The 144,179-nt window shown below is 38.8% G+C and overlaps 3 protein-coding genes and 1 pseudogene across 4 annotated transcripts; 3 read left to right on the forward strand and 1 right to left on the reverse strand.

Moving 5' to 3' along the window:
- Positions 1-254: 254 nt before the first annotated feature.
- zc4h2 (zinc finger, C4H2 domain containing) lies at positions 255-31,195 on the reverse strand. Its single transcript, XM_088344435.1, has 5 exons — positions 31,041-31,195; positions 28,749-28,920; positions 26,412-26,584; positions 16,564-16,726; positions 255-4,912 (listed from the first exon to the last, which is right to left on the reverse strand). The coding sequence occupies exons 1-5, from the start codon at positions 31,091-31,093 to the stop codon at positions 4,799-4,801; spliced, it is 675 nt and encodes a 224-aa protein (XP_088200561.1). The 5' UTR covers positions 31,094-31,195; the 3' UTR covers positions 255-4,798.
- A 5,580-nt stretch (positions 31,196-36,775) lies between these two features.
- On the forward strand, positions 36,776-69,164 carry LOC148359230 (moesin a-like). Of its 2 annotated transcripts, XM_088343966.1 has the most exons (15): positions 36,793-36,890; positions 38,517-38,564; positions 38,745-38,828; positions 39,697-39,792; positions 39,963-40,085; positions 41,352-41,503; positions 41,590-41,673; positions 41,744-41,890; positions 47,173-47,269; positions 47,364-47,527; positions 49,257-49,387; positions 49,544-49,704; positions 51,619-51,711; positions 65,824-66,057; positions 68,625-69,164. In XM_088343966.1, exons 1-15 carry the CDS (start codon positions 36,882-36,884, stop codon positions 68,787-68,789), a joined length of 1,788 nt encoding a protein of 595 aa, XP_088200092.1. In that variant the 5' UTR covers positions 36,793-36,881; the 3' UTR covers positions 68,790-69,164. The 2 variants fall into 2 exon arrangements, with proteins under 2 accessions (XP_088200093.1, XP_088200092.1); XM_088343967.1 differs by lacking the exon at positions 38,517-38,564 and having other exon boundaries at positions 36,776-36,890.
- A 43,510-nt stretch (positions 69,165-112,674) lies between these two features.
- Positions 112,675-112,791, forward strand: LOC148359231 (U2 spliceosomal RNA; annotated as a pseudogene).
- Positions 112,792-115,182: 2,391 nt separating this feature from the next.
- Positions 115,183-139,448, forward strand: LOC148359232 (progesterone receptor-like). Its single transcript, XM_088344436.1, has 9 exons — positions 115,183-116,359; positions 122,134-122,270; positions 124,008-124,124; positions 126,214-126,318; positions 126,386-126,592; positions 129,386-129,530; positions 131,973-132,103; positions 132,215-132,366; positions 138,128-139,448. The coding sequence occupies exons 1-9, from the start codon at positions 115,596-115,598 to the stop codon at positions 138,290-138,292; spliced, it is 1,923 nt and encodes a 640-aa protein (XP_088200562.1). The 5' UTR covers positions 115,183-115,595; the 3' UTR covers positions 138,293-139,448.
- Positions 139,449-144,179: the final 4,731 nt, after the last annotated feature.

A 144,179-nucleotide genomic window follows, 5' to 3' on the forward strand; every position in this document is an offset into this window, starting at 1 on the left:
CAGGTTCCTTACCAAAACAGTTAAAAAAAAAAAAAAATTCACTGCAAATTCTGCTGGAACTAACAAAATGCAATTTAGGAAAGCAAACATTTTGGTTTGAGAGAAAATGTTCTTGATTGTGTCTTTAGCGCTTTCAGCTCATCTGGAAGGAAATTTGGACATTGTTTGCATCCAGGGTGTACCTTTTCCAACCCATGTCTGCTAAAACTAGCTTAGGGACATGAAATGCAACTCAGGAAAGCAACAATTCTGGTTGTAAGTTTAATGGTTCAGGAGAAAAACATTTTCTTTTGTGAATACATTTTCGGCTTGTGTATTATTTTTTTCTCATTACAGGAAGATGAGACGTGGGGAGTCTCCAATTGTATCACAGTAGTCGTCCATTTTGGAAAGTTTCACAGATCCCTTTTTCTTTTTTACCGGTCTGGTTTTGTGGCTTCGTTTGTCGCCTCCTTGCACACATTTGAAGCCTCTCGGCTTTTGATTCTCACTCCACGGGGCGTCTGACTTAAAGGAACACTTCTCGAAAAAGACCGTTGGACGTGTGGTATTGCTACACGATTAACAAAAGGACTACATCCTGTGCCAAAAGTCTGGATTCATTTCTGAGGTTTTGCGGATATAAATAACACGTTTGAGTACAAAAGGGACATTTATTTTCATATCACTGTATTAAAACTTATAACACAATTAGTTTTTCCCAATATGGTTGGCATTCACTTTACCACTGTCAACATAAAACATGATTTAATTTAATGTAGAAATAACGCCTTTTTTGGGCACATATCACAACGGACATCACAGAAGCACGCATTAAAAAAATAAAGAATCTACAGTACATCATTAAAGGAAGAGGTGTCCAAACTTTCCACTGAGGGTCACGTGCAAAAAAAAAAAATAAGAGTAGCGGGGGGAAAAAAAAAGCCAATCTGATTTTCTTTTTGGTGTTACTACACAAAAAAGCAGCCGTTTATACATTTTTAACTTTGGGTTGAAAAAAGTTATTACGCGTGCTTAGTCCATTTACTGATTGGGGTCAGTTTTAAAGGGACAGTGTGTATAATTTAGTGCTTTGTATCCGTAAAAAAAACATACAAAAAAAACAACAATACTGATTCAAACAAGCAACAATACAGCACATGAACTATCATTTAAACCTGCATTTTCTTAAATACTAATGTGTCAATGAATTAACATTTATTTTACATGATATGAGCCTCTGAAATAATTATCCTCCACCTTGCTGCTATGGGTACCCAAAAACCTCAAAAAAGCTGGGTTAAAAAAAGAGGACGAAATAGTTTGTTTTGGTCACTTTGAGTCTCCCGAGTTTGTATTCTCCCTTCTTCTTTTCGGCACTCGTTTTCAGCTGCACCGCACCATACAGGGACATATAGTGGTCAAATAATACACACATTTGCTTTGAGAACACACAAATAGTATATTTGCCTTGTTCATTTTTAGAACTAAATTTTCTTTGTGCGAACGGTAGATAATGGGGGGGGGGGGGAATGGTACTGTATTTACAGTCGTCCCCCGATATAACACGGTTCACTTTCGTGGTTTTTGCTACAACACATATTTTCATCAAGCATTGTGTTCTGATTGGCTAGACAGAGAGTAGGTATAGTGTACAGTACGTTTTTAGTTTTTTCTTTTTATTTAAATGTATACAAAAGTATTCTATTGTATAATAATCGGAACAAAAATAGTAAATGTTTCTACTCCACCCATTCACTGATTCACTGCCAGCTACTTTCAGAAGAAAAGACCAAAAGTCAGTTTCAAAGAGTTTATATTTTTAACAAGACTTGAAGAATTGTGCCTCTACGTGAAATCCAAAGATTAAAAAAAAAAACCTTTCCCCACAAAATAAAGGAAGAGAAAGAATATCATCTTTTCAAACGACAACAAAAAAGGACATGTGTTAACGGACTTTGTCCGTCACGGCTTTATTTTGGAACGTATCCGTGCAATAAACGAGGGCTCACTGACATTTTTAGGATCAATTAGAAAATTGAAGTGGGACTCAGATATACTGGACTGTCTCAGAAAATTAGAATATTGTGATAAAGTTCTTTATTTTCTGTAATGCAATTAAAAAAAACAAAATGTCATACATTCTGGATTCATTACACATCAACTGAACTATTTCAAGCCTTTTATTATTTTAATATTGCTGAATTTGGCTTACAGCTTAAGAAAACTTAAAAATCCTATCTCAAAATATTAGAATATCATGAAAAAGTATACAAGTAGGCTATTCAACTAATCACCTGAATAATCTTATTAACTCGAAACACCTTGCGAGGTTTCCTGAGACTTAAAAACACTCAGCTTGGTTCAGTAAACTAAATCACAAGTATGGGGAAGACTGCTGATCTGACTGCTGTCCAGAGGACCATCATTGATACCCTCCATCAGGAGGGTAAGACACAAAAAGAAATTTCTCAAAGAGCAGGCTGTTCACAGAGTGCAGTTTCAAAGCATATCCACAAAAAGTCTGTTGGAAGGGAAAAATGTGGCCGGAAACGCTGCACAACCAAGAGAGATGACCGCAGCCTTAACAAAATTGTGAAGAAGAGCCGTTTCCAGAATTTGGGGGAGCTTCAAAGACAGTGGGCTGAAGCTGGAGTCCAGGTATCAAAAGCCACAGTTCACAGACGTGTCTGGGAAATGGGCTACAATAGCCGTATTCCCATGGTCAAGCCACTTCTGAACTCAAGACAACGGAAGAAGCGTCTGACTTGGGCTATGGAGAAGAAGCACTGGACAGTTGCAGAGTGGTCCAAAGTCCTCTTTTCAGACGAAAGCAAGTTTTGCATTTCATTTGGAAGTCAAGGCGCCAGAGTCTGGAGAAAGGCTGGAGAGGAGCAAAATCCAAGTTGCTTGAAATCCAGTGTGAAGTTCCCACAGTCAGCAATGGTTTGGGGAGCCATGTCAGCTGCTGGTGTTGGTCCACTGTGTTCATCAAGTCCAGAGTAAATGCAACTGTGTACCAAGAGATTTTAGAGCACCACATGCTTCCATCTGCTGAAAAGCTCTATGGAGATGAGGATTTCATTTTCCAGCATGATCTGGCACCTGCCCACAGTGCCAAAACCACCAGTAACTGGTGCACTGACCATGGCGTCACTGTCCTTGATTGGCCTGCTAATTCCCCTGACCTGAACCCCATCGAGAATTTGTGGGGTATAGTTAAGAAGAAGATGAAAGACACCAGACCTACAAATGCAAATGAGCTGAAGGCCGCTATCGAAGCATCCTGGGCATCAATAACACCTCAGCAATGCCACAGGCTGATTGCCTCCATGCCACGCCGATTGATGCAGTAATCCGTGCAAAAGGATTCCCAACCAAGTACTGAGTGCATCAATGGACATTTTCAAATGTTTGATTTAGTTTTGCTGTTATAAAATTATTTTTTTACTTGGTCTGAGGAAGTATTCTAATATTTTGAGATAGGATTTTTGAGTTTTTTCAGCTGTAAGCCAAAATCAGCAATATTCAAATAATAAAAGGCTTGATATAGTTCAGTTGATGTGTAATGAATCCAGAATGTATGACATTTTTGTTTTTTTAATTGCATTACAGAAAATAAAGAACTTCATCACAATATTCTAATTTTCTGAGATAGTCCAGTATATACGTGTCTCCTAATAAGATAGTAAATATACTGTACTACCTCATGAGCAGATAATTAGTGTATAGAATGTCATAATTGCCGATTGGAATCACCTGTGCCTGATCATTTGGCGCCAAACACTGCAGGCTCTGATTGGCTCCCTGTCCCTACTTAAACCCAGTCCTGTCAATCCCCAGTTGTCAGTCCGTCAACGAACCTCTGCCCCACAAGACGTGGGTTTTGACGCGGTCCTGTTTCCTGTTGGTATTCCCTGTCCGGTATCGTTCCCGTCTATTTTTGTCCCGTTTATTATTCCCTCCAGTTTTCGTTCCCGTCTGGTTTGTCCTGTTTATTTTTGATATCCTGTTTCGTCATCTATCATGTCTGTGCCGTCCTGTCCCGTACCAACCCTAACTGTCCGATATCAATTCGGGCAATTGGTATCGATCTTGTCGGCCTCTTCCTATCATTTCACGCCAGACTGGTGCCTAACGTGCATGACTCCCCATTTCCCGTAAAATAAAAGGTGTGCGTAACGTCACGCGTTTGGGTCCTGATCCTGTTCTGGTACATGACATAGAAGAAACCAAATGGTGATCTATTGCTACCTACTGATATGGATGAGTGTTAAACATACCCGTCAATTAATATATTTTGATCATTTCAAATTGAGTAGAAAAAATTTTGTACAGGTATTTACTAGACCGATTTTGTCCTGCCCCTCTCAGCTCGAATCCGGATCGTCTAAGTCACCGGTAGCAGACGACAACGTCCTCCTAGATTGCTAATATTGTCGAGGTATTTTTCACAGTGTGTATTGCTGTGAGTGAATAGGTGCCGCGTCTTGTTTGTTCATCATCACTTAAAAAGGGGAACTGCTATCATAAGTAAGAGGAGCAATTGGCAGAGGTTGACAGGTAAGCATATTGACCCCAAGGCACAGTTTGGACACCCCATTTCTAAGGCAATAAACACGACAAATACAAATGACAGTTGTGTTCCCTTATTTTAGGACTGAAGGATAATAAAGCAAGTTAGGAAACCATACAGTTGCATATAACACACAAGTAACACAGGGGGAAAAACACACACAATGTAGTTAAGCCCCGATCCTCATATCGATTAAGGTACAGTACCGATATTACATTTAGCCAAATGCTAATCCTGGGCCAGCTACTCGTCCGGCTTCCTTTTGGGCTTTTTGGGATTGCGTGAGCGGCTTTTGGCCTTGCAAAGTGGGCAGATGGGAGCGTTGCGGTGAATCTGCTGGTGGCACGATAGGCAAGCCTGTGAAAAGAGAGAAACGTGTTATGTCTGAAAACACAGAACGGAAAATGCAAAACACCGCCGTTGCCGTCCGATCTGACGTGTTTCATGTTCACTACGCCGGTGCAAGAGTATGTGATGATCAAAACAATGGCGGGCTACTTTGTTTGGACTTACAATACGTCATTAAGTAAGGTCAGTAAAGCCACGTAGACGTTTACAATTGCAAGTCTTTACGATTGAAAATATACATCTTGCCTGTTGCATTGAAAAATGTGGACTTCTTTGCTTTTTATCCACCGTTTTTTCGAATGTTTGTTGCTGATAAATGTTATTAATCTACTTTTCATTGCACTATTATTACAAATGAGGCCGGTTGCCAAGCACTAGCTCGGATCTATTTTGGGCTATTTAGCCTGACACTCTTTCTCTTCTAAGTGTTTATTACTCGTTTGTCCAATTGCAAACAATGTTTACTACGTTGGTATCAATGACAACAAAGACCATTAACATTATGAACTTTTTTTAGCCGAGAAACACCGGTATGCACCATCCATCCATTATCTGCATTGCTTATCCTCAGTAGGGTCACGGGGGTGCTGGAGCCCATCCCATCTATCTTCAGGCAGTGGGCAGGAGACACCCTGAACTGGTTGCCAGCCAGTCGCAGGGCAAACAGGGACAGACAACTCACTCGCTCATCCACACTGAGGGACCATTTTGACCGGTTAATTAACCTGACGTGCATGTTTTTGGAATGTGGGAGGAAACCGGAGTGGTTGGAAGAAACCCACGCAAGCACAGGGAGAACATGCAACCTCTGCACAGGAAGGATGGTAACTGGATTTGATCCCGTGACCTCAGAACTGTGCCGTGGATGGGCTAATCACTCATCTGTCGTGCGGCCCTCCAGTTTGCACTGTTCTACATATTTTGTACTCTTTCATTAAAAGGATAATAACTGACCGCTCGATATCACTGTATTATGTAGTGGAACCAAGAACCAGTGGAACAGAGCACAAGGAAGAATACAGACTACGGAGATACAAAGGGACCAAACTGCACAGATTTCCTTCTCAATATTTATGCTCAGCTGTGAAGTGACAGCTCAGCGCCACTACACAGCAGTGTTTGCATAAGTATGCCAAAGCGTGGATTTGAGAAATAAATGATCCCAAAAATGTTTAAGATTTGTTTTTTTTTAAATACAGTGGCTTGCGAAACTATTTGGCCCCCTTAAACTTTGTGACCTTTTGCCACATTTCAGACTTCAAACATAAACATATAAAACTGTAATTCCTTGTGAAGAATCAACATTAAGTGGCACACAATCATTAAGTGGAACACACTTTATTGGATATTTTAAACTTTTTTAACAAATAAATAACGAAAACATGGGTGTGCAAAATGATTCAGCCCCTTTACTTTCAGTGCAGCAAACTCTGTCCAGAAGTTCAGTGAGGATCTCTGAATGATTCAATGTTGACCTAAATGACTAACAATGATAAATGGAATCCACATGTGTGTAATCAGTACTATGTATAAATGCACCTGCAATGTCATAGTCTAAGAGGTCTGTTTAAAGTGCAGAGAGCATCATGAAGAACGAGGAACACACAAGGCAGGTCCAAGATACTGTTGTGGAGAAGTTTAAAGCTGGATTTGGATACAAAAATATTTACATAGCTTTAAACATCCCAAGGAGCACTGTGCAAGCAATAATATTGAAATGGCAGGAGTATCACACCACTGCAAATCTACCGAGATCGGGCAGTCCCCCTAAACTTTCAGCTCATACAAGGAAAAAACTGATCAGAGATGCAGCCAAGAGGCCCATAATCACCCTGGATGAACTGCAGAGTTCTACAGCTGAGGTGGGAGAATCTGTCCGTAGGACAACAGTCAGTCGTATACTGCACAAATTTGGCCTTTATGGAAGAGTGGCAAGAAGGAAGCCATTTCTTAAAGATATACATAAAAAGTGTGGTTTAAAGTTTGCCACAAGCCACTTGGGGGGGGGACCAAACATTTGAAGCAAGGTGCTCTGGTCAGATGAGATCAAAATCGAACTTTTTGGCAACAATACAAGACGTTATGTTTGGCATAAAAGCAGTACAGCTCATCACCCTCAACACACCATCCCTACAGTCAAACATGGTGGTGGCAGCATCATGGTTTGGGCCTGCTTTTCTTCAGCAGGGACAGGGAAGAGGGTTAAAATTGATGGGAAGATGGATGGAGCCAAATTCTGAAAGAAAATCTGATGGAGTCTGCAAAAGCCCTGAGACTGGGGCGGAGATTTGTCTTCCAACAGGACAATGATCCAAAACATAAAGCAAAAGCTACAATGGAATGGCTCACTAAATAACATATCAAGGTGTTAGAATGGCCAAGTCAAAGTCCAGACCTCAATCCAATTGAGAATCTGTGGAAAGAACTGAAAACTGAACACGCTTTCCATCCATCCTCACTGAGCTCGAGCTGTTTTGCAAAGAGGAATGGGCAAAATTATCGGTTTCTCGATGTGCAAAACGGATAGAGACATACCCCAAGCGACTTGCAGCTGTAATCGCAGCAAAAGGTGGCGCTACAAAGTAATAAGTCAATGGGGCTGAATCATTTTGCACACCCACTTTTTCGTTTGTATTTGCTAAAAAAAGTTTAAAATATCTAATAGAGTGTATTCCGCTTCAAGATTGTGTCCCACTTATTGTTGATTCTTCACAAGAAATTACATTTTTATGTCTTGAGATGTTTGAAGTCTGAAATGTGGCAAAAGGTCACAAAGTTCAAGGGGGCCCACATAGTTTCGCAAGCACCTGTGTGTTATTTGGTTTTTCAATAAAAATAATAAATCTTAGCCTATTTCAGGAGAAGGATAACAATCATCAAAATCAGAATCTTAGAATATTACCATATTTTTGGACTACAAAAAGGGGCCTTGGACTGTGAGGCACACCTTTAAAAACTGCCTTTTTGCACAAAAAATATCAGATATAAGGTGCACTTGATTATGGGGTGCAGATTTAGAACTATTTTAAGAGCTAGGGTGTAAAAACCAAGTTAAAAAATGGTTTTACCACCAAAATGAAATGATTCATTTATACATGGGTACTCTAAGTCAGGGGTCTCAAACTTGTGGCCGGGGGATGATGCAGTCCGTGAGTTGACATTTTGAGGCCCCCGCCTTAATACGAAAATTAAAAGGGACTGTGTATCAAGAGCCTGCCAGTGGTAAAATAAATAAATATATTGATTTTTTAAAAAAGCAAAATATGATAATACCTTTTATATTTGAAATTACTTGTAGTTTAAGACATTTGCATTTATTTTACACAACATGGACTAATAGTCCGCCATCTTACTGCTAAAAGAACCACACACAAAAAAATAACCTTTTTTGTTCTTCTCTTCCCCTTTTTCTTTCCTTCTCTCATTTTTCCACCTTTTTGTTATGTTTCCCTTTTATCTAGGAAATAAATAAGTAGCTATGGTCCTTTTTGGTCACTTTAGGTCTCTGTAGTTGATGTCCTTCCTTGTGCTTTGTAGCACTTTTTTGGTTGCATTATTTAATACTGCGACATCTAGTGGTCAGATAATACACTGTCCTTTTCACGTAAGTGCAGCCCATGCAAATTATGGATTGATTTATTAATGGTTGATTGACTTTCATATTATTTTTTTAATGTTTTGTGTTTTAATTGTATGTTGTGAATCAAACTTGGTTAAAAGTGCAATGGTGAAACATTTTAGATCAGAGGTGTTCTGGTGGAAAACCCGATCCGACTCGAGCTTTGACGGCCCCCAAGTAAGTCGAGTTTGAGATCCCTACTCTAAGTAGTAGCATTTCATTGGAATGATGCGTTTCCAGTTTGATTAGGGGACGATTTTTATTTTTATAATACTACCCTTGATTTTTTTTAACTCAGGTATTTAGCTTGTACATTTTCTAGCACCATCAGAATAACACTTTTTGAAGTTGTGCATTCGACAGTAACTTCTATTCAATGTACCCTACCTTCTGGAATATAAGGTGCCTTTGAATTTCTTGCAAACTATTTTTCATTCAGTGAGCCTTATAGTCCTAAAAATATTGTAATTCTCACTAGTGTTCTGTTTTACCATTAAGGTAAAAACATTTTTAGTTGCCAATTAATCGACAAATACTTGACAGATTAATCAAACATCCTCTCTTTTTTGTAGAAGTACTTCCTTCCAAGTATGCATTATTAGCAGAGGAGTAGCTAGCTTAGCCAGCAGCTGATAGCCCTCAGGTTTGACAGCAAACTGCAGCGTAATTCCAGAACTATTTCAACAGGCAGACGAGAAGCACACTGAATGTCGCCGTATAGCTGAAAATGAGATCTACAAAGCACAAGTAAGAATACAAACTACAGAGACTCAAGTGACCAAACCACACAATTTTACTTCTCATTTTTTTACTCAGCATTTTTGAGGTTTTTGAGTATCCGTAGCAGTAAGATGACAATTACAGTATGTCATAGGTGAAGCTCAAGGTTACGGAAGATAGATGCTAATTTGTTGACCTAATAGTACTTTCTTTTTATATTCTTTAACCTGCTATTTATATCAGTATTGCTCTTTGAAGGGATTACAAAAGACCCCCTTTTCCCCAAAAAAGTACAGAATGTGTAATGTTCCTTCCAACAAATCATGCAGATAATGTTTCAAAATATTCCACGCCCGTGGATCTCGAGGAATTAATTTTCAATGTAGACATTTTGATCTCCTATCACCAGATGACCACAACAACCAGAACAATGGCGTTCCCAGTTGAACAATAAATGGCAATTGCAGTATACAGCGAATGCATAAAGCTCATCGTCGCTTAAAGTAATTGGAACTTAGCTGACCGTGTCACTGGGGGACTTCTGACCATTTGCCCGAGGCATGTGCTTTGATCGTCTTAAGCTGCGCGCGGGAAGTTTACCTGCCGTATTGTATAGCGTGCATACCTTTTTTGTCTTTTGCTTCATTTTAGGTATGTGATTGTGACTTCCCCTTTTTGTTTTCTTGTTTTTTGACATGTGTCTTGAAATCAACATAATATAGTCCAGATAATTCCCCATTAGCATGGGGACTCCCAAAGGCTTCCAGGATTGTTTGGTCTAGGTTAGCCCTGTTAGCAGTTGCCTAGCTGGCTTGCCTGCCGTTCTCATTGTTTTTCTCCTGGCTGGGTTAGTGTTTGTTGCCATTTCCCCCCCTCCCTGTTATCCTGGCTGCTTACTGCATGCTTTTATCCGACCAGCCTCCAGTTTTCAACGATTTGCCATTTTTAGCAGCCGGCTAGCCTGCCGTATCCTGGCTGTTAGTGCTCTATACGTTACTTTTGCCGGTTCACCCCATTTTGGCTGCTCGCCATTTGTTGTACCATTGCTGTAATCGTCTGTGACACAAGGCCTAGGCATTCTCCATAAGAACTACCAAAACCTGGCTAAAACACTCAAAACCTTTTTGACTAGTTTACATGTAAACCAATATGGTGACTGGCTTGCTAGGGTACTGGTGTGCTTCACATGTAATCAGAGCTCAGGAAGTCGAAGACGAAACAAACCCTCTTAAAATGCATTATCTCTGAAAATAATTACAATAGACCCATTAACACATACATACACACAAACAAATGATTATATTATACTGGACTGTCTCAGAAAATTAGAATATTGGCATAAAGTTCTTTATTTTCTGTAATGCAATTAAAAAAACAAAAATGTCATACATTCTGGATTCATTACACATCAACTGAACTATTTCAAGCCTTTTATTATTTGAATATTGCTGATTTTGGCTTACAGCTGAAAAAACCTCAAAAATCCTATCTCAAAATATTAGAATACTTCCTCAGACCAAGTAAAAAAATAATTTTATAACAGCAAAACTAAATCAAACATTTGAAAATGTCCATTGATGCACTCAGTACTTGGTTGGGAATCCTTTTGCACGGATTACTGCATCAATCTGGCGTGGCATGGAGGCAATCAGCCTGTGGCATTGCTGAGGTGTTATTGATGCCCAGGATGCTTCGATAGCGGCCTTCAGCTCATTTGCATTTGCAGGTCTGGTGTCTTTCATCTTCTTCTTAACTATACCCCACAAATTCTCGATGGGGTTCAGGTCAGGGGAATTAGCAGGCCAATCAAGGACAGTGATTCCATGGTCAGTGCACCAGTTACTGGTGGTTTTGGCACTGTGGGCAGGTGCCAGATCATGCTGGAAAATGAAATCCTCATCTCCATAGAGCTTTTCAGCAGATGGAAGCATGTGGTGCTCTAAAATCTCTTGGTACACAGTGGCATTTACTCTGGACTTGATGAAACACAGTGGACCAACACCAGCAGCTGACATGGCTCCCCAAACCATTGCTGACTGTGGGAACTTCACACTGGATTTCAAGCAACTTGGATTTTGCTCCTCTCCAGCCTTTCTCCAGACTCTGGCGCCTTGACTTCCAAATGAAATGCAAAACTTGCTTTCGTCTGAAAAGAGGACTTTGGACCACTCTGCAACTGTCCAGTGCTTCTTCTCCATAGCCCAAGTCAGACGCTTCTTCCGTTGTCTTGAGTTCAGAAGTGGCTCGACCATGGGAATACGGCTATTGTAGCCCATTTCCCGGACACGTCTGTGAACTGTGGCTTTTGATACCTGGACTCCAGCTTCAGCCCACTGTCTTTGAAGCTCCCCCAAATTCTGGAAGCGGCTCTTCTTCACAATTTTGTCAAGGCTGCGGTCATCTCTCTTGGTTGTGCAGCGTTTCCGGCCACATTTTTCCCTTCCAGCAGACTTTTTGTGGATATGCTTTGAAACTGCACTCTGTGAACAGCCTGCTCTTTGAGAAATTTCTTTTTGTGTCCTACCCTCCTGATGGAGGGTATCAATGATGGTCCTCTGGACAGCAGAGAGATCAGCAGTCTTCCCCATACTTGTGATTTAGTTTACTGAACCAAGCTGAGTGTTTTTAAGGCTCAGGAAACCCTCGCAAGGTGTTTCGAGTTAATTAGATGATTCAGGTGATTAGTTGAATAGCCTACTTGTATACTTTTTCATGATATTCTAATATTTTGAGATAGGATTTTTGAGTTTTCTTAAGCTGTAAGCCAAATTCAGCAATATTCAAATAATAAAAGGCTTGAAATAGTTCAGTTGATGTGTAATGAATCCAGAATGTATGACATTTTTGTTTTTTTAATTGCATTACAGCAAATAAAGAACTTTATCACAATATTCTAATTTTCTGAGACAGTCCAATATATATTTGTGAAAAAAATATGTTTTAGTATTTGGGTATCCCTTTAAATGAATGAGGTTTTTTTACCACTAGGATGAGGCAAATAATACACACAGTCCTTTAGAGATAATGAAGAGTACATGGAAGCTTCAGAGGATGAAAGTGTCGATAGCAAATTGCTAAAGCTGGAAAGCACCTAAAAGCTATTCGTAAAAGCTATTCGTAATACTATCATGAGGGCAAAGAAAGGTTGTCAATATTAATAGCAAGAAGTAAAAATTTAGACCTTCATTTTGACAAAGGAAGTATAGTAATTGGTTGACATCTTGTCATATTAACAGGTAATTATGAAATTCAGAGGTGTATCCATCAATGATTTTGTGTCGGTTATTAGCAGTTTCCTAATACTTGTAGTTAGCAGAACAAGCCGGAGTTGTTGCGAAAACACTAATTAAGTCGCCTGCTGGGCTGACATGAATGATTCATTTTTCAAGTCATTTTTGCTTTGTGTTGGCCCATTTTTGCAAGGACATTTGATTATAGATCTGTTTTGTTGCTTTTCATATTTAAAGCTTTCCAAAGACATATCAATATTGTATAAATGTGCCTGTCATTTTTAATATTCATTCACTTCTGTTTTAATTAAGTAACTAAAACGGATCAACCCCGCGACCCTAATGAGGATAAGCGGTGCGGCTAATGAGATGAGATGAAAACGGATCAAATCACTTCATTAACAACAATTATAACAGGAGATGAACTGTAACTGCGAATCAAAACTGCGTTCACGAGTCAAAACTTTAAATAATTCATAAATCTTACCAGATTTTTAAAAAAAATCTACTTTCACGAATTATTCTGAGCAATTATTCTTGGTGAAAAACTGGAAGAGATGATGGTAATGGACCAAATATATTTACCAAAGCCAAAAGAAAATTACAAGATATGGTGAAGGAAATAAGATTCATTGTCACGGCAACAATTGTGTGAAGTAACATGTAGCATAAGTCATTTTATACCCAAAGAAGGATTCACCGCATTAAAAACTGTAATAACAGTCAGTGGTTTTACGACATAATGCTGTGCATGTTTGATCTTCCTGTTTTTCAGTATAAATTGTAGTTAAATTATCCCACAAAAGTAAAAAAGTCTCAGCAGACATATTCAAAGTGTAATTGCACAACCACTGCAGTAGGGGGGCAGTGACCAAAGATACAAACAGCACTAGCAGCTCTACAAAGAGTCTCTTAAACTATTTGCCCCAAAATGATCATATTTGTAGCCGGGGACGTGAGTCAGGGGGAACAAAGTATTTTCTACTTTCTGGGGAGAGTCAAAATGTCTTGAGAGGGGATAATGTCAATCTGATGCATTGTACTAATGATCATTATACACATGCAAGTATTACAGAGTGCGGACAGGTTTGCTCTGATCTTTTAAAATCGTGTTCGTTTTAGTTCAAAAATACACACGAAATAAGTAAATGCGCAGAGCATCAAAATTAATTTCCCTGTTTTTTTGTATAACATATTTTCACAACGACATATGCTTGTCTGCGTGCTTAGTTAGTGTAAGCTGGGCGTAGGAGAGGACAACATGATGGCAAAGGAGACAAAGATAAAATAAGGGTAAAGGATTGGCACCTAAAGGTAAAATATTAACGTGTGGATCACATATAATGCCCACGCCTTATCGGCAAGTGTGTACTGAATACAACAATGGCACACATGATTAAGACTGCGCTTTTTAGTGCGGTGTGCTTTATGATTGTGATAATGCGATAATCACTGTCAGTATAAACTGCTTTACTCTTAACAAAGTAAACAAAACAAAGAAAAACATGTGAACTTCCAACTGAGTTCAATTAAATATTATGTCTTGTACTTTATTTACTGTACCTTGCAATGAATTACAGACGCTGCCCTACTTACAACGAGATTGCTCGTAAGTTGAATTTGTTCGTAAGTTGCTTTAGTGCTATATTTTGTATGTTTAAGGTTTATAAAAGTATGTTTAAGGCTTGTATTAGTAACCTGTATTGTTTTGTACTAAAAAATAAACTTTTCATAAAATAATATGCTTTAAAGACAAATAAAGTTAAGTGTAACTTACTTTTGGAAGATGCGCTTTAAGATCGGTGGTAAAAAGAGGCCGAAAAAAAAGCGTCCCGACCATTTTCTCAACCGCATCAGGCTTTCTTATTCCACTCTCATTTAAAAAGAAACAAGTCGCCTCTTCTTTACACGCTACACCAACCATATTGAATGAATGCACGAGATATCAAACAATAAAAACGTCCAAGTTCTTAGCGCGTTACCGATACGGTACACCTTGCCCATGTTTACACACGAACCAGGAAGTAGAAGCCGGATTTCTTCTTCGGGGTGGATGCTGGGTGACCTCTTACAGAGCTATGCAGTGGAAAGAAGCACTACAATTCTGTCCTCCACTCGGAAAAAGGTCCACACAATACAAAACCTGACATACAGCAATGACCGGATATTTTTCGACATCCTGAAAAAAAATGTTCGAATCTACCAAAATGGTCGTAAGTAGGGGAGCGCCTGTACACTTTTTTTCTGCCAGAAAAAAAATGATGAGTTGTAATTTCAAAATGCCTTGGATATTTGGTTTATAATAGCACTGTTTCATTAAACCCCCCACATTTTAATCCTAAGAACTTTTCATCGATAAATATAGCTCAATATAAAGAGTGAGTGTTATTGGCCAGCTGAACAGGAGCATACAAAAAACTACGATCAAAGATGGAAACCATCAGGTTAAATTTTATTTCCTATGGATACTTTTCTGGAAATGTTTTACTCGAAATAAATAACAGAGCAACTCAATAATGCAAAACAGGAAAACATTGTAGAAATTAATACAATTACAAATGAGGCATTAAGGCAATAAAAGTCAAACTAAGTCGAGGATTTAAATGAAATGTATTTGATGTATCAACAATAATATTTACGAGTATATAATTTTTCTCTTTTTTTTCTCCGGTTGTTTGATAGCCAGTTTGAGTGTTTGTGTGATGCACGTTTTTTTACTTTTGTTTTTTAACTTCAAAGAATACATTTGATTTTTTTAAGAGACATGTGCATTATTTGACCACTACATGTAGCTGTATTGTGTAGTGCAACCGAAAATGACCAAACCTCAACATTTTTCTTCTCGTATTTTTCCCAAGCCTTTCGCAAGGTGTTTGGTTTGTGGCTATCCGTAGCAGCAAGAGGGCAGACAATCGTCTCAGCTTCCTCTAGATAAGCCACATATTAAGTTTTTTTTTTACCACAAGGAAGCGCTATATAATACACACTGTCCCTTCAAAGATAAAATCTAAGGAAAGAAATGTAAATTTAAAAAATGGTGACAGAAAAATGTATTGTAAATTTGTTTTGCTCATTTACTGGTAAAAAACGTGAAACAAATGGATTGGTTTTAAATGGGGCGTCGACATGTTATGAACTACAAACAGCCGCAGTAACTATTAATGTTTAGAAACCTTATTGAAGTTGGGGCATTTTTACAATTTATAGTTTAGAAAGTCAAATCTTGTAATTGGTTTAAAATGTGTGAGGTATCAATTCTCAAATTGTGTCACCAACATTTTTTAGAACACCCCGTTTTTGTATCGTTAGTCCAATCAGACTATGTTGTATTATCTTGTCAATAGTTAAATTTTTCTGTGGTGCGGGAACCGGTAAATGGCATGAACTGTTTTCAATGGTTAATCTTGGTTCACAGATTCCTTTACCACCTGGCTGGTCGAGTCACAACTAAGGACGTGACTTAGTCGGTCTCTGTCCTCTCCTTCTTGCCCCATGGTCCGTAACCTGGAGAATCTTAGCCAGCCCTGATAATCTTGTGATATGACAGTGTGTCTGCGCACAGTTGACATCAGTTCCTTGTAGGGTCCAATGTGCACCCCTTCATTTGTCAAAAGGGCTTTGTAGGTGATAGCTAGAAGTTTCCTGTACCAAAACATCGCCATGACCTGGATCTTACCTTCCACCTCTGCAATAAGAGTCTAAGACTCTCAAATAAAAAATAAAAAAAATAATGAAGTAAACGGCACTTGAATTAGTTAGATATATTTTTATATTTCTCTTCAATGTTCCCGTCTATTCAGATGGATTTTAGCCTGGCAAGTGTGGCCGTGTTTTGAGCTATTCTGGCCATAATTTCTTGTTGGTATCTTATGATATGAAAGCTCCAAGCTATTTAAAATTTGTGACAAATTCAAACTCTTGGTAGATGATGGTGATGTTTGTGGAGATACCTTGGAGGTTGTTTAACATTACCTTGTTTTTTACGTGCTTACTTCCATCCCATGATGGGATGCTGAATGATGAATACTGATTTTGTTTTATGAGCTTGCCCGCAAAGCAAACGAAACGCGTTGAGTGAATTTTGCGGATACCTTCATGGGCGGCGGCTGCTGTCTAAAGGTGGCCGTCTGACGGGCGTCTTGTTTCCGGGACACCTGAAGCTGCTGAGCGGCGGCTGCGGCCGCAGCAAGGGATTCCGGGATGGCCGGCTCGTGCGGCTCTTTTTGCCACTCCGCTTTTTGCTTCTCAAAGTAACTGTGGAAGCAGTAAAACAGACATGTGAGTCTCATCGGCAGAAACTCACTAACTCCATTAACACTGAAGAGAACGAGCTCACTTATTTTATTCTTTCTTTTTTTAAAGTACTATTACGGACCAAAGTACAGCCAGTGAGAGTATTTTAAAGTCTTTGTGCATGAGCTGGAAGGAAAAATGAAAGTGATATCCTATTTCATTATGCTCTCCGATTTCATTCAGGATTTGTTCGTGATGGAGTGCAATTCACTAAAGACCATATCTAATGGCTGGCTTTCCTGAAACCAAATCCATCAACGGTAACACGTATTAACATATTGCATCAACACAATACAAGAATCTTCATTAAATATGTATTCTCCTCCAACTGTGTATTTCAAATTGATTTTGTATTTGATCTTTTTTTGTGCACCTCCTTTTGGTTCGTAACACCCAAATGGCTTAAGAGGTGTGATTTAATTTGCTCTATCACGCCTTCAAGAGGCCAATTTGAATAGAAAGTTGCCAATAGGGAGAAAATGAGTGCAGAATGACTTTTCCATCAGTAGCTGAAGCAGTCTAACTTGAGAACAGACTGAGGTTCTCAGCAACGGATCGATGATCAAAGTCTTGCCACCGGCTTCTCGATTAGAATTTGGAGTTGTTGTGTTAGTGTGTTCCCAAATGAGCCAAGCAACAACCAATATATGCAGATGCGCTGCTTGGTCCTAACCACAAAGACCACAGATGAAGCACAAGTTCTGCAATCAGCATTGATCTGCTTCATAAGTGTAAGCCACTGATTTTTGACCTTATTAATAAATTTCACTAAATGTATAATGCATAGTTGGATCCACTGTACAAAAACATTATGGGGACCAATCTTGCCATATGTAAAACAAAAAAACTGAATAAATTCATACAAATATATATAAATGAACAAGAAAATTGTATTCAAATGTGAAAGGCAACATAGTTACCTGAGCATTTCACAAATTGGTTCATCTGTGATGAATGAATTGGCAATTGATTCAACCCTGATTATTCTTTGGCACTCATTTACGGTGTCACTACACAATACAGCTACAGTACATGTAGTGGTTAAATAATACACACGGTCACTTTAAAAAAAATCAAATGTATTTATTGAAATTAAAAAACAAAAGCAAAAACCAGTTTGACCTAATGTAAAAAACATGTTGTGACACAATACATGACAAAGTAAATGTCAAAATAAGTGATGAAATGCATAATTAAGTTATTTCTTCTCTCATATATTTAGGTATTACGTGATGTATTCATGTGTTCCTTTTTTGTATGGCTTACATTTGTAGGTATTCATTGTTTAATACATTTCTATACGATTTTGCCAGGCCATATGCAGGCACTTTTTAATTGTCGTTAAAACAATATTATACATAGTAGTACAGGATTAACACAAAGACTTAAAATAGGAAAAAACATATAAAAAAATAAATAAAAAGAATATCAGAATAAATAGGCGTCTTCACTGAAATATGCCACTTATCATTGGAAAGCTTGAACTCTTGGGATTCAAGATATGATGACCATTTCAAAATGTACTCATTACAGAAACATCACGCTCAGTCTGAAACGAGGTACCCAAAAACTATAAAGCCGATACAACTCACTCAGAAAGTGCTGTAGTATTCCACTCATGAAACTATTCATAAACATGGTCTAGTTACATTCACGCGAGTCAAGTGAATCCAAGTATAGTATGGAGTATAATATTTACTCGAAAACAAACAATAATGCATATAGATGAAAAAAATTGGACTAAAAGCATTCCTGCATTGTTTGACGATCCTTGCTGAAATCGGTTCCTTTCGGTCCATAATTCCCCTTTAAAAATAAACACTCATCAGATGATTTCCAAAATGGCTGTTAGCCACTTTTGATCGACAATTGGCCAATTGCAAGCTTATTTTCACAGTCCTTAGCCTGCCAAACCCTATGAATGCCTGTATCAAGAAAATCGACATGACAACTGTGGTAAAAAGTGACCGATTTAAATGTTGATTGACACATTGGTTAGCCAATGAAATTCCCAACATCATTTTATGTACAGTGCCTTGCGAAACTATTTGGCCCCCTTGAACCTTGTGACATTTTGCCACATTTCAGACTTCAAACATGAAGATATAAAACTGTAATTTCTTGTGAAACATCAACAAAAAGTGAGACACAATCATGAAGTTGAACACATTATACTGGATATTTTAAACTTTTTTAACAAATGAAAAACGAAAAAGTGGTATTCTGCCAGCTGTTTTCGAGCTAAAAATTCCATGTTACACTCTTTTGCAGTGTCTGTTCCAACTTAGATTTACAACTAGTAGCACTTGCAGGGATTATTTCAGAGTCTTACATTTCAAAGGAGACCAAAATCGTCCATATTCTACAAACGGTTCAAGACCAGAATTCAATTTACTGTGGGTATGTTTTGGATTGGGATTGGAATAAAAAAAAAATCCGAAAATTATTTTTAAACATTCTGAAATATGATTTCCAGTGTTTGGCAGCTCTGCGTTATCTTCTAAAAAAGACCTCTTAAACTATTCATATGCAAAGGTGATTGTCCAAAATTATTTTCGACAAAAAACGATGTTCTGGGTCTAATCGTTGCACTTGTTTATTTCATTGCATTGTTTAAAAGTAACATTATACTGAATCTGTGAGCAAATATAATAGTGACAGCAACTCTTTGCAACTCTGTAAAAATACGCTTTGTTTGAAGAACAGGGTAAACTAAAAATTGTACTATGTCACTTGCAAAGGTCAAACATTAAAAATCCCAAAATTCATATTTTAACGAGACGCGCAAGTCTGAATCGACATTTTGGATCTTTTGCCATTTTAAAAAGCAAAGTCTTCCCTGAAAACACAGTCTACGTGGTCTTTGAAAGCACCGCAGTTTGCCAGCGGCTACTTCGTCTGGGAGAGGCGTGGTTTTTGGGAACAAAGTGTCCTACTTCCTGGTGAGAATCATCTCTACCAAAATAGCTATTTTATAAAAAGGCATCACTCTTGTGTCATAAGTAATATATAATAATTGAATGCCTTTACTTTAATCAGGCTTTTAATCACAGGTTGTGTGTCATTAAAATCTACAATAGACACCGGAGGTCTCCAACGTGGACAACTGAGGTGCCCGCGGACCTATTCTGAAAATCGTGCTGGGCAATTGTTATTTTTCAGGTGAAATTATTTTCTTAGTGGTTGACGGAGTCTATTTGACTGTACTTCAAATAATTTACTTCATTCTATCTATCTACCTTGGTCATATCCCTCAAGAGGGGTGACCGACAGCAAGACAAACACATACAATAACAAAGAAAATAAAAGGGAAAAAAAAAAAGCAAAAAAACACACAAGATTTTTTGGACCATGGCCAACCCAATTGCCCAAACACCCAAACAAGTTAGGCACCTCGGCACCTAAGTTGGTCATGCTTTCGTCCCTCCAGATGAAATGGGACACCATAAAGCGGCCATGTCACTCGGGTCAGGGTGACACAACACACTCTTTTGTTCAACAGCAGGGCTCGACAGCTTTCACTGGTTTACCCCTGCCGCATCATATGGGTTCCCAGCCCATCCTTAAGAACGCGTCCAAAATCCCAATATCCTTTCACAACACCTCTCCACTCCTTTCTATCACCAACAAAATTTACTTTATAATGACAGTAAAACATGATAAGTTGTTATTTTATATTTCTGGCACTAATTAGTAACAAAAAGTATCTCTGGGCTTGAAAAGGGTTGGAGACCCTTGGTATACACTCTCAGTGTTTTTCAACCAGTGTGCCGGTGCACACTAGTGTGCCGTGAGACCTTGTATAGTGTTCCCAAAAAATCAGGCCATTATTCAGTATTTTTGCTATCTTCAGGCGAGGAATTGTAATAGTCATCCATATCAGTAGGTGGCAGTAGATTTGTATATACTTTTTAAATACTAATCTGCTCATGAGGTAGCATGGTACATTTAATAACTTAATTTGTTTAACAAAGCGGTTTAAGATTGCACTGTAAAAAATAAAAACATAAATAAAGCACATCATTCTTTTTAAGTATTATTTTCTTTTTTATATACTAATTACCTTCTTATGAGGTAGTACAGTGAAATATTCGACATAATTTCATTTTCAAACATTTTCCACAAGCGGTGTGCCTCTGAACTTTTTTATAAATAAAAGTGTACATTGCTTCAAAAAGGGTTGAAAAACACTGCACGATCTACACATTTGTTTGGCTGTGGAAAATATGAACGGTCACTAATGGAAGCGTTTAGCTGGGAATCCTCAGTTAACAGGCAGCCTAAAGAATCTCAGTGTGGATTCAAACATTTTTTTGTTAGTAGATAAACTAACGATACAGTAAAATTCAGACATGCCGCCAATAACCAGGCAGGGTAAATTATTCTTGTTAATTTATGAGTCTCAAAAGTAACGATCCCATGACTTTATTGGAACAAAATTATCATTGCGAGAGCCAAAATGACCAACCTCCTGTCATTAATTTTGTTAAGCGGTGTGTCTTTGGAGGGCATAATGAGTGCTCCACTGCAGTCGATACTTCAGCTACCTTTTCACAGCTTAATCCTACCTGTTAGTTAGATCACCTCATTACTTCTTTATAGAAGGCTGTGTTAACACTAGTTGACACTGCTTTATTTGTAAATGATCAATTCCTCCTCATTCAGATTCAGATTCAGATTCAGATCTACTTTATTGTCATTCTAGTACACGTGTATACAGAACGAAATGTCGATGGATCTGACTCCCACAGTTTCCCTCAGTGTCCTTCAGTGTACAGATATAAATAAAGCTGTATTGTGTTATTTACCATAGTGCCGATAGTGCAAGAAGAGACGCTAACCAGATGTGCAGGATGGGCAGTCAGGTTAACAAGTCAGGTACACAGTACCATTATATTGTAAACAATAACACTGTAAGTAATAACACTGTAAGTAACATTGACAGGCTGTATACTACAGTTACGCGCTGGGCGTGCAACCTAATATGAAGAAGCGAGTTGAAATTTATCCCAGATGACAGAGAGCGAGACAGAGAGAGTGAAAATTTGGGCTGGAGTGGTTGCCGCTGAGGCACATATAGACAAATTATTCATCCACACCAGGGGATAGTTTTAATTGTTTCATTAGCCTAACAAACATATTTTTTAATGCACAGGGTGCATTGATGTTCAATCAGGGGAGGAAGGTAAGGCTGTGCCTAACCTGTCATAATGGAAATATAAAATATATGAAATGCTTCAATTTATTCAGTGTTAACAATGTTTCTCATTTAAATTCACCATTTTGGGATTTTATTTTCAAAATTGCTGAATTTTCGCACTGTGAATATCCATGCATCCATTATCTACACCGCTTATCCCCACTAGCCTTGCGATGGGGCACCCTGAACCACCCAGCCACATTACAAATATTATTGATCCAATTAGTACACAAGGTATTACTGTGCTTATTGTCTGCAGATATAGAGCGAGGCACACATTTATTTTGGCTCATGGCAGGAGGCAATATTGAGACCAAGAATTCTGATTTGACACACACGTCAGAACTGAATCATAGAATCAGTAATAGTACTTGCAAGTTTAAAGGAAGACTGTATTTGTTTTTCTGACTGCATCATTTCCCTGCTTATGGAATCTCTAACACCTATAAGTCTCTTATCAGCCTCTTGTTTTACATTTTCATTAGCCTTTGTATGTGTCTTTCATGTAGATTTATTTATTTTCTGGTATATTTGATTAGTTTTTCCTTGCCCTCATGTAGGTTTCAGATCAGGGGATGTTGTATTTGTGCTCAGAGCAGCCCTTTGAGAATTTTTGTGATTAAGGACTGTAAAAATAAATAAAACTAGACTTAATTGTCCCCTGCCCACTGCCCGATGATTGCTGGGATGGGCTCCAGTACCCCCGCGACCCTACTGAGGATAAGCGGTGTAGCTAATGAGATGGGAGATGAGACTTAATTGAGGACTGCCTAGCTATTGGTGCTTTTATTCCAATGGAGCAGCACATTTATAATTTACGAGTGAAAGTAAGACAATTAAAAAAAAATATGCTGGAGTTAACATGTTGCTTTCTTATTCTGTAAATCAAATAAAGAATAAGTTGAAGGTTCATCTATTTGTAAATCTGACTGCCTCACCAACATCACTGAACTTTCAAATCAAGCTATGACAGCCATTTACAGATAGGGTTAATAAATATGAGGACATCAGCACAATTCTTGTTTCTTACACCAAACACCAGAGCCATAGATTTCACATTAAACGAACGAACTAGACTAATTGTCAGGTGCTGGCTCACTGGACGGTCCAAACTTAAAAAGCTGAATTAAATGAGAAATCCTTGCGCTCATCTATAAAGCAACAAATGTTCATGCACCATTCCCAACACCTTATAGGCACGGTGATGCTTTATCAAACTTATTGGAGCGTAACGCTCCGAGCTTTATGTGGGACTTACTAAAAGTAAAATGACAGCTACAAAACTAAGTTGAACTGAGGAACCATTTTATAGACATGTGGTTACTGTAAAGATTAGAAAAAACACTCACGCAAGCACACACAGGGTTAGGCAATGTGGCAAAATATTTTTCTAAGAAAATCAATCTTTTTTTTTTATATACTTTTACCAATAAGGTCATTTCTGCCCATATTCCTCTAATGTTTAACAAAAAGAAGAAGAAAAAAACTGTATAAAGCTACTATGCTCTCTCTCAACAGATTTGAATCTGAAAAGTGTGAACGTGCAAAATTGTATCAAATGTGCATACATGCCTGATTTAAACAAATTACACTATTACCACTCACTATTACCCCAATGTGAGACACTTGACCACTAGATGGCACTGTGCTGTCTGGTACGAGTGAGGGTCAGTGATACACCGCGCAGCGTAGTGGCAGGATGTTGGACATAAATCGCGCCGATTTAAGTGTGTAAAACAAATACATGTCTCGACCCATGATTTTTTTTTTTAATATATAAAAATTAACATTGATATGATGGTTCATGAATTTTTTTGCTTAGTACTGAAATCAATGGTTTTTACTGCTTTTTTTCTGTGCCACTTGGAGGCACTTAATGTAACACACTGTCCCTTTAAGATCTTAGCACACCGGCCCTCAAAAAAAAATGTGGGGGGCTCTTGTTATATGGTAAGCCCTTCCCTCTGGGTATAACATCTCACATTTGATCATCATCATAATAATAATGATTCCTTGTATTTATAGCCACTTTTTGCACGCATTTAGTCAAGTTCAGATTCAGATTCAGATCTACTTTATTGTCATTCTAGTACACGTGTATACAGAACGAAATGTCGATACATCTGACCCGCACAGTTTCCTTGATAGATAGATAGATAGCTAGATAGCTAGATACTTTATTCATCCCCGAGGGGAAATTCACATTTCCAGCAGCATCCCTGAGCTGAGAACAATACAAAAATAAAGCAAAAAGAATACAATATAAAAATACCCAGTGTGACGTGCAAATGCCCACTGTAGCGTGTTATATAGAATATCTAAATAGTGCTACACAGAATACATATTGCAATACAATTCGGTAATATGCAATGTAGGTGGTGTGGTTTAATGTGGGCTTTTACTCTGCCGGGTAGAGTTAAAGAGCCTCATGGCATGAGGAAGAAAAGATCTCTTCAGTCTGTCCGTAGTACAAGACAGTGACAGCAGTCTGTCGCTGAAACTGCTCTTCTGTCTGGAGATAATGCTGAATGCACAGATATAAATAAAATGTTGCATTGAGTTGGAGTATTGAGTACTAATAATAGTAATAATAATAGTCAAGTTGTTTTATTTTTACAGTAAAGCAAAACCAAAAAACTGACCCGTCCTCACACAAGCAATCTGTGCCTATGTATGGACTTCGGATTTTGTGCGTACACTCACTTGCATCACACAGAGGTTCTCTGTCACAGCTATATTTAATATCATAATATGAATAGATAAATAGAATGAAAAGCCCTATGAAACGCATTACCAAAATACATTAAAATATAAGAAAACACTGATTGCTTAGAAGAATGTGGCTCATTAAAACTAACTTGTATTCTTAGGCCACATGATACTTTTTATTTTTTTCTCAAAAAGTGTGAAATAAATGTGTAATAACCACAAAATGAGTGCTGCATTTGATTCTTATAAATTCAAATTTGAAAATAAAAGCAGACATCTGAATACATTTCCAATTAATGCTGATAAAACAATTTGCTTTTTATTTTTTTTTAAATGAAAGACAAAAAATTGTTTTGTGATAAAATCATGAAATGGGCCCAAAATGCCAAATTGACTTTTGGGTTTGACACCCGAGTATTACAGGCAATGGTGTCCTAGAATGTCATCATATCAAATGGTTTTGGCATCCCATATTTTCTTTCTTTCTTTCTTTTCATAACCATCAGAACCAAATAAGTCTTATATGGCCCGACCTTTGTCTTCTATTTTCAGGGATCAGAATGGAGATTTTCATTTTCAGCTGAAATAGCCAGGGTCCAGGGCGGAGCCCGGTGGGGGGCTCAGGGGGGCGAAGCCCCCCTGAAGTCAACAGCATTTATCTTATTTGCTATGTGAAAATAAATAAATAAAAAATAATAATATATTGACATTAAAAGCATTCGTAATATTGAACATGATCATGATGATACAAAATAATCTATTTTAATCATGTTTATAACAAATTTTAAATTTTGTTTATCCTGTTCTAAATATTGTATAAACACAAAAGATAAAATCATTTCATAAATAAATAGATTTATAAATACCTCAGATTGGGATTTTCTGTCACACAGGGGAACCAGTGGTTGACTGCTGCTAGTATTTGAAGTGGAAGGATTTGAAACGGCCAATAATGTTGAACCGGTGGCTGCCGATTTTAAATGCGGATCCGAGTGCATAATTTGATCGCCGGCAAGCTATTTTTGCTTTGTGCTTGTTCATTTTAGCATGATCGATCAGTGCCACACAACCTCGCGTACCATAATTGATCAGATCGACACAGTATAGACACTTTGCTTTCCCTGGAACATCACACTTTGCGACGAACTGGCTCAAAGTTTCTGTAACTTCCTCGATCTTTGCGCCGATTTTAACGTTTACTGTGACAGTCTTCTCCAGCCATGACCACTTAAATGTATTCTTGATTCCTTTATCAGTCTCGGAGACAAAAGCCTCGTCTTCTTTTCTTAGTATTTTCATATTTACTTTTTCAAACACTCATTTCACCGTTTGAAAAGACCGGAAGGAGCGCCATGTTTGAGAAAGCCAATGCTCTGAACAAAAGCTCCGCTGATTGGTTATCAGCGAACCTATCGACCAATGGTCTAAATGCTAACTTGGGGTGATGAAACAGTCACGTATCATACCTCACCCCCCCCCCAAAATATTTTCTCATCGAATTTAGACGATTTACGGGAATGACCTTTGGGGTTCAAAAACAGCGGAAATCCGCGGATCCGCGGAAAATTCTGATCCCTGTATTTTTAAAAACACATATTGGGTGTTCCATTGATTTTTATTTTCCAAAGCGTTTAGTCTCTTTGAATTGTTTGCAGATTTTCTTAATTTGCAAGTCGGCCCCAATGATCTATAGCCTAGGATTGTGTAGGTGTGCATGTAAAAGTGTGTTTTACTGACTCGAGAGAGAGCTTCTCCTCTTCTTCGTTGAGGTGAGGGAGTCTATGCAGTCCCAAAGTCATCCTCAATGCATCCACATGCTCCTTCAGAGGTTTGTACTCATCATGCAGGCGGCGGGTTGTTTCCAGAAGCTTGTTTAAGTCGTTTTCAGACTGCTTGATTGTACTTTCCATCTTTGGAAAAAGAAAAACACACAAAATTCTGAATTTGGCTAATAATAATTTGGAAAAAGATATTGTTTTCTTGTCTCCCTATATAAAAGTTAATATACAGTGCCTTATGAAAGTGTTGCCCCACAAGAACTTTTTGAAATACAGATGCTCCCCTACTTACGACCGTTCTACTTACGTAAAACGGTAGATACGAAGATTTTTTTCGGGATGTCGAAAATATCTGGATATTGCTTAAAGTTAGAATTTGTATTATGTGCACCTTTTTTGGAGTACAAGACATTTCTGTAGTGCTTCTTTCCACCACTACCGGCGTGTGGTGGCGCTGTGAGAGGGCACCCAGCATCCACCTTTAAGAAGAATACCGGCTTCTGCTTCCTAGTTCGTGTGTAAACATACAGTTCTACATGTACTGAATCTCCAGCGTGCTCAGAAGTTTGACATTTTTATTGTATATTATCTTGTGCATCCATTCAATATGGTTGGTGTTAAGTGTAAAGGAAAGGCGAGCCGTTTCTTTCGAAATTAAAGTGGAAAAGGAAAGCTTGATGCGGTTGAGAAAATGGTCGGAACGCTTTATTTCGGCCACTTTTACCACAAAGGAGTACCTCTTGAAGCAAATGTTCCAAAAGCAAGTTAAACTCAACTTTTATATCTTTACAGAGCATATTATTTCATGAAATATTTATTTTTAGTACAAAAGAATACAGGTTACTTATACAAGCCCTAAACATACTTATTCAAACCATAAACATACAAAATATAGAACTGAATCAACTTACGAACAAATTCAACTTACGAACGATCGCCCGGAAGTAGCCATGTTTTAGGCTTCAAACTTACAGATAAAACAATACTCAAAACATTCTCCAAGTATCAGCAACATGTGAGACATAATTATTTGATATTGTGTCAACAAATTAAAAAATGAAAACCAGGCGTAGCCAAAATATTGCCCCCTTTGAGTTAATACTTCTTTGTACGACCACCTTTTTCTGCGATCACAGCCATAGTGGGTACTTCTCTTAAGTTTTGCACATCTTGAAACGAAAATATTTACCCATGCTTCCTTACAAAGCAGCTCAAGTTTCTTAAGGTTTAATGGTGATCATTTTTGTGCACTGCATTTTTTAATCTTTCCACAAATGCTTTATGCGATTGAGGCGTAGACTTTGTTGTTGCCATTCTAACACCTTTATATAGTTCGTGTTAAATCATTCCATTGTTGATTTTGCTTCATGATTAGGGTTGTTGTCCTGTTGGAAGGTGAACCTAAGCCCATTCTTAGGTTTCTCCCACACTCAAACTGATTATTTGGCGGAATGGTCCTGTATTTGGCTCCATGCATCTTCCCATCAACTCTAACAATCTTCCCTGTCCCTGCTGAAGAAAAGCAACTCTACAGCATGATGCTGGCACTGCTGGGATGGTGTTTTCAGGGTGATGTGCATTGTTCAGGGTTCACACAGCTTTAGTCAAGTTAAATTTAAGACTTTAAATTACTTTTTTATACCTTTAAAAATCAAATGTAAGACCAAGTTGACAAAAAAGACACAATTAAAACAAAAAAACAAAAACAAAAAAATGTTTGCACACAATACATCGTGCCTTGTACACATGACCTGGCACAGCTTTTAGCCACAACGAAAAACATTTGTCGGACAGCCACTTCTCATTACTTACCCATGGTCCAAAGTTGCTATGTGTATTGTGGGTAGACCTAAGACATGTGTCTGCTCTGAAATTCCCAACTGAAACTACATCACCGTTTGGATAGGTCTGTAATTGTGGTCAGGCGATGTTGCCAAGAAAGTAAATCTTAAAGCCCTTCAAGACTTGTTACTATTACACCAAACGCAAGGCTTTGCATTCCGCCCAAAAATACTAATTTTGGTCTCACCTGACCTGAGCACCCTGGTTTTTTGCAATTGCCAAACAGGCCCTTTTTGGTTTTCTTTTCTGAAATTGATTTTTTCTTGCCAATTTGCCATAAAGAGCAGTTTTATTCAGAGTATAAGTAACAATCTTATGCACAGATAGTCCCACCTCAGCTTTGTATGCCTGCTGGTCATCCAATGTGATCATGGTTGCTTCTCTGATTAGTTTACCAGGCATTGTATTATTCTAATAGAACATACTAGGTACCTGTGACTGTGCCCATACTCACCACATTAATATCTGCATGGATGAGCCGAAGCTCCTCCACATGGGCCATTTTCTCCTGCAGGAGGAGGTCCATTTCCTGCTTGTACTCTTTTAAATGCTTCTCCTCAGACTCCAAGGCCTCAAACTCAATCTTCAGGCGAGACTTGATCTTCTGCATTTGGACTGTTTTGTTCCTGTTGGCACAAGAAAGCGGCAATTTGCTTGTCTTGTTCACAGCGGGAAAAAATTGTGAAGTTGCAATCAAAGCCATTTATGATTGTGAATGCCACATGGTTAGTGTTTTTATCAATTGTCTCAATGAGTTTCTTATTCAATTTTTTTACTGCTCATTTGTTTGAGGCTAGTCACACAAGATTTATAATAATAACATTTCAATGTGGTTATGTTTCAAAAGTAACATGTTTTCGGCCACTTTTAACCGACACATTTTCTTTATAGAACGATTCACAATGACATCACACGTTATTCCAGGCAGAAAAATATAAAACACTTTATACAAAAAACAGCACCAAAACAAGGATTACATTGCTTGGTCTTTCTCATTTCATTTAATGTGATTTGTTTACGTTACCCTTTCTAAGAAAAGGGGCAGAAACAAGTAAAACATTTCCCCCTAATCAACCAAAATCATTTACAGAAACTGTCACAAGTCGTAAATTATATGATTAATTGGCAACAAGACAACGATTTTGTGCTACACACTAGCATTAAATAACAATTGTGCATTCATGCAACTTGTTAAGAAAAAAATTATCTGTGATTTTTGTCTTTTGCCAAAAAGATGATTTTAAGAAATTACATCATGGACTGCATATTTTATTCAGCCTTTGGGTCCAAAAAAAAAAAAATAATATTTTTTTGAAAAAAATCTGTCAGGGCTTTTCTTTTATTATCTTTCTTTTGAAATGTGTTTTGGGATATTTTTTCATGTTGCGCTTTTGACCTACCGGTAGTTTTAAGGGGGTTATACTCGGACAACTCCTTCAATCTTAAAAATGGCTGCTTTGTAATTATTCCATTTGTGTTTTCCCTGCATCTAAATTAGTTATTGATGTGAACAGTATACTGTGTGATTCTACCATTCTGTTGTCTATTTTATGTTGTGTAGTTCCTTAAAAATGGCTCCCATACTGCAGCAACAGTCTAGCAACACAGATCTAAAATAAAAGCAATTTTGGCCACAACCTTATCTCACAACTGTCAACATATACGATTTTATCATATATATATAATACAAACTTTTTTTTTTAATTACAGTTTAAGTGTACCTTTTTTTGCTTGATTTTTCCACATTTACTCACTTATTATTGACAGGTTTGACACATGCATGGCAGTTTGTCAAAAGAGCGGCAATATGACACCAGAAGATATCTTCAATGCATTCATTAATTGAAATTTTACCTTAATGTTCGTGCATCACTACATGTTTATTAATTTGTTGTACAATATATCGGTCCAGCACCTGAACCTGATACATGCCATCATTTAGAACCTCTAAGATTTCGGACAGGAATTTTGTCATTGCTGTCAATTGGGCTTATGGCCCAATTTCAGTTATAACTTATGTTAATTGTTCATGTTGACTGTGTATTGTGTGTTAATGCCTTTGTAACAGCGATAGCAGCTTGAACATCCTGAAAGGAGGATTCCCTCATGTGTGAACCCTTCTCAAGGTTTATTTTACTAATGCTATGGTATTTTGAGTTTTGTCCTCATATAGATTTCAGATCATAGGGACATTGTTTTAACCCTTTTGAAGCTTTTTGCTATTAGGAGCTATACAAATAAATATGACTCGACTTAAATGAGCTGCAGGTAGCTGCAGGTCTGTGTGCACGCAGTAAAGTATGCATACTGTGTAAGCAATAACATATTCTTAATTAAATAATGTGTATTAGTATGTAATAATGAGTATCGCTGTGCACCGTTCAGTTAGTGATCACTACAGCGAATTGCAAAGAGTCAAGACCGCTGCGGGCTGTTAGCTAGCTCGACCGCAACAGCCACATCTGGATTTCCCCCCACACATCTGGACTGATGACAAACATTCTCTTTACGTTAGTTTCAACTGCAGCTTATGTGCAACCATGAAAACACGTCAATGCGCGTTGAAAATAAACAAAATTAAATCTTGGTCCGTATCGGGAGCTGCTAGCTAGTGCTAGCCCTTGTTAGCAAACGGGCTAACAAAGCAGCCAACGGGGGGGCTCCTTCTCGCCAGTCTACAGATACCTTCGTCGACCTTTGCTTAACGTCGGAATTTTAATCGTTTTGACGCGTTTTCTAGACTTACCGTACTTCCAGGATGTTTTCTAACTTGCACATGATTTCTTGTTCGTCCGTCATGATGAAGAAATCCCTTTACTCCTCGCCCAAATTGGTGCCGCCGTGTTGCCCGGTGGTCTCGCTTGTTGATTTAAGAAAAAAAACAATAGGCGAAGTGGACGCGCACGTGAGCGCGCACGTCAATGTATCGGTCGCAAAGACCAGAATATTGTTTCAGCTACACACAATTAAGCATAGTTGCTCAAATACAAATAATGAACTTAATTACATTTGTTATTTAAAGTGTGGGAAACTAAGAGTGCACTCAAGTTACATGTATTTGTACGGCCCTTAAGTCTCAAAGATCTTTACAGGCCACAAAATATGGTAAATACAACATCCCCTCAAATTTACAGGATTCCAAAGAAAACCTAAAACAAAACCCATCTTCAATGCAATGCAGAAAAGTCCAAAACAGTGACAACCAAGCATATGTGAGGAATACAGTTTTTCCCACAGACAGCAGTGCTGTGAAAAAGTAGTTGCCCATTTCCGGATTTCTGTGTTGTTGGTTATTGGATGAGTGGTTGGGACGTCCGCTGCACAGTTCTGAGGTCATGGGATCAAATCCAACTACCAGCCTTCCTGTAGGGAGTTTGCATGTTTACTTCATTCTTGGGTGGGTTTCCTCCGGGCACTCCGGTTTCCTCCCACATTCCAAAAACATGCATGTCAGGTTAATTGGCCGGTTTTAATTCTCCCTAGGTGTGAATGAGCAAGTGAGTTGTCTGTCTCTGTGTGCCGTGCCGCTGACTGGCAACCAGTTCAGGGTGTCCCCTGCCCACTGCATCAAAATAGCCGGGATGGGCTGTGGCCAGTCTATCCCCTTTACCCATAACCCCTTTGGAAAAGCCTTGGTCATCTTAGAAGTGTATTCTCGGTCATTGTCAGGCTGGAACATTGCCCTGCGACCCAGTTTCTGGAGGGAGGGGATCATTCTCTGCTCCAGTTTTTGTTTATGTTTCCCTCATGAAATGCAACTCCTCTATTCCAGTTGCACTCATGCAGCTCTAAACCATGACACACCCAACACCATGCTTGACTTTAGGCATGACACAAATATGTTTGTACTCCTCACCTGTTTGCTACCACACATGCTTCACACCATTCAAGCCAAATAAACTAACCTTTGTCTCGTCAGACCAGAGAGTATATTTCCTTGAAAACCATGGCCTTTGTTTACATACTTCATTTAATTGTGTCAAAGCAATGTTTATTCAGTGATGTTCTATTAGATAGATAGATAGATAGATAGATAGATACTTTGTTCATCCCCGAAGGGAAATTCACATTTCCAGCAGCATCCCTGAGCTGAGAACAATCGTCGAAAATAACACGGGAGCTGCTGGAGTGGCTGCCATTCGTGAACATTATAATGAAATCTCTGCAGAAATGAGAGGGGTGTAGTCACTTTTGTGACATACTGTACCTAAGCCATATCCCCCTTGTGGCAGGGGGTTGGAGTCAACAACACAATCCCATTCACCAAACATTAATTCCACTTCGCTCCTCCCAACCTGACACCGAACATTAAGCCTACAGCACAATAGGGGGTGAGTTGCTGTGCCATGCAACCCCTCAATGAGCAGAGGGGCCCAGCAGCATACACTGGTTTATACCCTCTGCATCATATGCGTCAATATCAGTCATTCTCAACTATCCTTTGCCATTGACATCCATTAAATTAACTAACCTCACATCTAGAGCACGTTTAACTATGTCCCTCCAACCTTACTTAGGCCTTCCTCTAATATTTCCCACTTTTTCTGCAGTACATACTCTTTTAGTCAAACGTCCTCCATCCATTCTTTCCGCTGTCCAAACCATCTCAGAACACCAATCATGGCCTATATAATATAAGTATGTCTTAAGTCTATATCTAAACACTTCCAGTGAGGTTGCAAATCTTATCTGTTTGTTTGTTCCAGAAACATTCTACAGCACCAGAGCTCGAATGGAGGACAATCTCGAGCCTGCAGATTTTTTCTTGGCTTTCAAGTAGTCCAGCATTTCCTGAGCGGAGGATTTGAGCAGGATCATACAGCAGAACTAAATCATGAGGATAAGAAGGGGCAAGGCTAAATGTTTGCAAGTGACTAACCAAACCTTAAAATCACGTAATAAACAGGTAGGAAGCATGTGCATGTAAGCTTAACTTGGGTTAATCTGCTACAATCTTTTGATGATAGATGTAAGGAGACCAAAAATCAATACGGTACATAACAGTCATCAAGACGAGATGTAACAAACGCACAAATCGATATCTTTGCATCAGATTTGTGTCAGAAAAAGTTCCAGGTCTGTTGTCACAAAAGGTGACACAAAATGTCAAATTCAAACTACAAAAGACACTTCCCACTTCAAAGTATTCCCCCAAATCTCCCACGCTTTTTCCAAGGCTTCGCTGCCATTCTTGCACACATTCCCAGAAGGATTCTATACTCTGCCAGCCACTGTCAGATAGTGTTTTGTTGTTCTGGAGATGCGCATGTACTGTATAATAAATGTGGCCAAAGCCTAAATCTCTGTTGTACACTATATTCCTTCTGATACCGTACCTAAAAGATCTCTGATTCTAAATTGCAGGATTGACTGTAAACATTAAAAAAAAAAACAGCTTTAAAAGTATCAAATAGCTTTACACATTGTTTTTCTTCATGAATTTCGATTTCAGTCAATTTTTTTTCACATGTTTAATTAACTCATTCGCTGCCATTTATTCGGATAGCCGTCAACAAAAATGAATTAGTTACCACAGTTAACATCTATGACTGTCAATGGCAGAAAATGATTTATATTGAGATGTAAAATAGGCAAGTGTGCCTACCTCCAATATATATCTTTTAACCACTTTTATTCTCACCTTACATGGCCACTATCAAGTTAATGTACATTCCTAGTACAATTGTGTTTTTGATTTTAAGGTTGTGTGATACGATGACATAAAATCACTGATTTAAAGCATAAGATGAAGTCTTTCTGACACATCTGAACTTTAGAATTAGAATTATCTTTGTTTTTATTGAACACAATGTAGTTAACATTGTTTACAAAGAGATTGGACGTGGCACTCCAAGACATACATGTACTAAATACCTCAAGTAGAAAAATAAGAAAATGTTAGGATAAATAGTCAAAATAATATACTAGGTATTACTTTGAGAAAGGCCCAAGTCTATTGTCTTTTGAGGGCTGGGTCCATGGAGCACTGGTGGGCCATCAGGGCCTGCAAGGTATTTTCTGCTGGCCTAAAAGATAGTTGTGATTAATTACATTTTGTCCATGAGAACTCATTAAATAATTCTAAATTACTCCTGAATTGTAGAAGGCAAAGGGAAATGTTGGCGGTTTCACAAACAATGATTGGCTACGGGGTGCTAACAAAAGTGTAACAACGAAAAGGTGAAGAAAAACATTCCTGTGTCCACTGCCTTTGTTAAAACTGACATTTTCAAGCCTACAGCAACTAAAACCTTTCGCCAAAATTACGACAGGTCACGCTCGATTTTTAGCAATAGCTTTGATAGCTATGGAAAATAACTTCTTGACGGAACTGAAATGCACGGATAAAATGTACGACAGAGTGATTAGAATGTTCTTGAGTAAATAAAAGAAGGATGGATTTGGAGCAGAAATAAAAAAGGATTTATGGTGAATACAATGTGGCTATATTCCTAAATAGTATAGCAATTTTATTATTGATGCTTTTTATATGTTTGGCAGCTTTAGACACAGTAAATGTTTCATAGCCATGAAATAGTTATCGAGGGTTGGATTTATTCAGATGTAGCACTAATGAAGGCCTAGGTGTGAAATGCACGACCCGTCACTGCAATTGATTATGTCTATAGGTGATACTAAAGCTCATGCAGTTATTTTCCCTATAAAAAAGTGCCTTTTGGGAAATGTCTTATTTTCTATTGTAATATCATTTCTTTTGTGGAAACATTTGTTGGCCTGGAGAGGGTTTGGCGCCAACAGGCAAATCAGATTTACTTTACATTTGCTGATAAACTGTCTATTGCCTAAGACACACCACAGAAAGTGGTGCTCCTATGACCCTAGTTGTTAGGGGAATTCACTGACCTAAATATTGACTGACACGATCTATTGGAAAAGTTGCACCGTTAACGCTTAAGAAAAATGTTTACAATTTTTTTTGTGAAGATTTGGTTTGCATCAAAAAAGGAAACATTGAGCTGAAACTACCTTTTGTGTAAAAAGTGGCACCATACGGTCCTTCCTAAACTATGACAGCAAGTTGAAATTAATCTTTGTTAAAGGCAAAACATGGGAAACCTACAACTTCTGTAGCATATCTTCACATCTTCATTAATAATTTTTAATCCGTTGTAAACTTTACACCACTTATTAAAATGAACAACAAATAATGGAAAAAATGAAGGGAACTAGGAAATAATTAGGTAGGTACCAATGCCAGACACATTAAACGTTGTATATCATATATATCAGCACTCATGACTGCAACCGATACAAGTATCAGAAACTCTCTTGTGGCTTTTTTATATTCAGAAACAAATTATTACAATAATTTCAAATTTTCATATTTTGATTGAATGTGACACAGTGTTATGATGGGTGGGTGGGTAGGGGTGGATCCCTTACTACTAGGGTCATAGAGGCACCACCTCCTATGGTATGTTTTGGGCAAGTACAGCGCAGAGGCACGATCTCTCACCCGGCCAACTAAAGTACTCGTGACATTGGAACTTGGTATCTTAAACTACTCCAGTGTTGTGTTCCCACACTGGCATCAGTCGTAAAACAATTGTTCTTGTTAAGCATCCCTAATCACAATTATGAATAGTTGGAATACTGCCACTGTCTAAAATACTTTTTTGGGGGTTGAATTTGGCTCTGTTCATCCAATTATTGCATCACAAAATACTTACCCAGTCAAAGTAGGGTCAACACACAAAGGACACACACAGAAGTAGACGATTAAACTGATCATAAACCCGTACTGCTCGTGAAGAAAAAGACTAGAGGCAGAAAATGAAGAATTCATAGAGTTCTGTCACAAGATGATTATTTATTTGTTTATTTTGACGTTTTACAACTTTGCGATTGGAGCCTTTTCAACTGCAATAAAATGTGGTATATCTCTATCTGCGTGATTTATATCACAGTTGTTACTTTGTTTTTATTTGTTTAAACAGATACTGTGATGTTCAGACCATGAAAGCAGCCTTTCAAACCCTCACACTCAATGCACAACATCACTACGAAATGCAAATGGATCCCTTTGTTATACCGTCTTCTAAAAAAGTGACCATTGGGCTCTATTATTGTGCTTTGTCATAGACAAAGTTACCTGCTGATCAAGGGTGACGTCTTATTTTGCTACAGACGGCCCAAAAAAAACCTCAAGTGCATTTCAAATAATTGTTGTTACCATTTATTTTACCCTAGTACAAATAAAGTATCCCAACGACTTGATAAATGGATCCATGGCAACGCATCTGTTTCTCTCTGTATATTAAAAAAAACAAAAAAAACAAACTTGAATTCAAAATCAAACAATTTGCAAATGATTGAATCTCAATCCAGGGTGATGAGAAGTTCTTTGGAATGAAGTCTGCTTTTAAGTAAGGCTTGGGTTCCCGGCCTGGGATTAAACGAGGGAGAGCTACACGTTCTTGGGAACAATGCAATGGTCTTTTCTCACTCTGTCTAATCCTTGTTGGTATTGCAAGCAGTTTCATATGACTCCACAGAGAAAAAGGCGACACAGGTGCCCAAGAAGAGTTGTTTAACTACGGACTTTGCATAAGTGAAAAAAAGAGACATGTCTACTGTGAGTAGTATATTTTCATTGTTTGTGTTAGCATTGTGTTGTAAAGAGTTGGAGTAACAATGGATTGAAAGCAACTTAATTTTAGTAGAATGTTGCATGGTTTATGCAGAATTTTGTCTGTGTTCTAAGTTTGGTTCATGGAAAAGTCTTGATTTGAGCTAGTCATTTTTTAAATTATTTTTGTCTGATAAGAGGAGAAAAAGACAATGCATAAAAATCTTGTTACACGAGCAAAAAAAAAATCTTTTTTTTTTCTTTTTAGTTTATTTTATATTAACTTGATTTTCCAAGTGATAAATTTGCTCTTTTTAAGTATTATTTTTTCAAGTAAAAAGTTCTTTATTTTCCTGTCAAATATGAAAACTTATACCCCACAAGGATAGCCAAATCTATTTAGTTTTTTTCTCGTAAAGTGAGAGAATCAAATTCAAATTAAAGTATTAGTTTTAATTTAATCATTTTAAAATGAAGAAATGTACATTAATTGACAGGGAGCCGATAACCTTGCTCATATTAAGTATTATTTTTATTCAAAATAAAAGGACAAAGATATATTCAATTCAAGTATACTCTTGAAATAAAGCACATAAGAATAAAATAATATTTAAATAGTCTGCCGTTGATAGACAAAATAGTATTTAGAAAAACTATCTGTATATCCTGTATTTATTTTTATGTCTCCATTTTCTAGCTGAAGTTGAGTTTTTGCAGCTTATTATTATTATTATTATTTCGTTTTATTTATTTACTGTAGGCAGTGCACAAAAAACAGCATCAAACATAAATAAATACAAGGAAAAAAAAAAACTATTTGCAAACAGCCGTAGAATACAATAATGTAATACATAAACATGTGCCCGAAGCCAAAGCGACAGAGGTGAATGGGAAACTTTGTTTTGAGTGAAATTAGGAATCACTGTTGATAGTATACTACTATTTAGACAATGATGACAAGATTATCACTATATGGAATTTGTCTTTAAAGTTAATGTCCTGGATGAAAGCAGTCTTTCACACCTTAGGTCATTTACAAAACAGGAAAGGAAGAATCTAAGGTTTTTCCAAAAGTACATTGACATACAATATGTTAGCTTGGAGAGTGATGGGCGCCACCAGGCTGTACTTGAATAAATGAAGACTTTATTCTGAATATTAAAATAAAAACAGGACCAAACAATAACTCGGCACCAAAATAATGTTACATAACATGTTCGAAAAGGGCTACTAAGAAGCAGATCCTTATTTTACTTGCCCAAGACACACCATAGAAAATTGTGCCCCTACTACCCTAGTGGTTAAGGGAACCAACCAAGCAAGCAACCAACCAAGCAAGCAACCAACCAAGCAAGCAACCAACCAAGCAAGCAAGCAAGCAAGCAAGCAAGCAAGCAAGCAACCAACCAACCAACCAACCAACCTAACAACCAAACAGCCAACCAAACAAACAATAAGCCAACGAACAGAGACCATTTAAATGTATTGCTATTGTATTGTAAGATATCTTTGTAAGACACCACAATATTGATATTTTACCTCACACCTATAGTTATGACGAAATAATTCTAGAATTTATGACGGAATGAACCCAATCTAAAATCCACTGTGGGCTTCATTTTTTGATTGTAGCCTCCACCTACCTCTTGTGAGTGGATGCTCCTGGTTGAACAGAAAAATGTAAGAAACACTTTTTTTGGCCCCTTTCCTTTCTAAAAACCAAAACATTGACTTTCATTTAAAATATAATAGAAAATAAATAGCGTCCAGTTATACTTGTATCATTGTTTATTGTGTTCCTCTACGCTTCTGCAGTCACAGCAGCGATTTTCTCCTGTTGTGTCTTTTGTTTGCCGGCAGATAAATGTTCGTGTTACGAGCATGGACGCCGAGCTCGAATTTGCAATCCTGCCCAGCACCACTGGAAAACAACTTTTTGATCAGGTATGCTGCTTACAACACCAAATCAAATATCACAGACGTCCAGTGACGAGCTGTGCATTTCACAATTAGGCTTTCCGTTGTGCTACGTCTTATCAATCCATTACGGAATATCTATTTTATTGCTTTAAAACATTTACTGCAGCTACAGCTGCAACACATATAAAAGACCTTCAATAACAACCTCATAAAATTGCAATATTATTTAGCCACATTTTATTTTGCCAAGAAACCTTATTTGTGAAAATGTAAATCCATCCTCCTTTCTTTCCTCAAGATAATTTCAATTACTCTGTCGAACTGATCATCAGTGCATTCCTGTCCCATTTAAAAGTTATTTTCCACCGAAACCTGCCCTTTTGTTTTTGCGGCACACGTTTTTATCCGATGCAGGACTGAAAATGTCTGTTCAACAGAAGCAGTGGATCTTTTTCTTTTTTTTTTCTTTTTCATTGTCATACCTCTGTTACCGCCCACTAGCCAATTATAGTTTCCAGATGTTTTCTCAGGCCTTCTTGAAGGCCTATTTTCTGCTGACCCGAAATCTGATTGGCTAAAGTTCTAAACTACCAGTTCTACTGTGTATCGTCATGCGTTGGCGCCAGCAGAACTGGTTGTGAAGGCCTCTGGTAAGGTTCCTGACCCTGACAATGGCTGAAATATGATTGAATAAATGCTGAAATGTGAAAGCACACAACTGGAAGCAGTGCAACAAGGGGTAAAGCAATTAAATGAAGCTGATAGACAATTTTGAACCATTTAACTTGTATTCATGGACAAAATCTAATTAACATGACATAATTCAGATATTTGTAGGCCAGTTCTGATGACCTACCACTCCAGTAATCTTATGCTACGTTCTTCCATTTAGATTGTAAAAACAATCGGGCTTAGGGAAACCTGGTTCTTCGGTCTTCAATACCAGGACAGCAAAAGCTTTTCTACATGGCTGAAGCTCAATAAAAGGGTAAGAACAAAGTTCACGTTCCAGGTTGTTGGCATGTTAGTCATATGCCACTCCCACTTGCCGCCATCCACACTTAACAGATGCTCACAAACGAACGTGACTTTTTGATCCACTGAGGTTAATTAACTGCTTGCCGCGTCAATCCCTTTGCCGGTGCATGCCAACCCCAGGTGACCGCTCAGGATGTAAAGAGGGACAACCCTCTGTTGATCAAGTTCAGGGCTAAGTTTTACCCTGAGGATGTTGTGGAGGAACTCATTCAGGAGGCAACGCAACGTCTCTTCTTTCTGCAGGTTAGTGAATCAGTGAGAGCAGTGCTTATAAAGCAAAGACAATGAACATGATTCTTAACTTACCTTATTTATTTGTGAATAACACTCATTTATTTAGTTTTTACTCAAAAAAGGACTCAAAGTTTGGGTGCGTTATACACAAGGTTTTATGGTATCCTAATTGAGCAATCACTGATCAGTCGCAAAAACATCGCCAAACACAATTGCAAACCATCGATGCTATGGGATGCGAACCTGGGTCACAGCGGTGAGAGCGCCAACTCTTATGCACTAGACTATCAATGATATGAATCACTTTCAAAAAGGCATTAGACTCAATCTCATTATCACACTATTTTCACTCATGGTACCAGAGATGAATGTTAAAACATGGTAAAGCAGAAAGCTGTCCTGAAATATATAAAAAAAAAACACAAAAATAGCATGACAAGGGATCAACTCTTTGGTGTATCTGATGATGAATCAGACTTTGAAAGACATAAAATTAATACATTGTAAAATGTATGTTGGAGTTGTGTTCATAGTTTAAGTTGTAAATAAATTATCTTCACCATGGCCACACTTATTCAACGACCTTTTAACATACCCAAAAATGTGTTCAGTTTGTAAAAAAAAAGATGTCATTTATTGTTTACATAACTATTAAGAAGTTTGAATTAAATCGTAGTGAACCAATATATTTTTTCTTACCCATATGGGTTCTTTTTACACAGGTGTTTTAAAATGTATAAAGTGATGCAGAGAGATTTAAAGAAAATTGAGGCAATGAACAAATGATGAATAAAGAATAACACTGAAATGTGTAAATGACTGTAAATGCATTTCAGTGTTGCACTTGCATCCATATATTCTTCTGTATGTTTAAAGACCTCTATGTAATTGAAAAGAAATATTGGAAAATGACAAGTCTGACTTGAATACTTAGCATAGGATTTAAATTTCCAAATTGTACAGTAACCTCTAAAGATGAACACAGAAACATACAAACCCAAAAAATACTTCAAATTAATACGTTTCTAGTTGTATGTGTGTACCCTGTTGGCAAATGACACATACAAATCTCAATCAAAACAAATGCCACAAAACCACTGGGGGTTTCCCGATGCTTCGGCATAAGGTTATTCTCTCTGGTTTTTCACAGGGGATTTCATGTTCATCAAAACGGATCCATGAGCGCAATAAAAAAAACGTGAAGTGTCCTAGTTTGTTTCTGTATGTTACTACAAACACAATAAAGAAAAAAAAACATACATTTTCTTGCTTTAGGTAAAAGAGAGCATCCTAAATGATGACATATACTGCCCACCCGAGACCGCTGTGCTTCTGGCCTCGTATGCCGTTCAGGTCAAACAAGGAGACTATAGAAAGGATTATCATGTGGCAGGCTACCTAACAAGAGAGAAGCTTCTCCCCCAAAGGTAGGCAATCCATCCTCTGGATCAAAATTTACCTTTAGTCAGTCATCGGAATTCCAACCGTGTGTCATCTTCAATGATAAACCCAGGGTTTTAGAGCAACACAAACTGAATCAAAATCAGTGGGAGGAAAGAATTCAAGTCTGGCATCAAGAGCACAAGGGAATGTTAAGGTAACCCAGAGTCAATGCAACCGTCCTTCCCCCTCCCCCGACTAAGGGGTGACGTGACTCTTTGGCACAGCGAGGACGCCATGGTGGAGTACTTGAAGATAGCCCAGGATCTTGAAATGTACGGGGTCAACTACTTCAGCATCAAGAACAAGAAAGGAACTGAACTTTGGCTGGGCGTGGATGCACTGGGCCTTAACATATATGACAAAAAGGACAAGTAGGTCTTTAAGTCCCACCAGGGACAATCTTTTTTTTTTTTTTTTTTTCAAACTAAGATATTTTCATGCAGGGAATAGTTTCCAGTTTTTGGACCAATACAAAGTCTCATTTACATAAATAGAAAAAAACTGTCAACTCTTTAAGTGCGAGAAGCACGTCTTTATGCAAATAGTTGTCGTTTCAACATACATTTAAGTTATTGATAAGTTTATGGTTGAGTAAACACTCAAAATAAGGAGAGAATGCAACAATGGATTTTAAACTTACAAGGAGAACAGCGGAGAGAGCCCAGACCTCAAATAATAAATGCAAACTTGTTGTAAAACTTGTCCACTAAGCCCTTTCTTTTTATTAACTTTTTATTTTATCTCCTAGGTTACAAGAGCCCAAAAGGGTGTTGGAATCAAAGAACAGCAACATTATTGATAGTGAAAATGATATAAACAGTTCATGACAGTCAAAACATGTCAGGGACCAGGAACGGAGACGGGAACCCAATTGCGTTAGTTTCTTAGTTTTATTGAAAGAGAGTGAGAGTAATGCTTGCTTGGTAGCTTGATCCGAGGCCTGGCGGAGAGCGGGAGCAAGCAAGGCGGGAGTGACACTTCCGTGTCGGAAGAAGAAAGGCGGGAATGCCAAGTCGTTTGACAAGGGCTGGAGATCAGAGGCGATGTCAAGTTCGTAATAGAGGTCGTAGGCAGGCGGCGGGCAGAACAGGCGTAGTAAGGTTCAGAAACGGGTCGAAAAGCGGCAATCGTACGGGAGTCAAAAACAGGGAGTCAGTTTCGGAAGGCTTGCCTTAGCGGGAGCTGAAGGTTCTCAACGATCGGATGCCGGTAACAGGGAGTCGGGGTGTTTAAACAGTGGCTAGGAGCCAATCAGCGACCAGGGCTGTTGGCGCCACCGGGGCAGCCGCAGGTGTCCCGAATCAGTAATCATGACAAAACAAGGAATTACAGTACGCAATAATGGTCGAAATAACAAATGGCATCCTATTCAATCTCGTTTGCAAGTGTCCAATATTAGAAAACAGAATAAACTTCAGGTGTGGTCATACGCTGATTCTCAGAAAGCGAGATTGACACAATATATGCATGCATACAACTGTGATATTTTTGCCGTAGTGACAACAAATAAAATGAAAGTGTCGCTCAGGAATCAACCAATTAATCTGATGTTTGTTAAGCGAGTTAACCAGAGTGAGCATGTATATTATTTTTCCGTAGTCAGGACCAAAGTGTTTTGAGGCACCAACAAAGAAAAACAAATAGATTGACATTGAGCGTCTGCATAAGGCATAGGATAAACCAAGAGGGTTTACAATAATTCCACTTTTAACAGGAACAGTAACTAAACTACGTTTATCGGCCTACTAGTACTCCAAATAAAAGCATATTCAGATTTTTGTGCTAGATTACAAAGCCTTACAAAACCCACATATCGGAATTATTTTTCGTTTTATTATTATCTTAATTCAATTGTTTGCTGCATGTAAACATAGCCTGGGTTATTGATATCAAGAACTGACACTAGTTAGTTTTAACACATTTAACACATTTCTAAAATATCTTAAAAAGTAAATGTATCTCAATTTGTTTTTTTCCATTACAAATATTTAAAATAAATGAGTTTTTTTTAGTTTTTTTATATTTGTAGTTTCTGATTATAGACATGGGAGGTAGTATTTGTATCGGCTGCAGTTACATCTACAATACTTTTGGATAGCAGACCGATAACTGAAATTTCACACTCGTTAGTTTATTTTTGTGTCCGATTCCTCAATGACACATTTAAAAAAAGAAACAGAAAACAGCAGCTAAGGAAAGTTTTAAAAAATGTCCGCAAGGTATTCTACAAAGCACTTTTTAAAATACTAGCATTGTTTTGGGTGTTTTTGTGTGCACTTTGCATTTTGAATACTGTCAAATGTTAAAGATGTTATGTTTTCAATTTGAGTTCAAACTTCAAATATGCTTTAAATCAAGAGTTTAAGATACTTGCAGTTTTAACTCAAGACTTAAACTACTTTTTAAACTACTTTGTCAGAAAAGTAAAATTGTCATCTGAGTTGTTAACTCAAAAATATCTCAAAGGTTAAATAACATTGAGTTAATGTTTTACAAACTATACCCCACTAATCACACTAATCAAGACAGGAAGTAAAGTTCTTTTCTTTATTTACTGTATTCCAAAATGTGATTCGAATTAAAAAAAAATTAACCCCAAAATTTAGTAAACAAATACAGAAGATGATCTATCATCAAGAGATTTAAGATTTATCCTCACATTCATTATAAAAAAGTATCTGCAGTTCTGCTCCTGAATTTGCTACTGATTATCATTGACATCAAGGTGCACAATCTTGCACATAGAACCTTTATCTGAACTATTGTAAATAATGTTACATCAATATACGATCAGTACACCTGATACCAAATATCTACGGTTTCAAAGGAAGTGTGTGATTTATTCTGCACACTGCTAACTCAGTCACTTCATTTCAGCGTGCCTGTGTACAATGGCATTTCAGCAGGGTGCAAATGAAGTCATGCGGAGCCATTTCAGGTCAAAACAGCCCAATTGTGGTTAGTGATGTTCGAGGAAACTCAAGAAAAACCTTGTGAAACTCCTCAGGATAAACCACATTGCAGAATACATACAGACGGAAGAGAGTAGCACATTGTCGTGCCTTTTGCTGCTGCAGGCTGGATTTGATTTACTAACAAACTGACCTACCCCATGTGAAATTTGGCTTTGTTTATCCGGACAAAGAGCAGATATAGTTGTCGGATGCAGTGAGTTATTTTGTTCTATGCACGTTAACAGACCCCTCTGGCCACAACCAGGGGAAATGTAATTGTACAGATTGTCATTACACGACGAGAATCACTGTATTGATGGCAGTATTATTGCAAACAACTATAAATATTGCTTTAAACTGCTTTTCTGAACTCACTATACTTCCCTTTGTCTATTTTTTATCTGCTTTGTTTTTTTCTCTGGTTTTGCTCCTTAGTCACAGCAAATAACAGTCTATTACATTCAACTAAAATCCTAAAAATAATACTCCATCAAATTATAGTAAATTACAGGTCTAGTAATTGTGAAAAATACAGAATACACAGGTTATCGTGTGTGCGGTGCACATGCTTTTGAAATTGTTTCACTGTATTTCTTCATCATTTGATGACACTATTTTTTACACACTCTACCATCAAAAAGATGGATAAGATTACTTAAAAAATGTAATATATATTTTAAAAATCCTCTCATGGTTTTTAAAAACGTATTAATTGATATGTGTGTTATAGTAAAAGTGCCCTCACAACTGTATTCAGTATTATATTTGTGTTTCTTTGTGGCTTTATATTTAGGCACAACACAAAAAACAACACCAACCACTAATTCATGAAGGGAAACAACAAAAACAACTGTACAATACATTAATACATAAACTATACAATGAGAAAATAATAACGGTCCTAACTCAGACCCTTGAAGGATTCCACAGCTAATGCTCATAGGTCTTGAATTGCTGTCGCCAATCTGTAACTATTGTAATCGTTTTGAGATCCATGATTTCCCCCATTGATGAGCAATTCCTCGTATTCCGTATTACCGTAACCTTTGAAGGATTATATTGTCATATTTTGAGTCAAAAGCGTTCCTTAAATCTATTGAAAAAATTCCAAAGGAATATAGCTTGTTGTTTATTTCATGCGTTATATCTTCTGCAGAATCAATAAATGCCAAATCATGTTTTTTCTCTTAAGCCATACTGACTATTCAGTAATCTATCGTGCTAAATGAAGCTTTTCAAACATCTACTAAACAGATTCTTCAGAATTTTTAATAGGAGTGTTGATATTGGCTGATAATTTGTGAACTGGTAACTGTCGCCATTTTTAAATACAAGAATGATCTTGGTAACTTTCATGAGTTGAGGAATCTGTCCAGTGGCAAATTATAAATTGCAGATGCATGTTATGGGGCGGGCAGCATGGCAGCGCAGGGGTTTGCGCGTGTGCGACACAGTTCTGAGGTCATGAAATTGAACCTTCCAGCTTGGAGTTTGCATGTTCTCCCCGTGCTTGTGTGGGTTTCCTCTGGGCACTCCAGTTTCCTCCCAAATTCTAAAAACATGCATGTCATGTTAATGGGCCTGTCCAAATTGCCCCTAGGTGTGAATCAGCGAGTAAGCTGCCCATTGCCCGAAGAAAGCTGGGATGGGCTCCAGCACCCCCGGTGCAGATATTGGATGGATGGATGGATATTATGGGGCTTCCAATGGTCTTAATTACCGGTACTTGTTTGATAACAGTCATCTCCAGGACGTTGCAATCAGTTGATTTTTTTTATCTTTACTCCTTTACAATTTTTACAATTTCATTTGTTGCTTGCATAAAGACAAAGTGTTCTATATTGACAGTATTTACTTTGGCTTCCCAGTTTTATGTATCAGTGATTTCAGATGCCAGCTGTGGTCAAATGTTTACAAAGAACATATTGAATGCATTAGCCACAGCTTCATCAGCTGCAATTATTTCTTCATTTTTTATTATGTATTCGGAGAGGTTGGGGTGAAAAGGAAATTATGGAATGAAACGTCACAACCTGTTTTTAGTCAGAGTAAAAAATAAAGATATAAATTGACATCAACTTTTTACACAATTTCATAGTTTTTTTTTTTTTTTTTTAGTTAAAAGCATTCAAACTTGACCGGAAAAGTAAAGCTATAGAATTATTTAACTCAAGAGTTAGTGGACACAGGTTTAAGCTTATTTAACTCTTGAGTAAAAGTACATTTAAATCTTTAGCTCAGAGTTTAAAATCATGTCATACCTTAACTTTTGACAGTTTTTCTTAACTTATTTTTAATTGGTCTGTAACTAAATATTTTACCACAGAAGTCAGAAACTTTATTCTACCTCTCTGTGGCCAAATTCAAAATACCCGGTTCAATAAGGGTTTTTTATAAGACATAGGCTTAGTTTGAAAGAACAGTCTCTGAGTGCAAGGGAAGTTTACCAAATTGCCATATTTTCAACTAAGGGCGGGATAAAATGACTCGTCTGAACTAAAGAGTGTTCTCTCAACGGCCCAGACACGAATCATAAGTACTACAAATGCACTCAAATACATACATAATCAAGAAGTTAAACAAAAACCAAATCAAAAATGTGATTTCTTTCAAGAGTCAAATGGATATAACTGAAAAGCTCACATAATTTTGACCATTTATAGAATGACATTTCACAATATTCTAACATTACTTTGCAGGCTAACCCCAAAGATTGGCTTCCCCTGGAGTGAAATCAGGAATATTTCCTTCAATGACAAGAAGTTTGTGATCAAACCTATTGACAAGAAATCACCGGTATGGAATGTTATTTTACTAATTATCCCAATTTTGTTCAAAAGGTAATGTCTAAGACAACCACAATAGTATGACCGAACGTTTTGTGTCCAAGGATTTTGTATTTTATGTGCCCCGTCTTCGCATCAACAAACGCATTCTGGCGCTGTGTATGGGAAACCACGACTTGTACATGCGCAGGCGCAAACCCGACACCATTGAGGTGCAGCAGATGAAGGCTCAAGCCAGGGAGGAAAAGAACAAGAGGCAGAAGGAAAGGTAAAATACGTTGCTCATGTCTTGTCTTGTTTATAGTCTACAGGGGTGGGCAAACTTTTTGAGTAAAGGGCCACAGTGAGTAAAAAAAATGGCAGAGCATCCAGACCACGAAGAAAAAAAGGTTGGATATGTTTTGCACCTGTCGATCTGATACTTTGTCAATGAATGAAGGAAAAATGTATCCCATTTTCTAATATAAATTTGTGAAAAGTCATACATGCAGGCATGTATGTGCACATATTATATTTCATTTTAAATGTGTTAATTCGTGGTTATTTTCATTAAATTGGTTTTAAAAACACTCACAATGATATATCAGTCCCTTTTTATTTTTAAACCCTCACATTCAAAACCCCAAATGGATGTTCTTTTGCATGATATTTGATAAAAATCTTGATGAATACGGCAACAACATAATAACAATTCCAAACACCCAAAATGCATATCAAAAATGATATAAAATAGTGACCTTAACATAATTTCAATGTACACATTGAAGTAGAAATTAGTTTATGAATAAAATCAAACAAAATAGTATGCCCCTTAATGGACTCAATTTGAATCTATGCCTCAAAATGCTGAAAATGCAAACTGATTTCTTTTGCAAGGCGTTGATAAATGTCTCGATAAATACAACTAGAATTGCTGTGCGCCATTAGCGCATCACTCGCGTTAAGAAGCAAAACCATTTTGGGTGACATTTCCCTTTTTTGCAGGGTCATTAGCACACGAGAATGGAAAACCCAAAGAGTCCAGATGGACACTAAAATCCTGAAATGGGGGTATGAACGGCCCAGATATGTATTTGTCAACTCATATATTGTTTGGCAAAGATTAACCTTGCTCAATTTTGTTGAGCCAACAAAACCAAATGTATATATATATATATATATATATATATATATATATATATATATATATATATATATATATATATATATATATATATATATATATATATATATATATATATATATGCGTGGGTTCAAATCCAGCTCCCAGCCTTACTGTGCGGAGTTTGTATGTTCTCCCCGTCCTTGCGTGGGTTTCCTCCGGGCACTCCGGTTTCCTCCCACATTCCAAAGACATGCGTTTCAGGTGAATTGGCCGGTCCAAATTGTCCCTAGGTGTGACTGAGCGCCCCGCGATTGGCTGGCAACCAGTTGGGGGTGTCCCCTGCCCACTGCCCGATGATTGCTGGGATGGGCTCCAGCACCCCCGCGACCCTACTGAGGATAAGCGGTGCAGCTAATGAGATGAGGAGATGAGATGAGATATATATATATACATACATACATATATCTATGTGTGTGTGTGTGTACATACACATTCACATACCAATACACATACATACATGCTTAATATACATACTTAGAGCACAAACAAAAACATTATCACCATTACAAATACCCAGATATACATAATTGACAAAATTATATTAAAACATGTATGTAGACAATGTTTATGAAAAAAAATACAGTGTATAGAAGAGGGGGCTACAAAGGGACACTAGGTCAAGAGTTACATCAAATAAAATGTTTTATTATTTGTAGTGCTTTTTTTAAAAAGCGTGTTTTAATTTGATTTTTTTTTTAAAAACCCTCAGGTTGTATGTTGTTTGCTGGCCATAGTTTGCCCACCCCTGGTCTACAATGTATTCTATATACTAAAGAACTGTCAAGGGATAGAATTGTTATAGTTGTGTTCTTATGCACATTTCCACTGTCAGGGCACTTCTTGAAAGTGAGAAAAAAAAGCGTGAAAATGCAGAGAAAGAAACGGAAAAGATTGCTCGTGAGACCATGGAACTGATGGAGAGATTGCGTCAAATTGAAGAGCAGACAAAAAGAGCCCAAGATGGTGTGACAGCTTTCTTTGAATACAACTATTTTTTGTGTCTGTTTGCTAACATAAAAAAAAGACCAAAAACATCAAATATTCATGATTTGAAAATTCTTCCTAACACGGTAGTGTAAATACAATGTCGCATACGCTGCATTTTGTAACATATTTCAGAGCTGGAGGAGCAGACTCGCCGGGCGCTGGAGTTAGAAAAGGAGAAGACGCTAGCTCAAGAAGAAGCTGAGAGCTTGGACCATGACCGCAAGGCCGCCGTGCGGGCCAAAGAAGCTCTGCTGCAAAATCCGCAGTCCCAAATGAAGACTCAGGAAGAGCTGGTACATTTTCACAATTCTCTACCAGTGTTGGGCGTGTTACAGAAAAAAATAAGTAATTAGTTATCGATATAAGTAACCTCATTTAAAAAGCAATTCTCTTACCACCAATGGATTAGTGACACCCATTACCCTAACAGAAACTATCTAGTTACAAATTACCGTACATATTTGCTTTAAGCTGACCACCTAGGACTGCTTGAAAATAGACACATAATAAAATAAATGTAAGAAAATGTGCACACCACCCCGTGGAAAAGGTGAACCCTTCATATTTGTTGTTTAATCTTGAGAACTTGCAGGCGAACACTTAGCCAAGACACTTCATACCTATTTTGTCTGTGGGCTTCAAACCACTCAAAAATTTCTTCCGCCATTGCTGAGTACTGTCCTTTTTTTCCAAGCATGGTGTCTTGGAAAAATAATTTTACAAATAAAAAGACCAAAATTCAAAACATGTTTATCATACATTCTGTGCTAAAGTTTGCCCCATAGATTTAGTGTTGGTTTGTTGGTTCTGAATAAGCCTTGCTCCTACCCAGGCGCTGACTACCATTTGTGACACACATCTAAACTTGTGCTTAAAACTGATTTCAGTATTTTGTTTTATAGTTGTGAATACAGCTTGGATGTGAGTATATATATGGTAGGGAGAGTATCAGTTGGGAGAAATTCTGAGAATTGTTTTTTTCTCTGTACTTGAGATGGTACCACCCATATCTGTAACAAGTTGTACTTAGTTGTGCCATAAAAACATGCAAACCCCTCTCTGACAACGTGATAGCGGTCCTATGCTGGTAGACCATGAGTTCATTCATCTGTCCTGAACGAGGGGGGAACAAATAACGTGTTGTAACGACGTTTGAGTTACAATATTTTATTGATAACTCGTTACAGAGAAAAGTAATTTCATTCCATGAATTTGTTACTCCTGACACTAATCACCACTATACAGTCCAGCATTTGCATTTGCAGCATGTCTGCATAACTTCTATGTCAATAATTCTCAAATGGGGGTACTGGTCTGCCAGAACGGATACGTAAGTACTTATTATTTTAAATTATGTTTGGAAAAGAAGCACAGCCCTTGCTTTGATTTTATCTGCAATAAAAAAAAAAATCCATCCATGCATGCATCTGCACCGCTTATCCTCAGTAGGGTCGCAGGGGGTGTTTTTACCCATCCCAGCCATCTTGGGGCATTGGGGAGGGGACACCTTGAAGTGGTTGCCAGCTAGTCGCAGGGCACACAGCAACAGACAACTTACTCGCTATCTCATACCTAGGGACAATTTGGGCCGGCCAATTAACCTGACATGCATGATTTAACGAAAAAATTATGTGCTTTTGAAAAATAATCCGAAAATTGTAAATATAATAAAAAAAACCTTTAATATTAAATAGATATAACCATTTTCTATATTCTTAACTTATATTAACACGAGGAGTGCCTCCCTTGCCTCCAATGAGTGCATGTCACTGCTTAAAAAGCAGTGGGCTATTCCATTCCTACACATATATGCACTTGAAAGTGGAAGAACTAATATCCGTCGGGGATAACGCATCACTTTATCGTAGAAGAATCTCTTGAAAACTCATCTTCTACAAGAGCAACTCCATTCCTTTTGAAAATCTGAACAAGTCTGCACAGCCTCCACCTTTCACTGCCACCCTTTTGAGACTCGGTCCTAACTTTAAGTACAACTAATATGCTACTGTGTGAAATGATTTAAATTTTGAGTAATATATTTGATCATTGAAATGGATTAAAGTTTGCCCTCGAGACCCCACTTAACTCCATCCAAACATACACACACATAGATACACACAAACTAAACCATTGTCACGACAGAGCACAGTGACCTTAGATCAGGAGCACTCTTAATGCTTTCCCCTTTTGTGTGCACATGTGGATAGGCCTCTGAGCTGGCGGAGCTTACATGGAAAATCTCCCAGCTGGAGGATGCCAAGAAGAAAAAGGACGAGGAGGCGATGCGATGGCAGAAAAGGGTGAGAATTAATAACGGAATCCAGATAAAGCCAGATAAAGGATGAATTGGAAATTGAACGAAGACGGATGTCTGACACCCAGACGTGAACAGGATAAGCCAAGATAGATAAAAGCAAGGAATCCATCAGTGTCAAGAAAATCATAAGATTGAGTTGTTTTTGGTATTTAATATATTCCAAAGTATACTTAAAGTAATCTTGGATACCTCACTTAAACAGTTCATCTTTAATATGTCAACATATCAATTTAGTGCGATTTATCTAATTCCTGAAAAAAGCCAAACAATTTCATATCTAATTTCTACCTGTCAAACTCAGCCAACACCTTCACGTATTAATGGTGGCAATTCCCCCTATCAAGCGATAATAAACCTTACAAACACAAGACGGCACCTGTTTATTCAAAGCAAGACAGATTTTGGAGAATACCACAATTATATTCGCAATCTACGATAAAGTTGTCGTCTTCTACCAGTGACGAGAGCCAAAATGGGCGAAAATCGGCCTTTAAAAAAATATAGATTTTCTCGTATAAAAATTGTCTTAAGGTGTAAACAATTTAAAATAATTGAAATACATGGTTTTTTCAACTATAGCATATTGGGTGAGGGGTTTAAACTTCAGCTGCAGTTTTGGCATCCTCATCTGAAGATTTTCTTAAGGTAATCTAATGTTCTCATTCAGAGGATTTCACATTTGAAAAGCAAACACAAATTACAAAATTTAGATGGGTTTTTTAAATTTTTATTATTATTTTTTTTTACATTTTATCTATAAAGTATGTGTAGTAACTACTCATTTCTTAAATTTACTAGACCACACCAATTAAAATGAAAAATATTTTAAACATACAGGAAAGAAACAGATAAGCTATTTACATCATGTACACTATCCATCGTGAAATATTGTGATTATTTAACATTTGTTGAAATGTTTGTTTGTTTATCGAAGGTATTGTTGGATACATTAATCAAAACATGACACACAAAAAAAAAAAAAAACTAATTCTGAGAGTGAGCATGGCCAAATATGGTCACCTTACGCCCCCTCGCCTAAGGAAGTTTGACAGATCTGTTTCTGCCAACCTTTGCTTAAAGGTTTGCACCGTATTTGCACTAATAACCCGGTCAGGCAAAAAATTCAAAATTTTTGGTATCCTGAAAGAAATAAAGTTTCCATGCAAGTTGCTGGTAGGTCTTAGGCCCCCGTAACTTATATCTGTGACCACGTAAACCATCAACACGACAGAACTCAAAAAATTGATCAAAAGGCACATCGATCATTCCATGCAGTACTTTGAACACAAAAATTAAATCAAATTGAATTCTACGGAGCTCCAAAAAGTCCAAGTTCAGTCTTTGTAGTCTTTCCGGATATGACAAGCTGTGCATCCCAGGTATCCGCTTCGTATACCGTCGTTGAACTCCTTCCAGTAGGTTAATGTCCTTAAGTAAGTAAGGGTTCCACTCAACGCTGTTATATTCTAACCCGGGTCTAACATAAACGCAAAACATTCTAACTAAGAATGCTGGGTTCTTGTTGTAAAAGTTTCTGTAAATGTTTGATGCTATGTTATTGGCTTTGTTGGTAATTTTGGCGATATGCGTGATAAACTTTAAGTTTGAAGAAAGAGTGACACCCAGATCCTTATGTTCAGTAACAACATGCAAATCATGATCATTAATGTTATACAGCGGAACAGAACCATGTAAAAACGACTGTGCTAAGCATTTATGAGATGACAATTACAGTTGCCACTTTTCGGACCAAAGAAAAACTGATTTAATGTCATTTTGGAGAGAATCAATTGTTCCTGTCACCTGGGTTTTTGGTAAGAAAGCCGACAGTTTAGCATCATCGGCAAAAATTGAGATGTCACTACTTTGAATGGCCTCAGGTAGGTCGTTCACAAAAAAACAGAAATAATAATGGTCCTAGTACTGAGCCCTGCGGTACCCCACTACAAACCTCCGACCACGCTGAAAGAACATCATCAATTTTTACGCATTGTTTACGATTTGACAAATATGCTGTTATCCATTCAAGCAGTTTTCCACTAATACCATAGCATTTCAGTTTTTGTAAAAGCTTGTTATGAGACACTTTATCAAAAGCCTTGCAAAAGTCTAAGTAAACAACATGACCAGCCATATTGTGAACAAAAAACATACTGGTAATATTATTCAAATGAGCTATAAAGTTAGTCATGGTAGAATGTCCGGACCTAAACCCATGTTGTTTAAATGTAAAAAGATTGTGCTCCTGTATAAATTTCCATATGGCATCTGAGATAATTTTCTCAAACACTTTACAGACGCAGCTAGTCAAGCTAACTGGTCTATAGTTGGCTGCACTTGTTGTGCTCCCCCCTTTAAAAATCGGTATGACAATAGCACTAAGCCAGTCCTCAGGCAGCTGTGAATCCTCAAAAGATCTAGAGAACAGGTAAAATAATGGTTCACATAAAAAGTCAGCTAGCTTTTTAAGCAAGAAATTTGGAATTTTGTCAGGGCCGGCTGAAAATTTGCTGGGAAGTTTTATCAAGTATCTATGAATTAACTCCTTTGAAAGTTCCACAGAATTTAGAACAGCTGAAGTTCTGCTGGGAAAGTCGGGTGAAACACCATTGTCACGACCAAAAACACTGGCATACTGATCATTTAATATACGGACATTGCCAGCATTATCTGTAGCAACGGTACCGTCAGATGCCTTCAGGTTGGGAATAGATGCCCTAGAAATTAGTTTACGGTTGATGTATGAAAAGAATTTACGAGTATTATTAGCCTCTAAAACTTTATTTTCCTCAGCCACCCTTTCCCGCCTGATGGCCCTCCGCAGTTCCCTTGAAGCATCTTGATAACTTTCCAAGTATGCCAACTGATCACGTTTATAAAGCTTGTGAATAAACTGCTTTCGCCTACGCAATTCAGCTATATCACGGTTGACGTGAGGTGTAACAGCAACTGAGGGTACGTATACAGATATCAAAGTGTAAACAACAGATTTAAATATTGCCCACATTTCTTCAATATTCCCACAATTATCAAATAAGAGGTACCAGTTGACACTAGACAGAAAGTGTCTCATGCCATGTAGATCACAGTCTTTAAAATGTATGTAATTCTGAGCAGCGGTGTCTTTTTTAAGAGCCAGGTTAAGTTGGAAAGTAACAGAATCGTGATCACTGGTAGAGAAACTCGGCCCAACGTCAATGTTTTTAATCAGATATCTGTCAGTGGAAAACACAAGGTCTAATACGTTGGACCCCCTGGTTGGTTTATCGACATGCTGAAAGAAACCTGCATTTGAAACCAAGTTTTTGAACATTGAAGTTAGATTAGTATCAGAATTTTGAAGAAAACTGTGGTGAAGGTCAGGAAAATTAAAATCACCCATAAGTAGAATTTGCAATTTAGTATCAAAAATAGAATTCAGATGTTCGAACATAGCGACGTTGGCCTGAAAAGAGCTCAGACCAAAGCGATATACAAGCACTATTCTCAGCTTCACCCCAGAAATAAGAATATCACATCTCAATAACTCAATTCTATCGAATTGATAATTAGCGACAGAAAACAGTTATACCATGAGAAACCATGAGCAAAACTCCTCCATGTTGGGCATTTTTACGGTCAGTTCTAATGGACTGATATTTCTCTATAGTTGGCCCTGTGTCACCAGCGGAGTACCAAGTTTCTGTAATTGCCAAAATATCAGGGGTGTAGAAATTGATGTACGAGACCAAGTCATCTTGTTTCTTACTTTTTTGATTCCATAAGGCATATGTCTAAATTATCACATATTTCACTTATATGTCTCATGTAAGGCAACACGGCAACTGAGTGGTTAGCGCTTCTGCAGCACAGTTCTGAGGTCATGGGATCAAATCCAGCTACCAGCCTTACTGTGCGGAGTTTACATGTTTTCCTGTGCATGCGTAGGTTTACTCCGGGCACTCCGGTTTCCCCTTACATTCCAAAAACATGCATGTCAGGTTAATTGCCCGGTCTAAATTGTCCCCTAGGTGTGAATGAGCATGTGAGTTTTGTGTCATTGTGTGCCCTGCAACTGGCTGGCACCACTGCCCAGTATGGCTGGGATGGGCTCCGGCACCATCGCAACCCTATTGAGAATAAGCAGTGCAGATAATGGGTGGATGGATGTTTTGTGTCATGGTGGCGGTAAGTGAGCCCTCTCCCATTAGCTTGGTGGTAAAAGGTTTATTTAAGGCTCATAGTTTTCAAAAAAAACTAAAGTTTGGGTGGGGGCAGAGTGTTCCAAGTGTAGATTTTGTTATTATCTTACTTTTGTTTACAAACAATCACTCCCTTTTTTCATTGAACATCCTAGCAATAATAGAAAAACAAAATCAGAATAAGAATAGGCAATTATTAAAACTTCAAGCACAAAGTAAAAACATCAATCAAAATCAACAATTGTGTTCACTCGAAAACATGAAAATAACCAGGAAACAACAAAAGCTAGTTAGATTGGCGCAACAGGAGACGTATAATAAAGTAAAAACAAACCAAAAAAATAAGGACATTTTAGTAAGTCAAAACAAAATTCCTGCTAGTGACACAATCTATACCAGGGGTCAGGGACCTATGGCTCTTTTCATGAGAACATATTGCTCAAAGTTAAAATAAACTGAGTGACAATTCAATGTATAGCTACACAAAGAGCCAATTAGCGCAGACGCAAAGCTGAAACAATACTGATTTCATACAGGGTTCAGTACAGTATACAAAAGACACATATTTTACCACAGTTTACAGTCAAGATGTCACACCAACAGACCCTGTTTTGGCTGCAAATCACTAAATAATCCTGCACATGGAAGCTCACTAAGCATTCTATGTTCATTGTTATAACGAAAAGCCACTCAACAAACTATAATCAAAATCAAACGTTTTACCTTAAAGCTCTCGCAAAGCACCTAGAGCAATTTGATTGGGTGATCGGTAGGAATTGGCTATACACAGGACAGGACGCGTACTTCCTCTTCTCACCCAGCGCCCTCTGCACAGATGATTATTATGTTGATAACCTCGTTTGCAATATTTTGTGACATTTTTAACAAAAGTACTTTGCTCACACCTTGTTTCGAAACTATTATCTACGACAAAATGGCACACAAAATGAGCCTCAACTGTCCTAGGTAACTGCAGGAGGGAGTTGAATTGTAAGAAGTATATTTATATTAATATGGGGCAGAGGCTCTATTATTATTATTTTATAAATTTAATAAAATCATCAAACATCATACAGTGAAATAAAATGTGCTGGGGAATTATATTTTGTCTGGAGAGCAGGTTTGGCCATTTTGTTGTATTTTGTCTTACAGTATGTGCTCTCAAAATAATAAAAATATTTTTGCTTCTATGGCTCTTTAGGTCAAAAAGGTTCCCGACCCCTAAATTATAACAAACATATTTGTTTGTGTTTGTGGCCTTTTTTTAGGCACAGCACGAAAAAAGAAGATCAAGCACATATTACCAAAAGGAAACAAGAAAATGTTTCCACAAAAAACACTTGTATAATACATAAAACACTTGTATAATACATTAATAAAATACATATACATGTGCCTAAAGGTCGTAGGCTGTAGAAGAGCGGTGTCAAACTCATTTTCACTCGGAACAAACAAACACAGGACAAACATTCTCTCGGGGGACGGACTAGTAGATTAGAGAGAAAGAAAAAGAGAGAGAAATAAATAAGAAAAGAGAGGGAGAGGAAAAAGAGAGAGGGGTGGGACAAAGAAAGAGAGAAAGAGGGACAGAGAGAAAAGAGAGAGTGAGTGTAAGAGAGAAAGAGAGAATGTGAGAAACAAAATAGATAAAAAGAGAAATAGTGAGAGAGGGGGAAAGAAAGAGAGATAAAGTATAAGGTCCAAAAAGAAATAGAAAAAGAGAGAATGAGAGAAAAGAGGCATAAAGAGAGAAGGATAGAAAAAGAGAAGGGGAAAGCAAGAGAGAGGGAAAGAGTCAAGTCGAGTCAAGTCAGAGAGAAAAGAGAGATAAAAGGAAAAAGGAAGAGAGAGAGCAAAAGAAGGTAAAAGACACACAGAGAGAAAGAGATAATGTGGCTTAAAGAAAGAGAAAAAGAGAGACAGAGAGTGAAAAAGAGAGATAGAGAGTGAGAGAAAAGGGAGGAAGGGAGAGAGAGAGAGAAAGAGAGAGAGAGAGAGAAAGAGAGAGAGAGAGAGAGAGAGAGAGAGAGAGAGAGAGAGAGAGAGAGAGTATGAGAGAGAGTATGATATACAACAGCGTCTTTTTGAGAGGCACCTGGCTTTGGCAACATCAAGTGGACCTATTTCAACCTGCGGCTCATTTTTCTCTTGTGTTTCCCTCAGCATTGTCTAGCGGGCTGGATTCAATCCCTTAGCGGGCCTAATCTGGTTTGACACCCCTGCTGTAGAAGAAGCTTTTAACTGCCTATCCCTATCCCTATCCCTATTCCATTTTTCTCTTGCAGGAAGAACACATTCAATTCAAAACAAGCAAGCAGAAAACTAAAAAAAAGAAATTAGCTAAGATGAATGACAATTTTAGGCTTGCAATTAGGCTGCTAGAGACTCTTATTACATATAATACACAAAATATGATTGATATTAATCATATTTAGCATATTCATCAAAAATGTGTTTCGTATATATATTTTTTTTAAAATTGTTACCTGTTTTAAGTTTAGAAAGAAGAGAAAAAACATGAAAATAAACTGACTCAAAACCACGCGAGTATAACAACAATGATAAAAATACTGAAATATACATGTACAATGAAGAAGGGATGAACCACTATACTAAGAACTGCAAGATGAAGGAAACACAATTTACAAGATAGTGAACGATGAAAGAAAAAAAAATCACCCAAACAGATTTTTAGGACAATGACAACTATCCTGTTCTTTCCTGTCCTTCGCAATGCAGCTGTCGAACTAGCGTCTGTAAAATCTTTTGTGTAATATATAGAAGTTTATCAGCAGGTGTGTGGGTGCAAATTGTTGCCATTGTTTTCTGAGAAAGTATGGGAGCTGTTGGTGAACTAGGTGGTCTGTGTTCTAGCTTATTCTGCTAATAGGAACTTCTCCATCTCCTCCCCTTTGAAGGTAGAGGCCTCGATTTGTGAAGTCCATGATCAGTGTGATAATTTGTTGTCCCTGAGAAACCCATGAAATGTAACATGTTTGGCAAATTATATTTGTTGTTGATGGTAATAATTAGTGAGGGCTCGAGTATGGGTGGAGAGGGGGTATCACAGCCGTTGGTGTTACCATGTTGAGGACAAGTCCAGAGCAGCTAATAGCCAAAAATTATTGTATACAGCTAAAATACTTTCATGCTCTCATAAGGTGGTTTTTGAGATGTGTCAAAAAAGAACTTTGAGTCGAAAAGCGAGATAGAGACACTTTTGTTCACATTTTCAGCCTTCGTGTGACCCAGTCAGATGACATGTGTCATAAATCACATTTTGTTGAGTACTTAATGAAAAATCAAAGAGATAATAGCACCTGAAATATGTAAACCGAAAAAATAAATCTATATACTTATAATTAGCAATCGCTTTTTTATAATTTTGAATCGCTGCACAGTTTTGACTTATGTTCAGACAATAGATTCTTGCACCAGAACTACTTATCTGTACCTTAGTTTTCTGTATAAATTCTCAAAACAACGGCAGTAGCTGTGGAGGGTTTGAACTGATTTGTGCTCTTCATCAATCAGTGCAAGTGCAAGGTCTGTTTTTCCTGTTGTTGGCCTTCCCCTTTTTTCGTGACGTTTTATTTTTGTCTTTTTCAACTCTATCTCCTTTATTGCATCTTATATATTTTCATTTTTGTCCTTTGCTCAGCTGGTGAACCTAGCCAGATTCTTAGATGTCACCCAAGACGCTAAGGAATACTTTTTCAATGGAAACACATACAAATATTTCTTTAGGTTTTGCAAATGTTGCCTGTCTTTGTGAAAAAAAAATCATGAGAACACATTTATTGCTACCCATCAAGTTATTCTCAGTTTTTTGTTGACCCTGTTCAGTTTTCAGATCCACAATAAGCTGCGATGCTAAGGCTGCTTGTTGATTATTTTAATGCTCGATTAATCCGTGAGATATTTTGACCATTCATTGATGAAGCAAATCAAATGCAAATGCTGCAATTTAAATGCCAATATTGAAAGTAGACTATTAGTTAAAGTATTTAAAATAGAGAATATCAAAAGTGACCGGTTGTTCCCAAACGATGTCACAGGCAAACATTTGTAATCGTTATTTTCCAAAGTTGAGAAAATCGCTGGCGTGAGGAAGTGACAATTTAACTCAATTTAACCAGTTTTTGTTACTAGTACATTTATTGTAAAATGTTAACAAAGAAGCAAACATCCAACATCAGCTCAATGTTAGGCTTCTATACAAAAAGAGTCTTCGATCACGACAATCAATACAATTGAGAAATAGAATATATTTATAATTTTTAGCTGCTGAAGTTTTTAGGACCTGGAAAATATATCTAAACCAACAATCATATAAGATTTTTTTTTAAAACACTGGCCCAGCCCAACCTTTCAGTCACGTCAGCTGTCTTTTAAGAATGATTGCATAGTGTCAGATAAACATGAACAGAAGATTTCTGATGCACACAGCGTCTGGCACAATATTTATTATTTCAGATTTTAATTCCTCATTAAACACAATAATAGCACTGAGAAATCAAAGATTCAGTTACGTCTCTTCTTTCTGATATAGCGACCACTTATACTGTAGGAACAAGTCATTTTAATGGACGATAAATACTACAAAAATGTTTTGTTTTTCTTGCCTTCATTAAAAATCGTGTTGCGACTATAGGGGTCAATTAACCATTTGAAAAAATAATTGATCAATCTGAAGAAATGTGTTTAATGTTTGCATTAAACCATTTTGGGACACCACAGTCATTATTAAATAGCTTTGTCTATAGAGCGGATGGAAAACCTCGTAATCAGTCATTAATATTAAGATGGTTTACATGTCAATTTAGGTGAATTCTTGGTACTGTTTTCGCAGTTCATGGTATTGTACAAGTACTCAATGATGTTCGTATCAACTAACACTAAATCTACAAAATGAGATTTATGAAAACAAGAGAATAGTATCTAACTAAGGCTTATAAGTAGAAGATGAAATTTTGATAAACTAGAATTAGGCTAATCAAATAAAGATTAAGGAACACCACAGTTGCATGAATCTGTGTTTTTTCGAAGCTTCCTGACGAACCAGTGTGAGACAGGTGACATCGAACGGCCTACTCAAAAACCTATTTTGCACCAACTAATTCTATCTGGTCTGTAAAGTTGTGACTCACGACAGGTTTGACTCTAAGCATGATTCGGTCGTGATCTGGTAAGAATGGTAATGGAACTTTAGGTTGGTAAAAGACAGTACAGTAAAGATGAAAGTTCTTCAAGATAAAGCATCCATTACAGCCCTGGAATTGCAACTTAAAATCCTAAAGTCCACTGGTTTGCTGCAGAGCGGGATTCAGCCCTCTTACAGTCTTGTTTAATACTTGGAGGCAACCTGGATTTGACTTTCATTTGCAGCTTGCTGGGAGCGTTTTTAGCATTAAGGCAAGTTGCAAGTCAATTCAAGTCAAATCATGTTTATTTGTATTGCCCTTGATCACAAAAAGTTTAAAAAGGTTGCATGGACTACCATGACACCATCTGCTGATCTCAAACCAACATGAGGGCAAGGGAAAACTCAATATATTAGCATGAGGAAAATAAAGAAACCTTGAGGAGGGGCTGCGACATGAGGTAATTCCCGCTCTAAGATGACGAGGCTACAATGGGTGTTGCGAGGGCATCAATACACAACACAAATGCATCATCAACATGAAATTTAGGTAATAACAGAATGTCCAGGAGACACCGTCCTGTTCCAAAATCTTGACTGATGCTGCCTTAACCAGATCCTAAAACCCGTGTGATTGCTCAAAATGCATGCACAAAGACAAGCAGACAAGGGAATAAGGTCAACATCACTCAATGTGTTTTAAGCCTAGATTTAAACACTAACTGAGGTTGCAGATCGGATGTTAAGAGGGCCAAGCATTCCACAGCACTGCGACCCAAACGGAAAACACTCTTGAACCCGTGGATTTCTTCTTGGCTCTTGGAACAGTAATGGTAGCACGTTTGGAGGCATAAGAAGCACGCACATTTTTTTAAAAATCAGCTAAAAGATGGAGAGTTCAACTGAGCCTGACCGGATCAGACCAGAGATTAAAAGCAGACTGACATATTAAAACGGTGCCTTTTCAACTCAGGGTGGGAACTCCCTTTAGGAGCCTTTCCCCAACATTGTGCTCTCACAAAGGTATGAGGGACAGCCTTTTTAAATTATTTGACTATGTCTTAAAAAAGAGAGTGGTACAATTACTTTACTTCAGAAAATTATTGATATTTTATAGAAAATGGACATCAAATAATTTCCACTGTCAAAATTCAATTTAATTAGGGATTGCCGTTTGCAAAAAATAGGACTTTCATTTACCTTGCTATATTTGTCAACATTATTGTCGGTAATTTTCAAGTGCACAGAAATAATCACAAGCAAAATTCATAGCTTTAACACATTAAACAGAGAAGACATATAACATTTCATAATTCAGTCTTCCGTTTGGGAATATGTTATAATGAATCTTTAGCTCAGGCATGTCAAACTCAGTTTGGCTCGCGAGCTGGCTCCAGACTTTCTGTTCTCAGGTAGGCACGATTAGTAAAAAAATATGTCCAGCCTACAGACCTAGTCCCTCCAGCGTATCCTGGGTTGTCCCCTGATTTTTCTGACAGTGGGACATGTCCGGAACACCTCCCAAGAGAAGAGTCCAGAAGGCATTCTTATCAGATTCCCGAGCCACCTTGGCTGGTTCTTCCCGATGCCGAGGAGCAGCGACTCTACACTGAGTCACTCATGGGTTATTGAGCTTATCACACTATCTCTAGGGGAGCACCCAGCCACCCTGCGGAGGAAACTAATTTCAGCCGCTTGCACCCAAGATCTTGTTCTTTCCGTCATGACCCACAGTTCATGACCATAGGTGAGGGTAGGAGCGTAGTAGAGCCTTTCAGGTTAGCTCGATCCTCACCATGGTAAAAAAAATGTCAACTCCAAGTATTTTGCCTGGTTTTTCAGTACTATTCGTTTTCATTCAGCCTACATTTGTAGCTTACCCAACATATTATAATCACGAATGATAAGGTTTTTTTTAAGCACCACACATTTATTCACAAACAATGTAATCATTAGTTTCAGTTTTGGCTTTGAATATGTTTACAATTTGTTTATTTCAAAAAGTTGAGTATATGCAACTTTACATCCGAACAAACTCACCACAAACACCTAAAAAAGAAACAAATTCAACCATGAAAATTTGCTTGCCTTAATCGTTAAACTGCTCTGGAAAAAAGAAATACAAAATAATAGTTTTTGCAGTTAGCGGGCAATAACATCAGATCAAACTACTAAGCTGAACCTACTAAAGCTGAGTAAATACTGCACAATATTGTCTTTAACATGAAACCAAACTGGACGTCAGCCCTTTTATACCTTTACTGCCCTCTAGTGGCGGGACAGAGCATTTGATTCTTTTTACATAAACAGAAATTCACGGTGGGTCTGATTAAATCATCAGACGGGCCAGAGTGCAGTTCGCATGCCGTACGTTAGACATACCTGCTTAACCAACTTATCAAACTGACCAACTGGACAAAGGCCTAAAACTAAGATACGAAATAGCTTTAAAAAAAAAAAAAAACGTCTTTCACCTCCTGATCTTGAACCAGTTGGAAGCCAAGGACAAAAAAACAAGAAAAACACTTAGGGGGGAAAATTATAAATCATAAGTTTAAACCGCACAAAGGGAGAATCCGCCATCCTAGTGAAAATTCAAATTTCAATGAATTTAGAATCTTATGAGTATAATCTCCCATACGGAAAATTTTCATCATATAAAATGTAACCGCACACTACAGTTCCACAACCAACCACGGCAATGTGCAAGGACTTTGAGTGTGCACAGCGGAACAATCAAGCGGCCCGGCCAGAATTGCTTTCGACACAATAAAAACCCCGCAGCCTGAAGGCTGCAGCATGTGATTATGCTTTATCCGACCATTGATGTTTTGCATTTAGGCATAGTAAGACACCAACTAGGCCTCAACAAGTCGGAGCTTCCACCATTTTGTATTTGGAAGGACAATTATCCTTCCATTATCTGCACGGCTTATTCTCAGTAGGGTCGCGGGGGTGCTGGAGCCCATCCCCAGCTAACATCAGACAGTGAGTAGGGGACACCCTGAACTGGTTGCCCAGCCAGTTGCAGGGCACACAGAGACGGACAACTCACTCGTTCATTCACACCTAGGGACAATTTGGACCGGCCCATTAACCTGACATGCATATTTTTTGGGGAATGTGGGAGGAAACCGGAGTGCCCAGATGAAACCCATGCAAGCATAGGGAGAACATGCAAACCCACACAGAAAGGCTGGTGTCTGGTTTTGAACCCATGAACTCAGAACTGTGCTGCGAACACGTTAACCACTGCTCTGCCGTGCCGCCCGGAGGACAATTCATGATAAAATAAAAGTTGTTCTCATTTTGGCTATAATTTTTCCTTGCTTTAGATATTTTCACTTTTGTTCTCTCATAACATGTAAAAACAATCCTTCAATCAGGATAAAGGCTATTCTGGTGCTGTAACAATGAATTTTATGTAGATTAAAAAAAGTCTGAGTAAAGGTCATTTCCAATACCATTCCATCTTGATTTAGTTTTTTTTTTTTCAAACAAAGCAGAATCACTTGTTCAAAAATATAAATGAATGTGAAAAAAATAATTATCTAATTGCCCCATAGATTGCAACAATAAACAAACACTGATTAAAGGTAACTCCAAATATCATTATAACACAGATGGATTTTTTTGGGAAACAAAACAAAATTTCTTATAAAAAAATAAATACAAGTTATATCAGAAAAAGCCAGTTATCTTATAATTGCAAGACAAATAAACTACTCTAAAAAAGTCCACTCATATCTTAATTATAAACTCTTTTTTAAATTATGTTTGCTGCTAAATGTTATTGCACTATTTTTCATTGCACTATTCCATACCTATCAACCTCAGCTGATTGTCCCTCTTATTATCATTGCAATTTCCCTTACTAAGCGATAAAAAACCTTACAAACACAACATGGCACCTATTAACGAACAAGACACACTATGTGGAATAAAAGGAAAGATAATTTGTGTAAACAAGCAGATTTTATTTACTGAATAAGCAACACAGACAATTATTTCAGAATCTTTCTTAGTCCTTTCCCCACTTGCAGTGAATTCAGTTTTGCCTATTATATGTAGCATTATATTTCTTTTAAATCCTGTACAAAAATGGTTTTACAGCGAACACGTCTTGAAATGATAAATATATGCAGTGGCTTGCAAAACTATTTTGACCCCATGAATTTTGTGACCTTTTGCCAAATTTCAGACTTCAAACATAAATATATAAAACTGTAATTTCTTGTGAAGCATCAACAATAAGTGGGGCACACTCATGAAGTGGAATGCATTTTATTGGATATTTCAGACTTTTTTAACAAATCAATTTTCAAGTCTCTATTACGTGTTTATCTTGGTTATCCTGAAGTGTCATATGTGATTTTATTGCAGACAATGTTCATTACGTTGTTATCAAAGACAATAGAGACGATTCAAGAAATCCTTATTCCTACATGTATTTTTTTTTCTTTTTTTGTATTTCATATTGTTTCTTAGACGAAAAGAGTCAAAACATATTTAAAATAACTTAATGACCTAGTAAATACTTTTGGTAATTTCTTACCAAGATGAGTAAAAAATGTTTACTTAAAATAAGCAGCATTCTGTGCCTGCAAGGTATTTTTTATTTGGCAGTGTGCATTGTTGTCCCCAGTATGCAGTTCAGTGGCCATGACCCACTTGTTTAAAACAAAACTTCTCGTTATGTACATAGCATTACAACTATTACAACTTTTTCGGGAGTAGAAATGTTCTACCTATATTTTTTGTTTTTTAACAGGCGATGATGGTAGAAGCAGATTTAGAGAGGACCAAGGAGGAGTTGAAGTCGAAAATAATGGGAATCCACATCCAGGATTCAGTTCACCCTCACATGCACGATCACGATGAAACAGATGAGAGCAGTGCGGAGGCGAGCGCTGAGTTAATGTCTCCCGGCACGGTGCGTGACCGCAGTGAGGAGGAACGGGTAACGGAGGCCCAAAAGAACCAAAGACTGCAGAAAAACCTCAAGGTATGAAGAAAAAAAGATAGAACGCAACCTCCACTTGTTTGCTGCCGTACTAGGAATTCTGTCCATCACTGAAATTTGCCGTGAAACCATGAATCCTACACACAACACCGGTGTTGGGCACATTACTAAAAAAAAAGGATTTCATTACAGTTACCTCATTTAAAAAGTAACGATCAAAATGTCTCAGCATTATCTGATAGAAGATTGGGTTTGGCTGCTTGGAGTGGTTGGTGGTTGGGAGCTACAGTACTCATTTGGCCGCCAGAAGGCAGATGTTTATCAATTCTGTTGGTGTTCATTTTTGGTGACTTGACACGAAAATCGGTTCAGCTGTTTTGGAGCTACCCCCTGGATTACTGACACCAAAATGAATACATTACTTGAAAGTAACTTTCTCATCAGAAATTACCGAATATATTCGCATTGAAGCTGACCCCACTGCTTATAATAGCAACATAATAAAGTAAATCGAAAGAAATGAGTACAAAAGCCTGTGAAAGTGGTGAACACTTCACATGTCTTGGCATGTCAACCCTGAGACCTTGCAGGTGACAGAAGAAAGCTTAAGGTTTTTGAGCTTCAAACAACTTGACGATTTCCTTTTCCATTTTTCAGTACTGCCCAACATTTTTTATTTTTTCTCTCACTAGGCGTTTACAAATAAAAAGACCAAAATTTAGCACACGTATACTGTCAATCATGTGCTTGCCTTTGCCCCATTTGTTTTGTTGTTCCTGTATAAGCCATGCAACCAAAGTGCATACTGTATAAACTGACCCCCTGATTTCATTATTTTAATTTAAAGTTGTAAATATGGCTTGTATATGAGTATATATGGTAGGGAGAATATGTCCATGAGTAGAAATTCAATGCTCTCGCACTCTGTTCTGCAGATGGCATCATCGTAACTATATTCACTTGTACTTTGAAAGTAAATAAAAACATGCCAACCCTTTTTTGCTGGTGGATTGAGGCTTGTATATTGCATCGTGAGTGAAGGATGAATATTTAGCAATCAGAGGACGTTGTACTTGAGAATTCAGAATCAAAGCAATTATTGTCATTGTCAAAGACCATCAAAACTTCATTTGGAGTATCCGTTCGTCTGATAACTAAAATAAAATACAAAATCCACTAAATAAATATCCAGAATAAGTATCGATAAAACCAAATGCCTATGAATAATCCAATGTAAACATTTAAAGGGTGGATATGGTACCAGAAAAAAATTAACAGCAGCATAAGTCAATGTTACAGTGCTTTTAATAAGTAGCGGAGTAATGCACCATGTTTTAAGAATAGTTGAGTTACAAAATGGTATTTATTACATGTTATTGTACAGTACTCGTTACCGAGCAAAGTAATAATAGCGTTCCATGAATGCGTTTTAGTCCCAACACTGCCCATCAGGGGCAGCGAACAAGTTAGTTCAAAACCAGTACTTGTCACGGTTGCCATGGCGCCCAATTGGCCCCACATGTGTGGCGCCAGCTGTGGCTTGTTGACGGATTGGCTTCCCTTCTATTTAAGGTCTGTGCTCTCACTCACCCTTTGTCAGTCCGTCAACGAACCTCTGCACACGCAAGACGTGGGTTTAGACTCTGTCTGGTTTCCTGCTTGTGTTCCCATCTATTTTGCCCTGTTTAATATCAATCTCCTGTTTCCCTCCTGTCTAGTTTGCCCTGTTTGATTTCGATGTCCAGTTTTGATATCAATCCTGTCTGTCCCATCCTGTCTGGTATCAAACCCCATCCGTCCGATAACTGCTCGTGCAATTGGTATCGATCCTGTTGGCCTCTGGCTTCCTGTCATTCCACGCCAGACTGCTGCCTTACGTCTTCCGCCCAACGATCGCCGAATCACTGGCGTTTGGGTTAACGTGCCCCATTTCCCGTAAAATAAAAGCTTGTGTGAGAAATGTCACACATTTTGGTTCTCCTCCTGTTCCGGTTCTTGATACTACTAACTTTTTTGACTGTAATCTGATGCATTTACATATTTTTTTCCATTACTACTGAACAGTCGACCTCATTGACTTCAACATGTTTTCAAAAATTGCAATCAAATGATAATTTATGCCGTGGTTTACGACTTAATGGACCCATTCCCAGCTGAAGCAATAATGTCAAGTAGTTTGCGTGCAACGATGCCGCCTCCTCAGCAACTTGTGGCGTCCATTAGGTCCGCTTCATTTCTTGGGTTTTATGTTAACATGCACTGCGTATAGTTTCAATTGTGTTTTTAAGTTGACAGTTTAATTCCTCCCAAAAGCTTGTTTGTCCAGGAAGGAAGAGCACTCTACATAATTAAACATGTTGCAGGTAGTATGTCAGCTTGCTTCCCGCCGTAGATGCCATCTGCAAAGTCTATTAATAAGAAACCGGACTCTATTTCCCAAGCAAAACAAGATATCGCACGATAGTGCATTGCATCTCAGATTCCAAAATGGATTTAATAACTTTGGACAAAAGGATGTTTTCCGATTGCGACTGAGGGAAGGAGGCCTGAAGCTTATGAATAGTCGCGGCGGTGAGAATTTCATTCCGCCTGTTTGCGCTCCTTTTCAGTTTCTGAGTACCGAGTTGGCTCACGCCGTGGACGAGAGCAAAAAGACCCCGAACGACCTGATCCACGCCGAGAACGTAAAGGCTGGCCGAGACAAATACAAGACCCTGCGCCAGATACGACAGGGTAACACCAAACAGCGCATTGATGAATTTGAGTCCATGTGATGAACTGTATGATAAGATCAAGTAGAACAGAATCAAATTGATGGCAATGTAATGTCAAAGATAGAATCACTCCACTAAATATGTAGATTAAAAAAGTATGATGACACTACTTGTTTTTTTACTTGAATAGACTGTTTTGATTATTATGTTTACATGCATATTGGACACTGTTTTATGCAGGAAGGAGTCTGATTGCGATCAGAATCAGTAATCAAGTTTAAAACGGTATTGACAAGAGTTAACCCCGCATGCATGGCATTTGGGAATAAGACAAAAAAAAGTCATTACGCCAATGGCCGTTTTTCTGACATTTAAATTTTGTCGTGAAATGAACATCAATTTTTTTTGTAAATCACCAAAATCAATGAAGTACAGTAGTTGTTTCCTCCTCACTCCAAAAGTGTGCATCATTGCTTTTTTCGTATTTTTTCAATTGTGCTTATACAGTATGTCACTTTCCAGAAACATGGACTTATACTATATATGTAGTAGCAGTTGTGCCAGAAAAGCTATGGTATAGCATGTATAAATTACTGGAAGATTACCTATCTATTGATGCTTTCATTCAAAAGGAGCTACACATTGACTATATTTTTGAGTAAAAGAAACGGAAGAAAACGTTTGCCAATTTAATGATGAATAAGATGTCAGTACATTTTTTTTGTAAATCTGCCTCAGCCTCACCAGACATGCAACTCACTGCGCTGATTCAACTGATACATTTGAAAGGAAATTAGTTAATGAAATTAGAAATACATAGTCGCAAATATTTCTTTCAAAGCCCATGATAAACTCAGCATGTTAAATGGTTCCTACAGTAGCTCATGGGTCGCCTTTTTTCTCTCCACCCACCAAGTACACGTAATGGTTTTTCTCAGCTGTCACCAAATTAACCATAATAGAAGCCATCTGTCAGGCTGCCAAATAATTGTTCACACAACTATTTACAGAATAGCTGTAACTTAATCCGCCAGTTTGGGAAATGTGTTTTATTCCACTGAGGAATAGCACAGAGAAGCCGGAAGCCCTTGGTGTTAATTCCAACTGCTATTAGTCTGCTCAGCATCTTCATTCCAAGAGCATCTGTCTTCATCTGTTCAGTCTGTCCATCGGTGATGATTTCTTCAACACTTTTTTTTAGGAAATTATCCCAGCTAAAGCATATTCCCTATTACAGCAAATGTGTCACATTCCCCACAGTTTCTGTGGTTGCATCCGGCTTCAAATCGTTTTTTATTGCCTCCTTCTTATTGTTGATCCGTGGGAGATTTTCTGCTGCCATTCTAACTTTAGAGCCTCAACTTGAAGCGTTGTAAAGGTTTTATTTAACTAGGATGACGTACTAAAATGGCTGGGACTCACACAAGATATTTCGTTTCTATATCAGAAAGCTGGTAATGGTTATTTTAAAAAGGAATATATTTTTTTGTTTTAGTTCCAAAGGATTGTTCTTTCCAGATTTCTCTCCATTAGTTATTATTTTATTATGGATCACTGTTGTTTATTTCGTTCTGGCGTTATTCGATTGTTTTCAATATTTCTCTAGCACAGAGGTTTCCAAACATTTTTCCTCTGAGGGCCACTGATAGAAAAAATGAAGTACCAGTTATCATTTTTTCAGACTGATTTTGATACAATTGCTCAGCTCTTCTGTTGAGAAATACCAAGTGTCAGTAATTATTACATCTGACAACTACAACTTCCCTTAAAACAAAAAATTAAGTGTGCAACAATCGAAAAATGTTGCAAAATTAAAATTGAATTTTATTCTATTGTTTATCATTTTGGACAGCCTCACAGTTCTGAAGTCCCAGGTTTAATTCAAGGTACTGGCCTCTATGTAGGAAGTTTGCATGTTTTCCTGCGTGGTTATTCTCTAGGCACTCTGGTTTTCCTGCTACATCCCAAAAGCATGTCCAAATTGTTCTTAGGTATGAATGAGTGTGTGAAATGTTGTCTGTCTTAGTTTACCCTCTGATTGGATGGCAACCAGTTTAGGGTGTCCCCTGCCCACTGCCGATAAACACCGGGGATTGGATAAGCAGTACAGAAAATGGATGGATGTTTACCATTTGATTAATGTGTGTAATGAATTGGCAGCAACATACAACCCTCATGAAAGGAAATTTTGGTAAGAGTGCCGGTTAAACGTTTTTCCTTGAAGATGTGAGGATATTGTGCATGTGAGGTTTATTGGTATTCTGCCGAGTCAATTCCATCAATTTCAAATATTTGTCCTTTTATTCTTCCAAAATTTGTTTTAAATTTACCATTGAAGTAACATTTGATGCATCAAAGAGAAACATTGAATTCAAATAATTAAAGCTTTGCAGTGTTAAACAGGACGTTTTTTCTGTTAGAATTATTTCTGCACCCACAATGTCTGAAGATTTGTCACTATCTTGCTCTTTGATATCCCTTTCTATCTCTTCTATATCTCTCTCCTATCTCTTTTTCATCTCATCTCATCTCATTAGCTGCACCGTTTATCCTCAGTAGGGTCACGGGGGTGCTGGAGCCCATCCCAGCAATCATCGGGCAGTGGGCAGGGGACACCCTGAACTGGTTGCCAACCAATCGCAGGGCACACGGGGACAGACAACTCACTCGCTCAGTCACACCTAGGGACAATTTGGACCGGCCAATTCACCTGAAATGCATGTCTTTGGAATGTGGGAGGAAGCAAGCACGGGGAGAACATGTAAACTCTGCACAGTAAGGCCGGGAGCTGGATTTGAACCCACGCAGGAGGTTCCCACGACCTCAGAACTGTGCCGCACACGCGCTAACCACTGCGCCGCCGTGCTGCCCTATCTCTTTTTACCCTACCTTATTTGGTCACTCATTTATGGGTTTAACTTTACTCCTCAAAGCCGCAGTTACATGTGTTGATTTACCCTCCTATCACGACTCTCCCTTGCCTCTAATTAAACACTCTGTCTCCTTCGATCTGTGCTAGTGTTGTGTTCCATGTCACTTCCAAGCCCTTTTCTCTCAGACTCTTGTTATTCTAATGTACCAAATCCTTGCCTGTTCCTTTCAGATCACACCACTTGAAAAACTCTTGACCTATCATTTTAGCTGTTTAAGTTTACTGGAACACCTATTCCTTTACTGCATCTTGGACCATGCTCGTCGCCTCTGTACCAAACCCTGCCCGGATAAAAGGCCACAGTTTTATGAACTAATCAGTGTTCCTGCACTTTACATCCGCACCATCCCAATAGGTTTATGACAAACCTGTCTATCACACTAGGGGTGGGTATTACTGAGAATTTTAATATCGCGCCAGTCCAAGTAAATGATCGTTGAATAATTGAACCCTCCCTCTTTGAGTTAGTTTATCATTATTTTTACAATACAAAAGATAAACAGAAGTTAAAACAGTTTCAGAACAAAAGCTGAGAGTCACACGGAAAAAAAACAATAAAAAACAATAGCAATGTTACAAAACTACAAATACTGTGTAACAATGTCAACTAAAGAGCTAAAATACCTTCCGTTGCACACTATTTAAAAAAGAAAATCAGTAATACAAATACAATGTCAATTCTCACTTTGGCTGTGTTCGCCGAGTGACAATGGATTTACAGGTTTTTATTCAGAACCAGCATCATGTTTACATTTTTGGTTGCAGCTCGTTGCGCTCTACAGGGTGTTTTTTTTCATGTGTTTATGCACATTTGTATTGTTGTCACAGTAGCAGACCACTTTACCACACCAATTACACCTCTCATTGTCCTTGTTCGTAGATGAAAAAGGCCACACAGGGCTGCGCTTTCTTTTTCCCTCTTTCATTTTTAGCTTATGGCACATAGATTTGGCCTTCTCCTCTGCCAGGCAAGCAGGATGGAGCAGCTTACCAGGTAGAGAGATTTGTTAAAAAGATGCCCATCAAACGAGCAGGTGTAATCTTATAGAAAGCGCTGAGTGAACAAGAGAAGGGCTGTGCTATCTACATAGAGAAGCGGTGCTTTGGGTTAATTGGAGGAGGAGTAAAGTATTGATCATAGGGGAATAGTATTGATCCTGTCCAAGTAGTTGCCCAGTATCGATCTGCCCCATCCTGTCTCCCAGACATCTGGTCAAGCACACTTCAACTCCTCCCTAAAAAATAGTCACAGCCTTAATGACATGCTTTGTTGTTTTTCTGTTAAAAAAAGTAAAAATACAGATGCAATACACTATATAAATTTGTCTGAAATGGGACCTTGTATACACAGCTTGGCAACAATTTAGATTGTATTCATTGTTGGGGAAGTACTTTTGTATTACTTTACGAAAAGTTCTTTACAAATGAAATATCGTTTGCCTTAACTCAAAGGTACATCTAATGACCTTTTGCAAAAGGGATTACGGTCCCTTAAACGTTAGTGTGGTTACATAAAATTCAATAACTCCCCAAAGACCTTGAAAAAGACTAAAATGTGGTCTTGGTAGCGGTTAAGATAGCAAAAGGCATCTCGCAAAAGCATCACAAGTGATCACTAATCATTAATTTGGGACATTCCAGATCTACAACTAACAGTTAAAAGCCCATTCTTTTTTTCCCCAAAACAAATGTCAGACAACCCAACATTGCCTAAGGGCAAATGAACAAACACACAAGCACTTATTTCTTTTTTAGTCTAATGGCATTTTTGGCAAACTAGCAGTGGTTAAGAAGAAGTTCCGTACATTTTTTTAAACTAATATCCTCAGGATTCGAAAATGGGGCTATAATAAATCCAAGAACAGGGGATTTACTCTTTTATCTGTCGCCATCATTGGTTCTGACCGCACATGTGGCAGAGCTTCAAGCATGGCATGCGGCAAAAAAGGCTGGTACGTTGCACACCATGGATGAGTAGTGTCTTTGTGCTGCAGTATTTTTTTTTCCAGTAAAACAGATAAAATATCAAATAGGGAGTCGTACATACGACATGACAGTCAAAGTATCAATCAAGTAATAATTCTTACATCTTTAAACGCCTACTAACCTATTTTTCTACGTGAGGGGAGCCTGTTCGATGAGCTGGAGTCGGCTGCGTTACCTTGTAAAGAATGTCTATTTAAGGCATTTTAGCACATTGCTTTTGATTTATGCTAAAATGAAGATAGCGGTCTGAAGGTTCTAGACAAGGCTCTCGAACGTTTGTAAGCCAGAGCTACTTTTTGTTGTTAATTAGCAAAAAGGGCTACCAGTTTTATAAACATCTCTAAAATAACTTATCATGTTACTTTGTTGGTACTGCATTATTAACAGGTTAATTATTGCAACTTAGGTTAGATAACAACCCAGCACTGCTAAGCGATTTTCAGAACTGGTCCTCGGGCCATTCAGCTGTCCCTAGGGGGCTACCCGGTGCCAGCAGGCAGCATGTTGGAGACCCTTATTCTAGACCACCGTACATACTTAAGTGTTTGTTTTATATTATTACATTTGAATTGTTTGTCTTGTCAAAGTGGCACACATGCACATTAACTCTAATTTTACTTGTTTTACTCGCTGTCCAAGAAACATACATGTTAAAGGGGGCAAAATTATAAAATGATATTGTATCAGATGGCCAATTTTAGTTTTTTTTTCATGTTAGTAAAAAAAATGGCTTTAAAATTGGCTAAATTAAGTGTTATGCCTACATGTGATGATTTAAAGATTATTCTTATTTTAATAAAGAAATTATTTTAAAAAATAGGTAAAATGTAGTTAAAAAGAAAATAGTCCTTAGAATGAGAAAATATTCGACTAAATCTTTAATTTCGCAGTAAACATCGATATCCTTTTGTGCTAATTTTAAAGAGTTTTTCTTTATGCGTTTCTCAAAACAAATAAGAAAATCCCATGTTAGGTGAGCAAAATTATATAACAGATAGAAGAGCTCAGTAGCCTAGATGGTAGGGCGCCCACTCTGAGACTGGGAGGTCGCTGGTTTAAGCCTCGGCCGAGTCATACCTATGACTTACAACATTGGTACTCATTGCCTCCCTGCTTGGCGCTCAGCATTAAGGGTTGGAATTGGGGGGTTTGGTCACCTAATGACTAAAATGGCTGCGCCATTTTTCTTTGCACTACTCCAGCCCTGTTTGACTGCGGCTGCATTGGCTCGCTACAGTTAAACTGTACGGGTCAGGTGTATCGACATTTCGTTCTGTGTGCATTGTTACAAAGAATGACAATAAAAGTAAATTCTATTCTAATTCTATTCTCTTTTAAGAAATGTTTTCGGTTAGATTAGAAACACTAATCATCAAAAAGTGAAACAAGACAATTTTGTATATTTTAAGTACAGTTTTTCTTATTGAAGGGAAACTGTATGTTATTTAACTCCTCCTTGGGGTAATAAAAACTCCATTCATTAAAAAATATATTTATTCAAATAATGAGTAAAAATTCATGATCAATCTTTCAAAAGTGAATTTTTAAAAATATGTCTAGGTCGAGAAATTATCTTTTATCTTTAATGAAATAATTGTCTCACGGGTACCAGAAAACTAAAAAAAGTCTGGGCAAAGAAATGAGAAGTAAATTGACACATTTTGATTACGTCGAGTCTCTGTAGTTTGTCTTTTTCTTTGTGTTTTCCATTTTTCTTTGCACTACTCCAGAAAGCGACATCTAGTGGGCAAATAATATGCACTGTCCCTCTAGGTACAAATAGTTATATCTTAGTAAGTATGTTAAAGATCTTATAATGAAAAAAATCCCTTAAACATTTATTTTTCTTGTAATGCTATGATGCAATGTTATCTTTCTGTCCTTTCCTGAGTCTAAACTGCACAAGAAAGAAATTGGCGCTGAGTTCTGTTTACTCTGTACATTGTTGGAAATGAATTCAGAATCAAAATTCAGAATCAGAATAGTGACTGTCGTTGGCAAAAAGACCAACATAATTTCGTTCAGGGCATCCAATCAATTAAAAGAAAATACAAAATCCACAGAATAAATCCCCAGAATAATTATTCATAAACTCCAAAACCCATAAATAACCAATGTAAACAACTGAAACATTGAAAGTGTGGACATGGTACCAACAAAAACTTAACCAGCAGCATAAGTCCGTATTAAAGTGCAATCGTGTCGTGTAGATTAAGGTTTTCTACTTAAATTGTATTATTTTAAACGAAGATTAACGACTCTCAAAGGCTGCTGTAATCACCAGTGTTGACTGATATGCGAGCAGTTTTCTTCCACGCCAAGCTTTACTTCAGGGATTTTGAGCAGTCCACCTGGCCAGCATGAAGCAAACAGCATTTTGCTTTAACGACATCACCAGCTCTGCTAAAATTTCATTCAGAGGAACACATGCTGGAATGGATGGATAGGTAGCTCTTGGAAGAGTTGCCGCTTTTTTCCAACATGCAAGTCTCAAAGAATGTGAGGCAATCGTGTTTTTTACAAAGTTCTGCAAAAACAAGGCTACAATGCCTTGCTGAATGGCTTTCATGTAAACGTTAGCTTACATGAGTGAGTAGCCACTGTTACCTGTCCGTGTCCAGAGTTATGGAGGCAGTTTATTGTTTGATAGCATGCCTTTGTTTTGAATAGTTACCTCAGTTTACTTGCAACACTAATGAACTTAAACTTTTCCATACCCATTGACGGCTGATAATAAACTCATTCAATGCAATTTGAGGATGCAGACGTCAACAAACCTCTATTCTTTTTTTGCTATTTTATTTTTATTTTTATTTATTGTTAATGCAACATCCATTGCATCCTGGTCATCCTGGAAGGGGTATTACTTCATGTGCGGTCTCTTCTCAAGGTTTCTTCATTTTCCTTATGCTGAGGTTTTTGAGTTTTTCCTAACCCTCATGGAGGTTTTAGATCAGATGGTTTAATAATAGTCTGTAGTTTTCTTTAGTCTGTGGTCTGTGCAGCCCTTCAAGATTTCTTGTGATTAAGGGCTATAGAAATAAACATAACTTGACTTTACTTGATATTCGTGGCTATGGACGACAACAAACCTTAAGTCATTCACTGCCATTGACAGGTACAGGCGTCAATCAGCCTTTACTTGTTCTCTGCGATTGACTTCTATGGACGTCAAGGATTCATTTGACCTGGACTGGAAAAATGAAATTCGCTATTGATAAGAATTTTTTTGTTTTAAGTCAGGTAGGGTCGCATTTATTTGTATAGCCGTTAATCAAAAGATGTCTCTAAGGTTACAATGACACCATCCCCTGATCCTAAACTAACATGCAGGCAAGGAAAAACTCAAAACCATAGCACGAAGAAAATAAAAAACCTTAAGGGGAATCACAAGTGGTAATTCCCCTTCCAGGATGACCATGGTTAAATAGATTTAGCATTGGGTAACAGTACACAAAACATAGTAAAGATCAATAAAAGAAAACAATAGGTAATACGCTGAAATTTGTACAGAAAGTGCATGACAGCAACAATGCCTTAAGCCTGTAAACTAGTCCAAAAAGTCCATAACAGCAACGACGCAGCTTCCCATCTCTGCCTGCTGGTCAATGCAGGCGTTGACATGCTTCAGGTCCAGATGCTGGTCTACTGACTCATCTCAAATTGTGTTTCTCCCTTGTATCACCACCATCCAGGTAGTTGGAAAAAGATAAGAAAAGAAAATTATGGGTTGGGCATCAATAATAAGCTATTGAATAGAAGTGGGTCTTAAGTCTAGAGTTAAAAACTTCCTCTGAGGTTGCAGATCATATCTTTAGAGGCAGAGCATTCCACAGCACTGGGGCCCGGATGGAGAATGCTCTCGAGCCTGCAGACCTCTTCTTGGCTCTTGGAGTCACAAGTAGACCGGCATATACCGAGCAGAGGCTCTGTGCGGGAACATAGGGGGATACCAAATCTGAGAGATAAGAGGGTGCAAGTCTATACAAACATTTATATGTTAGTAAGAGAACCTCAAAGTCACATCTTAAGTGGACTGTGAGCCTTGCAAGTTAGCTCATATAGGAGAAATATGCTCAAACTTTTTTGTCTTAGTCAAAAGTCTCGCTGCCTGTTTGGGAAAGATTAAAGTTTTTATTCTCCTACAAATATACCTTAACATTCTTTGACATCTAGTCAAGTCAGTGGCAGTCAACAAATCAAGATTTGTTGTATTCTAAAGTGTCAATGGCAGTAAATGAGTAAACACGGTTTTTAGACCTGTACTAAAACTGTACTAACACAATGTGGCACCACTTTACTCACAGCTAGAATACCGCAACAATATTAGCTATTTACGATGACATTTTTGCTTGTTGCGATCCGTATTAGAGCTAAAATGGGCAAGAGGAAATCATTATAACCAAAATAACGATTTAAAAAAAAATGAAAATCCCATTAAAAAAAAATATTATACAGAGTACACAATTTGAAATGATCGAAGATGTACAAATTAAGGGAAAACATATAAATTTGACACGTATGTCTAACATTCATCCACATCAGTAGGAAGCAGTAGATTACAATTTGTTTTCGCTTATACACTACCTATATGCTAATGAGGTAGTACAGTATATACAGTGCATCCAGAAAGTATTCACAACGCTTCACTTTTTCCACATTTTGTTATGTTACAGCCTCATTCCAAATTGTATTAATTTAATCTCTTATCTCAAAATTCTACACAGTATACTCCATTATGACAATGTGAAAACGTTTTTTTTTACTTTTTTTGAATTTATTAAAAATAATAAACTAAGAAATCACATTTACATAAGTATTCACAGCCTTTGCTTAATACTTTTTGGCAGCAAATACAGCCTCAAGTCTTTTTGAATATGATCCCACAAGTTGAGGACACCTATCTTTAGGCAGTTTTGCTCATTCTTCTTCGCAATAAGTCTCAAGCTCAATCACGTTGGATGGGAGACGTTTGTGCACAGCCATTTTTAGATCTCTCCAGAGATGTTCTATCGGATTCAAGTCTGGACTCTGGCTGGGCCACTCCAGGACATTCACGGAGTGGTTCTGAAGCCAATCTTTTGATCTTGGCTGTGTGCTTTGGGTCGTTGTCCTGCTGAAAAATGAACCTTCGCCCCAGCCTGAGGTCAAGAGCGCTCTGGAGCAGGTTTTCATCCAGGATATCTCTATATATTGCTGCATTAATTTTTCCTTCTATCCTGACTAGTCTGCCAGTTCCTGCTACTGAAAAACATCCCCACAGCATGATGCCGCCACCACCATGCGTCACTGTAGGGATGGTATTGGCCTGGTGATGAACGGTGCCTCGTTTCCTCCAAACATGTTTAGACAGTTCAATCTTTGTCTCATCAGACCAGAGAATTTTGTTTCTCATGGTCTGAGAGTCATTCAGGTGCTTTTTGGCAAATTCCAGACGGGCTTCCATGTTCCTTTTACTAAGGAGTGGCTTTCGTCTGGCCACTTTACCATACAGGCCTGATTGGTGGATTGCTGCAGAGATGGTTGTCCTTCTGGAAGGCTTTCCTCTCTCCACAGAGGAACGCTGGAGCTCTGGGACCTTATATAGACAGGTGTTTGCCTTTCCAAATCATGTCCAATCAACTGAATTTACTGCAGGTGGACTCCAATTAAGCTGTAGAAAGATCTCAAGGATGATCAGAGGAAAAAAAATGCACCTCCGCTAAATTTTGAGCTTCATGGCAAAGGCTGTGAATACTTATGTAAAAGTGATTTCTTAGTTTTCCATTTTTAATAAATTCAAAAAAAGTAAAAAAAAAAAAAAAAACGTTTTCACATTGTCATAATGGAGTATTTTGTGTAGAATTTTGAGATAAAAGATTAAATTAATACAATTTGGAATGAGGCTGTAACATAACAAAATGTGGAAAAAGTGAAGCGCTGTGAATACTTTCCGGATGCACTGTATATGCACAGTATATATACAGATTTGTTTGATGAAGCTGTATAAGATTGAGATTTAATAAAATATTCAAATGAGGTAAAAATCTTGCATATGATTTTGCTGATTTTGATTGCTTTCTTATGTTAGTAAAAAAATAAATAAATTAGTTCAAACCTAGTAAAATATTTTTCCGTTTGTCTGGTAGATCTTTTTTCATATTTTAAGTATTAGTTTTTGGTAGTTTTCTAGAGAAAATAATATCAATATATATAGTAAAACTTGAAAAACACAGTTAAAATGTAGTCAAGTCACAAATAACAGCAACATTAACACAGACCTTAATTATTGCTGAGCCAAAGTGATCACAAACACTTCCTGTCAATTTAATATTATAAAGGATTTTTCCAACCCTGGACACCACCTCTTGGACCTGTTGCTCTCTGGTAGGCGCTACAGATCCTTTAAAACAAAAACTAACAGGCTCACTCTGAACAAGCACACAAAACTGTGAAAAATCTTGCGACCTATTTGGGAATTGTTGTTGCTGCTAAATCTTATTGCACTACTTTCCTTTGCACTATTGTCAAAATGCACCATTTTTCATTGCACAATTATTAAAACTTGGGCCAGACTCCAGGCATTACCTTGCAAATATTTCAGACTATTTATTCTGAAATTTTTATTACGTGTTCACGCTTGGGTGCCATGTCTAATCTCCTTGCAAACAATGCCCACTATGTTTTTAGCAATGATAAGAAAGCTAATTTCATTAAATTAGGAAACTTGATGATGTAAGCTTTTATAAAAAAGGTGAAACCGGTTTCAGGAAATATTTTTTAAATATTTTAATGGAAGGTATGCCTCGAGATTCTTTGATGAAAAAGTCTGCCTTGGCTCAAAAAAGTTAGGAACTATTGCCTCAACATTTGACTGGCAATGTAACAGATGCCTTTCCAAGTACAGCCAGTACAAGCAAATATAATGCTGCACTCTAAAAAGTTTGCTAAAGTTCAGTTTTGGATGAAACTCTCCACTCAGAGGTCTGCCACTGAGGTACACACAATGAACAGAGGTAGAGATGAAGTTCTACGGGTTTCTCCCGGTGTCTCACTAGTTTGGGATTAAACCAGGTTCATCAAGTACAACCCGAGACTGGATTGAAAAACAGATGCCCCATCCCTCAACAAGAACTTCTGTAATCTATCAAATAGTTCAAACATCTATCTTAAAGTGGATGCTGATAATAATACAGTATATGATCATAAAGCCCATCTTTTGGACGCTTCTAAAGGTCTCACATTTTATAGTAACTCATTTTCTTTTACGTTATGGCATTTTAGTACTTTTCTTCATATCCTGGTAAGTATTTATTCATTTCACCTCTTGGCTGTGTGAGCTTCTTCTAGATGTTTGCAAAAAAGAGAGAGATGATACAGGAGTTAAGAAACCTTTGTTTTCTCACATTTCAACTTATTGTTTATGTCATCACCCAATGTGCCAACGGAATAAGTAAAGAATAAATTTCAAGTTGCATCTTGCATACAAAAGTGGGGCTACGAGTAATGGGAATTCTAGCTCTTTTGAGAGAACGAGGTCTTTTGGCTAGACTCCCACACAGCTCTTTATATGTCTATATTTTTGTTTTAATTCATATACTGTCAGAAGCAGGACAGGAGGAGGACCCAGATGCGTAATGTTTTCGCACAAGCTTGATTTTACGGGAATGGGGGCAGTCATGTCCGTGAACGCAAACGCCAGTGATTTGGCGATCGCTGGGCGGAAAAAGTACGACAGAAGTCCGGCGTGGTAAAACAGGAAGTCAGAGGCCGACGAGATTGATACCAGATACACGAGCAGATACCGGACAGGACGGGACAAACATGATCGATACCAGATACACGAGCAGATACCGGACAGACAGGGTCGATACCGGACAGGACGGGACAGACAGGATCGATACCAGATGCACGAGCAGATACCGGACAGAACGGGACAGACAGGATCGATACCATATACTGACAACTGGAGTCAGATATCAGACGGGATCGATACCGGATACTGGAGACTGGAGTCAGATATCTGACAGGACGAGACGGACGGGATCGATACCAGACACTGGGGACTGGAGTCAGATATCAAACAGGACATGATAGACGGGATCAATCCCGGACAGGATTCACAAGCAGGATACCGGACAGTCACAACATATGTCTTGCGGGTGCAGAGGTTCATTGACGGACTGACAAGGGGTGAGTGAGACCACCGAGCTTAAATAGGAGGGAAGCCAATCAGTCAACGAGCCAAGTGAGGGCAATGGGCAACCGTGACATATACTACCAATAATAAGGTAACATTGAGCACAAAATGAATCAATAATTAATTTAAAAATCTATTAGTCTACATTTTCATCTCATCTCATCAGCTACACCGCTTATCCTCATTGGGGTCGCAGGGGGGCTGGAGCCCATCCCAGCCATCTCCGGGCAGTGGGCAGAGGACACCCTGAACTGGTTGCCAGCCAATCGCAGGGCACACAGGGACAGACAACTCATTCGCTCATTCACACCTAGGGACAATTTGGACCGGCCAATTCACCTGAAATGCATGTTTTTGGAACGTGCCCCGAGGAAACCCATGCAAGCACGGGGAGAACATACAAACTCCGCACAGTAAGTCTGGAGCTGGATTTGAACCCACGACAGGTTCCCATGACATGAACTGTGCCGCACAAGCGCTAACCACTGTGCCGCCGTGCTGCCCTAGTCTACATTTTAATAGCTTATATTTGTTCAACCTACAGTAAGTCTTCACCTAATTTAAACTTTTTTATACCAAGCAACTTTAAAGTCAATAAATAGAGAATCCCTGGAAAGAAAATAAAACTTTTAACTCTTCATTGCTTTAAATAAACTATAAAATAAAGATTTTTTTGAACTGTTTACAATTTAACATTTAACCAGATTCACCAAAACTACGCAGAACCCCTTAAAAAAAGGAAATTAAAATATGAAATTATCAATTGAAATATGTTTTTCTTCTGCACTGGACTCTCCGAGACAACGCCAGGCATATTAACCTTCAATAGAAAAAAAGTTACGAATCAAAAATGGGTCCGGAATTTAAAGTAATAAAGATAAATCATGTTTGCTTGGTGTCCTGTTTCCAGCAAACATTGGTAACAGATCACAGACATTTGTAGAATGATTTCGGACATAGATATATGTCATCATAAATTCAGTCACTGCAAAAGCTCAAGGAAAACAATGTAAGAAAAATACAATTAGAAAATGAAAGATAATATTTCCAAGTATTGTAAAACATTCTTTTAATGTTGTCATCTTTAATTAATTATAGTTTTTCTGGTCTGCATTTTTCAAACATCCTGAAATTAGTACAATTAAAAAAAAAAAATCCAATTGAAATTATTTTTTGTCCTTTTTTAATCAAGTATTTTTCATTCTTATTTTAATGTTTTAGGTTCTGTATTTTGACACCTTTTCCCATTTTGTCTAGTGATTCCCCCCCTTTATATTTTAGCTCACATTGCGAAAAGTCAAGATTCAAGAAAAAAATAACAAGAGCAAGAAAAATACAGTCAAATATGAAAATTATTTTCCAAACAAATGAAATGTACTGTTTTCAATTTCCCTAAAATGTGTTAAATATTAAAATGCATATTTATTGCTGACTATAGTTTTCCGTTTTCTCCATCGTAAGGATTATTTCTTATGTTTTATATATTACTAAATTTTTTAAATTAATTTTATTGATTTGTGATGTTGTTGCTCTGCAGCAAAACGATCCCCAGAAAATCCAGGTAGAGAATATCAACCAAAGAAAAATGTAGTAAAATAGGAAAAGTAATACTAAAAAATGAAACATGATTCTTTCAATAGGATCCGATAATTACTTTGACAGTCCGTGGGGTCTTTTTAAGATTAAGAAGTGTGTTAAAAAGTATTATTTTAGCCATACTAAAGGCTGGCATTAGGTTTAGATTTTGTAAATTCTTTATGATGCAACCTTATATGTAGATGTTTTGCAAAGGTTGCCACAGCTTTACTCGCAATTGCCACCTCTGTCCTAAAGCGATACTGCAGGTTTTGTGTCAAGCTCAAGTTTTATGGCGAACAGAGATTTCAGGAACGATGCCGGCATTCAATTTATTGCCTGCATCAGCCGACCCACCATTGAGAGGTTTTGAACATCATCTGGGGTCGACAGCCACGGGATCAGGATGTGGAACCCAAATTTGCAGAATCAAAGCTGGCCCGGTTTAATGGAACGCTTTTCTCCGTTGAACTTCAAGCCAAGGTTTTTTATGTGGTGCTTTACCTTCTCCAAGGGGTCGTCATGTTCCTCCACTAGCTTGTCATCTGTGAAACTCTCAAACCCTTTCAGGCCCTGGAGGATCTCCATCCACTTTCTGTGGAAGACTGGTGCACCTGTAATTCCAAACATGAGCACTTTAGTGCAGCCAAAAGGTACGATATGATGAATGGAGTGAGCTGACAGTCATCTGAGCGCACACTGAGAGTTTGTTCACTTCTGCATTGTTGATTGTACTTTTTTAGTAGTTTCCTTGAGGGTGTTTTTAAAAATTATTAAAATAAGACAAGTGCAAAATCAAATAAAACAAAAAAGACAAAATGTATTCTAGGTTTTTTTTAGAAGACCACATTCACCAAAAGAGCATCTGACAAATTACGGGCTGGTATATAATATGACATGCGCGTAGTTTTAGAGAAGAGTGAAAGTTTACGAAAATACCTTATTTTCAACTGTGGGCATTTGTGTCCTGGCAAGAGTCTAGCCTCAAATCAGATTACTTAAAAAGGTACAAGAAATACATGACTGAATGCGACATCAATCAAACACTACTAGAACTAGGACCACTTAACCGCCAGGGTCGTCAGGGCACCACTTCATCTAGTGTGTCTTGGGCAGGTACAGCCAGGTGGCACCCATTCCTCTCCAGGAAGGTTTTTGGGGAAGAGGTTTGTTCCCCCACATGATACAGATAGTACTAGTTTCCATAGTTGCCAGTAGCAGTGAAAGCCTATTGACGTGGCTCAGATACAGCACCTTCATCATCTGGTCCACATAGTTATTTTTGGTGTAAAGGGTCATCTTGCTCTTTAGAGATGAGCCAGACTTTGGCATTGACTTTGGCATGTGAATAGTTCACTAAAATACAAAGTAAATAATGAAATGTATTGACTACAACAAAATGAATACTGTGAGGGTTCAAAATGTCCTTAGGTGTGAATGAGAGGGTGAGATGTCTGTCTCTGTGTGCCCTGCGACTGTCTGGCACCCTGTTCAGGTTGTCCCCTGCCCACTGTCCAAAGGTAGCTGGGATAGGCTCAGGCACCCTCACGACCCTACTGAGGATAAGCAGTACAGATAATGGATGGATGGATGGATGGATGGATGAATTTAACCAGAAAACATACAATTCAAACAAGACAAATCACCCGATTCAAATGTTGAGTATCTTTTCAGGCTAAGGAAAAACGTACAGTTGGGAGTGACCAGAAGTGGGTAGTAACAAGTAACAATTACTCCGTTACATTTACTCCGTTTCATTTACTTGAATAAGTTGGAGACATTTTGTACATCTGGGAGTATTTCCAAATCACTATACTTTTAACTTTTACTTGAGTAGATTTGTGAAGAAGAAACGGTACTCTTATTCCGCTAAATTTGACAACATCTTTTTTGAGTAAGTACGTTTATTCCTCCTTTGCTTGTGTTTTTCCGTATCCCCTGGGTAAGAGCTGATCAATGCGGCCCAAGCCCGACCCTTTTGAATGGGCAGCGTCACATGCCAGGGAGGTGGTTTTTTTTAATTAAACCGACGAATGTGTGACTGGCCAAGGAGCCTAAAGGTAAAAAGGGAAAAATAACTGCATAGAAATCAAACAGTATTAATGTGATTTTATTTACTTTACTTTACCCTTTCCCTCGCCCAGATAAGGGGCACATTAAAAGCTTTGTTTTTCCAGTCCTCGAAGTGAAATTGATATCAGGAATTTAATTTCCTAATTGCATTTCTAAGACGAATAAGACGTTGCTACAGTTACTCAGTACTTAAGTAGGACTTTCACTGAGTACTTTTTTACTTTTATTCAAATAATTATTTTGGTGACTTTTTACTTCTACTTGAGTCATATTATTCTGAAGAAACCATACTTTTAATCAAATAAAATTTTAGGCTACTCTACCCACCTGTGGGTAGAGGTGGAGAGAGTAGTTGGGATGGCGCGATGGTTGCATACCAGTCAGTTGGCTGCCCGACCCCCTGTACCTCCATTATGTCACTTTACTGCGTCCCGTGTAACTGCCTTTTCAGTCTTTGCAGCACGGGGCAAGGAACACGTTGTTCGTGTCTGGATGATCATTTTGAAGCGATATGATCTGGTTTATTCTCACTGGTTCAGTCTTTCAAGTTTTTCATTTTCAAAGGTTGTCACTGTACCATCGTGATGTAATTGTGTAAAGGGATTTGGCAAATTATTATTCTGTTCATGTCTGTGGATTGGTGACCAATCCCTGAATTGAGAGAAATTTTCTCCTTTTAAATGTAATTTCTTTAGCCACTTTTTGTAGTCCAATACAATCTTCTTAACAGGCAATTGTCATTCTTGTTATGCTTTCCTTTTACCGCATTTTCCACATAGCCCTGCCTCTTTATGTTAGCTGTGGTCTTTGGCGCTTTGGCTGTGCTTGCTGGTGACTTCAAATACAATTCCAGTGCTTTGCATGCTAATTTGAGAAGCTAACACTTTGCACAGCCTTAGTGGATCAATGGAGAGTCTCAGTGTCAGCAGTCGAAAGTAAAGCAAATATTGCAACGGAAGTAGGCTCAAATGCAAAATAGATGGATAAATAAATAAATAAATAAATAAATAAATAAATAAATAAACAAATAAATATTAAATGACGTCCCTATGGGCCCTGCCGTTCCTCTGACCCCCGATGAGGATAGTCAGGTAGATGATGAATGAATAAATAAATAAAGTTTTTATCAGAATTTCATTGAAAATAATTTGAGAATTTGAAGCAGAAAATAATGAAATTATCATTTCCAATTAATGGCTATAATCAGTTAAATAATCAATTTACTGTTGTTCTTGCAGTTTCAAATCAATGAAAGAATACATAAATTGCATTCAATATTTCATAACAGTATGAGTCTTTGGACCCTGCAATTCTGTGGCAATCCTTAAACCCTCTTTACAACAAGCAGTAAGTGCTGAATGAATAAATTAATTTTTATCAGAATTGTATTCAAATTAATGTACTCTGATTTAATGACGAAAAGAAAGATTATATTTCAATTAGAAATTCAAACAGATGACTAGTCTCAAACAGTTAAATATTATTCTCATGTATTCTCAAGTATTATTCTCTCCTATGAATAAAAGATTAATTAAATGTTTATTTATAATTTTAATTTTATCTATATATTCATTATTTTAACTATTTTATCATAGTTTTAAATAAATGGATACAGTAATCCCTCGCTAATAAATGGTACATCTTTTTATGTTGTAGCTGCAAAAGTGTAGAAGTGATATATCAGAAACGGGCAGGAGGAGGAGTACAGGAAATTGATTCAGGACTTTGTCCGATGGAGCGACGCAAACCACCTGCACCTAAACACCACCAAGACCAGAGAGATGGTGGTGGACTTCAGGAGAACCAGAACTCACCCGGTTCCTGTAACCATCAAGGGAGAATGTGTAGAATTTGTCCAGACCTACAAATACCTGGGTGTGCAGCTGGACAACAAACTGGACTGGACTGCCAACACAGAAGCTCTATGTAGGAAAGGGCAAAGTCGACTTTACTTCCTCAGAAGGCTGGCCTCCTTCAACATCTGCAAAAAGCTCCTGAAAATATTCTATGAGACAGTAGTGGCAAGCGCCCTCTTCTATGCGGCAGCGTGTTGGGGAGGCAGCGTCAAGAAGAAGGATGCCTCTCGTCTCAATAAACTGGCTAGGAAAGCGAGCTCTGTTGTGGGCAAAGAGCTGGACAGCCTAACAACAGTAGCTGAGAGACGAGCACTGAAAAAGCTGAGGTCAATCATGGACAATCCATCGCATCCACTACACGGCATTATCTCCAGACAGAAGAGCAGTTTCAGCGACAGACTGCTGTCACTGTCTTGTACTACGGACAGACTGAAGAGATCTTTTCTTCCTCATGCCATGAGGCTCTTTAACTCCACCCGGCAGAGTAAAGGCCCACATTAAACCACACCACCTACATTGGATATTACCGAATCTTACTGCAATATGTATTCTGTGTAGCACTATTTAGTTACTCTATATAACACGCTACAGTAGGCATTTGCACGTCACACTGGGTATTTGTATATTGTATTCTTTTGGCTTTATTATTGTACTGTTCTCAGCTCAGGGATGCTGCTGGAAATGTGAATTTCCCTTAGGGGATGAATAAAGTATCTATCTATCTATCTATCTATCTATCTATCTATCTATCTATCTATCTATCTATCTATCTATCTATCTATCTATCTATCTATCTATCTATCTATCTATCTATGTAAAGTACTTTTAAAAAACGTCATTTTGTTTCAATGTACTGTAAACCATTTCTTCACATACTAAATGTAAAAAAACACTAAAGGTTTCTTCTTCACATATTTCACCTCCAAGGTTCTTATTGGAACGTAACCCTGCAAAAGCAAGGGAGTACTGTACTGCACAAACATTCATGCATTTTAGTTTTTCATTTTTTTTGGTCAGCATGAAATACTAATCATCGTCATCTCTTTTCTTCCTCACATCTTAAAAATGCTGCTCAGCTAGACACTTTTCTGTATTGAGTGTGTGTGAATCACCCCAGTGCATCGAAGCCTTTCAAGCAAGCTTAGTTTAGATGGCTAGGCTGGTCACTAATAGAGATGCATTCGCCATCACCAAATATGAGTGCAACATGTAATAACATCTAAAAACTGCTCAGTGAAAAATTGCTGAAAGGATTGCTGGAGAAAAAACATGCACCTTTTGAAAGCATGACAGCAGATACAAAACAAGTGGGAACAACAGCAGGAAAATCTCAGTATTTAATGATCCCGAGTCCTTTCCAAGAAACAACAAGAGTCCAGTAGATTTTAACTGCCTTGCCCAGTACAAAATAAAAGTCAGGCATAAAAGTGAGGTCTTCAGAACAGTTTTAAGCTAAACTACCAAGGCAAGCCCTAAGCATCCTTTGGAAACTGTCAGTGCTCTTGAGAGCTCCGCTTGTGATACTAGTGCTGACAGAGGCCATCAACCCAGAGCGACGTCTCATTGCAGCTATTAGTTTTAAAACACTGAAAGGTGGGGACAAAAAGATTTGAGGGTTTGTGAGGCCTTACACGCTTTTCTGTATGTCTTGAATTTCTAAAGGTATCTTTTGTGTTTAACAAAAAAGTTTTTCATTCCCAATACTAGTGAACTTCACATTCAAGATCAATTCACGAGAGTGTGGAAAATACACGGTGTTCCAAGTTTCTTAGGCACATTTAGACATAAAATATCTCAGAAACAATCAAGGATATAAAAGCACATGTGGTGAATACTGAAAGCACAATTGTTCATGGAACGTTCAAAGATGTTCAATATGAGCACCGTTTCTTAAACAACACACATCGAACCGATAGCCAAATTCTTGCAAAATAAATCCCAGCATTGCGTTCTAGTTGCAAAAGCTTCTGTTATTTTTGCCTTCAGCCCATCCACGTCTTTTGGTATAGATGTCACATGGACCAATATTTTCATAAATCGCCACAAAAACAAATCAAATGGTATGATATCTGGGTGGCCAGGAAATGAGATCGAGATCATTCTGCCCGGACCATCCAATCCATCTGTATGGCAGTGTTTTGTTCAGAAACTGTATAACCCTGAGGCACCAAGGTGGCGGCGCCCATCCTTTTGGAAAATGGGGTCAACAGACTCTTTCTTACTAAATGCAATCATTAGCCAGTTTTTCAGCATGTTGAGGTATGTCTCACAATTGACTGTTGCTCTTTCAAAGAAGAATAAAAAAATAAAAAATCCAATGCTCGGACACCTGCGACTGGCTGGCAACCAGTTCAGGGTGTCCCCTGCCCACTGCCTGAAGATGGCTAGGATGGGCTCCAGCACCCCTGTGACCTCAGTGAAGATAAGCATTGCAGATAATGGATGGATACTGGGACCCGTTTGGGAAGAATTTGACATTCGGCTTGTTGTGTTTCGTGGGACCCAGTGTGTTTACATTAAACATCTTTGAACAAATGAAGTTACAAGTTTTCTGAATTTAACATACGTGGTTTATATCTTTAATACCTTTGGAGATTATTATAATCGGCAAAATAATTTTACAACAGGGCAACATCCATCCATCCATCCATTATCTGCATCGCTTATCGTCAGAAGGGTCGCGGGGTTGCTGGAACCCATCTCAGCTGTCTTCGGGCAGTGGGTAGGGGACACCCTGAACTGGTTGCCAGCCAATCGCAGGGCACACAGGGACAGACAATTTGCGCGCTCATTCACACCAAGGGACAATTTGGACCGGCCAATTTACCTGACATACATGTTTTTGGAATGTGGGAGGAAACCGGAGTGCCCGGAGGAAACCCACGCAAGCATGGGGAGGATATGCAATCTTCACACAGGAGGTTTGATCTCATGACCTCAGAACTGTGCCGCACACTCGCTAACCCCTGCCCCACCGTGCTGCCCTGGGCAGCATGATTTTTTAAAATGTACTTTCTGATCTTTTAACATCCAATACTTTGTTGAACAGCAATATTTTAAATACAATAGGATGCAATAGATATTGAAAACAATGTAGTGAACATTGTAACAAAATTAGACATGCACTCTGCATTAAACAAGATGAACACATAATAAAGACTTAAACAAGAAAACAAGATAAAAGACTGTCAGGATAAATGTGCACAACTATTTACAAGTTAGTGCTTGTAGACTGGCCCAAGTTGTAATAATTGTGCAATGAAAAATAGTGCATCACAACAATAGTGCAATGAAAATAAGTGCACTAACACTTGGCAACAAAACTTCTCAAAAAAATAATGACAGATAAATATAAATACCAAAATTTCTTTACAATACCCGTTCATCTGTAAATAAGAAAGACATATATTTTATTTAGTCTTTGTCATGGTCGCCTTGGCGACCGGTCTGCCCCGCCCCCTGGGCACCAGCTGAAGCAGTTCAACTAATCGTGTGTCTGCTATTTAAGGCTGGATTGTGAGCTTTGCGGGTGCTGGCTCATTATATACACCTTGTCCGTTCTGTTATGCCTTGTCCTGTTTTGTTGAGTTGGAAGAAGCCTGTGTTTGCACGTTTTGTTAAAACCTGTTTGTTCTGTCTTGTCCCTGAGTTATGGACAACTTTTATTTTTGGTAAATAAAAGTTTTGGATCGTCACGCAATTGAGTTCTCCCTTCCTGCCTCCTGTCTCCGTTCTGGTCCGGTCACCCCTTCAAATCCGTGACAAAATGAGCCAGCCAACATTTGAACTCAGCGAACGATCCCAGCACGATTTGGGGAAAGCTGGAGGACGCCGTTTGGCAAGCACCCATTGAGGTATCCTTCCCTGCCCGTTCGAACCACGGCCCCGCCCGTCGTGGCCTATGCTGTGCCTTGAATGGGGTCCCGGGAGGATTTGACGCCTGCCATTCCGACTCCCCGTCCTGCCATTCCGACTCCCCGTCCTGCCATTCCGACTCCCTGTCCTGCCATTCCGACTCCCCGTCCTGCCAGTCCGACTCCGCCGCCTGCCAGTCCGACTCCGCCGCCTGCCAGTCCGACTCCGACTCCGACTCCGCCGCCTGCCAGTCCGACTCCGACTCCGCCGCCTGCCAGTCCGACTCCGACTCCGCCGCCTGCCAGTCCGACTCCGACTCCGCCGCCTGCCAGTCTGACTCCGACTCCGCCGCCTGCCAGTCCGACTCCGACTCTGCTGCCTGCCAGTCCGACTCCGACTCTGGTGCCTGCCAGTCCGACTCCGACTCTGCTGCCTGCCAGTCCGACTCCGACTCCGCCGCCTGCCAGTCCGACTCCGACTCCGCCGCCTGCCTGCCAGTCCGACTCCGCCTGTCCTGTTTTCGCCTGTCCTGTTCGACTCTCCGGCCTGCCTGTCCTGTTCGACTCTTCGGCCTGCCTGTCCTGTTCGACTCTCCGGCCTGCCTGTCCCGTTGTGTCCCGTTCGACTCTCCGGCCTGCCTGCCTGTTCGACTCTCCGGCCTGCCTGCAGTCTGCCTGTACTGATTTTGTCCAGTCTTGCCTGTTCTGATTCTGCCTGTCCTGTCTTGCCTGTTCTGATTCCGCCTGTCCTGTCTTGCCTGTTCTGATTCTGCCTGTCCTGTCTTGCCTGTTCTGATTCCGCCTGTCCTGTCTTGCCTGTTCTGATTCCGCCTGTCCTGTCTTGCCTGTTCTGATTCCGCCTGTCCTGTCTTGCCTGTTCTGATTCCGCCTGTCCTGTCTTGCCTGTTCTGATTCTGCCTGTCCTGTCTTGACTGTTCTGATTCTGCCTGTCCTGTCTGAATCGCCTGTTCTGAATCTGCCTGTCCTGTCTTGCCTGTTCTGAATCTGCCTGTCCTGTCTGAATCGCCTGTTCTGAATCTGCCTGTCCTGTCTTGCCTGTTCTGAATCTGCCTGTCCGACTCCCTTGTTTACCTGTCCTGTTCTCGCCAGTTCTGCCTGTCTGTTTTCGCCTGTCCAGTTTGCCCGCCGGACCCCCCCTGCCGAGCGCCGATTCTGATCAGCCCGACGCAGATAGCGCCTGCCTCTCCCCGTTCCTGCGTGTTCGGAGGAGGGAGCGGGGTTGCCCCAATCGTGAGCGTCGAACCATTCCGGGGCGCGAGGTAGTAATTTTTTTCTTTTTGGGACCTCGGGAGCTGTCCCTTAAAAGGGGGGCTCTGTCATGGTCGCCTTGGCGACCGGTCTGCCCCGCCCCCTGGGCACCAGCTGAAGCAGTTCAACTAATTGCGTGTCTGCTATTTAAGGCTGGATTGTGGGCTTTGCGGGTGCTGGCTCATTATATACACCTTGTCCGTTCTGTTATGCCTTGTCCTGTTTTGTTGAGTTGGAAGAAGCCTGTGTTTGCACGTTTTGTTAAAACCTGTTTGTTCTGTCTTGTCCCTGAGTTATGGACAACTTTTATTTTTGGTAAATAAAAGTTTTGGATCGTCACGCAATTGAGTTCTCCCTTCCTGCCTCCTGTCTCCATTCTGGTCCGGTCACCCCTTCAATTCCGTGACAGTCATGGGTGGTGATAATCCTAGGGAAGAAACTGAGCCTCTTAGTCCTCGTTTTAGAGGAACTTTTTTGTATTTTTTTCATTATTGTTTTACATTCATAAAATGTTCATAATTTATAAACATTAATATTTACAATGTTATTCCTCGATAATTGCATAAATATAGATAATTACAGAAAATAGATATACTTTTTACCCATGATATTCTTACAATGCTGCAATCTTCTGAAAAATAATATAGCAGCCTACAAATGATCCTCTTGTGGTTCCTTCCTTATCCTTCGTCAAACTGTAATCATTGTGAATTCCCCTGCTGTAAGATCAATAGCTCCAGTATTTGAGACAAAAACAACGGCAATTAAAAAAAAAAACAGACACACATTCAAGTGTCTCCTCTAGCCTTGATAAATAACTTAATAAAGAACAAGCCACTTTTTATTTTCAAATGCCCCCAGAAAGAATGATAGTTGTGCCGGATCAAAGAATTCTGAGCAGACACAAGGCCTGTGTGAGCATCTCGTTCACATGAAATAGCAATCGAAAAGACTTGCTTATCTAATATTATTTACTGAACTCTCCCGAGAGGACTTTCTCAAGGAGTATATTTTAGTATGTTGTACAATCGTCTAGGAAACAGGTGTGATATTTGAGGCCACTGATGTTGCATGAGAAAGATTGCATGATTTATCCTTAAAGTAAAAAAGTATTACATGTTTTTAGTGTGATAGGGTTGAGGTCCGACCTCCAAAGTCTTTCCACTCCAGACGTAATTAAATAAAGGAATGGCCTTTATTGTCATTATACAACAGTACAACAAACTTGGAAGGCTTCTCCCCTTATTGCTAAGCAAGAAAAATAAATATGAAACAAATGTATAAACTAACTCAATGCCGTAAGGTATAAATATTTTTTCAGAAGCATTGTCCCTTGGTGTTAAAACGTCAAAAAAAGGTTTTTTCCAGCTGGTACATAATGCTGTACCGAAGCTTTTAACTAAGACAAAGAAAGTTTGATCATATCACCCCAGATTTTAGCTAACCTGCATTGGCTCCCTGTAAGCTTTAGATGTGATTTTTTAGGTTCTTTTGGTATTATACAAAATCATGTATAGACTTGCTCTCTCATGTTTCAGAAATTAATTTCCCCCTATTTTCTGGTCCGGAGCCTTCGCTCTGAAAATGCTGGTCTACTCGTGATCCCAAGAGCCAAGGAGAGATCCATAGGTTCGAGAGCGTTCTCAATTCGGGCCCCGCTGCTGTGGAATGCTCTGCCCTCAGTGGAACTGTTTGAATCTAGGCTTGAAAAAGACTTCTATTCTATCGCTTATGTATGACCTATATTTCATGTAGACAATATCTGTTTATTGTTTGTTAATGCAACATCCATTGCAGCCTGGTCATCCTGGAAGGGGGATTACCTCATGTGCGGTCCCTTCTCAAGGTTTCTTCATTTTCATCATGATGGGGTTTTAAAGTTTTTCCTTGCCTTCATGTAGCTTTTAAATCAGGGGATAGTGTAATAATAGTCTGTAATTTGCAATAATCTGTGGTCCGTGCAGCCCTTTGAGTCTCCTTGTTATTAAGGGATATACAAATAAACATGACTTGACTTAACAGCTCATCTGTATATATCAAGGGCTTTTAGTATAATAAATCAACATTAGATGGCAGGAATGGCTTTGATTATATCTTTAAATTTTATTGCACTAGTTTTCATTGCACTAGAGTTACGATGCACTTAGATCTTAGGCCAATCTCCAAGCACTGCCTTGAACATTTTTGGGGTATTTAGCCTGACAATATTTTGACCTTATTTGAGTCTTTAATACGTGTTTATCCTTGAGTTTCATGTCTAATTTTGTTTTGAACATTGTTCACTATGTTTTTACCATAAAGATAATTCTAAATCTATAATTCAGACTAAATCTGTTCCGGTGATTAGTCATGACTAAATCAAAGTATTACGTTGCATGAAACTATTTTTTCATTACACCGTTGTCTTTAAATAGACCATTTAATCAAATTGGTTCTGAAACTCACACAATTAATCTAAATGCTGAATATGTGGCCCTTTCCTCATATTTTATTGTAATTATTGTTCTAACCGTATGATATTATTTCTTTCTTTTTCCGACCACACAGCCGTACACACATGGCCGACGATTAAATTGATGTACTAGTTGTACTTTCTCATGACAGCATTTCTAATAAATCTGGAGTCCGATCCTCTGACCGGGATCAATGGGGCCATTAAGATGCAGGGAATAGTATGACTGGGATCAGAATTCAGATTTTTGGATCATCTTGGATGAATCGTTTACATGACCAGTGACAAACCAACATCCCGTTTCCATATCGTCTGTGAGCAATTCCTTAATGTGCTACAGCTATGAAGGGTAATAGTGACATAAAACAGAATAGCTTTCATACAGTATAACAATATAGCCAAATTCAACCAAATTCTTTCCTCTTACAATCAAATCGAGCACACTGTGGTGGACATCCATAAAAGGATTATCCTGACAGATTATCCTACTGCGATTCAAGTGTTTTCCCCGCTCTAATCCGCTGATGGTGACGCGAAGTGGAAAGCAGCTTTGTAAGGAGACACTTGAAGCTTGTATGGTTGCTCGGAAGCCACTGGCTGCCTAGAGAGTTTAATAAATAAAAATGACAAGATAAAGGGTTTTTCAACTTCCTAGCAAATGTGTGGCGTGATGTTCAGTCTAACTGTGTTTAACGGTAGAGTTTGCTTTATTATTTTTTTTTTTTGTGAACTTTAAAGGTGTGATTAAAGGTGTATTTGTGCCCAGCCAATCGTAGTAGTATCTTTCTTTGACATTCAAAATAAGACAGTCTGGATCAAATTCTGTGCTTGACATTGTCAATGCATGTCGATTTTCTGGGTTTCGAAAGAGTGTCCCCACACCTAGGATATAAAGCAGTGCTATTTGTGTATTACTATAGTGATTATTTAGAGTGATTTGGTTCTTGTTTCAGTCTGATACCACATACCAAAATGAACATTCCTGACTGATTGGTTCAAAGTTTTGTGCCCGTTTTTGTTACAATCCTGCACTCGGGTTCCATTTCTCTGTAGCTTAGCTCTCTCAATTTTCCTCCTCACAGCTGTGGTCACTTGCCTTAGTTTCCCTCCTATCACAACTCTCCCTCGTCACTATTTAACACTATGTCTCCTTTGCTCTGTTAGTTCGTTGTCTCCCATGTCACGTCCCAAGCAGTCTTGTCTCACTTTGCTTCCTCACCATCCCGAGTGGGTTTTTGACAATATAAAGATTTTTTCCCCCGTATTTTTTCTTATTGCAAGCAAAATAGAATTCAAGGATTATTGTTTTTTTTCCTCCACCAAGAAAAGTAAAGTAGGAAAATGTAGTCAAACTAGTAAACTAATTATCCTAGTGGCATATATGTGCGTGTTTTAAATCTCTCAATTTATTTTAGAAATGTATTCTAGGAAAATGTGTTTTATTAGCATAATCCTATGCCATCTGCCATATTTAATATTTTTGCTTTTTTTATGATTTCTTACCCAAGATATATAAGATACAAACAAAGTGAAATAAAAAAAAAAAAGTTAAAATGTTTTTCTTCTCTTTGTATGTTCAGGTAATATGTGATTTCAATCAAACCTCATAGAGGTCATAGTGGAATATGGAAGAAAACAAGAAGTGAAATTTAACTTTGTAAATGAGAAAACTAATCTCATCTAACTTTATTGGTAATGCTACAACTACAACATAAATATAGAAATACGTTCTGCACACCAACCAAACAAGGCAAAAAACAAGGAATAAACATCAGTTTAATAAGAGCAGAACAATAACAAAAAAGGAAAAGCCGATTCAATTTAAAAAAAAAAGTGAAATTAATAACACCAATCAAATGATAAAAAAAAGCTTTAACTGGATTGAAACAATAGCAAGATTAAATTCGTTTTTGTTTTGTTTTTTGTTTTTTGTTTTGCAATAATTCAACAATTGAGCAATTCAATTTGCCTGCCTGTTAGTCACTGTGGGCATTAAATTGAAAACTATCCTAACTCTGACCTCATCCAAGCACTCAAGTAGCACCTTTGACTGTTTCAGTCTAAAAAATATCAAATTGCAATGAAAAAGGCTGTGACTGTACATGACAGTGAAAAAAAAAAAGATAAATAAAAAATAAGGAGCGTGACTTGGAGTACTCCACAAGCAAGTAATGTTGGAGAGAAATGGTGTAAAAGTGCACAATTGTTCAGCTTCAACCCAAATCTGTCATCTTCACAACCTATATCAGGCAAACATAAATTCCCTGCAATTTCCATCAAATGTTTACAAGTTGCACACATTACTTTGTGGACTTGCACACATCTGCTGTATGTCCAAGCCCCTGCGAAGGCAGAACATTTCATTGGACACTTTGATTCATGTAAGTGTGAGTGTGATCCAAGTGTGTCAACCTGTTTAAATCGATTTCTCTAGAAAAAACATGTTCCATGATTTACACTCAGCCTTAGATTTTAGTGTGTCAGGCCTTTTTAGGGGTTTTACAAAATTTCCCAGGTGTGGCATGGCAGATTTGATAGAAATCCCAAATGTTCAAAAACTAGCACATTGGGGAAAAATGTATGAAGAAGAGAATACAGCCATATGAGCGCACTTAGCACACTTTAACAATATTTTTAGGAGGTCATTCCGGGTCTTTCAAACACACTTAATTTGCATTTGTGCACAGAACGCCCCCCATCCCCCCATTTGATGAACGTGTAAAATTTGATAGATATTTGTACAACCAGTGCAGTGAAGATAAAGTATGCTTTTTTTTGAACCACGTGAAGCATCAAAGTGGCGAAAGATCTGATTCCCACTTTTACGGTAAATTAAACAACCACCGTGTTACTTTTTAATGCAGACAAGTAGAAGAATAGTCACTTTGTACTTGAAAGATAAATAATAGTGTTTTTAGCCAAAGTGTAACAAGTTACATTAGTAAAATCCCCGTGGCTATTGTGGCCATTCCTTAAGGCCATTTAGCTCACAAATGCATCAAATTGATTGCAACAAGACTGTTCGGGTTGTCTTAGAGGAAGTTTCGCTGCACATTTGGTTTATCTCATCTGAACGTTCACATGGTGGGTTAGGAAAATAATGGCTTCAGTTTACAAGTAAAAAAAAAGCAAACGATTTATATTAAATCAATCCAGTTTGACACCAAAACTAATTGATCATGACATTTCAAGCGCAACGCAAACCCAGCCGACTTGTTTTAAAATTCCTTAAGATGTTTTGAAAAACAAAATCAAGCCATGCAGACATTTTAGTACACTCAGATGTCCTCAGTTAATACAATAAATTGCCTTTTTGGCATTACACGACTGTAAACAAAGCATTCTGGTTATCATTTAGCTTATAGAATATGAATTAGAGAGAAAAATAAACATGGGGGTGTTTATCTTGCTTGTACCCGTCCACTAAAATTATATATATGATCACCAATCATGGTACAGTAAGTCTGCTCTTTGAGGCAAAAGTGTTATTGTTATTGCAAGAAACTGTGAAAGTATATACCTTGTGACTTATATTTTGTTGCTGCTAATGTTATTTCACTTCTTTTGATTTTGATTTTGATCACCTCTTCACCACGACAGACCTGTACCGGTCTGTCGTGGTGAAGAGGGAGCTGAGCCGAAAGACAAAGCTCTCGATCTACCGGTCCATCTACGTTCCTACCCTCACCTATGGTCATGAACTTTGGGTCATGACCGAAAGAACTCGATCCCGGATACAAGCGGCCGAAATGAGTTTCCTCCGCAGGGTGGCTGGGTTCTCCCTTAGAGATAGGGTGAGAAGCTCAGTCATCCGGGAGGGACTCGGAGTAGAGCCACTGCTCCTCCGCGTTGAGAGGAGCCAGTTGAGGTGGCTCGGGCATCTAATAAGGATGCCTCCTGGACGCCTCCCTCGGGAGGTGTTCCGGGCATGTCCCACCGGCAGGAGGCCCCGGGGGCGGCCCAGGACACGTTGGAGAGACTATGTCTCTCGGCTGGCTTGGGAACGCCTCGGGGTCCCGTCGGATGAGCTGGAGGAAGTGGCTGGGGATAGGGACGTCTGGGCTTCCCTTTTAACGCTGCTGCCCCCGCGACCCGACCTCGGATAAGCGGAAGACAATGGATGGATGGATGGATGATTGCTCTATTGTTAAGATGAACCTTTTTCATTCAAAAATATTTACCATTCTTTAAACTTTAGCCAGTCTCTAAGCACTACGTTGTAAGTATTATACATATACAAGTATTATACATATACACCTTTTATACATAATCTTTTACGTCTTTTTTACAAGTTTTAGAAAAGTTTAAGTTTGACCATATCACTCCTATATAAGCTAACTTGCACTGGCTTCTAGTCTGCTTGAGGTGTGACTTTAAGGTTCTCTTACTAGCATCCAAATGTTTGCATGGACTTGCCCACTTCTTATCTCTCTGATTTTTTTACCCCCTATGTTCCTGCACGGAGTCTCCGCTCGTAAAATGACTGTCCACTTGTGACTCCAAGAGCCAAGAAGAAGTCTCCAGGCTCGAGAGCGTTCTCTATCCGGGCCCCAGTGCTGTGGAGTGCTCTGCCTCTGGAGATATGATCTAGACTTAAGACCCACTTCTATTCAATAGCTTAGGATTGATGCCCACATCAAACTTTTCTTTTCCTCTCTTTTTCTGACTGTCCAGCTGGTGGTGATACAAGAGAGAAGGACGATTCCAGATGAGTCAGCGGACCAGCGTCTGGAACTGAAGCATGTCAACGCCTGCAATGACCAGCTTGGAGAGATGGGAAGCTGTGTCGTTGCTGTCATGGACTTTTTTGACACTTTTCAAGCTCGAGGTTTCGTTGCTGTCGAGGACTTTGTCTGACTATTTTACAGGGTTGAGGCGTCTTTGCTCTCATGCACTTTCTGGATAAATTTCAATATATTACCTAAAGTTTATTTATTTATTTTTTTTTTTATGTTAACTTTGTTTTGTGTACTGTTACCCAATGCTAAATATAATGCAACCTGGTCATCCTGAAGGGGATTACCATTGGTGAGGCCCCTTTTCAAGGTTTCTTATTTTCCTCGTGCTGAGGTTTTGAGTTTTTTTCTTGCCCACATATAGGTTTAAGATCAGAGAATGTGTAATTGTAACCATTGAGACATCTTGTGATTAAGGGCTATACAAATAAATTGGACTTGACTTTGCTACCCTGGAGTGCCATGTCTGATCTTGTTGCATACAATGTTTTACAACATTGATATCAATGTCAATAAAGACAATGCAAATCAATTCAAAACTCCACTAGAAGTTAAATGGCTGCTCCCTGAGATGAATAAAAACAGGTATAATATGCCACCTGACCATTATAATGTCAAACCTAAAATGAGTGTTACATTTGAAGCAATCATTCTGGTTGTTCGTGACAAATGGCCCAGTTTTTTATGGATTGTTCGATTAAACAAAAAAAGATTTATTTTCAAGGTTGCCTAAACAAATGCATTTTTTAATTTTTCTATTTTCAGTCTTATGAAAAGGTTTAGGAAACCCCTAACCATTTTCAAAATGTTCCTTGATAAATCATTGGTTGTTTCGGATCAGCAATTTAAGTTAACTGTACATATCATATAGCAAACAAAACCAGTTATATTTTGAAGTGAAATGGCGTTTATTGGATATACAGTAAGTGTACAATGATTACTTAAACAGAAGAAGGCAGGCGCACCTCAACAGAAAAATTGCATCAATAAGTCTCTTCAGTATTTTAAGTGACCAAATTGGGTGCCGAGGTGCTTAACTTGTTTGGGTGATTGGTATTTGGGTTGGTCCTGTTTTTTTTTTTTTAATTTTCTTTGTTTTTGTATGTATCTTTTGCTGTCGGTCACCCTTCTCGCGGGATATGAGCAGGGTAGATAGATAGATAGATAGATAGATAGATAGATAGATAGATAGATAGATAGATAGATAGATAGATAGATAGATAGATAGATAGATAGATAGATAGATAGATAGATAGATAGATAGATAGATAGATAGATAGATAGATAGATAGATAGATAGATAGATACGAAGGACGGACGGCTGGACGGACGGACGGACGGACAGACAGACAGACAGCTAAAGCACATTTGGACACGCCAGTTTTTTGGGGGAATAGAGTACTGAAGAGTACATTCATACACCTGTTTTTTAAAAGTAATCATCGCACACTTTATGTAAATCCTATAAACTCATTTCTAAAAAATATTGTAATTGTGTTTGTCTGCTCTATAAAGAACAGAAATCACTGAATCACTGAACAACAATTTATTTATAATGAAAAATCTTAAAAATGATCAAACTTTTTCATGTGACTGCATTTATTTTGCTGGTAAGTGCAATGATGGTTTGTGTGGCACTGACTTCAATTTTATTGCTCATAACAACTGCAGTTTTGGGATGGTTATTTTGTACAATATGTAACAATTTTTAGCAACCCAATTTCTGGGTTGTTATTCAAAACCAAGGTCGTTTTGAAATTTAAACAATGTCAACCAGTTTTGGTGTTTTTCAAACCCAAAAAAACGAATTATTTAGGGGATCATTTCGTACAAAGGGCCTACTTTTTTTTAATAAAATTTTTCCAAACAATTTGACGTGTATTTTTTCCCAAGTTTAAAAAAAGTAAAAAACTGTTACCCCTTATTTGTGAAAAACTACCGGGAAAAGGGAAGATGTGAACTGGTGCACTTTTTACCCAATTTGAGTTGATTTTGAGCAATTTCTTTTAGTATGTCCTCACCGGCCCAACAGTAAAGAAAAACAGTCTCACTTCTTGCTACTACCGGATTTATGTTAGAAATTCGACTACATGTCTTGTCCACGTTGAAAAGGCGTTGACTTGTCCTCATTTCAACTCCTACAATGCAGCAGGAATCATTTAAAGTAGAGACAAAGGGGACTTGCTTTCACGCTCACGGAAGCACCACTCAGTTCATGACAACCGGTTTTGCTTAACTGGAAATTTTACCACGTAAATCACAATCAACAGCTTTTCTTTTGTTTTTTTTAAACTTCTATTAAACATACATTTGGTTTCCGAGTTTTCCAGGCGATCGGGCAGTGGCATCTCCTGATTTTTTTTTTACAGATGTGGCCGATTAAAATCTTGGGGTGTTCATTTGTATAGCCCTTAATCACAAAGAGTCTCATACCTGTCAACCTGTACATTTTTGCCGTACAAATTACGTTTATTATGCATTTTAAGACGTGTACGACGTACAAGAAAATCTGTACTGAAAAACACAAATTTGTCAATTATGGGTACCATCTGGTATACACCGACTATGAGGAAAAGCGAGTAGTTTGATGCTACTGTGCGCATGCGTCTGTTGCCTCAAATTTCAAGTGGTAGTTATGTAGTGCAAGGAAGTGTGTCTCTTTTTAGAGAACCGGCATTTTCGGCTCAACTCATTAAAGAGAGCCGGCTCTCAAACGACTCACTTGCTTTGATGCATTATATTACGAATTATTATTGTTGTATAAAGAAGTTAAGAAAAAAAAGGAAGTATAAAAGGAGAAAATGAAAAGAGACATGTTTGTGGTTATCCATTTATTCAGTATATTACCAACAATAATTTAATGCAATTAATTAATAATTTGAATAAGAAATGTATTGTTCTACTTAATTATACTTGCATGTATTTTTTCCTTCTACAGTGAACGTACTTCATTTTTGAACTTTTTTATAATAAACCTTATTCATGTCTAGCAACTCAGTATCTCACAACAAAATGTTAATTAACAATATATATGATATAACGAAACACATGTACAATATAACATGTTAAATTACGTAAATAAACACGTTTGAAAAAAATATGGTGTAAGATTATTTTGTATTTTGTCAGGGAAAATACAACATTTTGTAAGGGCATGGAACCATGGAGGTTGACAGGTATAGAGTCTCAAAGGGCTGCACGGACCACAGATTATTGCAAACCACAGACAATTATTAGACCATTCCCTGATCTAAAATCTACATGAGGGCAAGGAAAAACTCCAAAACCTCAATATGAAGAAAATGAAGAAACCTTGAGAAGGGACCGCACATGAGGTAATCCATCTTCCAAAGTGACCAGGCTGAAATGAATGTTGCAATAACAAATAATAAACAGATATTATCAACATAAAATAAAGGTTATTCATATGCGATAGAATAGAAGTGTGTTTTAAACACAGCACCGGGGCCCGATTGGCTGGCAACCAGTTCAGGGTGTCCTCTGCCCACTGCCCGGAGATGGCTGGGATGGGCTCCAGCCCCCCTGCGACCCTAACGAGGATAAGCGGTACGGCTGATGAGATGAGATGAGACCGGGGCCCGAATGGAGAACGCTCTCGAACCTGCGGATCTCTTCTTGGCTCCTGGGATCACTGGTAGACCAGCATTTTTAGAGTGAACGCTCCGGACCGGCACATAGGGGAAAATTAAATCAGAAATAAAGCAAGACCATGCATGATTTTGTATACTACCAACAGAACCTTAAAATCACATCTTAAGCTAACAGGGAGCCAATGCAGGTTAGCTAAAATCGGGGTTATGTAATCAGACTTTCTTGTCTTTGTAAAAGCCTCGCTGCAGCATTTTGTGCCAGCTGAAGGCTTTCGATTTTGGACTTCGGGAGACCGGATAGTAGTGCATTACAGTAATCAAGACAGGAGGTAGCAAACGCATGAATTATAATCACCGCATCCGACTGAGACAGCATAGGGCAAATTTTAGCAATGTTGCAAGGATGGAAACTAACGGTTCGAGAAATATTCTTAACGTCTGTTAGAAAGGACAGCCATAATTTCAGGTTAGTGAAGTGAAAAGTTCAGAGAAAACGTGTATTGTGTAATATTTTCTGTGAAGGTGAGGAGCAACGGGTTGCCGAACTGTGAATTTGCGATGAAATGCGTAACTGATGCTACAACAGTCTAACAATACCCTGGCAAGCGGGGTGGCCAACAAATTTATACCACCCCTGGCCACCCCCTGGTGGCGCCACTGCAATCAGGTAACCAAAGGTTAGGAAACAAGCACACAAATTGCATCAGTTCAACCAAGTTTAAACCTCATGCAAGAAAAAAATAAATCCAAGGCCTGCCCCTATGTCAGGAGTCTGTGTGTGTGTGTGTGTGTGTGTGTGTGTGTGTGTGTGCGTGTGTGTGTGTGTGTGTGTGTGTGTGTGTGTGTGTGTGTGTGTGTGTGTGTGTGTGTGTGTGTGTGTGTGTGTGTGTGTGTGTGTGTGTGTGTGTGTGTGTGTGTGTGTGTGTGTGTGTAAATTACAAGCTGTAATTTATCACAGAAATGCATTTATTGACTTGTTCATAAAACGTCTTACTTTTGAGTTTAAACTACGAGAATGTGAGTTTCAGACGGTTATTGTTACATGGCTGACTTTCTTTTAGAGGTCACCATAATCTGTATGTTTTGTCTCTTTTATTGGAATGGGTTCAATATTTTTCTCATATGTTATTGTTCAAGGCTTGTATTCGGAGTTGAGGTGAAGGCTCCAACATATAAATAAAAATGATGGATGGCAGGAGCATTCCTGGATTGTCCAAAGCTGAAATTGTTATGGGAGTCTTTTTATGATGGGTCTAAATCTTGCTTTTCCATCAAGGCAAACTGGCCCTTTTCAGCCTGTTTTTGTGTGTGCCGTTTTATTCTTGATGGGATGTGTCTTTTAGTGGCTTTTATGAACAGGGCTTTTGTGTTTAAGAGCATGGCGGTTTACTACGTATTTAAAGTCATAAGCTGTCAACAAGCAGGTGCAGCTTTCACCTCTTTGACTACGGCTTTTGTGCACATCCGTCTTCATTCAATGATGTCTTTTAGGTATCATCTGTAATATGTGAAAATTTTAGGTTAAGCCCTGTCCAGATTTGCTAATAACTGTAAAATATCTGCACTTTAATTAGGCCTGGGGGCTAAAACCATAACAATAGGTTACCGACATACATTATTTGCCACGATAAATAATAAGAATGCTCGATAAAAGTCGATAACTGACCACCGAAGAAAATGGGGGGCTAATGCAATGAAAACGGTAGTTCCAGACTAAAATTCAGGAGACGAAGAAGAAGACGAAGACCAAACAATCATTTTGCAGGAACAGCGGAAGAGCTACAGTGGCACACACAGTGAAAGCAAAGGGCTTCAACACGGCGTGTTGAACACGGTCAAATTGAGCGATACACTCAAAACATGCTGAAAGAGTCGTAGACAGGAGAGGCCCTTTTTCTTCACTTGTTTGGAGGTATTATAGCTACTTGGAGACTATGCTTGCGTGGGTCTCCTCCGAGCACTACGGTTTTCTCCCACATTCTAAAAACATGCTTGTCAGGTTAATTGGCGGGTCCAAATTGTCCCTCGGTGTGAATGAGTGAGTGAGTTGTCTGTCTTTGTGTGCCCTGCGACTGGCTGGCAACCAGTTCAGGGTGTCCCATGCCCACTGCCCAAAGATGCCTGGGAAGGGCTCCAGCACCCCCCGTGGCCCTACTGAGGATAAGCGGTGCAGATAATGGATGAACGTTACTTTCAGTTCTTTGAGTTCTGATATTAATTACTTAATCGCCCCGGTTCATACTAGACGATCTGGGGAGATTCCCTTCTACAGAAAAAATCCCTTATTGCCAAGAACCAGCAAACATGGAGTTAAATTTGAAGCCGTCACCTTACTTGTATTTGTGTAGGGATTTGGTCGCGTGCTACAGATGGTCGCAACGCGTGGCCCACATGCTGAACTCAAGGTCGCAGTGCAGGCCAATGTGCGATGACTCAGGCAGGTAAAAAAAAAAAAGTGTGGCTATCGCTCAGACAATTCTTTTTATATGGCCCAGTGATGTTCGACCAGATCATGCCTCATTGGGTGTGGTTTCAGATACCTGATATCACCAGTGTCAGGTGACGGTGTTTGAAATTGCTAATCTTGTTTGAAAGCCAAAGAAGTGGGTACTTTCCATTCTGTTCTGTACTTGAGAATGTCCCTCCAATCGACATAATTATGTATGGTGAGAACCTTATTTTATCAATACATAGCCTTGGATGATTGAAATACATTCAAAACTTCATGTTATTAGATTTCATTATGATACATGGCGAATTGGTACGTCCGGGAACTGTCCAAAAGGGGACATAGTCGTTCCATCCATTTCAACGTTTTTTGAACCGGGCAACTGTAACGGTTCAGTTTTTGTTTGTGAAAAAGAAAGAAAAAATATCATGGGAAAAAGCGGAATGTGGTAAATATTTTTGTGCTGGGCTTATTTGCTCTTCACCAGCAAACTTAATTTATTTCACTCATTAGACCAAATAGGGATGACATTTGTAAAAAAAATGTGATTTCCATCCATAATCTGTCATGCCCGATTGTGGATGACAAGAACAAAAAACTCAAGGTGATACACACTAAATCAAAACCAAATCAAACTTTCCATATAGAAGAATGCTAAGTGATGTGCAGTCAGATGATCCTAAGTAAGATATAAAAACCACACACACGGCAAACACAGAGAAACCTTGCAAAGAAAATCAACTAAGGGGAGCTAATCCTTAACTAATAGATCCAACAGCGCTGTTTTCAGCCTATCAGAGCGCAAGGCAGACGACAGCCTTGCCCGTTTTTCCATCACACATAATGCATGGCATGTTGGCATCACCTCCTCAACGTGCATAGGATCGATGGGAGCCGAAACAGTGTTGTTTGTTCTACAGAAAGGGTTTAGTTTTTATAACGCTGCTGTTGGGTCAGTTAGGTGTCAGGCAGAGAAGTTTGTAAGCTACTGCAGCCGCTTTACTTGCACTTTCTTTGAGTATATCACTACAACCTCGTGAGCATAACTTGCCAGCATATGACAAAAACAAATACAAGCAAAGGTGGTGTTTCGTAATTAAATTGAAACTTGATAATCATTGGATGGATAGGATGGGCAGTTGGTGATCTGCTGTGAGGCTCTTGTTGTAGTTTTTATATGTTCCTCACTGGACAATCGGAACGGGTGGAGATGGCACCACTGGTTTTGTGAATTGGATGTGCTGGGTCACTTATTTGTATAACCTGTATATACCATTATCTATTAAAAATCTGAATCTATTTCTATGTGTAGTTGGTACAGGGCTTCTGACTAACTCATAGATCACCAACATTTTGCATCCAGCCTTTAAAGGTTATTATCATCTTTGGACACCTTGATTCCATGACTATAACTCTGAATGTAATAATTGAGACCCTTTTCTACTGTCTTTTGAGATACTGCTTTGCCATCAGGAATAGCGACTAAAGAGTTGCTCGCTGTTGATTCGGTCGCTCTATTTGCTCCGCATGTGATTCATGGATACCGTAACTATGGTGGGCGTGAATTTGTGCGCTCTGTTAGATCTATAAATTGCAATTAAAATGCATTTATACAAGGTGTTCAACTTGGGAAACTCTGGCCAAGAGCAACAGTTTGACTTTTCTTGATTTCTTTATCAAAGTGTTTTTGTTCAGGGTTTACATAGTTATGTCACGGCACGGTGGATAGGTAGTCAGCGCGTAGCCCAACGTTGCCGAGGACCAGGGTTTGATTCCAGCTACTGCAGCCTCCCCGTGTGGAGTTTGCATGTTTTCCCTGTGCTTGCGTGGGTTTTCTCCAGGGCCGCCAGTACCTCCCACATTCGTAAAACATGAATGTCAGGTAAATTGGCTAGTCCAAATTGCAAATGAGATTGTGATTGTTTGTATCTCTCCCTGTGCCCTGCGATTGGCTTGCACTTAGTTTAAGGTGTCCACTGCTTTTCTAATCATATATTCAATTGTTTTTATTAGTCATATAAGTTAAAAAAATATCTAACATAGCAGGAGATACATCATTTTTCTGATTTAAATTTTTTTTTTAATTATAGTACAACTAATTAAACTAAATGTGCTCATTTTCCGGATGATTTTCCCTATTTTGTTAGACAAACGATTTAGAAATATGGTAAAATATGGAAGAATAACAATTATTTTTCTGTCAATGTACTAAGGATTTTTTTTTAGTTTGTTGACTTTGACTTTAAGTATTTTAGTAAATAGTGGTTTCAACATCACAACTTTTCCTTTGTATTATAATTCTTTTATGTGTCTGAAAATCAGGTTGAGGTAATTTACCCCTGAAGATGCATCATTTCATTTTCAATAAGCATGCACACCACAAACGCGCATATAAAAACAAGACAGAACAATAAAAAACACGCATAAAATAAACGATGAATAGTAGGATATCCAATAATTCCAGACAGCGTGCAGTGAGGGACAACAAAGGCATGCTCCATTACTAGCAATTTGCATGTATCCACTTTTTTGTATTATGAAATCTTCTATTCATGATGTTGTGTGAAATTTTGGGGGGTTTAATTTAAATGTGTGACATTGGCTTACAATGGTTGTAAACGGAAAAGACAGTGACTTGTGTTTTCAATGTTGTTGTCTAAGGGAGTGGTTCTCTAATGGGGGTACATGTGCCCCTGTTGATTTGTGAAGAGACCTCAGAGGGTACGTAAGATTATAATATAAATTTTAAATGGTAGCATCAATGCAAATGCACAGCATTTGCCTCCTTAAAAATCACAATGAAATATGGCCAATTCTGCTTCTATTAGGAGGGTTAATGGTCTTTGAAATAATAATACAATTCATAAAAAGTTATAATACCGTAAATTCCGGACTATAAGCCGCTACTATTTTCCTAAACTTTCAGCCCTGCGGCTTATTCAGTGATGCGGCCAATTTATGTAATTTTTCTAACGTCCGCCAGCGGCGCTCGAGTACAAAAGGTAAGATTTAGACCGGTGGAATAAATGCGCCGAGGAAGACTGCAACTTCTTGGCTTGTGCATAAATTAAATTAGCGTAAACATACCCTCATCATGCAAAATGCAAAAAGAAAGGCACATCAAAAAATCCACCATCACCAACGGGTTCCGAAAAGCCGGTCTGCTGCGTGACGGAGAGGAGGGCACAGAATCAGGAGTGGATGAGAGTTCCAGCGACAGTGACAGCGCGAGTGAGGCTGCGGGAGCGTGGGACGACGTCTATATGACAAAGTTTCTTTCCGACACTGAGGAAGACGACTTTGATGGCTTCAGTTCTAAGGAGGAAGATGAGGACGGTTTACCGTGATTTTTACAAGTACGGTATATTTTGTTTTACCAGACCCGTTTACTGTGTTGCTAGCATGTTGCTAGCGTGTTGCTAGCGTGTTGTTACCATTAACTGCCCTCTCACAGGCACCATTCGGGTTGAAAGTTATATTACTATTATTAAAGCTTTGAAAACTCTCTCGGTGTACCGTCTTTCTTTGTAAATATGTGTAACCCATGTATAATATGAATTTGCAACTGTATATTTTTGTAATGTATTCATTTTTGACACTTATTCTGATATGTTTTGCACGGGCGAATGAAAAAGAAGGGGCGGAACAAACGCGGGGTGACGAGAAGTAGGGTAAAGGTGAGACCTGTTTGTGCATGCGGCGGACAATAGTGGATATATATTTTTCCAACCCTTACCTTTGGAAATATACACTTTTTTCCTAGGATAACTTTCAACGGGACTCTCACTCCGCAGGTCTGCATCAAACCTTAAGTACCGGTATCATTTTCAGTTCATTTTGCTGGCTGTGATTTTTGGACCGTGTACTTTAATGAAGGACATTCAGTTTCAATCGCGGGACTTAAAGTCGGGTTTGGGTTAATTTTGTGTTTGTGTTACATTTTTTAATGTGGGCGCATGCGGCTTGTATACAGGTGCAGCTTGTGTAAGTACAAAATCGGTTTTCCTCATAAAATGTGGTGGGTGCGGCTTATAATCAGGTGCGCTCTATAGTCCGGAATTTACGGTATTTGAGATGGGAGGATGGCATATAATATTGTTCATTTTTTTATCAACCCTTGTATGCAAGACCTACCAGTACATACACTCTTCCGTTATTGGGGTCGAAAGTTAGTGGGAAAAATAGTAATAACAATGGCATCGACTTTTTTAATTTTTAAAGATTTTGAAATATAACCACCTATTGGGTTATTTTTGACCCCACTTATGCATCCAAAGGTTTTGGAAATTAAAAAATTAAGAATCTGAATACATTTTACAAATAAATAGTACATAAATGTAGTTGTCAGGTTCCAGCGTAGTTGGAGAAACACAAATCAGACACACTATACAGTTTTTAAAAATTATTTATTTACAGGTCGGAATCTGTATCGAAGAGTGTACATGAACAGAAAGAAGTTTACATGAATCTTCAAAATTCAAAGACATCAATGCTACTCTATCACAGGCTGAACTATGCATCCTTGTTACATTATGTTGAAACCCTAACCAGATCTAACAAAAAAACATTTAAAGAAGAAGCAGGACTTGGTGGAATACCATTTTGGTTCTAACTGAAAAAAAATATCAAAAGCGGGAGGATGCAAGGAAAATACTGATACGTAGATAGAACAACAACTTAATCTTATAACAATAACCAGCTCTTACATAACAAAACATGAGAAAAACATTCCCACCCAGCATGAAATAAAATGCAGACACACTAAATAGCTTTAACTGAATAAAGACATAAAAGGAACACAACGTAGGATACTGTATGTTGGAACACTAACTCTAACCAAACAAAAAGTAAAAGGAAGACACCTTAGGATATGTTGGAACACCAACTAACTATAACTTAACACACGTGAGAAACAAAAACAATACAGAATATGTTGGCCGCTTCACACGATGATTTATTAAGGAATCGGGGAAGTCAGGGCGTGAAGAAAAAAAAACAGCGATCTGGTGTTCGCTGGGCAGGAGGAGCGGGAAGCCCTCGCGAACGAAGCGTGGTCGGAGATCGGAAGCAAGTCGGGCAGCCGGGACGGGAGACGGAGAGTGGTCAGAGATCGTAACAAGTTGGGCAGCCGGGGCGGGAGACAGAGCGTGATCGGAGATCGGAACAAGTCGGGAAGAAGGGAGCTTGGATCGGGTGTCGATACAGGAAACTGAATCAGGCAGGATACAGGTACTATACTGGACAGGAGAACGGAGCTTGGATAGGGGATGGATAAAGGAAACGGGGCAGGATCAAAACGGGAGTCGGAGTCAAAAGTGCTTGCCTTGCATGCTCTGAGGTTCGCTGACGGACTGACCAGGAGAGAACGAGAATGACGTGCTTAAAAAGGAGGTTGACTAATCAGGGAACGAGTGGCAGCTGGGACTGGAAGAGTGAGCGCGGGTGAGGGCAATTGACAAATCATGACACTAACAAGGTGTAGATAAACAAAACTTGAAAAAGGACAATACAAGCATAGACAATTAAGGGATTTATTGTATAGTTTGAGTTTCTCGCTCAACATAACTGCAAGGTCGTGCTCATAGTTTGGAACATGTTTGCTTTTGACATGATTTACTATATTGAAACACCAGGAAGAGAAACCAGGTTGTCCAATTTGCTGATTGTATTGTCAGGACATCCATTCTTCCCTGTTCTCTGTTCATTCATAACACTAATAGTCATGTTTTGCTTTAAAAAGAGTAAAATTAAAATAATAACATATTTAATAATGCTAAACTATCTTACTCCGTGTGTTGCGTTTTGCGAGGGTGGACTTGAATATGAGAATAAACGCAGGCGTACTCGACAAAGGATGGGGTTTATTAACAAAAACTAGAAATAAACAAAAACAACAATGACAGAGGAGCAACAAGCAGAACTTCACCTGAACAGGTGTCGGCCTTAGGTTCTTGTCCGTCCACAGGGCCAGAAGCAGCCGAGGACTCCTCTCCTCGCCTCCGAGACAAGGACCTTCTTGCCACGGGAACTTGGGTCCTTGTCATCCCATGCTGAAGCAGGGACCAGAAGCGGCCGGGTGACCCTCACCTCGCTGTCAGGACGGGAATCTTCTCACCGCGGTGAAAGGGGTGAGAAGCGACAGAGGGACAATCTCATCGCTGCCGGGACAGGACACAGTAGCAGTTGAGGGACCTTTTCCTTGCCACAGTGACAGGGAACAAAAGTGGATCAGGAATCTTCTCCTTGTCACAGGGACAGCAAAATATAAGGGGCCGGTCACACAGACATTTGCGGCTGAATCACGGTCAGAAATTTCTGCCTTTGAGGCGGACGCTATTGGACGCATTGAGATCGCTATTCAGACGAGATACAGCGGTGTTTAACACAACGCGAAACTGTTTGGCGCTGCTCAATTTTTCAGAGCGCGGGCACGCAGCCTTTCACGAGCGTATTGGGGCTGAACCACGGCCAGAAATTTCTGACCGTGAAGCAGATGCAATTGGTCGCTATTGAACGTTTGGAGACCGCCATATAGACAAGATAGAGCAGTGCTTTACTCGCGGTCGGAAATTTTCACGTGGTTGGCCGCGTTCAAAACTTTTGAGCTGCTCAAAAGTTTGAGCACGTGTTAAACCGCGTGCCGCACACGTGGTCAACACGAGGAAATGACGCGGAACGACGTGCTCTGGCCGCGGCCAGGGCGTGCTTACACATGGGTAGGACGGGAAATTTCAGCGGGTAATCGTGGGTGGAGCATGGTAATAGCATGTTCTGCGCCTGTATCGCGGTTACGTGTTACGCGTGTGACAGTCAAACGCCTTTCTCCGCGTATAAACAGCGCGAATGCCGAGCACACGTCATCGTGACGTCAAGGGGGTGAACATGGATCCCCGTCAGCGTAGTTTCTCTTCATTTCGAATAAATCTTTCGGTGCATTCGCAATGGTCACAGCAAGGCTTTAATGCTAGGACCTTAACCTGGCCTTTTGGCCTCTTTGATTTTTGCATTTCGGAGATGGAATATGAGCTTGCTCTGTCCACTCCACGCATCGGCCCGGTATTGCAGTACCTCCGGTAACGATGCATTCGCAATGATCGCAGCAAGGCTTTAGGGCTAGGACCTTAGCTTGGCCTTTTGGCTGAGAGTATGTGTCCCGGCTCCTAGGCTTTGTAGCGTATTATGAACTGACCGATAACGGCTAATGGATAATGAATAACGAAGATAGATCAATAACCCTTAAAAACCCCTTTTGGCTGAGAGTAGGAGTCCCGGCTCCTAAGCTTTGTAGCGTATTGTGAACAGATCAATAATGGATAATGAATAAAGAAAATAGACCAATAACACTTAAACCATTCCATCTTTAATATTATTGTGAACGTAATCGAACGGTAAATCCTCCCCCCCTCGCGTGAACGCGCATTCTGACGATAGCGATCGTATTCTATATAAAACGCTTATTAAATCTATAAAGCGAGCTAATTAAAACAATTGGGAGATCCTAGTCTATATAACGCGTTTATTTAAACAATAAAGTGCGATCGTATTCTACTAAATGCATTTATTAACGTGGATGAAAAAGTCACGCGAGGAGGTGGGGCTGTGTGGGTGTTGCGTAGGAGTCGGATTTGGGCACAACACCGGCTCGGGAGCTTTTATACCCGTGGTCCACACGAGAAAATGACGCTGAAATGACGCGATGAGGAAGCGGAACAGTCGCCGGCGTCTGTTTTGCGGGCATACCACCGATGAACAGCGAGTTGGCCAATTTTGCCGCAAAATTTTAGCTGTGATTCAGCCGCAAACGGCTGTGTGACCGGCCCCTTAGTAACTAAAGGACCTTCTCCTAGCGGCCAGGAAAGGAAACAGAAGTGGCCGAAGGACTGTCCCTTGCCTGCCTAGACAGGGAACGGGTGCAGCAGACTGTCCTTTGATTCCAAAAACAAACAGAGAAGATGCATGCTTCATGCTGGGCTCTTTGGTGAGTGTGATTTCCATGCCACTTTCATCCTGCCTACGGTCACCATGTCAGGCTTGTTTTTTTGTTTATGGATTGGACACTTTTCATGTTTTTTAAGATCTGTTTTTTTTTCTTATTCCGTATTCTTGTTGATAAATACCATCCTATGTTGTTGTCCGGCTTTCTCTGCAAACGTTTCAATAATTTACTTATATATTGGGATACAATGTCAAAAGTTCTTAGTAAAACACTGATAGGTATTTCATGGGCATACCTGCCAACACTACGGCTTCTACGTGTTAGACTATTGCGTTTGAGAGGGACCTCATCTCGTTGTATTGGCATTATGGTGGTTTTATTTCCTTTTTCTGCCAATGATAATGGGCCCTAAGAAACTTAGTGACAAGGTGAATATAAACGTTGAAAAAATTGACAAAAACAATTGAGGCGATTAATGAAAGGATTGCAAAATACCAAATGGTGTCTGCCATTTAAGCAGTGCTGAAAGGTACAGTAAGTGGTTTAAAAATGTCATATTTTTGGCTTTTTATCAGTGTATTAATCCTTATCATCTACATTGTCAACTAGATAACGATGTCTAGGTAGATGCTTAATTGATATTTCAAATTTATCTTAGTATGTGGCTATTTACGGTACTTGAATTTCTTAATTATTTTGAAAAATTAGGTAAAAATATTTTATTATTTCTGATTTAAACTGCACAATGATTTCATTAGATACATTTGAGAAGTGGAATTTTTCCACCTGATTTGGGTCGCAGCTTGTTAATAAGGTAGGATGCTGGGTCAATGTTTCTTACCTGGTCTGCGACCCACTTTTCGAAGATATGGATTTTATTATATTGAAGACAAAGCTTCTAAAGTGAAGTGTTTTGGATTTCTTTACAAATGTATGTGTGTATTATTTAAGTGAGATGTGGCTGTATACCGTAGTGCAACCAAAAACGACCGCTAACAGTATAAGGAATAATACAAACTACGGACACTCAAATGTGACCAAAAAGCAAGGTTTTCGTCTCCTTTTTTAGTGAGTCTTTTATCGGGAAAGAAAAAAAGAACGAGGAGAAAAAAGAAGGAAAGAAACAGGTTTTAAAAAGGATGGAAGAATAGCTAAGATAAAATTGGGGGGAAAGAAGAAAAGGAAAAAAAGAAAAGAAGAGCAAAATCAAAGAAAATGAGAGAAAGGAAAAGTTAAAAAACGGGGAAAGAAGAAAGAAGAAAAGCATAAATCAAAAACAAGTAAAGAAAAGAGCAACCAAAAAGGGGACATTTGATATAGAGAAGAAAAAAAAACTTTAAGACAGATTTTCAATCAATACATTTCAAAAGTAGAATGTATTTTTCTTTGGGTCGCAGCTTGTATTAAGGGTGGGATGGTAGGTCTTGAAGTCAGACCAGTTGAGAACCAGCAGTTTAGGGCGCACACGGGATTTTTTTCTCCCACAATAAATAGAATAATTAAGCAATAAATAGAGCAGCGCTTGCAGTGGCTTTCTTCTACAAGCTGATTTTTCCTTTCTCTTTCGCTCTCTCGCGAGACTTGGGTACGTCAACGACAAATAGCGGATTTATGGTATAATTTAAGGTTCTCGCTCCACGTAAATGCTTGCAAAGTTCGAGTTTTGAACTGGTTTGCTTTTGACATGCACTTGGATTTATTGCATTACATTTGAAACACGAGGAGGAGAAAAGAGAAGGAGGGAAGAAAAAAAAAGTTGTCCAACCCGCCGATTGTATCGTCAGGACGTCCCTTCTTTTTTGTGGAGAGCTGAGCTGCGTCGGTGGTTTATCTGAACTTCCGACCGAGACACACGACCACGGATTCCATTATATGTATTTTACATTTTAATTTTACTTTTACGAGTGTTTCGGTTAGCCTTCGAGCCCTTGTGATATCGGGGACCGCCGGCGGTTGGGATGGATTTTCGCCCCACTTTGTCAGACTTGGAAGAGGCGGGCAACTCCACCTGTGCATGCCCGACCGCGACGGAGCTTTGCCAGGCAGTGTCGGTGTCACTCGGGTTGGAAGGAAACCTGAACCACCCCACCGGTACCGCCTTTCCCAACTCCGAGTCGAATTCCCGGCAAGCTTCTGAGTTCGACTCCGCTCGAAATATTGACTCACATCGCAACTCTTGCCCAAAAGAGGACGAATTCGGTGAAGTGTACCACGAAATCCAGCAGGTGAGCTGCACGGACCTGCTGAGGTTGGAAGATGTGGGTCCGACCGTTACTCGAGGTTCTGTCATTTCCACCTTCGTGAGCAAGGAGTCCAACTTGTTTGCGAACTCGCTCATGGAGGAACCGCCCTCACAAATGGACCATGTGTTCGCATCCAAACTCTACGCTTCCAACCCGAACTTGTACCGAGAGGGGTTGTTGCGCGCAAATGAGCGCGCCTACAGTGGCCAGCCCGGTTGTTCTGGATCAGCAGGACGTCATTTGGAGTGTAAATACTGTAACTGTGATGGAACCGGTACCGGATCGTTGCAGGAGTGCCGCTGTGTCTGGTACGGCAAGAGTGAGCAGAGTCCAGGGGGCGTTCGAGGCGTTGCAACGGCGGTACAAGGCTACGGCCAAGTGGAAAGTTACCAAAGGGAAGCTTTCCACGGGCAGCCCACTTATGCGTCCATCAAGACCGAACCGCCGGCGTGGATGGGGTGCACAGAAAGGGGCTTCAGGTAAAGGAAAACCACTAACGCACACGCACCTCAGCCTCGTATTAATCAAACCATTTTCCATACCTGTCAACCTCCACGGCTCCATGCCCTTTACAAAAGGTTGTATTTTGCCTTTACAAAATACAAAATAATCTTACACCATATTTTTTTTCAAACGTGTTTATTTATGTAGTTTAACATGTTATATTGTACATGTCTTTTGTTATATCATATATATTGTTAATTAACATTTTGTTGTGAGATCCTGAGTTGCTCGACATGAATGAGGTTTATTATAAACTCATATTAGCTCGGGGTAGCCACATGATAGAATACTATCCTCACAGGAACCAGACTCGGACATTAGTGTCATAAAAAGTGTGCATTTCTTCAAAATTCTGATACTAATCTAACTTCAATGTTCAAAAACTTGGTTTCATTTAGCTGGAGGGCTGGGGGTCTTTTGGAGGCTCGCAAATTATGATTTAGGGATTTAATATTGAATTCATTTCAACTATGGTTTATTTAACTCGAGGAAACTCATGCTGACTGGAAAATTACTAAAATAGGACGCAAACAGTAATTCAAATAATTGATTTGATGATTTAGGGCAGCACGGCAGCGCAGTGGTTAGCGCATGTGCGGCAAATTTCTGAGGTCATGAGATCGAACCTTCCTGTGTGGAGTTTGCATGTTCTCCCCGTGCTTGCATGGGTTGTGAATTAGTGAGCGAGTTGTCTGTCTCTGTGTGCCCTGCGACTGGCTGGCAACCGGTTCAGGGTGTCCCCTGCCCACTGCCCGAAGATAGCTGGGATGGGCTTCAGCACCCCCGCGACCCTACTGAGGATAAGTGGTGCAGATAATGGATGGATGGATGGGTTTGATGATTTAGAAGTATTTCTGCTTTTTTTAAAATGAAAATTTCTACCTTAATATGGGAACTTCACTGTTACATTTCATATTTATAATGAAAAGGGGCTAAAGTTTTTAACTTCTGCAAAGGCAGCCAAGTGCTATTTCTTTTAATTTAGTACTTTTGTATTGCTTCAAACCAGTGCTTCTCAATTATTTTACGTCATGCCACCCCTAGGGGGAAGACAAAAGACACAAACAACCCTTCGAGCATCTTTCCTTATTCCTTCCCCAATAGATTTAGTGTTGCTTATCATACATAGCAGTGACTTTTATTTTTTTCCCCTGTACACAAAAATGCCATACGACGTACTTCAGACATGTCAAAATCTGGCTCCCGGGCTGGATTTGGCCCCGTTGGATAATTTAATCCAGCTCACCATAAATCTCTGAATACGTCAACAAAACGAGCAAGTCTCTTGGTCAGGGGTGTCAAACTCATTTTAACTCGGGGGCCACACAATAGAACAAACGTTCTCTCGGGGACCGGGCGAGTAAATGAGAGAGTAAGGAAAAAAGGAAGAAATAAGAGAAAGAGAGGGAGGGAAAAGTAGAGAGGGTTGGACAAAGAAAGGGACAAAGAGAAAGGGAGAGAGCGTGAGAAACAAAAGAGAGAAAGGGAGAAAGAGAGAGAGAGCGTGAGAAACAATAGAGATAAAAAAAGAAGTAGTGAGAAAGAGAGAGAAAGAACAAAATAGAAAGATAAATGGAAAGAAAGAGACGAGGAGAAAAAAAAAGAAGGGGAGAAAGAGAGAAGGAGAAAGCAAGAGAGAGAAAAAGAAAAGGTAGAGAGCAAAATAAGGTAAAAAGAAACAGAGAGAAAGAGGAACAAAGAAAGACAAAAATAGAGACAGAGAGAGTGAAGGAGGGAGTGAGGGAAAAAAGGAGGAAGAGAGAGAGTGTGAGAGAGGGAGGAAGAAATACAAGTACAGCGTTTGTTAGAGGGACCTGGCTTTTGCAACATCAAGTGGCTATTTTTCAACCTGCAGCTTGTTTTTCTCTTGCGCTTCTCTGAGCGTTGTCTCGCGGGTCGGATTCATACCTGATTCATACCTGATCCGGCCCGCAGTACGCCTGTTTGACACCCCTGCTCAAGGTAGTTTCTCTCAAAAGTAATGATTTTTAAACCAATGTAAACCAAAGGCCCCCTCTAGAGGGCAGTAAAGGATATACTCTCAGTTTTCGTAGGCCCAATGTAGTAGTTTGAACTTATGCAGTCTAACCCTATAGCCCATGTACTGCTAAAACTTTTTATTTTTATTTCTTATTGATTAAATTCAAAACATTAAGACAATTAAGGCAAATATTATATACTTTTTCTAGCTCCCAATTGACCTAGTATAGTGTGATAAATTGGTTTAGGTGCAAAACTGCTCTACCTCAATAGTTAAAATAAACCAGTTAATGCATTCAATGCCAAACATAAAACTATTTTTTCCCAATGTTTTCAAATAAATGCGTCATGCTTAGTAAATATCCCTTGTCATCGATTATTAGAATATGTAGGCTAGGCTACACGTAGAATGAATTATAAAGGGTAATTCAGGGTTTGTGCGGGTGCTTGAAATCCTTAAAAATGCTTACATTTTAATGTTGTGTTTTCGAGGATTGAAAAGTACTTAAATTTTGGGTGAAGTACTTGTAAATGCTTGAAATTGTTGCCATACTTCACAACAAGTCTGTTTTGAGATATTTTGTGATTAAGGGCTATACAAATAAATGTGACTTGATTTAACTTAAAAATGACAGCAGAACTGCACTTTAGTGGTTTTGCTTTGCCATCTCTTTTCTTCGGGATTAACGGCATCTGTTATTAGTTTGTATCGGATTGCCTCATAAATTGCCATTGCACCCTATGGATCACGCCCAGGAGAACAGGTGGATGCCACACCTGAACAGGGCACTATGAAATATGTATTAGTGCAAGGATTACGTATCAATTATTGTCATGTATTATGGGCTATGCAAAAAATTAACGTAGCATTTCCAAGTGTTGAATTGTAATGGAAAGAACTTTCTGCAACTGGATGTATAGGCTACATATTACCGTCATTTTACTCACACCTACAGTATAGGGGGAAATATTTGTCACAAAAATATGTACACACGTATTGTTCAGCTTGACAAATATAACTACTATTTACTCCAGATATAAAAATCACATGTCTTAATAAATCCTCATGCAAGATTAAAACTCGCACATGTAAATCGCACTCACATATGTGGATTGCCAAAATACAAGGATTTCTTCCTTTAAAGGTACTGGAGTAATTGAAAAAATAACTTTGAAAAGTCCTTAAAAAGTGCTCGAATTTGGCTATGGAAAAGCTGTACAAGCCCTGATAATACTGGAAAACTAAAACAAATTCAAGTCGACATTCTTTTACTGATCCGGCTCGCCTGAGCAAGGAGAGTCTCGATCTGGCCAGAGTTCGACTGAGTTTGACATCCCTGGTATAAACACGATGGTCAAAATAGAGTATAAAATATAAGGAAAACATATAAATTGACAGGTATGCTTACTCTGGATTCTTTTGTCTTGGCTCACACTAGGGTAGGGCATTCCCATCAGACATTTTCGTCTCCTCCCATTCATTCATTCAACTTACTTTTAATGAGAAACAAAAGAAGAAATTCCGCGTGAATTACTTTGTCTGGTGACTGTATTGGTCTGCCAAGCTTCACAGTTGGTCTTAATGAGAGTTCCTTTGTTGCAGTTTGTCCTTTTGAACTTTTCGCCTTTGTTCTATTCAATGTTTGCAGTAATGTTTCAATGTCGTGCGGGATGACAATATGAATTTGCGAGACTGCTGTGCGGGAGTGCCACATCGCACGCGCGCAAATGCACTAAAATCCAGCAAATGTGTTTGGCTAAGTTGAGCGCATATCAGATCTTACACAATTTGTGTCACAACACCATGTGCGGCTCTCAGCCTTGGCCCTGTTGTGCGCTTGCTCAAAGCTCAACGCTCTTTACTTCGCTTTAGCTGTGCTCTTTGTGAAAAAAGAGGTAAATATTTTAGTGGGCATGTAAACATGAGATACAACACCAGTTGGTAGCTGATCGTGTCGGCTAGCATTTAAGACACTCGCGCAAAATGGCTTGGCATTGCCAAGGCTGATAGAATATTGGATGCGGCTGCTTAGAGTGGTCCGTGGTTAGGAGCTGCAGTACCGAATTGGGCCGCAAAAGAGTGTTAGAGACCACATGAAATCTGAACAGACAAAAGCAGACGTTTTTGTTCGTATTTTTTGGGAATGCCTTGACACCAAACCTAGCTAAAGAAACTCGCGGATTTTCTGAACTATAAGTCGCAGTTTTTTTTTCATAGTTTGTCCATGGGTGCGACTTATACTCCACTGCGACTTATATGTCAAATTATTAACACATTATTACCGGCTATATTATTTTACATGTTGATTTCACGCTAAACCGGAAGAGGGCGCTCTCTAGGCCTGTGTTGATCATTTCAAACATGCCTTGTCGTGCCAAAAAAGACACCCCCCATCCGCGAAATGCTTCTCCAGCATACATCATTTGCGAAAACGTCACTAAAATGACTTTGCATCTCATTTTTGTGGGAAATGTCATAAAACAGTAAAGCATAGAGTATTTGCACCTTGCATAGTAATCACTTATGAGCAAGTTGAAAAATATGTATTTTGGTGAAATGAAACTACCTTTTCTTACCAATTGGAACACCAACAGAAGATAAGGTGTCATTATGTCAAAGTAAATATTTGATTAACAGGGATTTCTTTACAACGTGCAAATGTTCTGTGCTTTCCTGTTCTTTTACATTCCCCCCAAGAAGAGATACAAAATCAATTTAGCTACGTATGCGTGCTCCTACTAGAAGGGACATTTTGCGCGGGAGACATGTTTGGCACGACACTGATCATTTATAAAAACAACTGAACAAAAATGGCACTGATAAGAAAATCATATTCTACAGGTTACTAGCTGAAAGTAGTGAAATATGCAGCCAAAAAGCAGAAATCAGAGGTGACTATGAGCCTGACATAAGCGATGTATAACCGGAAGATGGAAACCGCAGATTGTTTTCCGTGACAGTGACAGCTTTTAATGATGATATGTGTGTTTTTGGTGTTTTTTTTAATCAAATAAATGTTCCCCCCAAGATGCGAATTATACTTTGGGTGCGACAATGCTGAGATGCCTACTAGAAAAATGAGGACCAATCAGTAACTTGCTTGCTTTTTTAAATATGTCCACTAGAAGTCGCCAAAGCAATGCGCCACTCCCAAAATTGTAATTGCTGACTCCCATTGATAAATTCTTAAAATCAAAGTCACAGATGTGCTATTTCAGGTAATACGAAAAAAAAAAAAAAGCACTTTTGTTGCCTTTAGCTCCTTTTTGTAATATATATGAAAACTAACAGTGAAGTTTCCATATGCAGGTAAACATTTTCATAAAAAAAGTAAAGCCCGTTCCAGCGACTTCAGACAGTGGGCTGGGAACACCCTGAACTGGTTGCCAGCCAGTCACAGGGCACACAAAGACTGACGACCCGCACGCTGATATATATTTATAAAATGTGTGTGTGTATGTGTGTAGGTTGTTACACTGTACATATGCATTCGCCTATACTAATGTTATCACAGCATTGTACTTTTAAGGGCGCAAAGAACATTATATTTATTTTTCCTCTTTTTTTTTTTTTTTTTTTTTTTTTTAAAATTGATCCGCCACATAAAAAAAGGCCAAACAGCTGCTTATTTTTTGCCTAATGTGCTGCTATACACACTAATAGGGCACTGGGTATCTCTCATATGAATCAGATAGGCACTAAATCCATGTAAAGGTCACAGACATTGGCCAAAATTAAAATGGTACCTGGTGCTTTGTGTGTGTTCAGGCCTGAAGACGTGTTTCCAGCCGTGTTCCTGTCAGATCGGCGGGTGTGTCAGGTTTGTGGTGACGATGCTTCGGGTTGTCACTATGGTGCAGTCACCTGCGGCAGCTGCAAAGTCTTCTTCAAGAGGGCCGCCGCTGGTAGGTGTAACACACACAGTTGTGCACACAATTACCGTATTTTCTGCACTTAAACCCGCACAATTGGCCATAAATTTGTAAGTGCGCCTTATCAATACCGCATCCTTTGGTACATTAGATTTAAAATGCATACAGTATTTATAGGTGTGCGTTACCACACACCTTTACAGTATACTACCATTAATGGGCATTGATTGATTAATCGATAATGATCGCTGGCCTAAATAGCAATTTAATGGAACAGGATTTGAACCTAGGTGAGGGCCCTCACACTTTCCCATTAAATGATCAATGGTACAGATGACATATGAAAAGGCATTAAAGCTCATCTCATGATCACACTTTTTTACTTACGGGACCAGAAACACTGATTCCACATTCTGATAGGTTAAACAGTCTCTCCACTTCTTCACCTATGAGTCAATAATGTTGCAAAATACATAGAAACCCAGACAGTCTTTAAACAAAATACTATAGAAGCTCTTTTGCCTACGCATACGTATTACACCGCAATGTTATTGTTGCACAGGTGAACGGGTGGGGAGACTGTTTACCCCAGGGGTCACCAAACTATGGCCCACGTACAGTATTAGGCCCGCCAACTGATTTAATCCGGCCCGCTAGACGATGCCGTGAGAAGCATAAGAAAAAATTAGCTACTTCTAGTCATACAACATCCTGCAGTTTTAATATGACCACTGGATGTCACTATAGCTACGCGCCACTCCAAACCTCCCACTGTAGCTTGGTATGCTGACACGTTTGTGAAAACGCCCATCCCAAGTTATTTGATTTATAATAGAGGTCTCTGTTTAAGGCTATACAATTGCACTCCCCTGGATTTCTTAGTCTATGTCCCTTTGTATACCAACATAAAAAATATATTTTTCACTGCGCTCATGAACAACATTCTTAAAATTTGCTACATTTCAGAAGACTACTGCATCGAGTTTTTTCAATGCAAATGATTAAATGCTGTGCTTAAAAGAGGGCAATATTACTATTATTACTACTTTTATTATTACTATTTTTCTTAATTGAAAGTTTTTTTTTTGGTAAATGAATCTATTTGTATATTTTGTGTGTCTCAAAACCAATTGGACGAATTATCCCTATACAAACAAATGAAACACAATATGTGCAGGTAAATGCAAACGAAAACAAATTTCACAAAGCAAATCAGTGTTACTGTCACGGTGAGTACAAATAGTGGGATAATGAGTTAAGCTCGAATGCTTTTTTGCATAACATCTGTGTCCAAGTGCTCTAGTGTCCGCGCGATTACCGCCGCGAGCGGGATTTAATCCCCGTTGCACACATGATAGTGCGCGTTTAGTCAGCGACACATATCCACTGATCAAATTTTGCACTATTGTATGCCATAAGTGTACATAGAGCCGAGAACGGTTATACAGTACACGAATACACACAGTTTTTCTTACTATAGTCTCAATTTCATGCACCTTATAGTCCGGTGCGCCTTATGTATGAAAAATATATGATAGACCTATTTTCAGGGTGGCCTCACAATCCTGTGTGCCTAGTGTGGAAAAATACGGTTCTCACCCACTTCTATTTTGACACCGACTCACCATTATTGCCAACCAGGGCGCAACGACCTGCACATTACGAGTCCCAGCTCTTTCTTATCAGCTGACATCCGTATAATTGTTGCTTGCATAGAAGCAAGGGCACCATTGACGTTTTTTTGCCCCCTCGTTCTCTTTTTTCCCTAAGGTAAACAAAACCACCTGTGTGCCAGCCGCAACGACTGCACTATCGACAAACTCAGGCGGAAGAACTGTGCCTCGTGTCGCCTGAAACGCTGCTTCATGTCAGGAATGAGCCTCAAAGGTGAGTAAACAGAAACATGTTAAAGGAACATTGTGTGTTAATAAGTGCCGCTGAGTGGTAAAAATCAACTTAGTTAATTATAAAAACAATATTGATTTGAATAATAAGCAAAAGCACATCAACTTTCATATATATGCGCATATTTTTAAATGCTCATAGGTCAAGAAATCTTTTTTAAAATTTTACATATCATGAGGCTTACCTCAAGGGGGCTGACATCATTCTCCACCAACTTGCTGCTAAGGGTACCCCGAAAACCACCAGACTTTGTGAAAGGCTGTGTAAATAGTAAATAAATACGAGAAATGGTGCCGTTTGGTCACTTTAAGTCTCCGTTGTATTCCTACTTGTGCTTTGTAGCACACCTTTTTTGTTGCACTAGACAATAAAGCAACATGTAGTGGTCAAGTATTACACAGTTGCGCCTAATATAAATATAAATATATATATATATATATATATATATATATATATATATATATATATATATATATATATATATATATATATATATACCGGAGCCATATCCCCCTAGTGGGAGGTGGCTAGAGTCAAGAACACATTCCTGACTCTTTCTGGGAGATTGATACAGAGGAGGGGATTCCCACCCCCCTCGCTCAACCCATGTGCTGTGTTAGGAGTCATTAGATGACCAAACCCCCTAATTCCAACCCCTAATGCCGAGCGTCAAGCAGGGAGGTAATGAGTACCAATATTGTAAGTCTTAGGTATGACTTCGGCTGAGGCTTGAACCAGCGACCTCCCAGTCTCAGAGCGGGTGCCCTACCCCCAAGGCCACCGAGCTGATACAAACAAATTTGCTAAATTTGTGTGGACCAATCCATTGCTTGGGTTGGTTTGACCCAACTTCCTGGGTTGTTATCAAAAGACCCTCCCTTTTAACATTCGTATTGAAAATTAAAAACAATTTGTCTAAAATGCTCCGCACCCTTTTCACCCCCAAATTCTTGTCGGAAAAACTGATCCTTTGTAATAGAGATAGGTTGTTCCTTTTTAAAGTATCCAAAAATGTTTTCACAAAATAACTGATTTCGAAGCGACATAGTTCATTATTTTAGTGCCTCCTAGGGGTAAAAAAAACCTCATCACTTGTTAAACATTAATTTAAATCACAGGCAAAAATACATGCCCTATTATATAAACGTGCATTTTTTTTTAAATACTCGGCGATCGAGAAAATAGTATGAGGCTCACCTTAAGAGATTTGATATGATTGTCTGCCATCTTTCAAAGACTGGGCAAAAGAATAAGAAAAATGTTGCAGTTTGGTCAGTGCGGGTCTCCGTAGTTTGTATTCTTCCTTGTAATTTGTTGCATTTCCTTTTCATTGCCATACACAACACTGCGACACCTAGTGGTCGGATATTACGCAGTGTCACAGGCAAACTAGCAATGGATTTGATTATCAGATTATCAATCTTTTTTGTTATATAGTTATGGTTTTTATGATAACGGTTTTAAATAAATCAAATGGAAGATCATAGAGCAATTTGAAATTGTGGTACACTTAGTGAAGTATTTATTTTTGTTAGATTAACACTAGAAAGACTTATTGTATTTCATTATATTTGTCACTTTTATCCATCCATAGTGTCCACTGTCCAGTGCACAAGACAAAAGTTACACAAAAGGGTCGGATTACATTGGGACAGTGTGTATTATCTAGCATCTACAAGTGACTGAAACCTTTTTAAACTTTGAGAGCTGATTCCAATTTTCTTTCCTAACCCATCACAGACATTTTACTTTGAAGCTCATTCTATCGGCTCTTTAAACAGTGTAGCTGCGTTACTTTACATGTGCTGAATCAGAAATCACTCAATGCTCTTGCAGGAGTACAGTGGAATAAGTCAGTTTCAACGTCGTCCAATACTCTTTTTTTCTCTTTTTTCCCTTCCCCGTTGTTGTTTCCCAGCAGCCAATGGCGGTGAACCTTCCCATATGGTTATAATAACAAACCTATCTGAAAGTCTGCCATCTCCGAGTTATTTATGGTGCAGATTAAGAAACCTGACCCGGTTTTCCTTTTACTGTCCTGTTTGTCTCAATGGTATGTGCTGGACTACAGGTCGGCGGTTGAAGGGAGTCAGTCGGACAACGGGCAGCGAAGAGCAGTTAACCGGTGCCGCTTGGGGCCACGGGGAAGGGAGAGATGCCGTTTCAGGGTCTCAAGGTGCTTACCATTTTTTTTTTCTGGACCTACTTTTGTTTTCGACTTTCACTTTTATTCCTTTCCCCAGGCTCTCAGGGGGTAGTTTTTAGCATCCATCCAAATATGCGCCCCCGCCTATCCATTCTGACTGTGCTGCAGGCCATCGAGCCTGCCGTGGTCACCGCGGGCCACGATCCCAAGCTACCGGACAGCGCTGCATCCTTGCTTACAAGTCTCAATGAGCTCGGGGAGAGGCAGCTTGTCACAGTGGTCCACTGGGCTAAGGCCATGCCGGGTAATTCATAGCCTTTTGAATCATTTTGTCAGACTACATCTTCCACGACCTCTGAAATTCCATATCTTCTTTTTATTGTTATACATAAGCATTATACAATTCATCATTCTCTTCTTCTCCCCCTGTTATTTCAATATGCTCTCCATCACCAACAGAAACAAACTCACTAAGGTCACCTATGCGGTCTCCAAAATTATTAATCTGCCCAATAAAGACTTCTCACACCTCAACTGCAGAGATCCCGCGGGGGCCTCTGTGTGGCTCTTGGGTTTTTATACGTGTCATATTAAACATCAAAAAACTTAAAATTCTGCCTCAGTCCCACATCCTGGCGACTGTAGGCATTATTAGCCAGGCGTGTACCCAATAAGGAAAGTAAGGTAAATAAGAAAATGATAAGAAATATAAAACTAGTTAGAGGGCTATTAGCCGCTGCACCCGTGCACGCCGTCATCTTGACTGTTTTTTATCATTAATATAGCGGGTATGCTTCAGGATAAGCTTTGTCCCTTCTGCTATTGCTGGACTTAACTGTAATAATCTTATCCACTCATCAGCACGTGCAATGGACTGTGTATTGTTCATATTTGTCCTTGTTTTTTGTTTAGAAAACAAATATCCCGCTGGGGACAATAAAGATCTATCTATCATTGCCTGACAAAAGATTATGCTTAACTGATGCCAGGAAACGTCAAATAGTCACCACTAGAGGGTGATGTGTTCACACATAACAGTGTCAGATTGGGGTTTTAAGTAGCATTCTTTTGGACACAAAAAGAATGAATACAGGTTATTTGAGGACAACTATCCGCACGCTAGTGAAATTTTTGTTTTTTCTCAGTCGTGTCAAACCCGCCACATAATCCCAAAATTACAACTTCACTCTCCTTTTTTAAACTGCTGACTGCTGGCATTGTGCTGAGTCCACAATATCAGTGAGTAGTCCCCAACCTTTACTGTACCACAAACCAGTTTATTGTCTCACAGTATTTTTGCAGCTCTGCCCAATAATGTACTTAGTTAAGATAACAATGACAACAACAACAATTATAATAATAATAATAATCTATCTATCTATCTATCTATCTATCTATCTATCTATCTATCTATCTATCTATCTATCTATCTATCTATCTATCTATCTATCTATCTATCTATCTATCTATCTATCTATCTATCTATCTATCTATCTATCTATCTATCTATCTATCTATCTATCTTCCCTGGTCATATCCCTCGAGAGGGGTGACTGACACGACAAGACAAACACATACAAAAACATAGAAAATAAAAAAAGGGAAAAAGTAGCAAAAACCACACAAAATGTTTGGACCATGGCCAACCACCCAAACAAGCATGAGCCCCCAAGTTGCTCATGCTTTCGTCCCTCCAGATGAAACGGGAAACAAGAAAACGGCCATGTCACTCGGGTCAGGGTGACACAACACACTCTTTTGTTCAACAGCAGGGCCCGACAGCTTTCACTGGTTTACCCCTGCCGCATCAATCAGGTGCACTGCCTATCCCTTAGAACGCGTCTAAACATCGCAATAATAATAATAATAAGTATTATTCTTATTATTATTATCATACAATAGCAAGCCCAAATCCACTGTGTATTCACTAGACCACTCAAAATGTAGATAACATAGGAAAAGGCATTTTTTTCATACCATCTTCACACTTATTTTACTCACGGTTCCAGAGATGAATGTTAGAAAATGGAGGAAACAGAAAGCCGTCTTGAAATATATAAATAAACGTAAAAAAGCCCGACGAGTGAAACAACGCTTGGGTGTATTTGATAATGAATCAAACTTTGAAGGACATCAAATAATTACCATGTCAATTTTATTTTGGTATTTTTTCAATAGTTCACGTTGTCTGTCAATGATGTTAATTATGTTCGCATGCATTCAACAACATGGTTCACAGTTCATGGATCCCTTAACCACCTGGGTCGCAGGGGCACCACTTATTGTGGTGTGTCTTGGGTAAGTACAACCTTACCCAAGCCGTTTTTGGGGTAGGGGTTAGCTCACCTTAACGAAAGACATAATCCTGGTTTAAAGTGTTACCAGTAGCAGGAGAAGCCTGATCTGACTCGGATACAGCACCCTCCATTATCTGGTCGCTGTTTTTTTTCGGTGTAAGGTGTCATCCCGCTCTTCAGAGATGAGCCGGATCTTGGCATTGACAGGCAGCAATGTGTTGGTCACAATACTGATAATAGGAACTAAATTCACGTTCAAAAAATGATTTTGTTTTTAAATTTAGAGTAGGCCTGTTTTGTTCCGATTCACATTGAACAGCAGGCGTTGCATCACTCTATCATCTACATCCCTAGTGGTCTAGTGGTTAAGATTTGTTTCTCTCACTGCTGTGATCCAGATTTGATTCCTTTCGCTTCTAATGTGGTGCAAATGTGGTCAGTGCTGTTATTTAATTTATCAATCACTGCTCAAAAACAGTAAGATGTGACTGTAAAACCTCGTGTATAACGCACACACAAACCTTCCGTTCTTTTGTAGGTAGAAAATGTGCGTATGGTTTGAGCAAAAAAAAAAAAGCATCTTTTGTTTCTAAAATAAGTGAACTCTAGTCGGTAGTGTTCAAACTCTTTGAGGCTTTTTTTGATTATTGGCTATACACATAAACATGACTTGACTTAATTTGACTGAGCCGCTCGAGACCAAACGACCCACAGCCAGGTATCATCCCACAGCCCTGTGGTTGCTGTTGGCCTCTCGAGTCTTGTTAATAGAAAATTGAATGTATTTTGTTTGCTTGCAGGCTTCCGGAATTTACACGTGGACGATCAGATGACACTCATTCAGTTGTCCTGGATGGGGGTGATGGTTCTCGCTCTGGGGTGGAGGTCTTACACACAAACCAACAGCTCCTTGCTCTACTTTGCCCCAGACCTTGTCTTCAATGAGTGAGTAACCGTTTGCAAAGTGTTTTATTTGGAATTTTTTGCCGTCAGGTGCCTTGTTAACAGTCCTCTTATGTTGTGGGTCAAATTGACCTGCTAGCTAAATCTGTGAATAGAACAATAGATTAACTCGGTCTGCCCTTATTTTCTCGTTTTAAATTGCATTGCATTGTATTGTATAATGTCAGATTGTGATAATAGAGTCTCATTGACCTCTTAGAATTTTCTAATTATTACCCCCAAAATATTTTTACACAGAACTAATGCACGTCAATTCATTATTTAAAGCGATACACATCCGGCACCATTCCAGACGCTTTTTCTCCTGGTGATTGGTCAAAACTATATGCATTTTTTCCAAGGATTCTTTGTTGTTGACTTTAACCTCTCTGAGCACGTAAAGTGTACAAGTATAAAAAGTTTAAGAGAGTTAAAAGTTCACTGGACTCACTTTGACTCAATAAGTTTGCCCACCCCTTTTGTAAGGTTTCGGTTCTAGGATCCCTTAACCACCTTGGTCGTAGGGCACCGCTTCCTGTGGTGTGTCTTGTTAAAGGTATTCCCAAATACTCAAACAAGCAAAATATGAGGGAAAAGTTCATGGTTTTTGCAAAAAATCTATATATATATTTCATGTCTTGTGTTTATCAACCTGGACTGTGATGTCATCGGAGGAACACCAGCACCCTAGCAATTCAGTCTCCACATGGTTTTATGTTTTAATTAGTCAAAGAGGTTACGAGTGTTTTAAGTAAAGTTTTGGTATTTTTTGTGGGATCTCCTTAGGCGTTGTGTCGCAGGTGGATGCTGTAATGGTAAGACAAAGAGCGAACCTAACAAAAAAACACCACGCGTAGCGCCGCCAATGGGGGACTGATCAACGAAAGGCAGCGGCAGCCTCAGTGGAAAAACGCAACTGGCCAACCAATAAACACACAGTGAGCAGCCAAGCTAACCGGGAACCAAAAACAAAAAACGGCTGCAGCGATAAACGCAAAGCCGGATAGGAATAAAGAAAGGGACACGGCAAAACCGCTGCTAACACCAGGCTAGCCGGAAATGTTTAATGCTCAAATTGCACAATGTCTGACCATTTCCTGTTTCTGCACTATGATGTCTATGTTTGCACCAATGCATATGCTGACTATTTTTGCACTATGATGACTTTGCACCAAATGCAATATTGCACAACCGTTACGATACCAACGTTATCACGACAACCCTGTATGTAACATCCCACATGCCGACATTTCTTGTGTGAATACCATGTAAATTATAACTATAGCCTTATCCCCCTTGTCTTATTACATTATCTTCTCTGTTCCTTTATCTTCTTGCTCATAACCTCACTATGAATGTGTAAAACTGGAGTGTCATGCCCAATTTCGTTGTCACAATATGTTAGCCCATTTGTAGCAATGACAATAAAGGTATATTCTATTCTATTCTAAAGACAGGTCACAGTGGGCAGCCAAGGAGTGCCAATTGGGAGCAAATAGTGCTCAGCAGCCTCGACGCACAGGGGGAACAAGCTGGACAATATTAAAATCATACTAACTGCCACACAAAAAGCCACAGTCGCCTACCTAAAAGGAGGCGAAGGCAAATAAAGAACTCACCCTGTAGCGGCGGCATGGTAAACTTATCCCATACAGCCTTTGGAGGTCGAAGCTCATAACTTGAACATAACTATCTCAAGGCCCCCAGCGATGGAATAAGCAAAGTTCCAATTACTTCAAGCAGAAATGAGCTGTAGGTAATGGCTGAGCACTAAAATTGCTGTCTGTTTCGGACCTTGCCTCATATGTTGTGTTAATGTGATCCGCCATTTTGAAAGTGTTGTGTTCCTTCAATGATATCACAGTTCTACAGAGAAAAAGCCAGGTGGGTCAACTTTAAGAAAAAAATTCTCGAATTCCCTCAGCGCATGGAGGATTTTGCAACATATTTGCAAAATTGTGGGGAGGAACACTACACCTACTTTGCTTAATTGAGAAAAAAAATCTGTCGGGAATACCTTTAATGCCGGAGTTTCCTTTACAACCTTTACGTGCAACCCCGTTTGAATCGTAATCCAGTAAATTGTGTAGTGTGCATGTCGAAGTTGTGTCTGCCTGAGAGGCCCTTAGCCCACCACAGGCAGGTTTCACTCTGTAGGCTTCGCCATTACACATAGCGCGTGCTAGTGCCACTCTTTCGGGCTTCCTCTGACCCGCATGGTAATGGATCCACCTGCCCTTGTTTCTGACCTCTATTTTCCTCTCGCTCCCTTTCATTCTCTTTTTCCATTATGTGCCTGGCTCATCTTTTTCCCTTTTATTCCAGCTCTTCTCTTAACTATCTTCAATTTTTCTCTCCTCTGACCCAACGTGACTATCCTTTTTTCACATCTTGCGCTCTTTGTTCTGAAGTTCCATTGTTATTATTTGTTTTCCTTCCACACAGCCAGAGGATGCAGATATCCAGTATGTATGAGCACTGTGTGCACATGAAGATTCTGTCCCAACGGTTCTCTATGCTGAAGGTCACCCAAGAAGAGTTCTTATGCATGAAGGCCCTGGTACTCTTCAGCATCAGTGAGTCTGAGTCCAAAAGAGACAGAGCAAAATGTCAAGTCAGCATAGAAAATGATTCCTGAGAGAAACGTGGAGCGATTTTGGGTTGACGTGTTTTGGCTTTTGTGTTAGTGCCGGTGGAGGGCCTTAAGAACCAGCATTGCTTTGATGATCTGCGGACCTCCTATTTCAAGGAACTGGACCGCTTGGCTAGCCACTGCGGGGGGACCACCCGGTCGCAGAGGCTGTTTCAGCTCACGCAGCTGCTGGACTACCTCCAGTCGGTAATGCTCACTGTTCCACTTCACACACCTAAACACACCACGCTGCAACTTTGAACTGCTGTATAAATGTCATCGGCGTTTGTGTCACTGAACCGCTTTAGTGCCAAATTGTTTAGATCAAAGTGCATCAACGTTTTGACATCCAACAGCAGGGACTAAGCCCTAATATCCAGACTTTACATCATTACGTTTCTAAAGTTCAACCGAGCTTCCACGTTTGAAAAAACGTTTGCCAAAGGAGAAAAAAATTAGCCATGTGATTTCCGAGTTCGACGTTACTGTTCTGCTTAGTGTATTGCATTTTCTTTGTTGTCTTTGATAACAACGTTGTGAACATTATTTGACCAGTGGTACCGCCGGATAAAAACAGTAGAAAGACTTAAAAAAGAAAAATAACTAGAGCCAGGATAAATTGGCAAACATCTTTACAAGGTAGTGCCTGGAGACTGGCCTAAGTTGTTATAATAGTGCTGTAGCGAAAATCAGTGCAATAAAATTTAGCAGCAACAACAAGGATCCCAAATAGGTTGATAAATAGGATATGAGTACCCATTTTTTCAATGTGACTGTCAAAATACATGTTTTTCAGTTTTGCCTGCCTGTTTAGGGTGGTGACCCTGGGAAAGAAACTTAGAATAGAATAGAATATGCCTTAGACTACGCGCTACAATAACAGCCGAACCATTGATACACACTGCTCACTCGATATGGAGTCTCTAGCAGTATCGTGCAGACCCTTCTATGTACCGGGAGAGTTAACTGTGGTCTTTGTGTTTGCTGTTTACTTTCCACCGCTAACCGTTTCACCGGATGCTAACGTTAGCATAGCGCTAAATCTCCTGCCCGCTGCTATCAATAAACAGCAGCTTGCACACCCCAACGGAGCTTTATCGTCGACGGCGACATTTTGTACTTGTTTTAAGGGACTTGCAGTAAATTCAAGTATAATTGACTAATCGCTTCATGAGGTAGAGCGGTCAGGAATCAAATAAACAGAAAGTGCCATTTCCAAAAAATAGTTAGTTTGCCATAGTATCACCATGATTCTCGTTTACAGCTCTAAAGGGAATAAACTATTGAAACCTTCTTTGAGGTGATAAATTTATTTATTTCAAGAGAGCTACCCTGATATAGATATAGAAAACTGTTTTCTTCACCTTTTATGAATGTATTAGATTCGGAAAACTATTGCTATTGCATAGTTTACATCATCATTAGGTGGGTAAATCCCTTAACCACTAGGTTCTTAGGGGCACAATTTCCTGGAAATTAAAAAGAAAATCGAAGAAATCCCCACAGTCATGCCATTAAATGACATAAAATTATTTCAAACCTGTGAAAGTTTAACTTATTGTGTTTTCATAACTTGTTAAAATATGCACTGAATGAATAGAATAGAATACAATGAATGTATCTTTGAAGAAGTCACCGCTAGAGGGCGGTAGTTAACAACACATTACAGTTTCTCCCCAAGTGAAAGGCACTACTGATAAAAAAATCATCTTTTGTCGTGACACTTATTCTAGAATTGAAAAATAATTACCTTTGTTATTGCTAATGTTTCACTTGGAATAATGGTATCTTCGCCATATTAGTAGAATATTGATGATAAAATGCAATATTTTAATGTACTGTATTTCCTTAACACTGCACCTCTCTTTTTTAACTTGAAAACATGAAAGACGAAAAAGATTGTAAGACTAAAATATCCAGTCCAGTACTAAATACAGCATGGTTAAAAAAATTACATGCTTTTTTTTGTCAAAAAAAACGTGTCTGCTGAAAAAATATAAAAACACGTCAATGAAATAAGCAAAATTGACGTGTGTACCAGATGGGGACATTTTTCCTCATTTTAAGATATATTTCTACAAAGACTATAAAAATACTTAAAATTAAGGTATAGTATTCCCTCATTTATTACAGGAGTTACATTGCAAAAAGAACCCGTAATAGGCAAAATCCGTGATGAGAAACCTTTCTGTTTTTACAATTATAATACAATTAAATACTTTATTATACACTGGTTTAAGCATTTGTTTAAAATCGAAAGTATTGTATAAACATTTTTCAATTTTTTTACATATAACTATAGACATTTTAGGCAATCTAAATGCATTATGCAAATCCATAATGTAGCAAAACCGTAAAAAGTGCAACGGAATTTTGTAGCAATAATGAATGTAAAGATCAATAGCACACAGTGTGTTAGCATGAAATATTTGCCCCTAACACCATAGGCAGGTGTTTGCATTATCTTTTCTTGCGTACCTTTTAGAACAAAAGAGGCCCCCCGAAAGAGGGGTCAGTGTTAGGCAACACATGGCCTGACAGGAAGTTAAAGAAAACCAGGTTCTTTTCCTTTTTCGCGGTTGATCTTTAGGGTGTTCTCATCCAGACAACAGGCTCTCCAAGCCTAATGGCTCTGGAGTGGCAAGGACCCAAGCCTGCAGACCTCGGTCGGCCATCTTAGTGGGTCTTTCATTGTTTTGGAAGAGTCTGTGTTTGGAAGGGGTTCGTGGAAATGCCTTGGTATCAGGGCATACACTACACAAACGACTAAAAGAAGCATTTTGATGATCATTTAACACAACAGGAAAAGATAGAAAAAAAATCAGACATGTGTGTTGTCGTAACCTTGAACAACAGAAAGAGACACATACTCTGTGCAAATCAACGTTTAATGAATTTTCCCTTTTTTATTCAAAGTTTTCCTTGAAGGCTTAACTTTGTCATCATCTGCACATATTTTCTAGTGAGTATAATTAGCCGTATTATGTAAAGCACATTGTTTAGAAACACAGTGTAACATACGTAGTTGAGCAAAACCTAAAAGTTTTCCCAAATTCTTAAAAATGGAAATTATGACGAAATAGTACATGATTTTTGCACAATATCTATATTTATTTCATCGATATATTCTTATTATTTTCCTAGATGATGCATTTTGAAGACTTTTTGATATCCTGAGCTGTGACGTCATTTGAGTAACACTAGAACGCTTGCATACAAATCTCCATTTGTTTTGCTGGAGCCAATCCCAGTCATCTTCGGGCAGTGGGTAGGGGATACTCTGAACTCGTTTCCAGTCAGTCACAGGGCACACAGAGACAGACAACTCACTAGCTCATTCACTCCTAGGGACAATTAGGACCGGCCAGTTAACCTCACATGCATGTTTTTAGAATGTGGGAGGAAACCGGAGTGCCCGGAGGAAACCCACGCAAGCACGGGGAGAACATGCAAACTCTCCCCAGGAAGGTTCGATCTTATGACCTCAGAACTGTGCCGCTCATACGCTAACCACTGTGCCGCCATGCTGCCCCAGATTGTTCATATCCAACTGAATTGTATTCATTCAATTATTCGTTTCCTATCCAGACTGACACCAGAAATCGAACATTGGGGCAGAGCAGTGTATACTCGATGACTGTGCCGTCTTTAAAAAAAAGAATTTTGTGCTAAAGTGAATCGCTAATGTGCTAAAACTAATGAATGGTTTTCAATAGGGAATAAACTTTTCATCCGTACAAGGTTTTTGTGATATTTGCAGTGAAACATCTAAAGTTTACAACAGTAAATGTATTTATTCCGTCCGTCTTCCCCCGTTCCTAAAGGTGTTTACCCGGCTCACAGGCAAACTGCGCGTCATTATGAAAGATCACAAAATTACCTCTATGGAAAAAGGGATTGAAACTGGTAACTAGTCAAGTCATGTTTATTTGTACAGCCCTTTATCACAACTAGATCAAACACTATCTCAGAAGAAGGGTCCTGATCACAATTTACCAATCTGAGTTCAGGAGACTATTACGCCTCCTCTCCTTTTTGTCGCAAATGTCAAGTTCGCCCTCGTCACTCGCTTCAACCACTTGTTCAAATTCATACGGCTGTACGTATATGTAATTCTCTGGCACTATAACTTTTTTTTCTGTAGAAAGTGTTTCTTAACCTGGATTGATTGAACCCTAGGGGTTCAGTGGAGCCCCTGCCGTTAAAGTGGTCGGACAAATATATTTGACATAACATCGCAGACTTTCCCCTCCTTGAAACTGTGTTAGCAAGATTTTTGAGATGTGTGTACGCATATACCGGTTATTGAAACGAGTAATTGCCACGCACTTAAATAAGTTCGCAAAGTCTTTTGACAGATACTCGCCTGCACGAACGTCATATCCAGCATGCATTTGACAGCCATTCATGTGTGATGAAGAGGCAGCACAAATCTATTATAAATACGAAGTTCAGCAGAACCAGGTTCAAGAGCAACCGTTCAGGACAACAACGCTCACAATGTTTTGATGTCAACATCTTGAGTTTTTCCTTGCCAGCATGCCGGTTTCAGATCAGGGGATCTTTTAATGTGGCCTGTGCAGTCCTTCGAGACATTTTAAAGGCTATACAAATGAATGTGACTTGACTAAACAAATGGAAAAGTATCCAGTTATTGCCAAGAAAGGCCTGGAGTTCTTTATACACCTTTTTACAACATTTCTTTGCGAGCAATTTTTTTCAACGATGCTGGACATAAAACATAGAAAAAGAACAGACTTTTCTGTGAAAATTACATGAATGTAGCACTTGCCAAGGTTAAGCCACGAATACCTGAATTGTTCTTTCAAAGGCAACAGCAAAAGTCACAATGATTTGCTGTTCTGTAGTTTATTGAGAGTTCATGAACTATTTTGATTTTGTCCTGCACAGTTTATTTTGTGCACTAGTAGAACAAACTATTGAATTGTAATATATATATATATATATATATATATATATATATATATATATATATATATATATATATATATATATATATATATATATATATATATACACTTTACCTCGCACAAAAGTATGGTTCATTAAATGCACATAGAGTATGAAACTGGTGGGGTTCGGTAGCTCCGACAAGGTTAAGAGGCACTGCTCTAGACATATCTGTCAGGGACATTCTTTCGTCATAATCGTCAATGAAATCGGGTTTAGAGAAACTTTGTTCACTGCAATCGCTCTCTGTCTTGTAGCTTGCCTCACATGTTGTGTTACTGGATTAGCCATTTAGAAAGTGTTGGGATCTTTCAATGACGTCACAGCTCTACAGCAAACATGCCAGAGGTGTCACTTTGAGTTTCTCGAGTTCCTGGTGCATCAAGATTTTGCCACATATTTGCATGATTGTAGGAAAGAACACTACACGTTTTGTGCCTAATTGGAAAAATACTTAATTGGGAATACCTTTAAAGGTAGGGTGCAGTATTTGAGGATTTTAAGGCTGCAATCGTGACTTTAAGCCAGGAGATGGCGGCAGAGAATAACTCATGATTTGTGTGCAAGAACATGCTTCCTTAGCCGCACTCGAATACACTACTTTTTTCGTCTTTTTGGAGACTTGGGTTGGCATGTGAGCTCCTCAAGAAGCGGCATTTTCTTATTTTCACCATTTTATGTTCCACTGACAAATAGAGGTTAAGAATAAACCCGCAGGGATGAGCATGACATCTCTCCAGCACTTCCCCCCATTCCCTTTTCCTCAGATCTAATGTGTTCCGCCCTGAACAGGTCTCATGAAAGTAAGATCAAATCAGATAGGCGCAATGGAAAATAAAGCATAAGAGCTCTTTGAACTCGTTAACTTATACTTAGAGAAAATATTTAACTTTCAACTAACGACGAACTCCACCAAAAACAGTCGACTTTAAATAACCTTTTCCAAACAATGTCGAATGTGTTTCATGACCTTCATCTTCTCTCTTAACTCGTGCAGATTGTGAAGAAGTTGCATCAATTCACTTACGAACTTTTCATCGAAGCTCAGTCGCTCCAGACCTGCGTCAACTTCCCAGAGATGATTGGGGAGATCGTGAGCGTCCACGTGCCAAGGATCCTCTCAGGCAAGGTCAAGCCCATCCTGTTCCATAATTCTGGCTAGAACCAAGCCTTTTTGGTCGTGCCGTATGTCACTTGAGACCCGCCACTCCCTCATGTCATTAGTTGCGGTAAAAATGCAAAGAACGAGGGGCCAGCCGACGGAGGAATAGACGTGAGAGGTACCGCATCTGGATTAAACACGGGGAACCCAGCTCCCTGTTTTCCAGTCGAATGTAGTCTAATTTTATCTGCTCTTCTTTGAACCTGTTGTGTGTCAAGTGAATCAAATGTTTCTGTGGCCTGCCCTGGTAACACAATCATTCATTTTGAAAGTTAAATTGGTAACTGGAAAATTCTGTTTGCACAGTTAACTCATCTGCGTGCACTGCTTTATCCACTAGCTTTTTTATTGCAAACTCTTTTTCTGTTTCTTTTTTTTACCTTGTGCACCTTATGTAATTCAAGTGTATGACTGGTATGGCTCAGCATACATGTCAAAAGCTTTTGAAAACATTTTTAAAAGCAATGTTTTGTCCATAAATTTGTACTATTTTGATGGTAACTTAAATAAAACTAAAAAGCTCACTGACCTGTAGTTAGCTGAGTACATTTTGCTATTTTTTTATTTTTTTCAAATGCAATTTGACTTTTCCACTGTTGTAATTTTTTCTACAGGTAAGCTTTCTTAAAGTTCTTTGCAAGAGCTTTGTTGTGAACCACCATGTAGTCATTGTAGCTTCTGATTGTGAGATGTAAACGTCCACTTGGGAGACCATTAGGTAATTAAAACTGGATTGCAAATGCATGGAGCATGCAATACTTTGCAAACTTAAAACAGAACTATGAGTGTTGCAAAAGCAAAAAAAGGACAAAGCTTAAACAAAACACAAATATATTCTGTATTTCTTTTGAAAAATAATTCTTCAAGTATTATTTTTCTTATTTTTCTGTATTTTAAAGGATTTTTTTGAGTTGCTAAAATTACTTGTAATTCTTTTTCAACTCAAAAATATTAACAAATACCTGTCAACAACGTATACATTCTCCCCATATTTCTTATGGGTTTTTTTGTGATCATTTCAAATTGTGTACGTCATATAACAATTTTTGTATGTGGAAAAAAAAATTAAAACATTTTCAAAAACGTGTTTTTTTGTTTGACCGATCCAGTTTTGCCCTTTTCAAGTTTCATCTTGATTGTTTTTGTATCAGTGCGAAAGAACTAAGAAGGATGCTGAAAAACATGTGTTGTTTATTCATGAAATTAAACAAACTTGTTTAAACAAATTACCTGTGTTTTAATTCAATGCGGTCTGCCTTGCTGTAAGTAAATAGGTGCCACGTTGTGTTTGTAAGGTTTTTTTTATCTCTCAATAAGGGGAATTGTGATCTTTAGTAATGGGAACCATCGGCTGAAGTTGACAAGGTATAAAACACAGTGAAATAATAATACAACTTACTTTAACAATGATTAGTTTTATTTTAAATGTTATTATCATCATAATTTTACTTGTATTATATTGTTTTACCTTAATTAAGTTTTTCACGGTCCATTTCCCTATAATAATGTCACGACAGGAACGGAATCAGGACCCGATTGTGTAACGTTTACCACAAGTTTTATTGAAAGAAAGAGAAAGGGCTGCGCCCACGATCCGGTGCTCACTGGACGCGGGAAGCAAGTCGCTCTCGCAATCGGATTGTGATCTGAATACGGAAGTGGATCTTCCATAGCGGACGATGGCGGTGTTAGGGACGGAAAATCAGATCGATCGCCGGGACAGGAGAGCAAACACGTGGTCGGGGTCAGAAACGGGTTGTAAGCCCGGACAGGAGAGCAGACATGGTCGGGATCAAAAACGGGTCCTGAGCCGGGAGGGGAGAGCAGACGTGGTCGGGATCAAAAAAACAGGTCGAAACCGGAGACAGTTTATCCATTTACTTATTTGTCCAACTAAGACATGCCAAACATATGACCTGTAGGAAGATTTATTCCATAAATGTCTATGTATGTCAAAAAAAGAAGTGAGTCTCTATGTGATTTCTATCAAAGGTTATGATTTTTTAAATAATTGCAAATCAAATGCCATCCGGCTGCGAGAGGACAGTGTTGAGTTGATAGATAGATAGATAGATACTTTATTCATTCCGTAGGGAAATTCACACTTGGTATAGAGTTGGTATGGATCGGTGAGTTGGTTCATTAAACCAGTTAACATATTAAATTCCAAACTTGAAAATCCTTTTTCCTCATTGTTTGTAAAAAAATGTGTTGTGTTTAGAAAAGATGCATTGTCATCCATCATAATAATTCGTAGGGTAGGTTACGATTTTAGGCTGAAAGATAAAGAATGATACTGGATAACAAAGCTCTAGGTTTGGCATTCTTTTGCGGATGTTGCCCGCCTGAGAAAAGAAAGTAAAGCTCTGGCCCCTGAGCCAAATTGGTCCAACTGAACCCTTTGCTGTTTACAGTGTTTCATTCTATGATAAACAAAAAAACATCAGGGGGCCCCACAGCCAAAAAATCCATAGACCGTAGCTAACAGTTAGGCGTTTTGGAGTATTATGTCATGAACATTGGAATGGTAGCAACCTCTCCTTTGAGTTGTGGAAATTTGGAGAGATAAAATTGAATTGGATGTCACTACACTCAGATAAAATGGAGCTATTGATTGTTGGTCCAGGTCAGTGTTGTGACTTGTTCCAAAACACTGCTCCGAACTTGACAAATATAATATTACCCAGGTGTCATAGTTGACCCTTATTTCTCGTTTCGGTTGAGCCTCTCTGTGACTTAAGGGATATACAAATAAATGTGACTTTACGGAGATCACTGTTTGTAAAAAAATATATATATATACGTTTAACTGAGTCCAGTCGTAAGTCAACCTGAGCCTTTTATTAATCCCTGGTTTTAAATTAACTGTTTATATTTGAGAATAGTGTCACGAGACCTTTGTACTCTAAGATTATTCAGACATACAAACAGGCTTAACCTTCTATAAACGAAGGAGGGGGGAGTGGAGTTGCTAATGATTGCAATAATTTATGCTTTTTCTGTTCACTCAAGAAATGAACGGCCTCAAATCAATCAATAATTAATCACAAGTTATATTAGACATGCATTTAAAACATGCAAAAAGTCTCCCATTGCTTATACATTATTATTATTATTATTATTATATTATTATTACATGTACATTGTGTGCAGAGTCATTGGCCGACTTTTTATTTATATATATGATATTTTACTTACATCTAGCGGCGGCTGATGGAAGTGCATGGGAATCGACTGTTAGGTCACCAACTGATGGATCCATCAACCTCTGCTTTAAAATGGAGACGGGACAGCTATCCCATCCATCCATCTATCTATCTATCTATCTATCTATCTATCTATCTATCTATCTATCTATCTATCTATCTATCTATCTATCTATCTATCTATCTATCTATCTATCTATCTATCTATCTATCTATCTATCTATCTATCTATCTATCTATCTATCTATCTATCTATCTATCTATCTATCCATCCATCCATCCATCCATCCATCCATCCATCCATCCATCCATCCATCCATCCATCCACCCAACCATTCACTCTCTGAAAGTCTGATGAGAATGCCATAGCTTGTTTGAGAACATATTCCTCGCTGCCGCTGCCCTGATGGCTTTCCATAAAATCCAAAGGCATCTTGTCTGTTTGCAAAAATCAAAAATGTATGTGTCGATGTTCACATTTGAACCCTGTTTAGATTCCATTTCAGTCTGTTTTTTTCCCCCGTGTCTGCTCAGCATCAATATTACATGCCGGCTGGAGCAGAGGAGGGATTTTTCCTGTTGGCCAGCATCAACCGCAGAGAGCACAAACACAATGGCCGCAAACAAAAAGTCTAAACGACTACCTCATGTTGGAAAAATTAACAGAAGGAAGGAGTTTGCTGACAATATGATCACCGGGTATAAAAATGGAGCAGGGTTTTGGATTCAGCTGTCATGCAGAAGTAAAAGAAGGGCCGCGATTGAACTCAACAAATCAGGATAAAACTAATTGTGGGGTTTTTTTTCCCACACAATGGGCTGCATGCCATGTAAGAGGAACGACTTCAGAAAAAGACAAGTCAATGTAATATGTGATATACCGTATTTTTTGCACTCTAACGCGCGCCCCTAATTTTTTTTTTATATAGATTTTAAATCCACCATAAATATCTGAGTGGGTCAAAAAATAAGCAACTTTGCTCTGAAAATGTTGGTCTACTCGTGATCCCAAGAGCCAAGAAGAGATCCGCAGCTTCGATAGCGTTCTCGATTCGGGCATCGGTGCTGTGGAATGCTTTTCCCACTAAGATTCTATCTGCCACCTCAGTGGAAATGTTTAAATCTAAGCTTAAACACACACTTCTATTCTATAGCATATGAATAACCTATATTTTATGTTGACAATATATGTGTATTATTTACCCTCATGTAGGTTTTAGATCGGGTGATTGTGTCATAATAGTCTGTGGTTTGCAGTGGTCTGTGGTCTGTGCAGCCCTTTGGGACTCGCTGTGATTAAGGGCTATAGAAATAAACATGACTTGACTCAACTTGACTCTATGTAATTTCTATCAAAAGTTATGGCTTTTCTAAATTCATGCAAACCAAATGCTCTCTCCGTCTGCTAGCGTGATGAGTTGGTTTAGCTGTAAAACTGCATTCACTCAAATGTTAAAATAAACCTGTTAACCTTCCTGTGCGGAGCTTGCATGCACTCCGGTTTCCTCCCACATTCCCAAAACATGCATGTCAGGTTAATTGGCTGGCCCAAATTGTCCCTATGTGTGACTGAGTGAGTGTGTAGTCTGTCTCTGTTTCCCCTACCGAATGCCCAAAGACAGCTGGGATGGGCTCCAGCATCCCGCGACCCTACTGAAGATAAGCGATACAAATAATGGATAGATGGATGGGTTACTAACTAAAGTATGATACCGCAAAACAAAGTAAAAAAATTGGAGTTGACTTTCTTTTACTGATAGAAAGTGTGGATCTGTCCCTAGAGCCAAACTCAGTTTCTCATCAGATGTAGATGAACAGAGAAAAGTTGAGCAATCATTCAGCCCAAATCACAAACATGATTTGACTAAATCAGAGCCGGAACTTGAATATGTCCTTCCTCGCTCTGCCCGGAAGTCTGCGGCCTGTAACCCGTCAGAATGTGCGGTCGGTAAGACGACCCCGTTGGACGGCTCTTTCGGCTTCCCGCCTAATGGAAGGTGATCTCTGCTCAAGTAGCAGTCCATTAACAAGCAATTAAGTTCCTATTAATATTTTACCAGACAGGGCCTCTCATCTGATGTGTTTTAAGGAGCTTTTTTTTCCCATGAGTGCTCGAACATGAGCAGCTTTTAGCGCAGCATAAAGAGGCCTGTGTAATGGGTGGAAGGAGGAGGAGCAGCAACCCGATAGCACTGAGAGAAGGGTGAGAAGAGAAGGGCCCCTGCAGCTGGCCAGGGCCCGGCACCGCTCCCAGACGGGGCCCTCGCAGCAGCGGTAGGAAACACTTTGACTTTTACGGTTCGGTCACAGCAGCAGGCGTGAATCATGAGCTGGCGTCATGCGTTGAACGTAAATATGTTGGGATTATTTTAAAAGACAATCCGTTTTTATCTTGAGCTTCTCCCACACTAATGTGATTGCATCTTACTTTGGGTGTTATGGCAATGGGTTTATTTTTTTATGTATGAAATAAAAGATATTTTTGTGGTGAAGAGAAAAACATTCTAACCACTTGTGTTATCTGCTAAAGTTTTGGCATACACCAGACTTGTTGTTGAAACCTAAAGGGACAGTGTGTATTAATGCTCTTCCCCCTGAGATCCGATCTGCAACCTCAGTGGAAATGTTTAAATCTAAACTTAAAACTCACTTCTACTCCATAGCATATGAATAACCTACTC

The sequence above is a fragment of the Urocampus carinirostris genome, chromosome 9 (assembly GCF_059441175.1).
Source record: "Urocampus carinirostris isolate Australia breed hairy pipefish chromosome 9, RoL_Ucar_1.0, whole genome shotgun sequence".
In the NCBI taxonomy this organism is placed as follows: domain Eukaryota; kingdom Metazoa; phylum Chordata; class Actinopteri; order Syngnathiformes; family Syngnathidae; genus Urocampus; species Urocampus carinirostris.

What these genes read in the sequence shown, in the direction of transcription:
- zc4h2 (XM_088344435.1), bottom strand. Translation starts at nt 31,093, where the DNA reads ATGACGGACGAACAAGAAATCATGTGCAAGTTAGAAAACATCCTGGAA. An exon ending in TCCATGCAGATATTAATGTG is followed by an intron (nt 26,585 to 28,748) that starts GTGAGTATGGGC and finishes CTTTTTCCAAAG; the next exon opens with ATGGAAAGTACAATCAAGCA. An exon ending in AGCAGCCGCCGCCCATGAAG is followed by an intron (nt 4,913 to 16,563) that starts GTATCCGCAAAA and finishes CTCTTTTCACAG; the next exon opens with GCTTGCCTATCGTGCCACCA.
- LOC148359230 (XM_088343966.1), top strand. An exon ending in AACAAGAGGCAGAAGGAAAG is followed by an intron (nt 47,528 to 49,256) that starts GTAAAATACGTT and finishes TTCCACTGTCAG; the next exon opens with GGCACTTCTTGAAAGTGAGA. An exon ending in GACAAAAAGAGCCCAAGATG is followed by an intron (nt 49,388 to 49,543) that starts GTGTGACAGCTT and finishes AACATATTTCAG; the next exon opens with AGCTGGAGGAGCAGACTCGC.
- LOC148359232 (XM_088344436.1), top strand. Translation starts at nt 115,596, where the DNA reads ATGGATTTTCGCCCCACTTTGTCAGACTTGGAAGAGGCGGGCAACTCC. An exon ending in TGCCGTTTCAGGGTCTCAAG is followed by an intron (nt 126,319 to 126,385) that starts GTGCTTACCATT and finishes TCCTTTCCCCAG; the next exon opens with GCTCTCAGGGGGTAGTTTTT. An exon ending in CCAGACCTTGTCTTCAATGA is followed by an intron (nt 129,531 to 131,972) that starts GTGAGTAACCGT and finishes CCTTCCACACAG; the next exon opens with CCAGAGGATGCAGATATCCA.